Source organism: Liolophura sinensis, chromosome 2 (genome assembly GCF_032854445.1).
Source record: "Liolophura sinensis isolate JHLJ2023 chromosome 2, CUHK_Ljap_v2, whole genome shotgun sequence".
In the NCBI taxonomy this organism is placed as follows: Eukaryota; Metazoa; Mollusca; class Polyplacophora; order Chitonida; family Chitonidae; genus Liolophura; species Liolophura sinensis.
Window position 1 is genome coordinate 3,633,481 of NC_088296.1, and position 126,884 is coordinate 3,760,364.

General features: G+C 40.6%; 3 protein-coding genes and 1 non-coding gene across 6 annotated transcripts; 3 read left to right on the forward strand and 1 right to left on the reverse strand.

Moving 5' to 3' along the window:
• Nucleotides 1-788: 788 nt before the first annotated feature.
• Nucleotides 789-59,579, forward strand: LOC135462740 (probable nuclear hormone receptor HR3). 3 transcript variants are annotated; one of them, XM_064739971.1, is made up of 17 exons: nucleotides 789-892; nucleotides 26,250-26,315; nucleotides 27,717-27,758; nucleotides 28,314-28,349; nucleotides 31,270-31,314; nucleotides 31,980-32,021; nucleotides 33,114-33,149; nucleotides 40,511-40,606; nucleotides 45,686-45,771; nucleotides 47,895-48,036; nucleotides 48,517-48,685; nucleotides 52,543-52,706; nucleotides 53,841-53,962; nucleotides 56,657-56,789; nucleotides 57,221-57,328; nucleotides 58,106-58,222; nucleotides 58,957-59,579. In XM_064739971.1, the coding sequence occupies exons 1-17, from the start codon at nucleotides 874-876 to the stop codon at nucleotides 59,214-59,216; spliced, it is 1,683 nt and encodes a 560-aa protein (XP_064596041.1). In that variant the 5' UTR covers nucleotides 789-873; the 3' UTR covers nucleotides 59,217-59,579. The 3 variants fall into 3 exon arrangements, with proteins under 3 accessions (XP_064596041.1, XP_064596042.1, XP_064596043.1); XM_064739972.1 differs by having other exon boundaries at nucleotides 40,514-40,606; XM_064739973.1 differs by lacking the exon at nucleotides 28,314-28,349.
• Nucleotides 59,580-67,275: 7,696 nt separating this feature from the next.
• Nucleotides 67,276-83,590, reverse strand: LOC135462956 (large ribosomal subunit protein bL9m-like). The gene is made up of 8 exons (XM_064740278.1): nucleotides 83,534-83,590; nucleotides 81,304-81,449; nucleotides 77,261-77,417; nucleotides 74,159-74,283; nucleotides 71,514-71,564; nucleotides 69,961-70,062; nucleotides 68,637-68,717; nucleotides 67,276-68,206 (listed from the first exon to the last, which is right to left on the reverse strand). Exons 2-8 carry the CDS (start codon nucleotides 81,442-81,444, stop codon nucleotides 68,084-68,086), a joined length of 780 nt encoding a protein of 259 aa, XP_064596348.1. The 5' UTR covers nucleotides 81,445-81,449; nucleotides 83,534-83,590; the 3' UTR covers nucleotides 67,276-68,083.
• A 2,758-nt stretch (nucleotides 83,591-86,348) lies between these two features.
• On the forward strand, nucleotides 86,349-95,156 carry LOC135462751 (COMM domain-containing protein 4-like). The gene is made up of 8 exons (XM_064739993.1): nucleotides 86,349-86,412; nucleotides 86,861-86,926; nucleotides 87,157-87,196; nucleotides 89,116-89,235; nucleotides 90,124-90,204; nucleotides 90,823-90,884; nucleotides 91,783-91,897; nucleotides 93,797-95,156. The coding sequence occupies exons 2-8, from the start codon at nucleotides 86,873-86,875 to the stop codon at nucleotides 93,838-93,840; spliced, it is 516 nt and encodes a 171-aa protein (XP_064596063.1). The 5' UTR covers nucleotides 86,349-86,412; nucleotides 86,861-86,872; the 3' UTR covers nucleotides 93,841-95,156.
• Nucleotides 95,157-122,209: 27,053 nt separating this feature from the next.
• On the forward strand, nucleotides 122,210-122,283 carry Trnan-guu (transfer RNA asparagine (anticodon GUU)). Its single transcript has one exon. It is a non-coding gene; the product is annotated as a tRNA-Asn (tRNA).
• The last annotated feature ends 4,601 nt before the right edge of the window (nucleotides 122,284-126,884 follow it).

A 126,884-nucleotide genomic window follows, 5' to 3' on the forward strand; every position in this document is an offset into this window, starting at 1 on the left:
TGAAAAAAAATTTAAATGGTCATAGTACAATTAAGTTACTGTATTCAGTCGGAACGTTGTGAAACTGTCCTGTTTGTAGAACATTTCTTTAATTTGTAAATTTTAGAAACATTATTTGCAGTGTTTTGCAATGTGCACAAATATAAAAATATATATATAAGGCACCCGTATTTCGAAAAGGGATGTACACAGAGGCTATACGTTTACAGGTATGAACTAGGTAAGCCTATAAGCTTACTAAATGGTGGGGGGGGGAGGTTGCGCGGGTTTGTATGGTTTGAATCAAATTGTACTAAGGTTTATTTTCTGAGCAGACAGTTAATTTGACATAAACGGACGACGTGAGAAGGGAATTTTTGTTTTTTTTTGCTGTTTGTACAAAATAGGCCACTTTGCCGACATATAATTTAGGCCACTACACCATTTCATTCATTATACAGATATTTACATCCTTTACCCATGGTTCCATACAGCACGTGAGCCGAAGCACGGCACACAGGAAGTCACTGCGCCTCTCGTCTAGCAGAAAGTAGGGCGTATTCATACTTTGAGTTTGCACATCCTGCACGTCGCCTGCTTTATTGTATTATGCCATTTAGAGCCACGTACTCCGGGACTTTTTCTTCAAGCTTTAATAAATCCATCCCGACTTGCACGACCCGTGCTTCGCGTCAAGCAAAATAGAACGCAGAAAACCAACAGGTGCCCGCTTTGCACAAGGTCGCGCAATGGTAATATATGATAATTTATGCTAATGAGATGCGCTGACCTGCTCCAGAACCGCTGGAGTTATTTTTATCCGCAACGAATGGTGTAGGATCGAGGTCGATTTGGGCGACTTTTTGGAAACGACTTGATGAGGAGACCTAGAGAATGTCAGGAGACATGAAAGGTAAGTGGACAGGGGTCAGGCTTTTGGGGAGTCATTGCCTGGTTTTCAGCGAAGTCCGCGTTGTTTGAGCTGCCTACGTGTTTGGTCCGTAATGGCGGTAAAAGTCCAATCCATGTGTGAACTGAGAGAGTTGTGTGGGGATCGCCGAACTAACTCCGGGAGTTTTCCCTCCCGCTCCGACCCCACTCTCCAATAAGCTGCGTTCTACTGGCATATTTTCAAACTTGGTCGTCGACCTAGAGTCGTTGCCGTTAGAGATGTCTCACGTGTGTGAACTAGTTAGCTAGTGTTGACAATATGGTTGTTGCAGGGATGTGAGGGGGGAGGGGAGGTAGGCTGTCAGCACAGCCGGAGCACGGACCGCGCAGAAAGCTGCGGGCACTTGTCCCCATCTCCCCGACACACCCCCTATAAAAACCTACCCTCGTCAGGTTGCACTTTTAGAGCTGTTCAGCACTTCTGTAGTGTTGTGTCATCATGTTGACTTTACGGGGATGTTCGGATTATGGTGGGTCACCAACGGCACCAGTCTAAAGTCTACTTTCAAACTTACTTTAAAAGTGAAACTGGTCAAGTGGTCAGGACCCTCATCCCCCACTCCCCACCCCCACCCCCTCAACTTCCTCTAAGACCACAGTGGTTGTTCAATGCAGTTCAATGTATGCTCAACCTTTTGTACTGTGATGGGTTGGAGCTTTATCATTGACAGCAGATTAAGCCCATACTCTGATGTGTGGCTCAGGGTTTATCAACAGGCATACATTTTAAGTACATGTCCACTTTACCATACATATCCCCACTTGTTCTGGTGCTTTATTAAATGAACCGAACTGCTTCATATGGACACACAACACATCTGATTTAATTAATTGTAAAGTAAAAAATAAGATATACAACCATGTAGTTTTCAAACACAAATTTAAAAGAAATAGACAACAAATATTATAGCCTGAGTTATTTATGAATATGTTTGTAAGTAGACCTAAACGGTCACAGACATCTTGTTCTATTGTGCTTAGTAACTATGAAGTAACATAATTAGGAGCACTTACAAGGCCATGTGATGAGCCATGTCCGAGCAACTGGAATTATGATGTCACTTAACTTGTACCCCATGTACACACATGAATGGTTAAAAGGCAAAACAGAGTTTGGGTGACTTGAGCAGAAAACAGTGGGACCTCGGGTTATAGAAATAATGGCCTCTGATTGCTTAAAACTGAGCACAAAACAAAGCTTTTGTTTCGATGTGTGCAATTTTGGTTACATTGAACTGCGATAGCTCGATAGTGCAACATCTCAAAACTAGAAAGTTATGCTTTTTATTCTTCCTGTGGGGTACCTTATCTGTACACATACATTTGGCCAAAAGTTGTCTTTTCTGTTAACCGTGGAGACCCTAGATCCGGATTATCCTCTGTGTATGGTTAAGGTATTTTTGAAATAACTTCGAAAATTGTTGAACTGAAAGTGTTGACTTTGTGCATAGAATAAAATTCACAATACAGAATGGCTATTGTGTAGCGGTGCAGTAGAAATGCCACAGGACAAACATGTGATTTGGACATTCATTCTACTGTCATTCTATAGTATCATATTACTTGTAATGCTATCAGCTTCTTGTAGTTTTCTTCTGTTTCTGTACAATGCTATCTTCTTACATGTAGAGCTCTCAGAAAAGCAGGGCTGGAATAAATCATTTTGTCCATCAGTCTGTGAGTTGGTCAGAATTTTGACATCATACTGTTTAACATGGGCAGCCATTCATTGAACAAGGTTCAGCATGAAGGGGATAGTGCAACGACTGGTTGACCCGTATCAGTATAATGACTCAGGCGGTGTGGCTTACTCGCCTTTGGTCAGGCGTTTCAGTGAAGCAGCGCTAGATAAAAGAGCAGTGGAAATCTGTCCTGCGACACGGAGGCACATTACATACACCCTAAGGATTCCTTCGTCGTCATATGACTGAAAAATTGTGCGACATAAAACCCCAATCACTGACTCACTCACTCACTCATTTAACGAGGGGTCCGAGTGCAAGACGACCTTAACTTCCATCCAGATGATGCAGCTGTTGTGTAGTTGGGCTTCTTTTACCTGAGCAACTTATGCATTTTTCCACCTATTCGTTGATTCAGTGTGATGAAATTAATTGCACAGGTGTACTTACCACCTTGCTTAGGCAGCTGAAGTGGAATATTTGTAATGCCACTGATAACCCTCAGCAGCATCAAAATGAATACAGTATCATTGCCGTACAGTAGCTTTTCACACTGTTCAATGAGTGGATGAATGAATGAATGACTGATTATGGGTTAATGCCACATTGGCAATTTTTGGCCATGTCATGGCGACTGACTCTGTTGAATGTTTATTACTATGAGTGAGTGAGTGAGTGCTTGGGGTTTAACGTCGTACTCAATGGTTGAGCGTGAGTGAGTGAGTGAGTGAGTGCTTGGGGTTTAACGTCGTACTCAATGGTTGAGTGTGAGTGAGTGAGTGCTTGGGGTTTAACGTCGTACTCAATGGTTGAGCGTGAGTGAGTGAGTGAGTGAGTGCTTGGGGTTTAACGTCGTACTCAGCAGTTTTTCCGTCATATGACGATGATCTTTTTATGAAGATACGATAAACTTGGCATAACATTTAAGTTTATACCTACCACAGTACGCTAAATCTTCAACAGATTTGACCAGTAAAGCATATCTTTCAGTGTAATATGAAAAACAAAATTTTTTAGATTTTGAAAAATAAAGTGTGTTGTTTAGGTAAGGGCACATGAGCTTTTAATGTAATTTGAAAACAAAGTTCATTGGATTTTGAAGAGCTCATGTGAACTTCACAGAAATGATATAATAACCTGTCCAGATTGGGTAACATTAGAATAGGTGTTAACAAAACCGAAGCAAGTTTTTGGTAAGATATTTATAGCCGAGAGTGAAAAGTTTTACAACCGCTGTCGATGATGATTTGTAACTTGCCATCTCTATTTTGTTACAGAAAGGGCGATGGCCACAGTGCAAACTTTTTGTGATCACTTTGCCAACATTACTGATCATTTTGCCAACTTTACTGATCACTTTGCCAACTTTACTGATCACTTTGCCAACTTCACCAATGATTTTAGTCTGCAGTGGTTCTGGTAATCACCTGCCTGCCTATCTAAGTGATGCATGTATTCAGTATTGCATTGTGTAACAGTTGATGACATAAACACTCCACACTTTTGGTAACTTTTACCAGCTGTGTCTATCAATGAGTGTATGAACACTTATTAAAGATTACTTTACCAACATTTTGGAGACTTTTCCAACATGTTTTTTTCTGAACAATGTTATGACTCCACCAACATTGTAGTATGTATTAACAGTATTTTGTATTACTTTGTTAACTTTCCAGGCCTAGTGGGAAGATCTGTAAACAACCTGCAGATGATCCTCCCCCCCCCCCAATCCCCCACCCCGGTTTCCTCCCACAACAATGCCTTGGTCATATATGTGAAATATTCTTGAGTACAGTGTAAAAACACCAGTCAGATAAATAAATATTACTTTGTTACATGTAACAGTGTTGATGACATAACCAAAACTCATTGCTAACTTTTCCAACTTTAGTGATAACTTAACCGACGTTTTGATGATAGTCGTAGATGGTTGGTTTACCATGTGTGGTAATTACTTAGTGTATTAGATCATAGATGGCTACTTCAGCAAGTGTAGTGATGATTTGATGAAATGGTTGGTTTACCAAACACTTTATGAAGTTTGATGATTTGACTGGAATGGATGGTTACTTTGCCAGGTCTGATGATGATTTGACTGGATTTGATGGTTGATTTGCCAATCCTTATGACTTGACTGGATTAGATGGTTACTTTACCAAGCCTGACAATGACTTGACTGGATTAAATGGTTGCTTTACCAAAGTTTGATGATGACTTGACTGGATGTGATGGTTGCTTCGCCAATCCTGATGACTTGACAGGATTAGATGGTTACTTTACCAATCGTGTCTGATGATGACTTGACAGGATTAGATGGTTACTTTACCAATCGTGTCTGATGATGACTTGACAGGATTAGATGGTTACTTTACCAATCCTGTCTGATGATGACTTGACTGGACTAGATGGTTACTTTACCCAGTATGATGACTTGACTGGATTAGATGGTTACTTTACCAAGTCTGTGGGTGACTTGACTGGATTAAATGGTTGCTTTACCAAGCCTGTAGGTGACTTGACTGGATTAAATGGTTACTTTTTGGCTGATGTTGCCTTGGCTGGATTAGATGGTTACTTTGCAAGTCTGATGATACCTGGACTTAATTAGATGGTAACTTTGCCAATCGTGTCTGATGATGACTTGACTGGATTGGATGGTTACTTTACCAGTCGTGTCTGATGATGACTTGACTGGATTGGATGGTTACTTTACCAATCCTGTCTGATGACTTGACTTGATTAGATAGTTACTTTACCAGTCTTGTCTGATGATGACTTGACTGGATTGGATGGTTACTTTACCAATCGTGTCTGATGATGACTTGACTGGATTAAATGGTTACTTTACCAATCGTGTCTGATGATGACTTGACTGGATTAAATGGTTACTTTACCAATCATGTCTGATGATGACTTGACTGGATTAGATGGTTAATAGGTTTTTGAGGAAAGTGTTTAAGACCGCAACACCTTCCCTTTCCACCCTCCCCGCCCCTGCCCACCTCCCAAACCATGACTATGGATATACCTGTACGCTGACTTTGTGGATGTACATGTACACTGGCTCCATGGACGTACATGTACACTGGCTCCGTGGACGTACCTGTGCACTAGCTCTGTGGACATACCTGTGCACTGGTTCCGTGGATGTACCTGTGCACTGGCTTCGTGGACGTACCTGTGCGCTGGCTCCGTGGACGTACATGTGTGCTGGCTGTGTGGACGTACATGTGCACTGGCTCCGTGGACGTACATGTACACTGGCTCCGTGGCCGTACATGAACACTGGCTCCGTGGACGTGCATGTACACTGGCTCCGTGGACGTACATGTACACTGGCTCCGTGGACGTACATGTGCACTGGCTCCGTGGAAGTACATATGCACTGGCTCCGTGGACGTGCATGTACACTGGCTCCGTGGATGTGCATGTACACTGGCTCCGTGGACGTACATGAACACTGGCTTCGTGGACGTACATGTACACTGGCTCCGTGGACGTACATGAACACTGGCTCCGTGGACGTACATGTACACTGGCTCCGTGGACGTACATGTACACTGGCTCCGTGGACGTACCTGTACACTGGCTCCGTGGACGTACATGAACGCTGGCTCCGTGGACGTACATGAACGCTGGCTCCGTGGACGTACATGTACACTGGCTCCGTGGACGTACATGTACACTGGCTCCGTGGACGTACATGTACACTGGCTCGGTGGACGTACATGTACACTGGCTCCGTGGACGTACATGTACACTGGCTCCGTGGACGTGCATGTACACTGGCTCCGTGGACGTGCATGTGCACTGGCTCCGTGGACGTGCATGTGCACTGGCTTCGTGGACGTACATGTGCACTGGCTCCGTGGACCTACATGTGCACTGGCTCCGTGGACGTACATGTGCACTGGCTCCGTGGACGTACATGTGCACTGGCTCCGTGGACGTGCATGTACACTGGCTCCGTGGACGTGCATGTACACTGGCTCCGTGGACGTACATGTGCACTGGCTCCGTGGACGTACATGTACACTGGCTCCGTGGACGTACATCCCCCGGCTCTGTGGATATACACTTGTGTATCTTTTATCAGTATGACCCTGTGCATGGATCATATTACCCAGTGTGCTGTCACCATGTTCGCAGTAGATTTCAGTTTGTATTTAATGTAATGTAAATATTATGGGTGTAAACACAAGGTTTTTTTTTTTTTTAATTCAGCTGTGACTGAGTGGAGGACAGAGTTATGGGATCTCAGGACTCTGGATTTGTTGTTGTTAGCATTTGGAGCTTGTGTGACGTGGGCAGAACAAAATCTAGAGCTATTTTAGTCCTGTGAAATGTTTGGGCTCCCAAACTGCTGGATGCCCTTACCACATGTACATGTCAGCAAGCTGTATTAGAACTACCAAGTAAATTCAACATAGAGGTGATGGATTACCACAGTTTTCATACAAATTTTCTTTCTTTCATTCACAGATTTAAAACAAGATCTCAGAAAGCATCATGTTGAGTAGCATTTTGTAGAATCACCTGTAAAGTTTGGGATCAGAATCTTGAAATTTCTAGATACACTGTATGGCCAAGGACTCAGTTGTTCAAAAGTGTAATAGCTAATACTGGTATTAAGTCAAATTTTGTAATTAGAATCAACAGCTAATACAGTTGGCCAAAGTCTAAAATAAAACAGCAGTAGCAATTCATATTTAATATGCAATTGTATTGAGGCTTAGTACAGAATTGAAGACCTGGTTTAAGGTTAAATCTGATATTAAGTCTTCAAAAAGTTTTGAAGAACAGGCTCTTGTGTGTGAAGAAGTTGAACAGTTGGCATACGTATCTGCGTAAGGCAATCACAGTACGATTCATATTCCAGATCACTACAACTTTTGACAAGTTGATAGATTGTTCCAAACCTGGAAATATTTTTAACTACTGTATGAGTTGGTGTCGGACACAATGGAATCTCCAAGATGTTCACAATATTAAAAAAAAGTCCGATGTTATTTTTGTCACGTACCAAACGGTGGGCCCATGTTGAAATCCTATTTGGCACAGGAATTGTCCTACTGTAACAGACGCAGGACTTGTCCTACCGTAACAGGCACAGGACTTGTCCTACTGTAACAGGCACAGGACTTGTCCTACCGTAACAGGCACAGGACTTGTCCTACCGTAACAGGCACAGGATGTACAGTCCTACCCGACACGGCAGTCCTACCATAACAGGCACAGGACTTGTCCTAGTGCTTGTGTGTATTTCCAAACTTGGTGTTCACCTGGATAGTGGCAGACAGGAGTTTAATTTCAAGACACATCAGTAAAATTATCATTGACTATACAGTTGTCTGAACGAGCTGAACGAGAGAGCTGAGTAAAGGATAAATAAGGAGCGAAATACAGGAGAAATAAGCAGCGGAGGACAGGATAAGCAAAAAGCTGATGGGATAAGCAAGGAGCAGAGGACAGGGTAAGCAAGGAGCAGAGGACAGGATAAGCAAGGAGCAGAGGAAGGGATGAGCAAGGAGCAGAGGATCGGGGGATGGGTTAGGCAAGGAGCAGAGGACGGGATAAGCAAGGAGCAGAGGACAGGGTAAGCAGGGAGCAGAAGAAGAATTAGCAAGGAGCGGAGGAAGGGATGAGCAAGGAGCAGAGGAGCAGGGGATGGGTTAAGTAAGGAGCGGAGGATGGGTTAAGCAAGGAGTGGAGGACGGGATAAACAAGGAGCTGAGGAAGAGGTGAACAAGGAGCTAGGGAAGGGATAAGCAAGGAGCGAAGTAAGGGATTTCAAGCATGGAGCTGAGGAAGGCTTAAATAATGAATTGAGTAAGGGATAAACAAGGAGCTGGGTAAGGGATAAACATGGCTGAGTAAGAGATAAACAAAGGTGTGACTAGGGGATAAACAAAGAGCTGGGTAAGGGATAAACATGGAGCGAAGGAAGAGATAAATAATGAACAAGGTTGTGAGTAAAAGATAAACAATTAGCTGAGTAAGGCTGTAAAGCCTTGTGTTTGGGTGCAACGAGCTGCATATCAAAATTTTGTACAATTTATATGATTTATGGAATTCGACACATGGTACAGTGTGGATGATGCACCAGACATGGAGCAACCTTACCTACGTTTCACAGGCCAAATTTATCAATTGAAATAATTAGCTACAATGAGCAGCAGGAATACCACGCTGAACCAGGGATACCATGATACCACGCTGAGCCAGGGATACCATGCTGAGCCAGGGATACCACGATACCACGCTGAGCAAGGGATACCATGCTGAGCCAGGGATACCACAATACCATGCTGAGCAAGGGATACCACTCTGAGCCAGGGATACCACGATACCATGCTGAGCAAGGGATACCACGCTGAGCCAGGGATACCACGATACCACGCTGCGCAAGGGATACCACGCTGCGCAAGGGATGCCACGCTGAGCAAGGGATACTACTCCAAGCAAGGGGTGCTATGCTGAGGGGACTATCAGTGGAAGTTCATAAGGGGTAGAGTAAGGAGGTTAATATCAGTGGAAGTTTTTAAGGGTTTGTGTATGGAGGTGACTATCAGTGGAAATTTGTAAGGGGTGGAGTAAGGAGGTGACTGTCAGTGGAAGTTTGTAAGAGGTGGAGTAAGGAGTTTCTATTAGTGAAAGTTTGTAAGGGGTGGAGTAAGGAGGTGACTGTCAGTGGAAGTTTGTAAGAGGTGGAGTAAGGAGTTTCTGTCAGTGGAAATTTGTAAGGGGTGGAGTAAGGAGGTGACTATCAGTGGAAGTTTGTAAGGGGTTGGGTAAGGAAGTGTAAGAAACTGAGTGAGCATAAATTTACAACTTGAATGTAAATGGAAATTTACTGGTTAAAATTCTTGTGTAATTTGTGTGGTCTTAAAAATTTTGTTTGAAATCTGATAAACGAAATTTGTGAATTAGCAAAGTGCTGTTACATCTATTTACCTATCTGACATCACATGATTTCCGATGTGCAGATATACGTTGTAGATATGCATGTATAGTGCTTCGCTGTATAGAACTTTCAGTTTCACTAGGGATTGATCACTTTCATTTTCTTTAGGAATCGATCACTTTCAGTTTTACTAGGAAAGGATCACTTTCAGTTTCACTAGGGATCGATCACTTTCTGTTTCACTGGGGATCGATCACATTCAGTTTTAGTAGGAATTGATCACTTTCATTTTCACTAGGGATCAATCTATTTGAGTTTCACAAGGGATCGATCACTCTCATTTTCAGTAGGGATCGATCACTTTCAGTTTCACTAGGGATCGATCACTTTCAGTTTCACTAGGGATCGATCACTTTCAGTTTCACTAGGGATCGATCACTTTCAGTTTTAGTAGGAATTGATCACTTTCATTTTCACTAGGGATTGATCACTTTCAGTTTCACTAGGGATTGATCACTTTCATATTCACTAGGGATCGATCACTTTCAGTTTTAGTAGGAATTGATCACTTTAATTTTCACTAGGGGTCGATAACTTTCAGTTTCACTAGGGATTGATCACTTTCATTTTCACTAGGGATTGATCACTTTCAGTTTCACTAGGGATCGATCACTTTCAGTTTCACAAGGGATCCAATCTGTTGACAAGTTAAAAGTTTAAAATTTGACATACTTTAACATTTTGTGAACATGTTGCGTTCCAGATCTGGTTAAGTATATGGAGATTTACTATTTGAATATGTACTTGTAGTTTTCATGTACACATGCATCTAGTAAAGAAAACAGACAGAGATCTTTAGAAACCGGGCTAGAGATTCAGAGTTGAGTGAATGTTCCATCAATCCAACAATCAGGCTCTCTCCCTTCTACGTATGCCAGAGTGTTATTTAATGTTGGCCAGATAGTGAAAAATGTTATTTGTGTCAGAAATGCGTAAATTTTGACGCTAAAATTGGGTATATAAGGCATTATGTTCCTTGTTTCTTAACATCCCCGGAAATTTTCGCCAAAATAAGCTAGTTAAAAGAGTGCGCAAATTAGAAAGCTGTATTTGCCCTTTTGAAATGTTTAACTGGCTCATGATAGAGAAAATTGAAATGATTTTCTCCCACAACAAATTAACGTGAACTGCCCCTCCAATCATGTCCTGTAGAGGGAGGGAAACGGAATTGCTTGTCAATCATGTTCTGTAGAGGGAGGGAAATGGAATTGCTGGTCGTGAGACATGTACAGGTATGGGGTTTAACTGAAGCAGGTGAAACTGACCTGGCTACTGATCAGTCTCTTCCTTACATTGAATACTCGTTCATCTGAACTTTGAACCCGACTCTAGTATAGATCAGATATCCGTTAACACACATGTAATACTACACTTTGCTCCAGGTATAGAGCCTGTATGTTCTTATGTGTGTCCAGGGGAGGGGGGGGGGGTGCAGTGCAGTGTACAGTACATAAAACTGTGGGTGGTTACAAAGGTGTGTGTCAACACAGTGCCTGCTGATGCCCCAAACAGACACGATCATGTCTTAGTCACTGAAAAACATCACGTGCACTTGTCCATAGGAGATAGTTAGGATTGAATCAGAAATTTAGTAACATTTGGTCATTTTGAAAATTCATGTGGGTCAAACAAAAAAACAAATAGCTGTGAATTAAATTCACACAGATGTATTAAGATTTAGCTGTAAGTTTTGGAACAGGGTTATTAAGTATTTTAATCATGCTTTCTTTCTGCCCTGCCATACACTGTACATGTGCATTGTGTAATCTGGCAATCCTTCAGCTGTACTGATACTATCTAGTAGCTGTCCTCTTGACCATTATTCATTATTATATAATAATAATAATAATATCTTTATTTAACGAAGGATGGTTTGAACGCGAAACTCCCCTTTTGCCATGCCCCTGGGTAATTCTTCTGGGTAAGGTTTTTGTGTGTTTGCAAGGTGTTAATTCAAGCATTTTTCGTAGGCATTATTCTTCGTAGACTGATAATAGTATGCTTGTGATGCCCTGAAATTGGTAAATTGGCCAATCCAACCAGTATACATCTAGTTTTGTCTCTAAAATCATGTTAAAACGTGCATAAATTGCACTGGAAATTCTTCTTTCATATCTGAAAAGGTTGAGGAATTAGGGAGGCTCACGTGGATTGAGATGTACCAAAAATGGAAATTGTGAGGAAAAACGAAAGTTAATAAAATATGGACTGGCTAAGTGTGACTTGTTTAAATTTACCAACAAAAGACAAAAATATGCCAAAAGGCAACACACAAAGTACATGTAATACTAAACGTACACGAAAAAACTGGAGAGGACAAGGTGACAGTTCAAGAATGAAGATTGGGATCAGGGGAGATAACTCTTCTAGGTTTTGAGCATTGGCAGGTACACTACATGTAAAGCTGAGCAGGGCGTAATTTAGTATTTGCAGTGATGTAAACTGCTATTTGCCTCACTGGGAGGGTAAAATAAATTAATCGCTTTCTTTAGATCAGAGATTTAAACAGACAAATCAGGGTGTTTCATTTGTAACATACAATGTAAATGTACATATTTTTTTGTACCAGGGTTATGTACCTGTGGTAGAATTTTTTTGAACAGTACATTGCTATTTCACCTAAAGTTTAACCTTTGTCAAGTGACATAGCCTGTTCATTTTGGGCGTTTTCTTCATGTTCATGTGGGCAGCCAAATCATTTTGGGGCACATTTTTCTTTCTTGTTTTTAAACGTCATCATCCGTTTAGTTGTTTTGGCCGGGAAGTCATTTTGGACACATTTTGGACAGTGGTCTCAATTTGGACACTTTTGTTATTTTGTACACCTACTTCGTAAAAATAAACAACCCAGAATTTGTTTGTTTCCAGAGCTGTATGTAGGATGTAAATACATAAGTACATTTTTGTGTACTTTTAAGCCAGGTGAGTGCCCTCCATTCTGACATCCATGTGTGTGAGGTGTGTTGTGTTGTCTGTAAAGAAAGCTGACTGCACTCCGGCTGTCCTGCGCATTCCAGACGTGTCAGATTCATGCTGCAGAGCACCATATATTACAGCCACTCAGTGTGAGCCCAATGCCCGATGAGTCGGCGCCGCACGCCAAATCAGTTTTCTGACAGTGAATAATAAAACGTGGATTGTTTCATTAACCTTTCTTCTACTAATTCATAATTGATTGGTGCATTTCAGTATCGATTACCTCAACTCCTGCTCCATGCACGGTTATCATCTCTATTGATTTTTATGAATCAGCTATTTTTTAGCTGATAACAGTTTCCTTTGTTTCCAGTCAAAGAGTTTTAATCCTTTTCACTACTTATCAGTCACCATGGAAGTTCCAGCTCGCTGTCCTGTTGATGTGGATTTTTTTTTTTTTATTTTGTTCACGTCCTATTTGGTATCATCAGTTTCCTATAAGGCCATCCGGAAAAAATTCTTTGTTGGGGGTATTTTAACCCTATCTGAAAAAATAGGGTTGGTCTGAAAGCAAATTTTTTCTCATTTGTTTATTTTTAATTCTTGCTAATAGGGAAATTAACATAGGCAGAGAAGAACATCCATCAAAAGTCAGATGATAACTTTAGGATAGGGCCCTTTTTTGGAGACTTTGGTCAGGTTCCTTTTAGCAGACATATTTTAATGATGTCCTTAGGGTGGATTATAGTGTAAGTGGAAAGTAGTAGTTCTGTCGCCATGGATGGTAGTAGTTCTGCCGCCATGGATAGTAGTTCTGTCGCCATGGATGGTAGTAGTTCTGTCGCCATGGATGGTAGTAGTTCTGCCGCCATGGATAGTAGTTCTGTCGCCATGGAGAGTAGTAGTTCTGTCGCCATGGATGGTAGTAGTTCTGTCGCCATGGATGGATAGTAGTACTGTCGCCATAGATGGTAGTGGTTGTGCCGCCATAGAATGCTCTTATGTCAGCATTTATTCTGTCAGTGTACACCCTCATGTTTGTGTGTTACCATGGCTGGTACACATAGTTCTGTTTCCATGGGTTTTATTTCTGTTAGAATTCCAGGTTTTAGTGTGAGCAGAGATTGTAGTTCTGTCGCCATAGAATGCTCTTATATCAGCATTTTTTCTGTCAGTGTACACCCTCATGTTTGTGTGTTACCATGGCTGGTACACATAGTTTTGTTTCCATGGGTTTTATTTCTGTTAGAATTCCAGGTTTTAGTGTGAGCAGAGATTGTAGTTCTGTCGCCATAGAATGCTCTTATATCAGCATTTATTCTGTCAGTGTACACCCTCATGTTTGTGTGTTACCATGGCTGGTACACATAGTTCTGTTTCCATGGGTTTTATTTCTGTTAGAATTCCAGGTTTTAGTGTGAGCAGAGATTGTAGTTCTGTCGCCATAGAATGCTCTTATATCAGCATTTATTCTGTCAGTGTACACCCTCATGTTTGTGTGTTACCATGGCTGGTACACATAGTTCTGTTTCCATGGGTTTTATTTCTGTTAGAATTCCAGGTTTTAGTGTGAGCAGAGATTGTAGTTCTGTCGCCATAGAATGCTCTTATATCAGCATTTATTCTGTCAGTGTACACCCTCATGTTTGTGTGTTACCATGGCTGGTACACATAGTTCTGTTTCCATGGGTTTTATTTCTGTTAGGATTCCAGGTTTTAGTGTGAGCAGAGATTGTAGTTCTGTCGCCATAGAATGCTCTTATATCAGCATTTATTCTGTCAGTGTACACCCTCATGTTTGTGTGTTACCATGGCTGGTACACATAGTTCTGTTTCCATGGGTTTTATTTCTGTTAGAATTCCGGTTTCTAGTGTGAGCAGAGATTGTAGTTCTGTCGCCATAGAATGCTCTTATATCAGCATTTATTCTGTCAGTGTACACCCTCATGTTTGTGTGTTACCATGACTGGTACACATAGTTTTGTTTTGTTAGAGTAGAGATTGTAGTTCTGTCACCTTGGATTCCTTTCCACCAGCCAGGGCTGTTTTTCTCCCTCACAATGGTTTTTCTTCTAGAATGAATTGTTTTTCTTCTAGAATGAATTGTTTTTCTTCTAGAATGAATTGTTTGTGACCATTCTTTTAGAATTAATTGTTTTTTCTATTAGAATGATTTGGCGTTCCTGTTTGAATGAGTTGTTTTGCTACATGTATTTATAGGAGAGGTTGGTTTTCTGTTTAAGTGGGTTGTTTTTCTGTTAAAATAGGTTGTTTTTCTGTTAAAATGAATTTTTTCTGTGCAAATGAATTTGTCTCTGAGTATGAATTACTATTCCTGTTGGAATGAATTGTTTTTGTACATATATTTGTAGAATGGGTCATTCTAGTATTGTGTAATAATAATAAAATAAATGAATTTGTATGTGTATTTGAGTGTATTTGATTGTCATTAAGGTTAAATACACACACACACGGAGATCTTTGTGGTAATTCATTGTCTTGGTGAAAGCCAAATGTCAAATTTGCCCTTAGCATGTTTCCAGAGGAAAATAAGGATATGGATTTTGTTTAAAAAGTCAAACAATTAAGGTCTCTTAATTGAAGGTGATACATTGCTGTGAGAAGGAATTTTTTTTTCTATTAGAATGAATTGGATTTTCTGTTGACGAGTTGTTTTGCTAATTATCGAATGAGCCATTTTGTGTTCAAATGAATTGTTTTTCTCTTGCTGAATGTTTTCTGTCGCAGTGATGTCATTCTAGTTTTGGGCAATTAGGATAATAAATTTGTCTAGTATATCATGTATTATTTTGATAATCACGGAGGTTAAATGCATGATGTACGTGCATTCCAGTGTCATGGAGAAAGTGAAATTCTAGGTTCGTCTGCTCAGGCTTGTGTTCAAGAGGTTATTATAAGGATTTTTTAAAAAAAATTAATCAAACAATTAAGGTTTCTTGACGGAGACACATTAACATGCAGTTGTGCATTATACATGTGTGCCTACTTATACATGTCCAGAGCCATCACTGCCAGGAGATTATGTGGGTGGGTTTCTGCTGCCCCTGCAAGCAGTTTGCCAGTTGACCCTAGAGGTCAGGTCATGGTAGACTTACATAAGCAGTTAGCTGGCAGTGGTCAGATGACCAGCAGATGACCTCAGTGTCCAGTCACTGACCTTTGGTTCACCGCTCCCAGGCTGAATGTTTAGACAGCAGTGTCACAGGTTTTACATCAGCTGCAGATTGCGCCAGCAGTGTGCGCTGCACTGGGCTGTACTGTACCGTAAATACCTGATCAATAACGCGGGATATTAGTTTGGAGTGGACGTTAATGTTTAGTGTTGAGTGGGATATTTGTGTGGGCACGTCACAGTTCACTGAACAAGGGCCGCATGTGGTTGTGTGTATACCAATCTGCAAGAAAACCTGAACCGCAGTCCTTTACATGAACACGTAGGCACATCTCTACATACACACTGTACATGTACATGTGTTCTGGTGTTTATTTTTTCTCTCTCTGTGGATAATATTCAAGGTGCAAATTTAAAAAAGATAATATTACCATATAAATAAGCCATATTTAGAGCCAGTTTCTGGAAAATGTTTGGGCTCCCAAACTAATCATGGTGTATTAAAACTAACAAGTAAGTTGAACAAAACGATGATGGTTAACCAATCAGTGGTGAAGTTCCCCTCCAAATTTCTTTCATTCACAGACTTCAACCTCTAAGCCTGGTTTCCTTCCAGCAAAATGTTTTGTCGTCATCTTGTAAATGAATGATTCTTAAGTATAATGTAAAACACCAATCAGATAAGTAAATAAATAAAAGCTCTAAGCATCGTTTTGAGTTCCATTGTATGGAAATTCCCCTCACCTTTAAAGTTTGATATCAGAACCTTACTTTTTTTCGCTGTGGGTTGATATGTTCATGTACTTGTGCAAGAACAGACTTTTCAAAAGTCACTTCCATTACAGGACATATCCATTTTGCCAAAACATTGCGTACAAAACAATTTTTACATGCTTACCCTACATTTGTACTGTTCTGCTCTGTGCCCATTAGTGCACACCCTGTAGCCCATTAGTGCACACCCTGTAACCCATTAAGGAAACACGAAAAATCATGAACATTTTGAGTTACCACCTCAAGCAACTATCCTTATGTGACCTAAAAAACAAACAAACAAACAAACAAACAAAAGTGTAATCTGCTTCATTATAATTCTTTTATATTTGGACTTAAAAGTAACATCTATATTTCATAAGAAAATAGTTCATTGCATTATTTAATTCACATGTACATGTAGTAAAGACATGTAAGAAATTAATATAATTTTCATAACTTCTCCAAATCAGCAAATGTCAAATCTGCATGTATTATAAAGTTTATATTTTTGATTATTGCTTGATGCCATGCTTCCGAATTTTCACACTATTATAATGGCAGCCAGGTTTTTTTGTCGTTGAGGGAACCAGAGTGCCTTAATTAAACCATCGGCCTTTGGCAAGTTACTGACAAACTTTCCTTATGACTGTTCTAATGATTGGATAATTATGGTTGACCGCTTTTGGCAATATTGCAGCGATTTTTGTGGCGGCCTTTGGAAGTTTGATTGAATGAATGACCTTGGCTTAGCACCACTTTGGAAGTTTGATTGAATGAATGACCTTGGCTTAGCACCACTTTGGAAGTTTGATTGAATGAATGACCTTGGCTTAGCACCACTTTGGCAGTTTCGCAGCCACGTTGTGGTGACCTTTGACTGTTGGATATACACTGTACAGATTTGCATTCCATATTGGTAAATGAATATGTACACTTATAGAAAGAAATATAACTTTTTACTGTTTCAAGACATTTATAATAGTGCCCTAAAATGGAATGAATATAGAATTGAAAATCCATCTTATACCATGTCTGATCTTAATTTTTGTTTGTGATTTTCCTGGTTTTCAAGGATTTCCATTGGCATAAATATGTCTCTAAAGGAAACAATTGCTGGCACAGTCTACCTTTTCTACAAATTCAATTAGTTTTAGTTTCATTTTTAAACCTTCCATCGAAATTGAAGTTAAGTTAAAAAAGTTAAAGTTAAAATGGCATAGCCTTAACGATATCAGCCCTTGCTGGTTACGGTAGTTAGATTGTTTTTATTGAGTGGGGAAGAGTGAACGATTAAACTTTAATGTGAACAATCACTTTCCTGGAGTACTCATACAGTATTGTTCTACCATGCACATTAATTTGAACGACGTCTGTATGCCTGTGTCTCTGAAGTTACACAACACGAACATAGTGAATTTCCTGACTACTGTTCATCCAACTGCAATGCCCTACCTTTGTGTGTACATGTACATGTACATGTATTTTTTGCTTTTCTCCAGTGCTGTGAAATATCCAGAACATCGACCCATTATGGCCATGTCTTTGAAAGGTAAACGTAGGACAGGTAATCACTGGGAAAAGCATTCATTTTTTTTTTGTTCACCAGAGGCCGAAGTTTGATCTGCATTTTAATCTTGTGTATAGTGTTTTACCAACTTCAGTATAGAATATTATCCAATCAGCACTCCAGACATATTCAGTGCTTAGTGAAATCTCAAGTACATGTGCAGCTGTTTAAATTATGCATGTGCACGTACAGTGTTCTATAGTTCTATAATTGTGCATAATATGCATGTAAATAACATGAAGAACTGTTTGAGTGACGCCCAGATCTGAGAGGTTTGTTGGTCACATCAGCACATAGTATCAAGACTGGGATTTATTTGTGGCCTGGCCTTGACCGGTGGTCAGAAGTTCTGACCAGAGCCGTTTTATTTTACTCTTACTAAACCAACACTTGTCAGTTGTGTGTAATACTATATATATTCACACTTGTGTCTGTACAGTAGACCCCTACCCTGTGTTCAGCTTCATGTGTATGTACATAGTCCATTTGGTATAGTCTACACATATATGTATATGTGTACTGTGTGATATGGGCTGGTAGTCGCGGTCACTGCCTATTGCCAATCCCTAGGTATTGACCGCTGCAGATACAAGCTATTGATTTTTTTTCTCCCACCGAGCGGCCAAGTGGTCGAGTCGAGTCCAGCGATTAGTACAGCGGTCAGATTTTTAGGACGTGGCTGACCAGTGGCCAGTCCTCTGCTGTTTATCAGGCCTGAATGACCAGCGGTCAAACTGAGGTTAGGCTGGCCTTAGCTGAGTGGCTGGATAGCCAGGGAATGCAGAGTTCACGTCCATGCGTTTATGACGATATTGTATCATGAGTGATTTGGCTGTGTAGCCAACAGTACCACGACAACCGGGAGATAGACTTGCTGGCACTAGACGGGTGTTGCTCAAGGATTCAGCCGTACGGTGATAATGATGTACTGGATCGTCACTTAGACGCAGAAGGACTACTTTATCTACATACGCACAAAACAGCTGGTGCTCTCCGTCAGCTTAGTGCAGCCTGCCGGTCTGAGAGCATTGGGTGGTAATGGTTGTCTCGTAAACGGGAACGTTTTGCTGTTTTTGTCGTCATGCCGACAGAAAACCCAAGATGGGAATGATTAATTCATGCAAATTGATCGGAGTGTGAAGTGTGTTTTTGACATGTACTTGTGTATACCATATACACGCACCAGCAAATCCGTGTTTGTGAGACACCTGCCTCTGAATTCTAGAGATTTTTCGAATTCTGGAGATTTTTCGTGACATCATATCAAACGATCTCTCATCCAAAGATCAAAGGATTTTTCTTCCGGTTTGAAATATAACCTTAAGGAGGATTTGAAGACAGATTTTAGATGAGGATTACAGGTTAATCCAGAATCCGTGTGATTTTGATCATTGAGGATATGATGTAATGCAGGATTTTGTTCCTGGATTACGTAGCTGTGTTATGATTTCTGATAATGAATGAAAAGAGCTTTCTTTTGTTGAAATAATTCTGCAGGATTTTCATTGTTATAAGTGTCATTGGAGAACAAAGCAATAATCCTGGTGAAGACAAGAATAAATTCCTGATTGAAGGACTGTCACCGGATTACTTGCCACCTGTTGCCACTTGTTGCCACTCGTCGTCATCACTAATTGTTACCTGTTGCCACTCGTCGTCATCACTAATTGTTACCTGTTGCCACATGCTGTTTTCTTACCATTTGTTGTTTTAATCAGAAACTTTCAATGTGCCTGTCAGCATCTGTGGGTGTGTTTCATTTGCATCAGAAGTGCCTCCTTTCAGCACTTTTGCCAAAGATTTTAAAACTGGATTGGAACTCAGAATATCATTGGCTTATCTTGTAGTCTTTGTAATCATATCAGGCTTGGCAGTTGATTACAGATTTGGCAATTAGATACAAAAGTTATTTCAAGATTGGCGCTTGATTGTACAATTGATCATAACCAGCTTCGGCACAAGATTAACGAGGTGTAATAGGATTTTCATTAGATCATTGGATGAATCTGGCTCAGTGGCATTGGATTATACGGCTGTCACAGCATTGGCATTGGATCAGAAAGGTTGTGACTTGATTGGTCGCGGAAGGTTAGAGTCTAAAGGTTACTGCTGGCGTGTTTTTTCTGGGAAAACTTTCATTTGCTGATATAAGTAATTTGAAGTCTTACACTGTTAAAATTGAAGTCTTACACTGTTAAAATTGTGGAGTGCTCTGAATTACTTACATTAGAAATCTTTTTGTTTTTTTTTTTTTTTAGTTTATAGGCCAAAGTTTTTCTTGATTGAAACCATGCCTGGATACTAAGTTGTATAATTTTTCTTCCCAACTTTATTGTCAAGAAAAGACAGACTAGTTAACCAGTCAAATCCATATGTACATTTACAACCATGGTGATGACCACTTCTACCTGTGAATAAAGCAGTTCATTTGGTTCGAACAGCCAGGTGATTTCATGGAACTGTAAAAAAGCAGATACCCCTTGTGGAAAGAGATCTCTTTTTATCCGTGAAATCTGTCGCGGTTGATCGCACATGGTGAGGTCACGGTCACTTTAGGACACTTCACTTTCACCTTGTCGTACCTGAGACATAATTAGCCACAAAATGACCTCAGGCAAACAGTGGATTTAATTTTGGAGACTCTTATCAACAGATTTTTGCACCTTAATCTTTCATGTACTGGACTCTCGTGCATTTTTCTTGATTGGAACAAACCCTTACTGTCTTTGTTGTGGACAGGAGAAAGACTTTGTGTACTGGCAGTTGAAATATTCATTGTGACTTTTCTATTATCAACATATTTTTGGAATTCTCAGATCTTTTGGAAAGGGAGAGGGATGGACTAACTAGGGCTATACTCGTTTTGAGTTCATTACCAAAGTAAAGTTTGGATAAATTTGGACAAATTCTTCAGGATTATACATGTGCTTGTATATTGCTTCAAACTAAAGAATTTTTCGTGCTCAGACTATGCAAGATGTTTTCAAGGAAAAACACACCTTCATGTCAACATGGGCGGAGTTTAGGCGTGGAGTAACCATGGTGACATGAATATTCATCATAATGGACATGAATCAAAGAACTCATCACATTCTTGTCAAGAAAACCCTGTCATGTTTAGTTTGGATCAGCGTTCAAAGGAAATGACTTGCTCCACGTGAAATCCACGAAATCTAACCGGTGCTTGCCAAGTTGCTCATATTTTCTCGGGGACGGAACTTATCGCTTTAATCTAGTATCTTGTATACTGATCTCTGAGGACTAACACATTTTACATGCCATATGTTACATTCCAAAAGATTTGTGTCCAAATTTGTGAAAAACGTGTTTCAACTGGAATCTGGCTGTAGGCAGTGCTTCATTTTTGTTATAGTGCTTACAGTAGTTCTGATCAAGCCATTGTGATTTGAAAAAGACACCTTTGCTGAAGAGATGAAATGATTACTCAGCTCTATATGGCTATTTAACTCCTGATGTTAGGAGGAAAGTTTGTTGATGGTTTATTGCTTATTGCCTGTTGATGGTTTATAGCTCATTGGTGGTTTATTGCTCGTTGATGGTTTATAGCTCATTGGTGGTTTATTGCTCATTGGTGGTTTATTGCTCATTGATGGTTTGTTGCTTGTTAAAGATTTAAAGCTTGTTAGTGTAATTTATTGACTGGCTGTAAAGCATTGTTGTAGGTGGTTTTGTTGACTTTGATGTTTGGTGCATTTATGTGTAAGTGAAGTAGTTGCCATGACAACCATGGTGCTGTGTTATTGAGATCTACATGTACAGTATGTACTAAAGTTTATCTCCGCATCAAGGAAATTTATTCAAGTTAATCTCAGGGTTTACGCTAATCTCCGAATGAATGATTACCATTGTGTTGCATGTATATCTGGATTTATTAAATTATCTCAGGATTTTATGTTATGATTAATCAAGTTATCTCAGACTTTATCTTTTATGGTTAATCTAGCAACTCAGGATTTACACTTCCATGTACCTCAGGATAAATTGCCTTAGGGTTAATGTGTTATCTCAGGGGTTGATAAGAGTTACAAGTATCTCAGGATTAAAGGGTGAGGATTAAGGGTAAGGATTAATCGGCACCTAATCTTCAGCATTACACTTTGTCTGGGATTAAGTACTCAACACACATCTTCACGTTGATCTATTTTTATCTCAGGAAGTTATCTACACTTTTCTCAAAAGCAACATTTTTGATCTCAGAAACTACCTTAAATTCATGTACATAAAATGTATGTACTACGCTTCTCTAAGAAAACTGCCCTTATTTCATTTTGCTAAATTGAAACATTTGTTATAACATATATTCCAAAGATTTTTTGTTCAGTGATTAAGAAAGGAATTTGTTATAATTTTGAAATCATTTCAATACAGGTTGTAGAATTGAAACATCTAGATTTTTTGCATTGTATTGGTTTTTTTTTTTTGTTTACACTTTGAGGGAAACACTCCACAGGTATTGCAATTGTACATCTACATGTGTAATTCTAAACATTAAGGACACTTGTTGAAGTGTAATTTTCACATTTTTAGTGTTTAGGAGTGTACTTCTTGCATTTGTAGTGTTTAGGAGTGTGGTGTATTTCACTGTAGTTTCTGTCCAGAATAAAGTGGAGCAGAAGTGTGATTCTCAGATTGAAGTGTTCTCTTGAGGCTGGGAACTAAGTGTCGCTCTTGTCGTCGGAGAAGTGTGATTCTCAGATTGAAGTGTTCTCTTGAGGTTGAAGACTAAGTGTAGCTCTTGCTGGAGCAGAAGTGTGATTCTCAGATTTAAGCGTTCTCTTGAGGTTTAAGACTAAGTGTACATGCAGCTCTGATTGGTTGTGTTGGTTTAGTTTGCAGATCTCTTGTTTTGGGGATAGTGATCAGAACATTTGTGTACTTTGTGAGTCATTTGTGTACTTTGTGAGTCATTTGTGTACTTTGTGAGTCATTTGTGTATATCTTGAGAACATTTTGCAAGACATCAAGCAATTTGTGTATTTTTCAAGCCATTGGTCTGTTTCTTGGGACAATTTACGAGATATCTCAGGACATTTGTGTACCTCTTGAGTCTTATGTGTGTATCTGAGGACAATTTACGAGATATCTCAGGACATTTGTGTACCTCTTGAACAATTTGTGCTTTTCTTTGGACAATTTACAAGACAAAAACAGTGTGGTATAACCTGAAGGTACATGTAACTGGCCATTGTCCCAATGTCCTTGGGTGAATTCTGGGGTCGCATGGACGTCCGTGCTTACAGCACCCATGTGGAGCCTCTTCCACATCTCAATGCCTGGGACATCGACATGCTCGACTTTGACTTCCCAGGGGGCCAGGAGTTGGGATTGATCACGCCCCCAGCAGAACGCTCCTTGGACGTTGCCCACCCCCTCGTGGGGCAAGCCGTGGACGTAGATTATGTCGACGCTTCAGGATCGCGACATGTCGTTGGTCGGCGACGCTCGCTCTCATTCACGTCTCGGGGCTGGGAAGCGTCATTCATCTCCAGCACTTGCAGCTACAGTCGCGTCGTTCCTAATATGGATCTGCCGACCTTTGACCCCACATGGGGGTTCGGCCCTGGACAAGAGCTTTTCTTCTCCAGATGTAATTGTAAGTGATGTTATGTCTGCAGAACTTGTCTGCAAATTAATTTTGTCAGCAGGGATTGAAACATTAGATTCTAACTTGAGTCCAATGATTGATTTGATACCCAATTTGGCAGAGTAACATCACATTTTCTATGAGCCAAGCAAGAAATTTAGGAGCATTTGGGCACTAAAATACCTGTATTTTCCAGCTCTGGTCAGTTATCATGGTTGGTTATATGGCAGTCACCTTGAGGAACTTCCCTTGCACTCCATACATTCTTTTCTTTCATCATTTCCTGCTAAACAGATGTAGTGTGAATGGAATCATTTCTTGCTAAACAGATGTAATGTGAAGGGAATCATTTCTTGCTAAACAGATGTAATGTGAATGGAATAATTGCTGGCTAAACAGATATAATGTGAAGGGAGTCATTTCTGGCTAAACAGATGTAGTGTGAATGGAGTCATTTCTGGCTAAACAGATGTAGTGTGAATGGAATCATTTCTGGCTAAACAGATGTGTGAGTGGAATAATTTCTTGCTAAACAGATGTAATGTGAATGGAATAATTTCTGGCTAAACAGATATAATGTGAATGGAATAATTTCTGGCTAAACTGATATAATGTGAAGGGAGTCATTTCTGGCTAAACAGATGTAGTGTGAATGGAATCATTTCTGGCTAAACAGATGTAGTGTGAATGGAATCATTTCTTGCTAAACAGATGTAGCGTGAAGGGAATCATTTCTTGCTAAACAGATGTAATGTGAAGGGAATCATTTCTTGCTAAACAGATGTAGCGTGAAGGGAATCATTTCTTGCTAAACAGATGTAGCGTGAATGGAATCATTTCTTGCTAAACAGATGTAATGTGAAGGGAATCATTTCTTGCTAAACAGATGTAATGTGAAGGGAATCATTTCTTGCTAAACAGATGTAATGTGAATGGAATATTGTTCTTTTTTTGGTCAGGGTCCATTTGCTTGAAGCCCTCTATTTAGAAAGCTAAGAGCACACAATTACCGTGGTGACGTAATGACTACATTGCTTGTTCCATTGTAATGACATGGTCTTAATGTTAAGAAGGTTTAGTGCAAGTGGACCCAGGGTAAAGTGTGATCCAATTCACAGATTTTCACTTTAGGTTCTGTGTAATTATGATGATTGTCACTCAAATATTACCAGACTTAAGCACCATTTCTGGACAAATATTTGCAAAGTATCATTTTTCAGTTGTTGCTTCAGTTTTGATGCACTTTGCTGTCAGTGTTTAAAATTGTTATTGAAAACTGTAGCCCTTTCAACTCCTAGCACTTTACATGCATTCAGTATATCAGTCCATATGAAAATCAAAGTACCGTACATGTACCATGTCTTACAACAGTTACTAAATTCCTGTCCAGACTATCCAACATTGTTCAGCTTCTGTCGATTCAGCCGTAAGTTGAATGCTATTGAGGTAAGTTGAGTGTCCCGTCCACACTACAAATCACTTGTTGTTGTGTGTTGAGCTGTGTTTTCTTTTACCAAACTTTCAATGCATTGGAGGGAAATTTCCATCAGTGAATGAGACACAATAGTTTTCTTTTGTCCCTGTCTTTGTAATCTTCAGAGAGAGAGAGTATTGTACATAATCCTGTATCAACGAAACTGTGTCATTGTGAAACCAGTTTCTCTCTTTCGCCTTTGGTGCCGCCATTTTGCCCAGGTCACATGTCTCCACTTGACGTAACTTGGTGACAAAAACATACACTTGCACATTTCTGATTCAACGATGTTGGATGGTATTGAGGGATGTAGGATAATCTGGACGGGGATTAACATTGGCAGTATTTGAGCCACATCCTGTCAAGGTCAAGGTCAGTGGTATACTCCAGGCACATCCGTCTGCCATATTAGCTCAAAAAAAAAAAAAAAAAAAAAAAAAAAAAAAAACAACAACAAAGCCCCACCAATGATTAGATAAATAGCACAAATCAGTGAAATAAATAAATCAGATGAAAGGGAGAAGTCTGGATGTTGTGTTAGGTGAATGAGGTAAAGAAAAACAAACATTTACTTTCCTATACATGTTTCCTATAACTGTACTTGTAACTGAGATGTACTGTATATGTAACTTTACGTGTACTATATGTGTAACTGTACATGTAACTGTACATGTGTGCTTTGTTTGCAACTTGGAGATGTACTGTACTGTAGTTGCCATGTGGCTGGTGATGATGAAACATTTGTGAACATCAGTAGTGTTGATCGAGAACAGATGTTGACACATACATTTACATTGCTGATTTAATAGATAATGTTCAACATTTTTGTTGACATTAAATTTTACAGTGTGTGGAAATCATTTCTGATGATGATGATATCAGGTTGTTCATGGACATGATGTACTTTTGTTATTTCATGTTGACACAAATTTCGTTGACAATTATTATTTTGCTTTCTGTTGACAATACAGTTTTTCAACATGTACAGTATAAACAATTTTATTTTCTGTTAAAAACAGTTCTGTCTCTTGATTTGTTCTCACATTGATTCATTGCTTTATGTGGACATGCGTTTGTTTTATGTTGACATTTATTTTATTGCTTCCTGTTGCAACTATTGTTGACATTAGTAATTTGTGTAATATTTCGTAAAGAAATTCAGTTTGTGTTGACAATAATTCATAGTAGTTGTATTGACAATTGTGTTGCTTTGTGTTGACAGATCAGACGGAGAGCCCAGCAAAGGGAACCCCGGCCCTCACAAACTCAGGGGACATGTTGTATGAAAGTAAGTATCAGTACAAAACTTCGTACATATACAGACAATGCTGGGTGGAGGAGTGGGGAGTGAGGAGGGGGTGGTGAGATAAGGCTTAATTTGTTGGTTAAACCAGCAGTGTAAGGACACATCAGAGAGACCTTGCAGGCTCAGATGATTCAGGTTAGCAGTTACTGTCTGCGGCTCATGACCAGTGAGATCATGTGTTCAAATCCGGCTCTCGCTGCTGTGGCTGAAGCTTTAAGTCAGGTTATCTGTCTGACAGATAGCCGGGGAAGGCGGTGATTTACTGTCATCTCTCCAATTCCCTCGACCTACTGTAAATCTTCAACCTTTTCAACCACTAAAGCACTTTTTTATGTTGAATTTATGCATATATTTTTTTGTGAAAATGACGCTAAAAATGATTTGTGTGTGTCAAATAAAGCTTCACAAAACTGTGCACCCCCATAGCTCTCTCAGAATTGAGAAATTATGGTTATCAGATAAATGCATGATGTCACTATCAGTCGAGGCTTCATTATTATGTGTATCATGGCACATCCTTTGGTTTATGTAAACTAATGGCCAGTAAGGCTTCGTTCACTCGTTTCATTTCTTGTTTCAACTCCTCACATTCAACTTTTTGCATCGTTCAAGTCTGTGTATCAGCCCAGTTCACCTGATGCATGTGTAACCATGATGTTAATACTGCTACTCTGACTTCACTACTTTCTGGGCTTAGAAATACATTCCTGAAAGCCGTAGCTGTTCATTAAGGATGCCTAGATGAAGTTAAGAAAAAAACCAAACAAAAAAAAAAAATAATAAGGTTAAAAGATTTGTATATCTAAATGGTAGTGTTTTGATACAGCCAATAAGAGTACATGCCCAGTACATGTACCTTGCCAGTTTGCTTACTTAAATGTATTCTCTAACTGAGATAATATTTCATAACATACATGGAAAGGTTTGGCAGCAAGCTGCAGATCATAGTGGATTTCCCCTGGGTTCTGTTCGGTTTCCTACCACGGTAATGCTGGCCGTAGTAGCATAAGTGAAATATTCTTGAGTACGGCATTAAACAGCATTCAAATAAATAAATAAATATTTCATAATGATTGAATGCATGAAGTTCTTCTGCGAAAAAGTGCTTTAGTGGTTGAAAAGGGTTAAGATTTGCGGTATATATATATATATATATATATATATATATATATATGTGTATATATGTATATATATGTGTGTGTGTGTGTGTAAAAAAACCTATGTGTAAAGGGACCTAAAACTTCCCCCACAAAAGTGCATTTTTAGAGGCATATAAATGTCACAAAATATTACTTTGGCGCTGAAACTTAAAATTAATAACTAAAGTTAATAAGAATGTGATGAAAGGTGTGATGAACAATGTAACTGTTTTCCGTGTTTTAGATTACCCTTCCCATCAAGTCAGAACACAGGAGAATGTCAAAGGTAAAGAAATACTTATTACGCATCATTTTCATATTTAGCATCATTTTGTTGATTTTTTCATCTTTATTTAAGTTATTGCTGGATTTTATTTTTCTTTTTAAAGAAGGAAGCACAATACTTGCTTAGTATTTTTACTTGTGTTTTGGTTTGGTTAATTCTTTTTTGTTTATTTCTTCTGTCTGCAAAATTCCCCACACACATACACTGGGTAATCCCAGTTCAGAGCCATGAATACAAGGAAGGCGGTGCTGCTGTAGACTGTAATACAGGGGAGATAATCCATGCCTCATAATGTTAATAAATATACTCTATTTCTCCCAGCCTATTGAAATATAGGAATATGAATTCATCAGCACAGAAAGATGATTTTGGGGAAAAAAAGTTAAGAAATTGGTGTAATGGTGGAGTTAAAAAAACCCCAAAAACATCCAATTTTAGCCAGCCTGAAAAGTCATGTGGTTTGTGACTGCATCATGCATGTAGGCTATGAGTGCAGTTTGAGGTTTCCATGGTAATGTCGTGGATTTTTACAGGTGTATTTTTCTTGATTTTCAGAGTATTCTGACGCTGATATGGCCACAATAAATCATGGTAAATAAACTAAACTGTAACCAGTCCTAACATCATTATAACTAATTGGAGTGATAGACTTTGCAAGGGAGTTTTTTGATCATAATTTATTGACCAGTCCGTAATGTTTGCATCTTTAAGAAGAATTTGACACGAGTTTTTTAAAAAATTTTTTATTATTATATATTTATAATTTATTAACCATTCTTTAAGGTTTATGTCTTTAAAATCGTGTTTAATTAAATCGCAAACATTGCTTGGCCATTGAGCTGGAGTTTCAGTGCCTTACCGACCATTGGGCTTGATTTATGCGAATTAGTTTTCCATCTTCAAACAAAACGCATGGCTGTCGTAAAAAACATGTGCCAACCCAGTTCATTACCCTGCTCAGTTGGCGGCAAGATGACAGAAGAGAGCGATTACCCCCCATGACCTCACCAAACAAGGAATGTACATACACAATGTACACTGTAGACAAACTGTTTTTAGGGGTTAATATAGACCTACGAGGAAGTCACCTCACTCCATTATCTGGTGAATGGTTGTCGACTGAGAGCCCTGATTATGCAACGAATATGTGTGCATATGTATTTCAGCTAAAACAAATTTCACAGAGAAATATCTGTCATCAGCTTCCCGTGTCCATGTAATTCCAATTTAGTATGTCAGTCTACACGCACGTTTTGTTCCTTTACAGTTGGAACTGTCCTCCTATTGCAGAAGAGTTTTTTTTCGTGTGTTTTTATGTTGGGAACCTCTCATTTAACACAGAAAACATACTCAGTGTGAGGTGTCCGAAAACCACCTCGATTTACTTTTACCCCTTCTCGGTAGCACTGTGTGCGAGTCTGGTATATTGGGAGACAGGATTTACCACATTAGGAGTTCCCACAACACCCTCACTGGCCTTATATGAAAATAAAATACACGTTTTATTATTTGCTGTGTACAGTTTTGCTCAGATGTCATATACGTGTTGCCACTGACACACCAGATAACTGTTTTGCCTTTTTGCCAGCAAAAATCATGAGGTCGAAGGGTAGACATGCTGAAATTTCGCGTCCTGTGATTATAAGTGGCTTGTATCAACATGTAGATAAAACCAATCTGTATGACTAAAATTACATCCGCAGGTGACTTGATTAAGTACTAAGTAAATTACATCCGCAGGTGACTTGATTAAGTATTAAGTAAATTACATCCGCAGGTGACTTGATTAAGTATTAAGTAAATTACATCCGCAGGTGACTTGATTAAGTATTAAGTAAATTACATCCGCAGGTGACTTGATTAAGTATTAAGTAAATTACATCCGCAGGTGACTTGATTAAGTATTAGGTAAATTACATCCGCAGGTGACTTGATTAAGTATTAAGTAAATTACATCCGCAGGTGACTTGATTAAGTATTAGGTAAATTACATCCGCAGGTGACTTGATTAAGTATTAAGTAAATTACATCCGCAGGTGACTTGATTAAGTATTAAGTAAATTAAGCATTCATGTTTACGAAAGATGGGCGGATGTTGACTGTTTCTCAAATTACGTCAAAATGAACAAGAAATGTTTAGCTGCAGCGGCACTAATGCACGTGTGTAGTTGTCGCTTTAATCACACTTTGACATCTTCATCCCGTCTACTGGTGAGCGCAGTTTGTGAGTACGGATTTGCAGGGTGCCAAATTCTGCTACAGCTTTGTATATAGAGAGCCCTGCAGTTTAAAAATGGATACTTGCCATGACCCTCCTCATGCGTAAAGGTTCTGAGTAGTCCCGCTTAATCTTCACAGAGTTTTCTCCCAAATTCTCATTTATCACAAAATAACAATATTAAAACAATCAACGTGTTGCGAAGTGCATGTACTAAAATAATCAGACTGACTGCTCATTGAAGCATGAGCTTGTTTGTTACGTTCTTAAACTGTCAGTAAAATCCCCTGACCACCCCTGATGCTCTCCCGCGGCACCCAGTCGGTAAGAACTACAATCAATACAATGAATCCTTGGAGATCCTCAATGTAGGTATGGGGGGCCTCCGTGGCTCAGTTGGTTAGCGCGCTAATGACCCAGGAGTCTCTCACCAATGCAGTCGCTGTGAGTTCAAGTCCAGCTTCTGCTGGCTTCCTCTCCGGCCGTACGTGGGACGGTCTGACAGCAACCTGCGGATGGTCGTGGATTTCCCCCGGGCTGTGCCCGGTTTCCATCCACCATAATGCTGGCCGCCGTCGTATAAGTGAAATGTTCTTGAGTACGGCGTAAAATGCCAATCAAATAAATAAATAAATCAATGTAGGTATGTACATTTTTTTTGTTGATGTTGGAGACAAAACTACATTAGCTGGATTGACCAGTGTCTGGGCTTCAGGAAGTGTAATTTCATGAGTCTACACAAAATAATGCCTTCAGAATATGCTTGAATGAACACCTTACAAACATGCAAAAAGGTTGAAGAATTACAGAAGGTCATGATCAAGTGACAGACACTCTCTTATGTTTAAGAAAAATTACCTCAGTTCTAGTTTATCTTCTTATTTTCATTAATTTTCATTTGGCAGTTTTATTTTGTTGTTTATTTTGCTGTGTAGTTATTTTTGTTGCACGGATTTGGTTTCCATGGTGATGATATTTTTTACATGTTTTGAACACATCAGTTAGTACTTTCATTGTGCAAATTTCTGTTTTAATTTTTTTGTGTTTAATTTGCTCATTCAGAATAGCAAAAAGAACGATAAAAAAGTGTTGTATTAGAAATAATGAATATTCTTCTTAATTGTGGGTTAATATTGGTGATAATGCACACATATGTAAATTTATATCATTTATTGGGTTAATTTTAATCTTATTAATTTAATTTGATAATAATGCCAGTTGCTATGGTTTTGAGGTCACAATTACTCCTGACCCTGTGCTGTTAACCATTAATGATCTGTTTGGGGTTTACAGCAGATATACCCGTGCCTATGGTAACTCAGGAAGGCTATGTGAAAGGTAAGACGTTTGATTTGTTAAATAATATTCGTTCTTTAAAGTGTTTCGGAGTTTATTGTGTTAACATATCCTTTAGCCCCCCTTCCCTGGTTTCCTTCCATCATAATGCTGGCAGCTGTTGTATCAGAGAAGTAACATACGAGTATGACGTAAAACGCCAATCAGATATACAAGTCCATTAATGCCCACTTCTCATTGGACGGGGAGACAACATCTACATGTACAATTAGCGTGTTTCAGCTAAAGTTTAGCATATTTCAGGTGACACATGTTGTTGGATTTGGACTGATTCATCCACCTTATAGCACCACCTACATGACTTAAGAGTTTCTTATGAAGTTTGATTAATTTCTTATCAGACAAATTTAAGTGTCGGCATCAAAAGTATCATTTTAATGCCTTTTTTAGTTCGTAGGGCGTATTTCTACAAACGTCACTTTAGATGAAGTACAATACCTGTTGTCGTATTTTTATGTTAACGCTGCTGCGAGACTATGGTCAAGAGCTCAGAAGATTTATAAGAATTCAAGAGAAGAAAATTGTCATCGCTTACGCAGCTGCTGTGATATTCCTGAAACCGACAAACATGAGTATTTCTTAAACCCATATATGCATGCCTCTTTTCTATTTGACATCACCATATATGATTTGATGTATTTTTGCAGAATACCCATTAAGTGGAGTAAGGGCGGACGCACTGGGAAAAGGTCAGTTACAGAAGTGGGATAGATTGCTTGAATATTTAAGCACCAGATAAGATTTATCTGCCAACAGATCACCAAGTGGTATTTCTGCATTTTCCTAACAATATTTTATGCATTCATGGCAGAGTGGTTTGTATGTCAGCGCAGGAGGTTGTCTCAGAAGCTTCTTACCAATGCGGTCGATGTGAGTTCAAGTCCAGCTAATGTGGGCTTTCATTGTGGTCGTATGTGGGAAGGTCTACCAGAAGCAAGCAGACGGTCCTGGGTTTCCCCCCAGGCTCTGCTCAGTTTCCTCCGATCATAATGCTGGCTGCTGTTTCATAGGTGAAATATTCTTGCATACGGTGTAAAACACCAGTGAAATAAATAAATCCCAACAATGTTGATAATATAGGTGAGTATCTGTCCTTCACGAAATGTGAATACAAAGTCAGCCAATAGCACAATGTTTGTGGAAGAATTTGCTCCATCATGCATTTAAGATGACATCGTCAAGGGACATAACTCCATTGCCGTTATGTGATTTTGGAAGTGTAGAAATTCTAGGGAATTTTAGAATCTGATGAAAATATGTAACAAACCTGCAGTTTTGTTTGTGCAGTCATGTTGCATTACTCATTCACAAAAATTCATTTGGACCTGATATATCGTGTGCTCAAAGTTTTCACTGTTTTGGCGGTAGCTGTAAGTGGGAAGGTTCACCAGGTGCCTAGCAATGGGCAGTGATTACTCTTAGCAATCTGTTGTCTTGCACCCCTATACCTGTTATTCACTACGGTCAGGTGAGAATGTCTTCAATATGGTGTTAGTTGGTTAGCGAGCTAGCGCAGCGTTATGACCCAAGAGTCTCTCACCAATGCTGTCGCTCATGCTGGCTTCCTCTTCGGTCATGCGTGGAAAGATCTTCCAGCAACCTGCTGATGGTCGTGGGTTTTCACTGGGCTGTGCCCGGTTTCCACCCACCATAATGCTGGCCATCATCATATAAGTGAGATATTCTTGAGTACGGCGTAAAACACCAATCAAATAAATAAAATCAATAAATCAGTGAAGGAATTTAATATGATTTTTAAAACTTTTATTTTCTGCTTTCAGGTTTTTCTATTAAGAGGACGGAAGGTTTGGGGAAAGGTAAATCCCAGTCTCATTTCACTTTCATTAGGAAACAAAAACAATTCAAAACTGTTGTAGTGGCCACCAGCTGACTGTGCTGACTCGAGGGATGATCTTGATGCAGCCGATTAACCCCTGACCAATGAAATTAAAGGCTGGAATCAATCTGCTCCAACAGTTCCTCTTCAGTTGTACATGGGAAGACCTGTCGGCAACCTGCGGATGGTGGTGGGTTTCCCCTGGGCTCTGCCCGGTTTCCTCCCACCATAATGCTGGCCGCCGTCATATAAGTGAGAGAATTCTGAGTACGGCGTAAAACACCAATCAACTAAATAAATCCAATCCAGGATTCCCTGGTTCAAATGTAGCAGGAAGCCTGGAGTTTTTTCTGGGATCACCAAAATTGTTGAGAACAGTGTTGTTACAGAAATGAAAGGACTGAATCCGTGTTGCAACTAGGTGTTCTGGAATACTTCTTCAGTCATGGTTTTGAATGGAATGTGACATTGACAGATTGATTTTTTTTTATAAATGAGAATATTTTTGATTACTTGAGGACTTAGATAAGTAAGACTCTCCCTAGCTCGGGATGAACGGATAAGTAAGGCAGGCCCTCCCTAGCTCTGGATGAACGGATAAGTAAGGCCCTCCCTAGCTGGGGATGAACAGATAAGTAAGACCCTCCCTAGCTTGGGATGAACAGATAAGTAAGGCCCTCCCTAGCTCGGGATGAACGGATAAGTAAGACCCTCCCTAGCTGAGGATGAACGGATAAGTAAGACCCTTCCCAGCTGGGGATGAACGGATAAGTAAGGCCCTCCCTAGCTCGGGATGAATGGATAAGTAAGGCCCTCCCTAGCTGGGGATGAACGGATAAGTAAGGCCCTCCCTAGCTCTGGATGAACGGATAAGTAAGGGCCTCCCTAGCTGGGGATGAACAGATAAGTAAGGCCCTCCCTAGCTGGGGATGAACGGATAAGTAAGGCCCTCCCTAGCTGGGGATGAACAGATAAGTAAGGCCCTCCCTAGCTTGGGATGAATGGATAAGTAAGACCCTCCCTAGCTGGGGATGAACGGATAAGTAAGGCCCTCCCTAGCTCGGGATGAACAGATAAGTAAGGCCCTCCCTAGCTGGGGATGAACAGATAAGTAAGGCCCTCCCTAGCTTGGGATGAATGGATAAGTAAGACCCTCCCTAGCTGGGGATGAACGGATAAGTAAGGCCCTCCCTAGCTGGGGATGAACAGATAAGTAAGACCCTCCCTAGCTTGGGATGAATGGATAAGTAAGACCCTCCCTAGCTGGGGATGAACGGATAAGTAAGGCCCTCCCTAGCTCTGGATGAACAGATAAGTAAGGCCCTCCCTAGCTTGGGATGAACGGATAAGTAAGGCCTTCCCTAGCTTGGGATGAATGGATAAGTAAGACCCTCCCTAGCTGGGGATGAACGGATAAGTAAGACCCTCCCTAGCTGGGATGAACGGATAAGTAAGACCCTCCCTAGCTGGGGATGAACGGATAAGTAAGGCCCTCCCTGGCTGGGGATGAACGGATAAGTAAGACCCTAGCTCTGGATAAACGGATAAGTAAGGCCCTCCCTAGCTTGGGATGAACAGATAAGTAAGGCCCTCCCTAGCTGGGGATGAACGGATAAGTAAGGCCCTCCCTAGCTCTGGATGAAGGGATAAGTAAGACCCTCCCTAGCTGGGGATGAACGGATAAGTAAGACCCTAGCTCTGGATAAACGGATAAGTAAGGCCCTCCCTAGCTGGGGATGAACAGATAAGTAAGGCCCTCCCTAGCTGGGGATGAACGGATAAGTAAGGCCCTCCCTAGCTTGGGATGAATGGATAAGTAAGACCCTCCCTAGCTGGGGATGAACGGATAAGTAAGACCCTCCCTAGCTGGGGATGAACGGATAAGTAAGGCCCTCCCTAGCTGGGGATGAACAGATAAGTAAGGCCCTCCCTAGCTGGGGATGAACAGATAAGTAAGACCCTACCTAGCTGGGGATGAACGGATAAGTAAGGCCCTCCCTAGCTCTGGATGAACAGATAAGTAAGGCCCTCCCTAGCTGGGGATGAACAGATAAGTAAGGCCTTCCCTAGCTTGGGATGAATGGATAAGTAAGACCCTCCCTAGCTGGGGATGAACAGATAAGTAAGGCCCTCCCTAGCTCGGGATGAACGGATAAGTAAGGCCCTCCCTAGCTTGGGATGAATGGATAAGTAAGGCCCTCCCTAGCTTGGGATGAATGGATAAGTAAGACCCTCCCTGGCTGGGGATGAACGGATAAGTAAGACCCTCCCTAGCTTGGAATGAATGGATACAGTAAGACCCTCCCTAGCTGGGGATGAACAGATAAGTAAGACCCTACCTAGCTGGGGATGAACGGATAAGTAGAGGCCCTCCCTAGCTCTGGATGAACAGATAAGTAAGGCCTCCCTAGCTCGGGATGAACGGATAAGTAAGGCCCTCCCTAAGCTTGGGATGAATGGATAAGTAAGACCCTCCCTAGCTGGGGATGAACGGATAAGTAAGACCCTCCCTAGCTGGGGATGAACGGATAAGTAAGACCCTTCCCAGCTGGGGATGAACGGATAAGTAAGGCCCTCCCTGGCTGGGGATGAACGGATAAGTAAGAACCCTAGCTCTGGATAAACGGATAAGTAAGGCCCCCCTCCCTAGCTGGGGATGAACGGATAAGTAAGGCCCTCCCTAGCTGGGATGAACGGATAAGTAAGGCCCTCCCTAGCTGGGGATGAACGGATAAGTAAGGCCCTCCCTAGCTCTGGATGAAGGGATAAGTAAGGCCCTCCCCTAGCTTTGGATTAACGGAAAAGTAAGGCCCTCCCTAGCTCTGGATGAACGGATAGTAAGGCCCTCCCTAGCTCAGGATAAACAGATAAGTAAGGCCCTCCCTAGCTCTGGATGAACAGATAAGTAAGGCCCTCCCTGGCTGGGGATGAACGGATAAGTAAGGCCCTCCCTGGCTGGGGATGAACGGATAAGATGAACCGGATAAGTAAGGGCCCTCCCTGGCTGGGTATGAACGGATAAGTAAGGCCCTCCCTAGATTCTTGCCAGCTTTAATTCATGAAGTTGTCCAAAGCCAGTTTTTCATTGGCACGTTTATAAGAATCTGTCTTCTTGTGGAGATCATTCATGGTAATGGAGACCTGCTTTGCATGGTAATGGAGACCTGCTTTGTGTGGCAAGATATATTCACTCGCAGATGTGATGACAGGAAATTTTGATGGGAATTACAGTCCGTGGTAAAGTGATTAAAGGTGCTTACCCTTCAATCGCCAGGGGCCACTTTCACAAAACTGTAAGTTATATTTCCTGGAACTTTTTTACTAAAAGACATCCAGGATTTTAATGCCATAAAGCGGTGTCGTTTTCGAGAAAAGTTACCAAAAAATTGATTCACGAACATTTGTGAAAGTTCGTGTCAAGGCCAAAAAATTTGTACGTTTCTCCCATGTCACTGTGTGGGGTCTTGATGGCAATAATCTGTTCTTGACCCTTGTGTGACGGCGATTATTTGTTCATGACCCTCATGTGACGGCAATAATCTGTTCATGGCCCTCGTGTGACAGCAATAATTTGTTAATGACCCTTGTGTGACGGCAATAATCTGTTCATGGCCCTCGTGTGACAGCAGTAATCTGTTCATGACTCTTATGTGAAGGCAATAATCTGTTCATGACCCTTGTGTGACGGCAGTAATCTGTTCATGACCCATGTGTGAAGGAAATAATCTGTTCATGACCCTCGCATGACGACAATAATCTGTTCATGATCCTTGTGTGGCGACAATAATCTGTTCATGACCCTTGTGTGACAGCAATAATCTGTTCATGACCCTTGTGTGACAGCAATAATCTGTTCATGGCCCTCGTGTGATGGCAGTAATCTGTTCATGACTCTTATGTGAAGGCAATAATCTGTTCATGACCCTTGTGTGACGGCAGTAATCTGTTCATGACCCATGTGTGAAGGAAATAATCTGTTCATGACCCTCGCATGACGACAATAATCTGTTCATGATCCTTGTGTGGCGACAATAATCTGTTCATGACCCTTGTGTGACAGCAATAATCTGTTCATGACCCTTGTGTGACAGCAATAATCTGTTCATGACCCTTGTGTGACAACAATAATCTGTTCATGACCCTCGTGTGATGGCAGTAATCTGTTCATGACTCTTATGTGAAGGCAATAATCTGTTCATGGCCCTCGTGTGACAGCAATAATCTGTTCATGGCCCTTGTGTGACGGCAATAATCTGTTCATGGCCCTTGTGTGACGGCAATAATCTGTTCATGACCCTTGTGTGACGGCAATAATCTGTTCATGACCCTTGTGTGACAGCAATAATCTGTTCATGGCCCTTGTGTGACGGCAATAATCTGTTCATGACCCTCGTGTGACAATTCATGCAGCCTAATATTTGTAGAAGACCACATCTTTCAACATCATGGTGAACATGTGTACTCTGCACATTTGAAAGTTAATCTGTAAATTGCCAGAAGTTGTTTACCTGAACTTTCTCGTTTCCTCCACGCGTGAAACTGGTTGCCATCGTGTAACTGAAAATTGATGGGTATGACAAACAACTCCATTAACGAATAAAAAACCCAAAAAACAACAAGCAGTGTGTGTGAGGGCTAAAACTATTTTTGTAGAGAAAATGGTTTAGCCTTTGTCAATAGAGCTTGCATAATTCCAACCACATTTTATTAATTCAATACCACTTTCATTACCATGATGTGCATGTCTTTGTGTGTGATTCAAGTGGAAGGTTTAAAAGTAATATGCCAAAAGTGTGTGGTTTCTATGGATACTGCATGTATGAGTGAAAAATAAAAGCATTATAAACCAATGAAGTAGATAAACAATTATTGGCTGAAGATCTAACGGATTACAAAACTGAGTCCTGTCACGACAAAAGGGTATCATCAATACACAGAGGACTGCTCAGTGTTTTTATTCAATACCAACCAAAGTGTCACACTAAAAAATGAAGCAAAACACCTGACACATGGGCTCTGTATTGATACAGTTCTTTTCGTAGCCAATATTGGCGTAGACACAAGTATGTCACAGTAATAAAGTGACTCAGAAAACCAGTAGATAATGTGAAATCTGCATTTTCCTGTTTAAGATTACTCTGAGGCCTGAGCCCAGTTGTGTGAAAGTGTATTAGCTAATAGTGATGTGAAATCGTATTTTACATTTTAATTTTTTAGCCAAACTCAGCAATCAATGCAGTTCTCCAATGTCAAAGTATAACAGCAGCTGTTTAAGTTCAAACTTATAACATAATATTACACAGTTTTTTTACACTAAGGACAAAATTGAAGAAATGGCTTTAAGTTAAATCTGGTATTAAGTCTTAAACCAGTTTTGAACAGTGAAGTTCAGTTGTATATATATACGTATACATACAGTACATATATTATTTACACACTGACTATCTCTTTGAGGTCAGTTGTACTGTATATATATATATATATATATATGTTTTAGAGGACACCTATATTTGCCTTAATCTGTGGTCAGGGTTTTGCTTTGGTATTTGGCATGGAAAACATTTTACAAGGGAGATAACTTTTACCGTTTTCAGTAGGTCTGCCCCTTGATGGGAGGGATATAGTACTTGTAGTTAGAAAATACGTTTCAAAGCAGATGAATGAAAGCTTTTTGTGTGATTCCCGCAAAACAGCATATTCAGGAGAACTACACGAGTCGAAGAGCCTGTTTTTGTGTGTAATTTCAGCAGAACTAGTCTGGGCAGTGCACATTGCTGTAGTCTGTTTTGTGTGTAATTTCAGCAGAACTAGGCTGGGCAGTGCACATTGCTGTAGTCTGTTTTGTGTGTAATTTCAGCAGAACTGGGCTGGGCGGGGCACAGTGCTGTAGTGTGTTTTGTGTGTAATTTCAGGAGAAGTAGGCTGGGCAGGGCACAGTGCTGTTGTGTGTTTTGTGTGTAATTTCATCAGAACTAGTCTGGGCAGTGCACATTGCTGAAGTGTGTTTTGTGTGTAATATCACCAGAACTAGTCTGGGTGGGGCACAATGCGGTAGTCTGTTTTGGGTGTAATTTCAGGAGAACTAGGCTGGGCAGGGCACAGTGCTGTAGTCTGTTTTGTGTGTAATTTCAGCTGAACTAGCTGGACGGGGCACAATGCTGTAGTCTGTTTTGTGTGTAATTTCAGCGGAACTAGTCCGGGTGGGGCACAGTGCTGTAGTCTGTTTTGTGTGCAATTTCAGCAGAACTAGGCTGGATGGGGCACAATGCTGTAGTCTGTTTTGTGTGCAATTTCAGCAGAACTAGGCTGGATGGGGCACAATGCTGTAGTCTGTTTTGTGTGCAATTTCAGCAGAACTAGGCTGGACGGAGCACAGTGCTGTAGTCTGTTTTGTGTGCAATTCCAGCAGAACTAGGCTGGATGGGGCACAATGCTGTAGTCTGTTTTGTGTGTAATTTCAGCAGAACTAGGCTGGATGGGGCACAATGCTGTAGTCTGTTTTGTGTGTAATTTCAGGAGAAGTAGGCTGGGCAGGGCACAGTGCTGTAGTCTGTTTTGTGTGTAATTTCAGAAGAAGTAGGCTGGGCAGGGCACAGTGCTGTAGTCTGTTTTGTGTGTAGTTCCAGCAGAACTAGGCTGGGCGGGGCATAATGCTGTAGTCTGTTTTGTGTGTAATTTCAACAGAACTAGGCTGGATGTGGCACAATGCTGTAGTCTGTTTTGTGTGTAATTTCAGAAGAAGTAGGCTGGGCAGGGCACAGTGCTGTAGTCTGTTTTGTGTGTAATTCCAGCAGAACTAGGCTGGATGGGGCACAATGCTGTAGTGTGTTTTGTGTGTAATTTCAGCAGAACTAGGCTGGATGGGGCACAATGCTGTAGTCTGTTTTGTGTGTAATTTCAGAAGAAGTAGGCTGGGCAGGGCACAGTGCTGTTGTCTGTTTTGTGTGTAATTCCAGCAGAACTAGGCTGGACGGGGCACAATGTGGTAGTGTGTTTTGTGTGTAATTTCAGCAGAACTAGTCTGGGCGGGGCACAATGTGGTAGTCTGTTTTGGGTGTAATTTCAGCAGAACTAGACCGGGCAGGGCACAGTCCTGTAGTCCGTTTAGTGTGTTATTTCAACAGAACTAGACCGAAGGGGGCACAATGCTGTAGTCTGTTTTGTGTGTAATTTCAGCAGAACTAGTCTGGGCGGGGCACAATGCGGTAGTCTGTTTTGTGTGTAATTTCAGCAGAACTAGACCGGGCAGGGCACAGTCCTGTAGTCCGTTTAGTGTGTTATTTCAACAGAACTAGACCGAAGGGGGCACAATGCTGTAGTCTGTTTTGTGTGTAATTTCAGCAGAACTAGGCCGGACGGGGCACAATGCTGTGTTACCGGAGCCTCCAGGGAAAGTGTCACTCTCTGACCCGCAGGCCAAACGGAAATACCATTCCGGCAAGTGTAATTGTGCACTACTCCCCACCTTCATGCTTCTGCTTGGTTCACTCTAAATCTGCTAAACACATCCTCTAAATTGGTTAAACACATTCCTGTGCATCTGCTGAACACATCCTCTATATTTGCTGAACACATTATCTGTATTTGCTAAACAGATCATCTGTATTGGCCGAACACATCCTCTAAATTGGCTAAACACATTCCTGTGCATCTACGAAAAACCTCCTCGATTGGCTAAACACATACTATATGATTGCTAAACACATTCACGTACATCTGCTTAATAGAGCCATGTACAGCTTCTAAACACTTTATCTATTTGCTACACATATCCTTGTGCATCTAAGCACATCCCTTTATATTTGCTAAACATGTTTCAAAACATCCCTGTATATCTGCTAAACACATCTTATATAATTGCTAAACACAATCATCTAATGTGCTTAATATATTCCTGTATGTCCTCTGAACACATTCCTATGTATTTGCTAAATACATTCTTTATCTTTTTAACACATTTCTGTATATCTGTTAAACACTTGTGTGTATCACGGCTAAAAGCATTGATATACATCTGTTAAAAACATTCCGGTAAACCTTTCAGTGTGTCTTCTGAATATATCATGTCTATATCTGCTACACACAGGTTAAGCACATTCCTGTATGTGTTGTAAACGTCTCTATAACTATAAAAAACTTTCAGTCTGTTTTGTGAATATATCATGTCTATATCTGCTACACACAGGTTAAACACATTCCTGTATGTGTTGTAAACGTCTCTATAACTATAAAAAACTTTCAGTCTGTTTTGTGAATATATCATGTCTATATCTGCTATGAACACTGCAAAGAATACTCTAATATGTACATGCATGCACTTACCTGCTGAGCACATCCCTATTTATCTGCTGAATATGTTTTGTGCATCTTTTTTACACATCTCTGTAATCTGCTAAACACATCCCTGTACATCTTGTGTTCTCTAAACCTATCACTTTTGATCTTCTAAGCACATCTATGTGTTATCCTCTAAAAATAATAAACATGTTTCAGAGCTCTTAACATAATTCATGAAAACATGAAATATGTGCTAAGCCATGTCTGTTAAACATCTGTTAAACACAACTTGGCCTTTTGAACCACCTTGGCTACAACATGCTAATCTGTGTTCATTCTGCATTTTACTCTTCTAAAGGAAGAAAACTTGATGTTCAAGTAATCTGTTAAACATATCTCACCCTACAGTTAATTTTCCGAAAATATTTCAGCCCTTGCTCATTCTGCTAAACACATCTCTCACTTTAGGCAATCTGCTAAACACACCCTACTCTTTAACCAATCTGCCATTAGTCATCCCTCTCTTTGGGCAATCAGCTAAACACATCCCAATCTGAACAGTCAGCTAAACACATCTCGCTCTTTAGGCAATCTGCTAACAACTGAACTCGTGAGCTATCAGCTAAGCACATCCCAGCTTTTGAGCACCCTGCTAAACATCCAAAAAACGGCTTTTTTTAAAAAATAGCTTACACTGTCTTTTTTTTGTTGCTGAACATAATTATGTAAATCAGTGAATACCAGCTAATCACTTTGATATTTGCCAAACACAGCGATGTTCAAAATTAGTGTAACACCTTTACAGTGTAAATATGGGGCTGCTAACACAAGCTCAGCCTGAGCAGAATGGTGAACTGGTACATAAAATCAACTGTGCCACAGTGTAACCATAATGATGTGGCTTTACTTAAATACCATTCTCTACCCCTCAGGCTTGGCCAGATTTGGCCAGGTTTCCTTCCACCATATTAGAGACCGGCCTCCTGTAAACGAAATACTCTTGGAGCACCCTAATTTTTCAAATTTTTGGCACGGATTTTAGTAATGTTGAAAGTAGAATATTACAATTCGTTATCACCCTTTAGGAAAAGTAAAGATGTGAGTATGGTGTTCATTAGATGGTCTAACCATGTGAGAAAAAAGAAACTCAATATTCCTGCTACAATTACATATATATTGGCTAAAATGAGCAGACCAGGTGTCCCAAAAATGAGAAGAAATTGGGTATGGGATAAAATGCCAGTGAAATATTGGACAACTACCATCCTTGTGTTCACTCACTGGAATTCCTCATATTAGTGTTGGTATTCGTGGAAATATGAATTTTTGAAATTTTGAACTTTTATACATCCAGTTTTACAAGTCTGTTTGAAACGTTTTGAAGAGTGTAGGACATGTTTTAGCTATATTAGCCTGACTGAGCAGCACATTGTACCAAACACAGAGCTATTTCTGCGAGTGTGAGCTATTCACTGAATTTTCCACAAATTCATTCCTAATCAAGTGTGTTTTCTCTTCCACTCGTCCTATTTCTCCTATGACTGTTACTCCTATGACTGTTACTCCTATGACTATTACTCCTATTGTGATATATTTACTACAGTCAGCTGAATACTATATACTGACGAATAATGCGGTCTATTGAAAAAAGAAATCTCAATTTTTTTTTTTGTGTTGTGTTCTGTTTGGCTATTATGTTATACTTTTGCTATAAATTCTATAGTGGACTTGATAAAAGCAGGAGATTGCATGCTGTAAAAACTGAAAAAAAAAATAGACTTTGTTGTGAACAGAGTCAAGGCATTGTATGTGTGTATGGTATTTAATGGTCTACTTGCTACATTTGAAGGATTGTTTAGGTTGTGGTTTGTCCTGTGACATACATGTACTAGTACTACTGAAGACTTTCACTTTCACAATTATCCTGTTGCTTCTCTTATGTACACATCATTTGTTCAAAACACCACTCCTCCTTTCAAAACACTAAACACTATTCCAAACCTCAAAACACCTTCTCCTTTCTAAACACTATTCCAAACCTCAAAACACCTTCTCCTTTCAAAACACTAAACACTATTCCAAACCTCAAAACACCTTCTCCTTTCAAAACACTAAACACTATTCCAAACCTCTAAAAGACCACTCCTCCTTTCAAAACTCCAAACACTATTCCAAACTTCAAAAACACCACTCCTCTCAAAACACTAACCACTATTCCAAACTTCAAAAACACTACTCCTCTCAAAACACTAAACACTATTCCAAACCTCTAAAACACCACTCTCAAAACACTAAACACTACCAAACCTCAAAACACCTCCTTTCTAAACACTAAACACTATTCCAAATCTCTAAAACACCACTCCTCTCTAAACACTAAACACTACCAAACCTCAAAACACCACATCCAGCCTTTTGACTGTAAATCTCAACACCAGGGTGTCCTCTTGCCAGATAGTGGTATTAAACTATGGCGTCTGGTTAGCTTCCTTTCGCTTTGTTGGCATTTCCTGCTTTTTTGGTATCTTTCATGGTTTATTTTTGACCATATTGTTGAATGACCTCTTTGACTTATGACATTTTGCTTAATTTCTTGTCCTGGGCAGTTCTACTGAAGCTCAAGTTGGTTGTCAGCCTTCAATATCATGCCATTTGACAGATAGAAATCTTAGTTTTTCCCATTTTTGGCCATTTTCCCACATGGCTGTACTCCCACATGGCCATATAGATGTTAATGCTCTCTTCCTGGCCGTGGCCTTACATTGAGAACACATACTAGTCTTAAGCAAAGATGAGTGTAGTGTTAAAAACCTCTGTTTGGAGCAAACAGTCTGGAGTGAGTATGCATGCTGTTCAGTTGGAGTCTTGATGGATTGCTGGATAGCCAACTGCTTTGATGTAGGAGGCCCTTCATCTAAAACTTTTGATTCTTGAGGAGACTTTGATTTTTCTAACTTTTCAGGACACCTTGACTTTTGACCTTTCAGAGGCAACTTTGAATAGTTTACCACGGGACATACTTTGGCTTTTGACCTTGGAAACTTAAGCTTTTGGCCTCTATTGGTTTTGTCTATTAAAGCAAAATGTGTTATCATGTATGCTTACCCAAATTCCTCAACTTTTTCGCATATGAAAGAGCAACAGTGTAATTTATGCACATATTTAAGTTGATTTTGGAGACAAGACTATATTGGCTGGATTGGCCTACTCAGGGTAATGCCTTATAATGCACAGAATAAACACCTTGCAAGCATGCGAAAAGGTTGAAGAGTGACAGTATCCTGCTTTTATGCACCCTAACCCTGTGAGTAGTAGCACCACCATGACTTCAATAAACTAACTGGAAAAGCCTGCACCCTGCTTTTTGTTTTTGTGAAGGCATATGATATGTATTCGTAGGAAACCAAACACTCAGCCGAATGGTAATGAGTTAAAAATAAACTTTCTTTTGACAGTTTGACACACAGCTCAGCTGTTGATCAGGCTGCTAACCTTAACGTAATGTACTAACTGCCCTTGTGCAGCTATAGCCTTGTTCTCCTTGCAGCCAATCAAATCCTGAAAAGGGAGGTCACAGGTTCAAATCCAGCGCATGCTGTTTTGGTCTCAGCTTCATGTCGAGGGGTTACTTTGCTTATTTATTATGCTAAGCTGTTCAGTGGATAATCTAGAGGGTGACTGATTTGTTGCTAGATTATTCTGAAACATGAATGCTGTTATAGATGCTAAACTTTTTTTATATAAATGATGATAAAATGCTGAATAAACAAGCGAATAAATTAATACAATGGGAAGTTTTAGTGAGCACCAGATGACTCCTCTTGGTGCCTGTATTAGACTGCATATTAAATTCTGTACTTTAAGTCTTTGCTTCAAAAAATACAAGACTTTGGGCTCAAATTTATCAAGCATTGTAAAAATTAAGTTTTTAAAACACTAGTTTCGGAAGAGAAAGAAACCACAAATTATAGTCGGTATGTTTTCCTTCCAGTGAAGAATCCGTGTACAAATTTGATCTTTGAGAGTAAAAATTTTAATTCTGTGTTTGACTTTTTGACTCCAGTTGTAAGACGTTAAGTACATGGGTCCTGGTTGGTAGTAATGTTGTATCAGAATACATGCACACATACTTCAAAATGGGCAGTGTAGGTATTACCTGTGTGGCATCCCCTCTGTGTGCCATCTGGTGGATTTCCCCCTGACCACCTGCTTAATAAAGGACCTGGATTTTGTTTTCAGCCCAAATAGAAGTAATTCCCTGCAAGGTGTGCGGGGATAAATCGTCTGGCGTCCACTATGGGGTGATAACCTGCGAGGGATGTAAGGTGAGTGAGTGGGTCTGTGGTCAGGGCAAGTCCGCTATGGGGTGATAAGCTGTGAGGGATGTAAAGTGAGCGAGTGGGTCTGTGGTCAGGGCAAGTCGGCTATGGGGTGATAACCTGTGAGGGGTGTAAGGTGAGTGAGTGGGTCTGTGGTCAGGACAAGTCCGATATGGGGTGATAACCTGTGAGGGGTGTAAAGTGAGTGAGTGGGTCTGTGGTCAGGGCAAGTCCACTATGGGGTGATAACCTGTGAGGGGTGTAAGGTGAGTGAGTGGGTCTGTGGTCAGGACAAGTCCGATATGGGGTGATAACCTGTGAGGGGTGTAAAGTGAGCGAGTGGGTCTGTGGTCAGGGCAAGTCCACTATGGGGTGATAACCTGTGAGGGGTGTAAGGTGAGTGAGTGGGTCTGTGGTCAGGGCAAGTCCGATATGGGGTGATAACCTGTGAGGGGTGTAAAGTGAGCGAGTGGGTCTGTGGTCAGGGCAAGTCCACTATGGGGTGATAACCTGTGAGGGGTGTAAGGTGAGTGAGTGGGTCTGTGGTCAGGGCAAGTCCGATATGGGGTGATAACCTGTGAGGGGTGTAAGGTGAGTGAGTGGGTCTGTGGTCAGGACAAGTCCGATATGGGGTGATAACCTGTGAGGGGTGTAAAGTGAGCGAGTGGGCCTGTGGTCAGGGCAAGTCCACTATGGGGTGATAACCTGTGAGGGGTGTAAGGTGAGTGAGTGGGTCTGTGGTCAGGGCAAGTCCGATATGGGGTGATAAGCTGTGAGGGGTGTAAAGTGAGCGAGTGGGTCTGTGGTCAGGGCAAGTCCACTATGGGGTGATAACCTGTGAGGGGTGTAAGGTGAATGAGTGGGTCTGTGGTCAGGGCAAGTCCGCTATGGGGTGATAACCTGTGAGGGGTGTAAAGTGAGTGAGTGGGTCTGTGGTCAGGGCAAGTCCACTATGGGGTGATAACCTGTGAGGGGTGTAAGGTGAGTGAGTGGGTCTGTGGTCAGGACAAGTCCGATATGGGGTGATAACCTGTGAGGGGTGTAAAGTGAGTGAGTGGGTCTGTGGTCAGGGCAAGTCCACTTTGGGGTGATAATCTGTGAGAGGTGTAAAGTGAGTGAGTGTTGGCAGTGCAAGTCCGTTATGAGTATATAACCTGCAGTTATAACTTTTGAATGGGGTGAGACAAGATAGACATAAAAAGTTCAGTAAGAAATTGTTGCGCAAGACGGTGGGACAACGTGGAGACCAGACAGTGATTGACATTGTGGTGGGACAATGTAGAGACGAGACAGTGACTGACATTGTGGTGGGACAACGTAGAGACGAGAGGGTGATTGACATTGTGGTGGGACAACGTAGAGACGAGACAGTGATTGACATTGTGGTGGGACAACGTAGAGACGAGACAGTGACTGACATTGTGGTGGGACAACATAGAGACGAGACAGTGACTGACATTGTTGTGGGACAAGGTAGAGACAAGACAGTGATTGACATTGTTGTGGGACAAGGTAGAGACAAGACAGTGATTGACATTGTTGTGGGACAAGGTAGAGACAAGACAGTGATTGACATTGTTGTGGGACAAGGTAGAGACAAGACAGTGATTGACATTGTTGTGGGACAAGGTAGAGACAAGACAGTGATTGACATTGTTGTGGGACAAGGTAGAGACAAGACAGTGATTGACATTGTTGTGGGACAAGGTAGAGACAAGACAGTGATTGACATTATTGTGGGACAACGTAGAGACAAGACAGTGATTAACATTGTGGTGGAACTAGGTTAAGCTAGAAGATGAGAAAGTAATTGTGGTAGAAAAGATGATATGACGGTAGAAAAGAGAAGTTACCTGAACATCTTGTAGTTGTCTCTACATTTTCAAGTATTTATTCTGAGGATATTATTTAGTAAAAAGTGAAAAGGCTCAGTAATGGATTACTCCATTAGAAAAGTCTTGGCTTGTATGTGGAGTGAATACTGTAAAAGTACTTTACTCTTGGGAACATATCTTCCAAAATTAATTTGATGAGTCTAATACAAGAAATGTCTGACATTGGATGTACAAAATGCTTCCAACCACAAGGAAATGGGTCCAATACTTCTGTTCTCTCGGAATTGTTATTAGGGATTTTTCCGCCGCAGTCAGGCTGGTCCTGTCAACTATCAATGTCCCCGCAACAAAAACTGTTTGATAGACCGTGTCAACCGCAACCGCTGTCAGTACTGCCGGCTGCAGAAGTGCATCGCCCTTGGCATGTCCAGAGACGGTGAGTTACCATGGTTACACTAGGCAGTCTTTTTTTAAATTTTTTTTATTTTGGATCAGGTGTTTGATAATCAAGTCAGTCCTCTGAATGTTGGTGTAAAGTACAGTAAATTTTGTTCAAATGGTGCCTTTTTGATTGGCAAATTAAATAACAATGCTGAAAATTACAATTTTTCCAGTAGGAGATCATGATAACTTTTAAACAAACCTCAAAACACCTTTCTAAAATCAGTAGCGCTCGGGTCTTTCATCAACCTGAGGATGGGCGTGGGTTTCCCCCAGGCTCTGCCCAGTTTCCTCCCACCATAATGCTGGCTGCTGTCATATAAGTGAAATATTCTTAAGCATGGCGTAAAACCCCAGTCAAATAAATAAATAAGTCAATAGGACTCGCATTCGAGTCAAAACAAGCGACCTAGTCCGGGAAGGCAGGTAGACCACAGGTGTGCTTTGATTCACGTAGTTTTCCATTGGTTTTCAGCGGTGAAGTTTGGTCGGATGTCCAAGAAACAGCGTGAGCGCGTAGAGGACGAGGTGAACATGGTGAAGCAGGGTCAGCTGAATGGGTATGCCCCCACCTCCCCCGCACCCACCCACTACACGCATCTCCCCAACAACGTCAACAACAACAACAACAACCAATACAGCACGTAAGCTTCAGTCATGTACTCTTCTGTTGCCTGGCAAACGCCTGATATCTTAACCTTTCTCGTGTGTAGTGGGAAGAGCTAGGAAACTGTTTGACCGGTTTGGCAGATTCTAACCAAAAGTAGTTAACAACACACATATCAAGTACAAGAACATCTCAACATGGGCCATCTATATTGGCCATCTTACACTGATTCTGGTTTCTTTCCCATTCAAAATTGAAAAGAAAGAAGTGTGGCTTATCTTAGGCCTGTTTGGCAAAATGGCTGTTTTAAACCTTTGTACCAGCTGATAGTTACCATGGTAATTTAGCATCTCCATAGTTACACACTAGTGAACATCAGTCATATTGACAATCTTAAGAGATTCTGTGAAAGAATGATGGATTCTAGTTCTTTCGTTTCCAAAATTTAAAAAAAAACTCAAAATATTCCAGTTTTGTGTCGGGGAAAGTGTTAACTAAAATGAGACATGGTCATTTTTGTCCATGCCTGAAGATTGCCGCGTTACAATTCTAGCAAACTCGTGAAGTGAAGAACCTCTTTCTTACAAATCAGTCTTGCCAGCTTTACTGTGGACGCAGTTTGCATTCTATTGAACAAAGTCATAGCAAATATAGTTGAAAAGCAAAGAATCAGTGGTTGTTCCACTTGGACACCTGACAAAATAATTATATGAATAGATAGGATTATGTTCGATAAAAATTACATATAACTTTACATCATTGATAACAGGCAGAAAGGTTGAGATATTGGGGGTGATTCTCTGCTATTTTTGTGTTTTTAATTTCCTATTAACACGAATCGTCTGGTATTCACAAGCAAAAATCTGAACTTTGGGCAGAAATGTTACAGATATCTGTAATGTGGATATGGAAGAGAAAGGGTAGCCACAATTGACCCACGATTTTGGATTTGGTGGCTGATCAATTCTGAGGCACATCATTTTTTTGAAAATTTTATGTGAAAATCATTGAAAAGCTGCTCAAAGTTCAGTTTTGTCTTGCTGAATTTTCTGAGAGTTATAATGAGGTTTCCAGCAGAAGAAAAATTTTTCCTTGAAGAAGAAACAGGAATGAAGCCTGTAAAGTCTTTGAAATATTTTATTATCCATGGTCACTGAATTTAACATCAGTAATAATGAGTTGCTTTCTGCTGTGTTTTTGATGAAAACATATGTCATTAAGAGTTATCAGAATAAGTAAAAAATACTTCCGAAGAACCCAAAAATGTTCAGAATTCTCAAAGAAATGTAGACAAAGATTATTTGCCGAAAAGTAATAATGTACGAAAAAAAAGTGGTTTAAGATATTTTCTTCTGCTGAAAATCTTATACATGTATGCATGAATGTATTTGTTTTTTTTTGTGCGCAAATCATATCCTCAAAGGTGAAATGAAAGATGCACGACTTTATTCAGCTTAAAGACACAAATGCTTTTCTTTTTGGCAGAATGACAGGAAGTAATATCCTGTTATTTGTAAAAGGGTTTTATTTAAAGGTGAAAAAAAAAATCGTTAATCCTTTCAGGATATCTTAATTTTTATTTACTTAGAGCATTCCTGAAATATGAAGATGGAGTTTGTTTTCTTCAGACCAAAGAGTTACTGTTGCATTTCACCTTTGAACAAGTCTTTAGACGAGAATAAATTTGTTAAGATGTGCTTTGGTGGGGCTGAGTTACTTGCAATCTCGCCATAGAAGTCATCCAGATCTGGTGGTTGCTCCCTGTTCTTGACTTGCTGCTTACAAGATCTGAAGTATTTAAACACCTATTCATGGTAGGCCCTCCATTTACCCAACCAAACTCTAGCTTCAATGGTGTGGTAATTGGCTCTTCTCAAGGTTTCTACCGGACCTCAAAAACTGTGAAAACCATGGAATTTGAAAGTAACTTTTCCAGGCCTGGGAAATCCTTGAAAAAGGGGTTTTGTGGTTGGGCCTGGAAAAACCTTGAACTTGTGAATTATCCTGGCAAGGTCTGACATGAGAGCTCATGTGATTGGGTTACAGCAGATGTTACTTCAGATTAGTCTGACGTGCCTATTCAAAGAGAGCTCATGGGATTGGCTTACAGCAGATGTTAGTTCAGATTAGTCTGACGTGCCTATTCAAAGAGAGCTCATGTGATTGGCTTACAGCAGATGTTAGTTCAGATTAGTCTGACGTGCCTATTCAAAGAGAGCTCATGATTGGCTTACAGCAGATGTTACTTCAGATTAGTCTGACGTGCCTATTCAAAGAGAGCTCATGTGATTGGCTTACAGCAGATGTTACTTCAGATCAAGTAAACATTAAATCACTTAATGGAGCAGCTCTTAGATCTTAGATGTACGAGATTAGGTTTACATATAGAACACGTTTGATGTGCATTTGTACATGTGTGTGTGTGTATTTGGTATTGTTCGGGTGGTGTCTATATTGGGCATTTCACTGTATCCAGTTTGGCTGTTCAAGTATAGGATGTGGGACTCCATGAAATGCTAAATGACTTAACATATTGTGTGTTGACACCATTTTGTCACCTTGGTTACCCTGGCTGACAATTGTTTTTTTGCAAATCCTCCACCTTCTGAATTGTGGCTCCATGTTGCAAACATTTGTCCTGTAGAGCAAAATGTGGTATTTATAACACACGTTGTTTAATAGAGACGTAGTCATAGATGTTGGAATGTGTTGTTTGTCAGCTGTATGTAAAAAAGGGAGATCAGTCAGTTATGCTTCCGTAAAGTGCAAAAATCAAATAAAATTATGTTTAAAATGTTCATGTCCATATTGATGTAACGACTACATTGCAAGTTTACTTAACCTGTGTCAACATACAATTGTCATATTTGCATGGGCATAATTTTAGTGACTAACACCGTTTGTGAGCTTCGAGTAAGACATAACCCAACGAAGTGAGCTTAAGAATGGCATTAAACATCCTGAAAGCACTTTAAATCTGCCGGGATTTGTGATCTGAATCAGTGGTGAAAAGGGTCACATCTGCATGGTTATTTGGGAAAGCATTAATGCAGTTGTGAGCGTAAGTGGACAGATATGGGGTGTATTCGGTTTTATTGGACTATGAGCTGGATGTGATAATGTGTCATTGCTTGAATTGTCTCTTACTGCTTTGGAAAAAAATGTGTCCATTTTGTATGCAGAGTAAAAGAAACGTTGTGGAATTTGTCTCCATTTACTCATCGAAAAATAATACAATACAGAAAATAAATGGGAAGTGCAGGTATAAAGTTGAACAAAACTCTCTCTTGTCCATTCAGGAGTGCCATGGCGTTTGGAAATGCTCTTAGAAGGTGCATGAGAAACTAATATGTTTTGCTTTGAGGATGTTGGGACTCTTCATTCTACACTGGGTAGTGACGAACAGGCAGACATCCTGATTTTATATTCTCACTCAGAGAAAGGCAGAAATAATTACAGATTGTGTTTCTGTATTTACAGTGAATATATTGTATATGTATTTACATATATTGATTTCACAATTGTACCACCGTTACCCAATCATTGACCTCAGTAGTTCTTGGAACTTTTTTCTCGGTAAAAATTTAGACAAAGGCGAAGGAAGAAAAAGACTTGTAAGAAACTGATTTGAATATGGATTTATGATCAAGTAGCAGAAACTATTTTTCAGTCATGTTCAGGATGGTAAGCCTTTGGGAAGAGAATTGCAGTTTTGAAAACTGTTTCCATGGAAGTAATTCATTGGTAATTTGAATAACCACATAAGGATGAATTGGCATTTATAACCAGACGTGTAGTTGTATGGCACTCAGTCATCAAGTCTGGGAAACAGTTTTAGAAGGCCCTTACATGTATTAAATGTGTCAGCCATTGAGTATTCCACGCCCTCTCCAGTTTCACAGACACGCAGTATCAATATCCGGCCAATGGGGTGACGTCTTACCCAAGCCCCACTCCCCAGGAATACCTGCCTGCTGGGGCTGATGTCAACACATACACCGTAGCGCCAGCACCACACCCGGTCGCCCTGGTGAAGGCAGTGGATGTCATGGATCATGGTGAGTGTTAAATCTTGAAAAGGGTTCACGGCAGATCTCATGGGCATATTTTTTATCTATACTCAAGGTAGAGTAGCCTTTTTGAAGTGTGTGATTGCATTTGTCTTTAGAAAATATTTGTTCAGTTCTTTTAAGTTCATCATAGCAGGAATTATATCGAGTCTCAGGGTGATCAAAATAAAAAAAACTTGGTATTTTGTCACATGAACTGTTGATGAAAGAGAAGATAGAGGCACTGTAATTCCACAACCTTTTCAAATGTGTGCACGGTGTTTATTCAAGCATATTCTGGAGGCATTGATAAAATAATAAATACGGTATTGATTGATAAAATTATAAATGTTGTTTTGTCTCGAAAATCAGATTAAAATTGTGTGTAAATTGTGCTGAAAGTTATTTTATGTGAAGAGGTTTGGGAATTAAGGTACTTATAATGAAATGTTTGTAATTGTACCACTAATTATGGTTGTAAGTTCTAATGCTTAAGGACACTTGATGGCAACCGTGAGCCGATCTTGTCACATGACTAACTTATGAACAAAGGTTAAAGTAATATTCAGAATACAGTAATATTGGCAGCGTGGTTACACCATTTATCAGGTAATGGCTTCCTCTCCGGCTGTACGTGGGTAGGTCTTCCAGCAACCTGCGGATGGTCGTGGGTTTCCCCCGGGCTCTGCCCGGTTTCCTTCCACCTTAATGCTGGCCGCCGTCATATAAATGAAATATTCTTGAGTACGGCGTAAAACACCAATCAAATAAATAAATAAATTTGTCAGGGACATTTACATGTGTATGACTTGACACTGTTTCCGCTTTACTCTGCTGTGAAATACCTGACCACTGTTACAGAAGTGAAGTCTGATTTAAAATAGTGAAGTAAATATCCACATTTGCTGTTTAACAAAGTAATGTCCATCTCATCACAGTTCTTACCTAAATTGACCTTCCAAAATCTTGAGCAATTTGCAATCACCTATATATAGGTATTGATTAGTCAACATTGTGATTGTCATTCTGCACCCCCCCCCCCCCCCAAAAAAAAATTATGTAAGTTGTGAAAACCTTGCCTGTATTTGAATCACCTATGCTTGACTCACCTGTACTCAACGCACCTGTGCTTTCCTTGACCAGGTACGTTCGGTAAGGCGATAGCTGAGGCTCACATCAGGACGTACCTGTACACAGAAGATCAGGTGCAACAAATGCGGCATCAGCCTGTGTCACAGGAGCAGATCACCGCTTATAAAAGTATGGTGAGTGCTATAGTTGTGAAAAACTCGGACATCAGTAAAAGGAGTGCAAGATGTGTATGGTGAGTGCTGTAGTTGTGGAAAATGTGGAAATCAGTAAAGGGAGTGCAGGATGTGTATGGTGAGTGCTGTAGTTGTGAAAAACTCGGACATCAGTAAAAGGAGTGCAGGATGTGTATGGTGAGTGCTGTAGTTGTGAAAAACTCGGACATCAGTAAAAGGAGTGCAGGATGTGTATGGTGAGTGCTATAGTTGTGAAAAACTCGGACATCAGTAAAAGGAGTGCAAGATGTGTATGGTGAGTGCTGTAGTTGTGGAAAATGTGGAAATCAGTAAAAGGAGTGCAAGATGTGTATGGTGAGTGCTGTAGTTGTGGAAAATGTGGAAATCAGTAAAAGGAGTGCAGGATGGGTATGGTGAGTGCTGTAGTTGTGAAAAACTCGGACATCAGTAAAAGGAGTGCAGGATGTGTATGGTGAGTGCTATAGTTGTAGAAAATGTGGAAATCAGTAAAGGGAGTGCAGGATGGGTATGGTGAGTGCTGTAGTTGTAGAAAATGTGGAAATCAGTAAAGGGAGTGCAGGATGTGTATGAGGAGTGCTGTAGTTGTGGAAAATGTGGAAATCAGTAAAAGGAGTGCAGGATGTGTATGGTGAGTGCTATAGTTGTAGAAAACGTGGAAATCAGTAAAGGGAGTGCAAGATGGGTATGGTGAGTGCTGTAGTTGTGAAAAACTCGGACATCAGTGAAAGGAGTGCAGGATGTGTATGGTGAATGCTATAGTTGTAGAAAATGTGGAAATCAGTAAAGGGAGTGCAGGATGTGTATGGTGAGTGCTGTAGTTGTAGAAAATGTGGAAATCAGTAAAGGGAGTGCAGGATGTGTATGGTGAGTGCTGTAGTTGTAGAAAATGTGGAAATCAGTAAAGGGAGTGCAGGATGTGTATGGTGAGTGCTGTAGTTGTAGAAAATGTGGAAATCAGTAAAGGGAGTGCAGGATGGGTATGGTGAGTGCTATAGTTGTAGAAAATGTGGAAATCAGTAAAGGGAGTGCAGGATGTGTATGGTGAGTGCTGTAGTTGTAGAAAATGTGGAAATCAGTAAAGGGAGTGCAGGATGTGTATGGTGAGTGCTGTAGTTGTGGAAAATGTGGAAATCAGTAAAGGGAGTGCAGGATGTGTATGGTGAGTGCTGTAGTTGTGAAAAACTCGGACGTCAGTAAAAGGAGTGCAGGATGTGTATGGTGAGTGCTGTAGTTGTGGAAAATGTGGAAATCAGTAAAGGGAGTGCAGGATGTGTATGAGGAGTGCTGTAGTTGTGAAAAACTCGGACATCAGTAAAAGGAGTGCAGGATGTGTATGGTGAGTGCTGTAGTTGTGAAAAACTCGGACATCAGTAAAAGGAGTGCAGGATGTGTATGGTGAGTGCTGTAGTTGTGAAAAACTCGGACATCAGTAAAAGGAGTGCAGGATGGGTATGGTGAGTGCTGTAGTTGTGAAAAACTCGGACATCAGTAAAAGGAGTGCAAGATGTGTATGGTGAGTGCTGTAGTTGTGGAAAATGTGGAAATCAGTAAAGGGAGTGCAGGATGTGTATGAGGAGTGCTGTAGTTGTGGAAAATGTGGAAATCAGTAAAAGGAGTGCAGGATGTGTATGAGGAGTGCTTTAGTTGTGGAAAATGTGGAAATCAGTAAAAGGAGTGCAGGATGTGTATGAGGAGTGCTGTAGTTGTGGAAAATGTGGAAATCAGTAAAAGGAGTGCAGGATGTGTATGAGGAGTGCTGTAGTTGTGGAAAAGGTGGAAATCAGTAAAAGGAGGGCAGGATGTGTATGAGGAGTGCTGTAGTTGTGGAAAATGTGGAAATCAGTAAAAGGAGTGCAGGATGTGTATGAGGAGTGCTATAGTTGTAGAAAATGTGGAAGTCAGTAAAAGGAGTGCAGGATGTGTATGAGGAGTGCTGTAGTTGTGGAAAAGGTGGAAATCAGTAAAATGAGTGCAGGATGTGTATGAGGAGTGCTATAGTTGTAGAAAATGTGGAAATCAGTAAAGGGAGTGCAGGATGTGTATGAGGAGTGCTGTAGTTGTGGAAAACGTGGAAATCAGTAAAGGGAGTGCAGGATGTGTATGAGGAGTGCTGTAGTTGTGGAAAACGTGGAAATCAGTAAAAGGAGTGCAGTATGTGTATGAGGAGTGCTGTAGTTGTGGAAAACGTGGAAATCAGTAAAAGGAGTGCAGGATGTGTATGAGGAGTGCTGTAGTTGTGGAAAACGTGGAAATCAGTAAAAGGAGTGCAGGATGTGTATGAGGAGTGCTGTAGTTGTGGAAAACGTGGAAATCAGTAAAAGGAGTGCAGGATGTGTATGAGGAGTGCTGTAGTTGTAGAAAACGTGGAAATCAGTAAAAGAAGTGCAGTATGTGTATGAGGAGTGCTGTAGTTGTGGAAAACGTGGAAATCAGTAAAAGGAGTGCAGTATGTGTATGAGGAGTGCTATAGTTGTGGAAAACGTGGAAATCAGTAAAAGGAGTGCAGGATGTGTATGAGGAGTGCTGTAGTTGTGGAAAACGTGGAAATCAGTAAAAGGAATGCAAGTTGTGTATAATGAGTTCAGTAGTTGTGGAAAACATTCTGATTTAACGGGGTGTCTTTATTTTGACATTTTTGTATACTAATCTCCTTTCTTTTCGTCATTGTTTCAGACTCATCGTCAGCTTTGGCAGGAGGTGGCAGACAAAGTAACGTTAGCAGTGCAGCAGATCATAGAGTTTGCCAAAATGGTGCCGGGCTTCATGGACCTGTCTCAAGATGATCAGATCATGCTACTCAAGGCTGGTGGGTAGAATTCCCTTCTCCGAAGAAACCCAAGGTCTGATGCTTGCTGGTCACACCTGTTATCACTTGGTTTTATTCAGTGGTAACAAGTTGCTAACTTGGAAGTGAGCCCTGGTCTAATGGTAAAGGCTCTTGCCTTTCAGTTGCGAGTTTCAAAACCAGCTTAGGACAAGTAATTTCTAGGTGCCCCATGGGGTCTAGTGGGGTCTTGGTGACAATAAGCAGTCGACGACGCATCTGTGGCGACTGCTTCACTTTCACCAGTATGGTGTGCCTAGCTGTATGTCTCATGTGAGAAAGTTTGTCAGTAACTTGCCTTAGATCAATGGCACTCCAAAAGCTTGAGGGTGAGGTTAAAGATCGATCAAACCATGCAGTTAAAACATTCATCAAGCTGTGGAAACTAAATTGTTTTTGTCTTTCTCTTACAGGAAGCTTTGAACTAGCCTTGATCCGATTGGTCCAAGCCTATGATGCGCCAAGCAATAGCGTGATCTTCGGCAATAGTTTTGTTCCTCTTGATGCCTTTACGTCTTTGAGTAAGTTCGTTGGGTGTTAGCGACAACATAAAGTTGAAACATACAGTTTTTAGCATCTTTTGCGTTCAGAGTCCGATAATATGTGTGAGGTGAATTCTGCCTCTGGGTTTAGGAGAAATGCATAGGATTTAAGATGAAATTTTACAACACTGATTTAGTGCAGTCATTGCAGGTTGAATGGTAATTAAGTGCACTTAACAAAAAAGAAAAAAAAAACAAACACAGCAAAGGAAAAACAGGGCACTACCTAACGTCATTAGACTGAGTGTTTGAAGGAGTTACTTTTTGTTTACAAGGGCTGATATGGGCTGATAGAAAATGAAGAAACAACAATGCCTCGTATAATCTCTGGTACAAGGAGATACACAGATTGATTACAGCTCTTAGATTGTGAAGGCTCCCAGAGCTAGCTATTTTCATTCTTACCAGAAGGCTGCACATTCAGAAAATTTAATGGTTGCAGAAAGCCTTTTTACAGCGTGTTGGATGCAAGGCTCTTGACCAATGAGATTCAAGTCCAGTAGTCACTGCTTTAGTTGAGGCCTATGTTGAGAGGTTCCTGGTGAACTCCTAAAAACTGTTTTTTTTTTCTTCTCTCTCATAAACCTAATGTCAGACAGGTGACATGGTGTGGATTACATTTGGGTTGTGTAGATTCATACTTTTAAAATTCACGGGATATCCAGGTGTCTGTCAAAGGCTACGAGAAGAAAAATAAGGTCAGACTGTCTGTTGATGAAAGATCGAAATTAATTGTTTTGTTATGTTTTTTTTCAGATGAAGAGGAACGCCGTTTGATGGACAGCATTTTCATATTCGCCAAAGAAATGCAGATGTTGGAGTTAACAGAGACAGAGCTGGCCTTACTGAGCGCACTTATCTTGATCACAGGAGGTGAGTTGTCTTCTTCTGATAGGTCCCGTTTAAGACCTCCACAATTCCCATGTAGTATGAGCCTTGAGGTCATTCCCAAAATTACTTTGTATTACTTACTTGTATTACTTACTTGTGTTGTGAGCTGTGGAGCAAGAGAGAACCGGGGCCTCCGTGGCTCAGTCGGTTAAAGCGCTAGCGCAGCGTAATGACCCAGGAGTCTCTCACCAATGCGGTCGATGTGAGTTCAAGTCCAGCTCATGCTGGCTTCCTCTCCGGTCGTACGTGAGAAGGTCTGTCAGCAACCTGCGGATGGTCGTGGGTTTCCCCCGGGCTGTGCCCGGTTTCCACCCACCATAATGCTGGCCGCCGTCGTATAAGTGAAATATTCTTGAGTACGGCATAAAACACCAATCAAAAAAAAAAAAAAAAAAAAAGAGAGAACCATAATGGTAGCCAAAGTGTAACGTACCATTGTCACATGACAAATTTATAAAATAAATTCAGAAAGCTAGCCTTTCAAAACCGGTCTGAAATGTTTGAGTGTTCTTTTTATCCCATGCTTTCACAAAAAGCGAGAGATAGATATGGATCTGTTAGTTCTGTGCAATAACTCTGAAAAATATTGGATGATTTTTTAGAAAATTGTGCTTGCCGATTCATTTTGTGACTCTAAGAACTAGGGGTGTGAAATTTTGCGTATATAGCTTGGGGATATCACTTAGCTGAATTTGCTTGTATGATTTTGTTAACAGATCGGCCAGGGTTGAAGGAGGTTGTTGACATTCAGAAATTACGAGATAAAATAACGTCATCATTAAAAATGGAGATCGGCTTGAATCACCCTGGTAACGAGGAGCTGGTAACTAAGGTGCTGCACCAAATCCCCATCATGCGGGGTCTGAGCTTACAGCACGTGTCTGTGCTAAACAAGTTCAAACAGACAGAGCCAGACATGGAATTCCCTGCCTTGCATAAAGAACTCTTCTCCATTGAAGGAACAGAAAGCTCATGAGGCACTGCTGGACTGGTGCACACAAGGGAGTAGATATTGCTCCCATGGTTACGCATTGTTCACGAAATATGGTTAGGTTTGGTGCACTAAATAGCCTGTGGCATTTTTTTTTTATACGCAAAACAAAAAGGAGGACTGTATATTGAAGAAGATATATACAGGAGAAAAAAAGAAAAACATAAAAAATGCATTTTATCACTATGGGCTGCACTTTATATTCATCCAATCAGAAAACGTGTTGCAAGGCTCCACCTCGGCCAATCAGAGGCAGTGTCAGGGAATTTGTTGGCCGTACCGCCCCAGCCAATCACAGTGCCTATGTCAGAAGGGGGCATGTACAAACATTTGTCTTAGATTATACATACATACATATATATTCATTGATATATACTTACATATATATATATGTATATATACACATATATATGTGTATATATATATAGTGCTGTTAATTGTTTATCTTTCAGAAAGGTTTTTTTTATGTAAAAATCGAAAACCGTTTTATGGTACATATAGGGTTAGGTGAACCATTTGTAGGACCTTGGGAATGAAATCCAGCAATAAGGCATTGTTGATATGAACATGTTCTGCTTTTACTTTATTTTGATTTTTTTTTTTTTTTAAATTTTTTTTTTCATCTGTAAATTTTGCACGCTCGTTTTACAGTGGTTTTCTTACAGTGTATGTAATATTATAACATGTATGGACTGGGACATGGAATGCCTATGCCACACTGAGCTCCACAAGCTGACACTGTAATGGACACTTTGTTGGACACTTATGGAGCTGCAAATCGCCTGAGTATGCTTAGCAGCTTGATACTAAATATGAATGGACACCGTTTATACTGTTAGCTCAACCAGTCTGACATTGAATTATATTTTTTTGGTGTAACTTGCTCTGTGGTTGAGTACACGTATGTTTCACAGCCAATGCGCCAAATGCTAAGGTAACGGACAAGCAGCGCAACAGTTGAGTATGGTAACAGATAAGCAACCCAACAGTTGAGTATGGTAACAGATAAGCAACCCAACAGTTGAGTATGGTAATGGACAAGCAGTGCAACAGTTGAGTATGGTAACAGACAAGCAGCCCAACAATTGAGTATGGTAACAGACGAGCAGCCCAGCAGTTGAGTATGGTAACGCACAAAATGAACAACAACTGAGTACTGGTATTGTAAGACAAGATACCACAATGGTTGAGTATTGTAACGGACAAGATACCACAACGGTTGAGTATTTTAACTGAAAAGGACATAGATGTCAGCTAGCATACAGATTTGACAACAATTGAGTCTAGTAACAGGGGTGTCAGCTAGCATACAGATTTGACAACAATTGAGTCTAGTAACAGGGGTGCCATTGACCAAGTGTGTCGGTCTGTGTGTCAAAAACACGTGTACATTAAAAAATTTCTGTGAAGGCATACTCCATGTGTGTGATAGATATCACAGGTCAAATTGGGCTGGGCTTTCTGACATACAAGATTAAACCAAGAATAGATTACTAGATCAGCTTGATACAGTCAGTCTGAAAAAGGGGCCGGAAAAGTTTTAAGCCATTGTAGTTGATGTACCAGAAGCTGTTCTTGTTGTTCTGGACATTGAAGTCCCAGTGGGCTTTGAACGTGTACATATTTCTATAAAACCTGTACAGAGCAAAATCATTATTATTTTAGGTTTGTACCGGTAACAGGAAGAAAATATTTCATTTTTGTGTATGTATGTTGCGTGTGATGAGGCATCTGAGCAATGTGACTTGTTTTGCTCTCTGCTTTAGGATGACGTGAAATCATGAAGATTCCTTGCAGAATTAAATTCAGTCGGCAAAAAAAGCTGATTCTGTCAGAGTTTTTGAGGGGTATTGAACTCTTATCGCTGCATACAACTTACACAACTTTCTCCTCCGCAGCAGATCTTAGGAATCGACCAAACAGAAAATACCCTAGTATAATACCTCTCTACTCTGACTGGGGCAGATTTTTTAAACAATCAACCAATCAGTCACATGTCTGCTCAACAGTTTTTTCTGGTTTGTTTTAACATCATATTCATAGTGAAGACCCATCACAACATTGCTTGATATTGACCTGGAATTCAAGGATTGCTATGTATACACTGTTTCCATGGCGATAGACGCTACTGTTCCGAAGTAGAATTCACTTTCTTTTGTGCAAATTTCACATAGAATATACAAGACTCGAGCATATTGCTCTTGGTGTGGAAGAGTTACTTCAAGAGCAGGTAACTCTTCACTGTCACGTGAAATGTAATGGGACCTTGACGTCATTTTATTGACATTATTTTACTGACATCAAATGTTCCTTTCCTAGCTCATCATGACGACGTCACCTTAAAGACAGTGCGATGTTGCACTAGACACTGATACATTGTAACGGTGTAGACGTTGCGCTACAATCCATTTTTGACGTCACAGTGGCTCGAAGTCCTGCTTCACACTAGCGCCACCAGATGCGATTAAAAATATGCTGCCTCCCCTTTGTTATGTCGGATTATGACTTTTGGTAATTCGCTGCACTCCTCCAGGTAGAAAACTTCAACCAAACTCACTAATACATACAACTGCTAACGGGGTTTAGCTATTAATAGTATGGTAAGTTTTGGAAGGAGACAACCACAGTTAGCCTTTGCATTCGTACATGTATTTACACATGCAGTGTATAAATCTGTTGTTGTTGTTGTTGTACAGTATACAGAACATGTAGAGTATTTTTATAAAAAACATTTTTTTTCTCCCCATGGCTTGTTATTAGAAGGTTTTTTTTTTTTTTTTTTTTTTTTTTTTCACCCTGAGCTCTTTAGGAGGTTATGTAATCAGTGAAATTTGGATTTGTACACTGTTGCCATAGTAACAAGACCTTTCTCCTAAGACATTTAACTGTGTGCTGCTGCATATAGTTTTTACTTGCTAATTATTGTAAACAGTTTTACTTTTGCTATAGCCAGCGTTATTAAGGCAGTGAAATATCTGAAAACTACATAAATTTAGGTGGCTTTGTCTGAGTCATTCATCTTGTCTTTTTTTTTTTTCATGTTTTTCTTCATCATACCAATGACCCAGAGCAACAAAGGCCCAGCCTTTAGCTACAAGGGTCTGGCCTTAGCAACAAGGGTCTGTCTTTAGCAACAGGGGTACAGCCATTAGCTACAGGGGTCTGGCATAGCAACAAGGATCCAGCCCTAAGCTATTCCGGGGCAGGGCACCTTGTTACAGGGGTCTGGCCTTTAGCTAAGGACTTAGTTTTTAGGGAGGGTTTTTTCCGCATACCAAAAAAGGTGTATTATTTTTGGAATCATTTGTTTATATTTTATGGTGTATGTACGTTTATATTGGTGGTCAAACATTGGAATTATTACTGTCAGCCAAATCACTGCACTTTGCGTAAATTCATCATTTTCTTTTTTTTGCTGGAGTTATGTGTGACTCACTACACGTGTGTTTTAAAAACGAAAAAAAATGAATTGAATAATCCCGGATATTGCAGATTCAGTGAGTAAGTCATGCAGCATTCACACATATGAAGTTCTTCTTGGCCAAATGTTCTTATGGTCGTCATGAGTTTTGAGATGAGTTTTTCTCTGATAAAATCAATCAAGGATGTCGTCGTGTTAACGGAGGGTATAGCTTTACCCCAAAAGTAAATGTCTTAGGTACTGTGATTTTTACTGGAACCCAACCACTAGATCGGGGTTCCAAGATGCGAGACGTTGAAAATGTTTTACGCAGTAAATGTGTTCAGGTGTGTTCACAGTTGACAATGGCAAGTTAAAATTGTCCAAAAACAAAAACTGAAGCAGATTTTTGTGAAAGGGATGGTGGATAGGTCAAAAGTTAGGAGAACAGTGTTTTTGTTGTTTTTTTTTTTTCTATTTTTTTTTTTATTTTTTTATTTACATATTCAGTCTCATTCTCTTCTGTGTGATAACTAGAGAACATGTAGATACACCCGAACTGACTTTTTGTGGGCGCGCAATTGTACCTTGGTACAGTAGTTAATGTTGTGAAGTGCTACAGAATAGTGTTTATCATATGCCCTAAGGGCGCAGGGGCGCATTCCACAAAGCTAGTTTGGATTTAAGGCAAAATGTAAAGTTTGATTTCTATTAGAAGTTAAAACACCTAATGTGTTTCATGTTTAAAGATATCTGTTCACAATATGAAGTTTTTGGGCAGTAAATTACACAATATATTGAAGTTTTAAAGTTTGGCTCAGGTCATTCATTTTGTAGGATGGGCCCCTGGTCTTTGGATTCTTTTTACATGAAATAATTTGTCTGCCATATTGGAGCCAATCTGCTAAACCAGTACCAACATGGCTGATTAGCTATGTGTACGTGATGGTATGACATGCAAGCTGTGTTTCTTGGAGAGTTGGGGGTGGTTGGGGTGGTGAAAGCGTTGTCTAAAAACTGAGGTGGATTGGATTTCATCTGACCTTGAAACCTGCACAGTTGATGTTGTTTCACATGATTAAAAGTTCAGTGCTTAATTTGATGATAGATGATGTGTCAGATTGACGTGTAAATTTTTCTGTTTTGAAACTGAAGGAAAATTTTGGAGTTATTGAGATTTGATGAATATTTAGTCTTGAATCAGAATTCCATTTCCAAGTGAATGTTCGGAGTTCACAATTTCACAACACGAAACTGTTAATTTCTTTGCTTGCTACAAATTTGAATTTACGTAGGGTTTGGTTCAATTATTATGAAGTCCTATTACTTTTGCTCTGCTTTACACTTTATTCAGTGATTTACTTGTATTTGATATAAACACTGCCCTGTTTTAGTGAGTTAGAAATGTAACATTTCTTGCAGTTCTTTCACCTGCCACATTTCTGATTGCAGTTGTGAAATTGATTGAAGATCTATTTTGATTGGTGGACAAAGAAGAAAAAAAAAAAAAAGGCTTGTGAAATGTAAATGAAATTGTGTGGTGCACCATCTGGTGGCCAGTATTGACTAATCTGCTTTCTGCATGTAAGATGCTGCTGCCTCTGCTTGGATAGCTTTTTGCAGAAGAGAGATTGAGTCTGGACTCTTATAAAGGTCAAGTTTTGTGTCTCACTGAACCTTTTCAAAACACTGACCACCCCCCACTTCCACCTCCACCCGATGTTTACAATTAACATTTAAGAATAAACTCAAATCTGTGAAAAAACACAAAACAAACTAGTGTATTAGTACACCTTAATGATTGTCATTGTTTTCCCATTGTTTTTGTTTTGTTTTTTTCTACCCAATTTATTGCATATTGTTATGGCTGCCATATTGTATAAATGGTTTGCTTGTTAGTTTCATTTGCGCGTTGCGTGTTATGTCGCGGGTGAAAACTGTGTACCCAGTTGCTTCAAAACAATGTACAGATAACCCAGTTGTTGAGACGTCGTTGATCATGTGACAGCTCTTAACCAATAGAATTGATCCATTCTAATTTGATCATGGTCATACATTGTACAGGTATAATAAAATACTATATATATATATATGTGTATATATATAGACATAGTAGTCAGAAAAAAACAAATTGTTTATAACTATTTTTCTGCAATCAAAGAAATGCATGAGAACATTTTTTTTTTCTCTTTAGGAGGAAAAATTGTTGATTCTTCCGAATAAAAGCGATTAAGACAGCAGAATATTAGTGTAGTTGTCTGGAGTCCTGTTACCACGGTTACAGTAATCTGTCTGGGAGATATAACATATAATTCTTAAAACATTTATTTCTTTTAAATTTCAAGGAACCTGCGGAAAAACGTGTTTCGCCTGGGTGCTCTGCCTGGTTTCCTCCTGCTGTAACGTTCGGCCCTGATAGCTCAGTTGGTAGAGCATCCGCGCTAAGGACGGTACATCCAGGGTCAATCCTGGGTCTGGTTGCACCTTAAACCTTGAAGGATGAGGTTGTAACTACCTCTCGGCGTTCAGCATTAAGGGGATAGAGCAACGACTGGTTGACCTGTATCAGTGTAAGGGTTCGGGTGGGGCGGCTTACTTGCCTTCGGTAACTCTTCTCAGTGAAGCAGCACTAGATAAAAGAAGTGGAAATCCATCCTGCAACAAGGAGGTTCATTGCACGCACTCTAAGGACTCCTCCGTTGTCATATGACTGAAAAATTGTGAAGTACGACGTTAAACCCCCAAGCACTCGCGCACCTCACTCCTACTAGAACGCTGGTCGTCTTCATCATCATGAAATGTTCTTGTGTACATCCTTAAACACCAGTGTTAAATTGTCTCTCCTGGTTTAAATCCATCACTTTCCAGCAGTTGGATATTTATTGCACTGGAAGGTTGCTAACTGTAATTTTGTCTCTGACCATTGAGTGAGCAAGCGCGTGCTTAGGGTGTGACGTCGCACTTAGGAATTTTTCAGTCATGTGACAAAGGGGTCCTTTTGAACGACTCCTTGTTGCTGGACGCAGTCCAACAGCTCTTTCGCTGCTTCACTGAGACCACTCACCAAAGGCAAGTAAGCCGCCCCACTCGATCCATTATACTGATACGGGCCAACCAGCAGTTGCACTTCCGAATGCTAATGCTCAGTGCCAAGCCAGGAAGTTACAACTTCCTTTTGTACGATGTTAGGTGTGACCCAACCCAGGACTCACCTTGGATCTACTGCCCCAAAGCAGACGCTCTACCGAGCTATCGGGGCCGGTCGGTCTTTGAGTATTGAGGTCAAGGCTTTAGTTTCACCTCCTGAGGTTTCTCCAGTACCTGAAACTGTGCGGTGGTTAGTGTATTTACTTGTAATATACACACAGAAACGGCGGTGGTTAGTGTAATTACTGGTAATATACACACACAAGCTGTGCAGTGCTTACTGTAAATTACTGGTAATATACACACAGAAACTGCGGTGGTTAGTGTAATTACTGGTAATATACACACAGAAACTGCATCGGTTAGTGTAATTACTGGTAATATACACACAGAAACTGCATCGGTTAGTGTAATTACTGGTAATATACACACAGAAACTGCGGTGGTTAGTGCAATTACTGGTAATATACACACAGAAGCTGTGCAGTGCTTACTGTAAATAACTGGTAATATACACACAGAAACTGCGATGGTTACTGTAAATTACTGGTAATATACACAAAGAAACTGCAGTGCTTACTGTAAATTACTGGTAATATACACACAGAAACTGTGCGATGGTTACTGTAAATTACTGGTAATATACACAAAGAAACTGTGCAGTGCTTACTGTAAATTACTGGTAATATACACACAGAAACTGTGCGATGGTTACTGTAAATTACTGGTAATATACACAAAGAAACTGTGCAGTGCTTACTGTAAATTACTGGTAATATACACACAGATCAACAGCAATGGAACAACTCCCTTATGTGTGTGTCATAGTGTGTTACATTTATGCAAAACCTCAGCTCAATACATGCAGTACTTCATGTGATATCAACTTTACCTTAAAGAGTTTTGGCAAAATATCAATCAGCGGAAATCAATTTAAATTTTTTCTAACATTTTAGCACAGCCCGAATAAATAGCTTTCACAAAATACCAGCTTCATCTGTGCATGTGTTACTGTTCACAATCAGTACAAAAAAATCTATGGCAATTTATAAAGCAGGTTGTAGTAAACTTTTTCAAACTTAGGAATCCTTTAAACACCAAGTACACTTACGAGTATAATACTTACAGAATGGCAATGACTGGAGCTACTGTAATTCCTCAGCCTTTTTGCATGTTTGCAAGGTGTTTATTCTTTGTAGACTGATAAAATTGTTTTTTTTGAGAAGTCCCTGAAATTGGCCAATCCAACCAATGTAGTTTTGTCTCCAAAATCAAATTAAGGATGTGTCATAGCTAGCACTGAAAGTTGCTCTTTCATATGCGAAAAGGTTGAGACCTTCGGATTTTCTTGGTAAATGCAGAAAATTTGATTTGATAAGTGAGGATGGACTTTTTTTCCTCCCTAACTCTCTGGTATCGCCTCTTTAAGCTGTTATTAGGCACTGACATGGTATAGGTGTTAAATGCTACAGGCAAAGAAAACTCAGTTCAACCGATTTGCAAAATTTTATATTCTTTACTAAAAACAGATCATACTGGAACAAAAAGTGAATCACACCAAATTCTGAGAGATGGAAATTTCTCTGAAAGGTGTATATTCCTAGAGAAGTTTTCCTACATGTGTTATACCTCAGGTGTATATTCCCTGAGAAGTCTTTCCACAGGTGTTTTACCTCAGGTGTATATTCCTAGAGAAGTCTTCCCACAGGTGTTTTACCTCAGGTGTATATTCCTCGAGAAGTCTTCCCACAGGTGCTATACCTCAGGTGTACATTCCTAGAGAAGTCTTCTCACAGGTGTTATACCTCCCGTGTATATTTCTAGAGAAATCTTCCCAGGGGTGTTATCCTTAAGGTGTATATTCATAGAGAAGTCTTCAAACAGGTGTTCTACCTCAGGTGTATATTCCTAGAGAAGTCTTCCCACAGGTGCTATACCTCAGGTGTTGTCCCCAGCCACTGTTCCTGTAAGCATCACACGTTAATTCTGCTATTCTCTCATCAAAATGGAACAGCTCGTCCTGCTATCTGTTTATTACTCTCTAGTCTTCACCTTAGCACCACATATCTCAAAGCCTGACCACTTTATGCCTGTCTGCTTATTCTTCATCTTGATAGGACGCTGGTTATGGTACAAGTGTGGAGGTAGAGGAGGGTCATGTTACGTTCCTCCCCCCTGCACCCCTGTAAATCTTGGCACAGACACACTGTTACAGTATCTCCTTCCCCATCTCTGTATCTCTGTTGTCATGATGGGCACTCACCCTCACATGTAAACAAGGGAGGTAACTCTGGGGGATCGGTCATCATGATGGAAGCGCATCTACATATGTGAACAAGGGAGGTAAATCCGGGGGAACATTTTTAGACTGGTCCTTGAAGATGTGGTAAATTCTGGCCTTGACAGGAACAGTCAGAGTGCCGTTAATCTGAAACGGAGAATGCAGCACTTCGAATTTGTCCAGATTTTAAACCAAGGAAAACAAATTGTGAATTAATTGGATTTGGAAAAGAAAAAAAGCTGTGTGAAGTTGTCTAGATCTGGAACAAACAAAAAAATGAATTGGAAAATTGCCTAGATTTGGAAGACTGGAAATACAAGGGAGCTGAATAAATCTCAAACATGTTTTCAGCAACGCATCAAGCTCGTGCTATACTGGTGGAAGGCACAAAGGTGGTGGAAGGATGATCTCCAACATCTATCCTTCATGTAAGCCTTACTGAATGCATCAATGGCTGCTGATTCATCACAGTACCAATAACACAGCAAATGATAACTACACAGGCTGATGAACAACCCTTGCATTCAGGCAGGTTTGTATTTCCTGCCGATGACCACAGATACATGAATAAGCTTACCGTGACTTTAATTTCCAAGTCTCTTGGTTCTGTTATTTCCTCGTCTGGTAATTCTATACAGTCCTCTGTCAACTCCACATACTGTCAACAGATAACAGTTATGTATTACCAGAACTTGGAAACAAAAGACAGGTGAAGCATCAGGATTTCCTTCAATAAACTAGAGAGGCTGCCAAAGAGCTTGCCTATAGGACACACAGGAATGTAAAACTTCAGCTTGATACAAAAAGTACAGAAATCACAAAATTTGGTAACTTACAGGAATTAATATGCACACAGATGGAACATCCCCCTTTTGCCATTGTGCTTTATATGCATGTAAAACTTCATCCAAGTATTTAATATGCACACAGGGCATCAACGGTGGAAGATCATTCTCGTGTTCTTGTGCTGCACAAGTGTGCAGAATCTCAGCTCAATACATGCAGTACTTCTAAAGACACCACTCCTTACAAGTACTTTATTAACATTGTTTTCCCCGTCATTGGACGCTGACCCTTGGGATATGACCTGAGCTAGAAGTGCAAAAGATCAAACTAAAAATCAGATCACTCTTCTGTTATCTCATCACTCACCATTCTCCTGACACCCATATTCTTCACTCACCATTCTCCTGACACCCATATTCTTCACTCACCATTCTCCTGACACCCATACTCATCACTCACCATTCTCCTGACACCCATACTCTTCACTCACCATTCTCCTGACACTCATATGCATCACTCGCCATTCTCCTGACACCCATACTCATTACTCACCATTCTCATGACACCCATACTCATCACTCACCATTCTAATGACACCCATACTCATCACTCACCATTCTCATGACACCCACACTCATAACTTAGCATTTTCCAATTCTCCTGAGGCCGACACTCATCACTCAATATTTTCCTGACACCCATACTCATTACTCACCATTCTCCTGACACCCATACTCATCACTTAGCATTCTCCTGACACCCATACTCATCACTTAGCATTTTTAGACACCCATACTCATTACTCACCATTCTCCTGACACCCATACCCGTCACTTACCATTCTACTGACACCCATACTCATTACTCACAATTCTCCTGACACCCACTCATCACTCACCATTCTTCAGAAATCCATACTCATCACTCAATATTTTCCTGACACCCATACTCATCACTCACCATTCTCCCAATACTCATACTCACCACTCACCATTCTCCTGACACCCATACTCATCACTTAGCATTTTCCAGACACCCATACTCATTACTCACCATTTTCCTAACACCCATACTCATCACTCACTTTTCTCCTGACACCCATACTCATCACTCACCATTCTCCTGAAGGCCACTTTGACATGAGTTTTGTTGAGTATCCATGGATTGTCACCACTCATAGGTACTGGTAAAAACATCCCAAACAGCTTCTTGGCGGTCTGGGGACAGAGATAATGACAATGGAAACAGTTCGGAGTGGGAAACAAAAATACTAAACTTTCACTCATATCATGCAAAATCCAGGCAGACTATACATAAAACTGCTTATCGTTTTATTGATTTGATTAGTGTTCAATGCCGTATTGGAGAATATTTCATGTTACAACTCTCACTTTTGTGACAGGTGGGTGTACACAACCCTCTGGACACAAATCCACAGCCAAAGTAGTGAAAACGGAGATATAACTAAGACAATGCCCCTTGGCCAAAGTTCGCCGAAGGGTAACAAAAAAAATTACCCTTAGTCATGTTTGTCAGTCACAAATTTACATTTAGACGTACTTTTTTGGGGGGGGGGGGGAGGAAAACGTTGTGGAGATGCACACAATGTACAGTACAGCTCAGGCTAAAAGTCAAGAGTTTGTAGAGGGCCTGTAGACAGACAGTCACCTGCAGAGTCAGTGATCCGTCCCACTGTGACCGATCACATACGTGTGGCTAAACACTGGTAGAATTTGTAGTTTGTACGAAACCATGTAGGAAAAAGCACCCACATAACAAACGGATGAAGGATTGAAAAAATCTGGATTGAAAGGCTTGTCTCACAGAAAAAGTAATCCGGTGCAAATTTCCCAATTGCACCTATACACTTTATTCAAATTTTTGGTTTACCAGACACAGTGTACCTTTTCTTTTCTGACTCTGTGACTATAAAATGCCATCATGGAATTCCTTCCACTCGGTAAATTTGTGCTTACACAATCCTTGCAGTGATATGAAAACAGGATGTTATTTTGATGTTACCTTTATACAAACACGACAAATGGTAAGACATGAGCGTGAAAGAACATGCAGAGACATGGCCACACAAGAGTGCTGTATGCCTGTGTTGGGGCGAGGTCCTGGCTGGGAAATGCTTGTTATTGCACATGCTTTATTGACAAGAAAGTCGCACTGGTTTGTGAAGTTTTTACTATAGTTTGTGAAATTTACTATAAAATATCTGTTGCATGGTTCTATATGGCATACTATAAATGTATACCAAAATTAGATGTGTCGACCATCTACCCCAATTGGAGACTTTGATTGCATATTTACTCCCTTAATCAAGTTAATGAACTGATTTTGTTTTGCAGAGGTAGGTTATACGTGTATATTGAAAGATAAATTTTCCAACTAGTATATGCTCAAATAGCTGAAAAATAGGGACTGCACCTTCACTGGCAAGCTAGACTAGGCACATGTCGGTAGACGGAGCTATATTCACACCTTCCGACGATAATCCTGCACGCCTCAGCAGCTCTCCAACACAGCCCAGTAGAGAGTTTGTCATGCGCCAGTGGAGCATTATTTAATATCTCGGAGCATTATACGAGTGATAAACAATTGACTTTTAGTCTGAGCTGTACTGTATGTGTAAATATACTACAGAAAAAGAAGTTAAACTCACCATCTTGGCATAGACACTCTCAACAGCAGTCTCCCTTTCTTCACCACTCTCCTGTGAAAGAGAAATACAGCACCACCATGGCAATGTACACATACAGTTAGAAGAGATTTCATCAGTCCCCTTCCTCATGTTAAAAGAAGAAAATCTCACCTAGAGGATACTTAGCACAGCCTCTCACCAACGTGGGTTCAAGTCTAGCTCATGCTGGCTTTATCTCCGATTATATGTGGGAAAGTATACCAAAAACTTGCTGATGGTTGTGGGGTTTTTTTCCCAGGCTCTGCCAAGTTTCCTCATACCATAATGCTGAAATATTCTTTGGTACAGCATAAAACGCCAATTAAATAAATAAATATGATTGAATGCTTCAAACGATACCCTGCACAGCCGTGTTATCCTTTCAGTCTCTTATTTAAGACTTTTCCATCTAGATTAAAGCCAATGTTAACAATGTCAACTTCAGATTGATTTATTTATTTATTTGATTCGTGTTTTACGCTGTACTCAAGAATATTTCACTGATACGACGGCGGCCAGCATTATGGTGGGTGGAAACCGGGCACAGCCCGGGGGAAACCCACTACCATCCGCAGGTTGCTGACAGACCTTCCCACTTACGGCCGGAGAGGAAGCCTGCATGACTTCAGATTGAACCCCAGACCCAAGCATCCCCTTTATGACTATCCTAAGATAGGATTGACCCTTCTACCTTCAGTGATACAGCAACCATAACTTTACAAAGGGCTACTTTGTTCGCTATGACTTAAAATTTGAATTGTATTTGATTCATTAGATCTCGAAAAAACAAGATCAAACGATACAATGAATGCTTCATCTTTTTAGCCTCACTGCACAAAATATTGCGCTGTATGTGGGGAGGTCTGCCAGCAACCTGCAGATGGTAGTGGGTTTCCTCCAACTATAATGCTGGCCGCCGTAGTATAAGTGAAATATTCTTGCGTACGGCGTACAACACCAATCAAATAAATTAATAAACAGAGTATGGCGAGAGCTAGCTCTAAGATCGGTTGGCCATGTTCCCAGCTTGGCTTCCACATTAACGGCTCTGAACCGTTACATTCACCAATCTGGAACAGTCCTGCCATCTGCGCTGTTTCAAAGTGCCAACGCTGTACGCCACAAAAAACAATGTCCAATGATCTTAAAGTAATTCTGAATTCATATCTCATTAATAAAGGCCATAACATCGCAAATAACACAAATGTAACCAACGCACCTACTCCGACAGCATCAGAACTTCGCAAGCTGCCATTTTAAATCGTGTGACTTGGTTGCTAGGCTGCTCTTCACAAAATTAAGAAAATTTTTTGTTCATTATAAACAACACCGATCAAAGTTAAGACTCCCAAACAATTTGTCAATCACCCCTTTGGATCGTGTAGATCTCATTGGTTTCAATCAAATCATTCCATGAGTTTATCTTCTGCTGGAAGATGCCGAGTGCAGCTGACTCATGTTGAAAATGGCGGTTAGTAAAGTTTGGCTTGCTGCCGATGTAACAGATACATTTGTGTTAACTGTGACGTTACTGTTCATGAATAACTAGGTAACTTGAGGTAAGAATTACTGAAGGATTACAGGAAATAAGTTTTCGTAGCGTACAGCTTTGACATGTTGAGGACAGCATACATGGAAGGAACAAGTTTCAGGTTAGTGAATGGCAGAGTACAGATCTGTATTTCTGATAGCTAAGCTGGGAAGAATGAAACCGATCTCAGATCTAGGCAGGAGCTCATATCTCATTCCAAGCATCTGTGTTCAGTAACAGTGACAGGAATATTAAAGAGGTGAATAATAAAGTAAATGTTAAGGGTGATGTCTCAAAAAATAATGCAAACACTGTGCTCAAAAAGTAATGCAAGCACTGTGCTCAAAAAGTAATGCAAACACTGTGCTCAAAAAGTAATGCAAACACTGTGCTCAAAAAGTAATGCAAACACTGTGCTCAAAAAGTAATGCAAGCACTGTGCTCAAAAAGTAAAGCACAGTTAAGGATAATATTAAAGTTAATGCTATGTGTGGTATCTCAATAGGAGAGAGAGAGTGAGTAAGTGCTTGGGGTTTCACGTCGTACTTAACAATTCTTCAGTCATTTGAAGACGAAAGAATCCTTAGACTGCATGTGATATGCCTCCTTGCTGCAGGTCGGATTTCCCCGCTCTTTTATCTAGTGCTGCTTCACCGAGATGCCTTACCGAAGGCAAGTAAGCTGCCCTGCCCAAGCCATTATACTGATACAGGTCACCCAGTCGTTGCACTATCCCCTTCATGCTGAACGTTACGCGAGGGTATCACAAAAGGAACTTTCATATCTATTTTCCATTCACTTATCAAGTATGAGTAAGCTCTTCTGCAGCCTTGCAAACAAATGGATTATTCTTTTTCCTGGTTTCTCTTTTCCTACAGTGTGATAAGATAAAATTTTCATTTAAATTTTTGTCCTACAAATGAACAGAAATTTACCTGCATAGCTTTACATGTGTGACTCAAAATCATGACAAAAAAGTACCTCGATCTTACTCACCGGGTGCAGAGCCCACAGGGGGCTTACGAGCAGACATAAATTTACGGAGGTTTTTGACTGGTGTATAATTGCCCTGATTTTATCCAATCAGAGAGCTCACCTGTCGGAGCTGCTTCCATTCAGCGATGTTCTCAGGAGAGGCGTACTTCGCAAAGCCCGCCGGGTACAGGTAGTTTCTAAACAACCGCCTTTTCACATATAGAAGATCACCACGGTTACCTACACCTGAGGAATAAAACATCACGCATGTTGAATACTAGAATAGCCATTGAAATTTATTTATCTGATTGTTGTGGAAGGACATATTCAAGAATTTATTGCTTAATACAATCTGCGGATGGTCACAGATTGCTGTCATGTTATTTATCTCCCCATTCCTTACCTTCCACATCAGCTGTGAGTATACACTCGATATCTGACTTGGGATGTTATTTGTCTCCCCATACCTTACCCCCCACATCATCTGTGAGTATACACAGGATGTCTGACTTGGGATGTTATTTGTTTCCCCATTTCTTACCTTCCACATCATCTGTGAGTATACACTGGATATCTGACTTGGGATGTTATTTGTCTCCCCATATCTTACCCTCCACATTATCTGTGAGTATACACTGGATATCTGACTTGGGATGTTATTTGTTTCCCCATTTCTTACCTTCCACATCATCTGTGAGTATACACTGGATATCTGACTTGGGATGTTATTTGTTTCCCCATTTCTTACCTTCCACATCATCTGTGAGTATACACTGGATATCTGACTTGGGATGTTATTTGTCTCCCCATATCTTACCCTCCACATTATCTGTGAGTATACACTGGATATCTGACTTGGGATGTTATTTGTTTCCCCATTTCTTACCTTCCACATCATCTGTGAGTATACACTGGATATCTGACTTGGGATGTTATTTGTCTCCCCATATCTTACCCCCCACATCATCTGTGAGTATACACAGGATATCTGACTTGGGATGTTATTTGTTTCCCCATTTCTTACCTTCCACATCATCTGTGAGTATACACTGGATAAAAGACTTGGGACGTTATTTGTTTCCCCATATCTTACCTTCCACATCATCTGTGAGTATACACTGGATATCTGACTTGGGATGTTATTTGTTTCCCCATTTCTTACCTTCCACATCATCTGTGAGTATACACTGGATATCTGACTTGGGATGTTATTTGTCTCCCCATATCTTACCCTCCACATTATCTGTGAGTATACACTGGATATCTGACTTGGGATGTTATTTGTTTCCCCGTTTCTTATCTTCCACATCATCTGTGAGTATACACTGGATATCTGACTTGGGATGTTATTTGTTTCCCCATATCTTACCTTCCACATCATCTGTGAGTGTACACTGGATATCTGACTTGGGATGTTATTTATCTCCCCATATCTTACCCTCCACATTGTCTGTGAGTATACACTGGATAAAAGACTTGGGATGTTATTTGTCTCCCCATTTCTTACCCTCCACATCATCTGTGAGTATACACTGGATATCTGACTTGGGATGTTATTTGTTTCCCCATTTCTTACCTTCCACATCATCTGTGAGTATACACTGGATATCTGACTTGGGATGTTATTTGTCTCCCCATATCTTACCCTCCACATTGTCTGTGAGTATACACTGGATGCCTGACTTGGGATGTTATTTGTCTCCCCATTTCTTACCCTACACATCATCTGTGAGTATACACTGGATATCTGACTTGGGATGTTATTTGTTTCCCCATTTCTTACCCTCCACATCAGCTGTGAGTATACACTCGATATCTGACTTGGGATGTTATTTATCTCCCCATATCTTACCCTCCACATTGTCTGTGAGTATACACTGGATGCCTGACTTGGGATGTTATTTGTCTCCCCATATCTTACCCTCCACATCATCTGTGAGTATACACTGGATATCTGACTTGGGATGTTATTTGTCTCCCCATATCTTACCCTCCACATCGTCTGTGAGTATACACTGGATGTCTGACTTGGGATGTTATTTGTCTCCCCATATCTTACCCTCCACATCATCTGTGAGTATACACTGGATATCTGACTTGGGATGTTATTTGTTTCCCCGTTTCTTATCTTCCACATCATCTGTGAGTATACACTGGAAATCTGGCTTGGGATGTCATTTATCTCTCCATTTACCCCCCACATCATCTGTGAGTATACACTGGATATCTGGCTTGGGATGTTATTTGTTTCCCCATTTCTTACCTTCCACATCGTCTGTGAGTATACACTGGATGCCTGACTTGGGATGTTATTTATCTCCCCATTCCTTACCCTACACATCATCTGTGAGTATACACTGGATACCTGACTTGGGATGTTATTTCTCCCCATATCTTACCCACCACATCATCTGTGAGTATACACTGGATATCTGACTTGGGATGTTATTTGTTTCCCCATTTCTTACCCCCCACATCATCTGTGAGTATACACTGGATATCTGACTTGGGATGTTATTTGTTTCCCCATTTCTTACCCTCCACACCATCTGTGAGTATACACTGGATACCTGACTTGGGATGTTATTTCTCCCCATATCTTACCCACCACATCATCTGTGAGTATACACTGGATATCTGACTTGGGATGTTATTTGTTTCCCCATATCTTACCCTCCACATCGTCTGTGAGTATACACTGGATATCTGACTTGGGATGTTATTTCTCCCCATATCTTACCCACCACATCATCTGTGAGTATACACTGGATATCTGACTTGGGATGTTATTTGTTTCCCCATTTCTTACCCCCCACATCATCTGTGAGTATACACTGGATATCTGACTTGGGATGTTATTTGTTTCCCCATTTCTTACCCTCCACACCATCTGTGAGTATACACTGGATATCTGACTTGGGATGTTATTTGTTTCCCCATTTCTTACCCTCCACATCAGCTGTGAGTATACACTCGATATCTGACTTGGGATGTTATTTGTCTCCCCATATCTTACCCTCCACATCGTCTGTGAGTATACACTGGATATCTGACTTGGGATGTTATTTGTCTCCCCATATCTTACCCTCCACATCGTCTGTGAGTATACACTGGATATCTGGCTTGGGATGTTATTTGTTTCCCCATATCTTACCCTCCACATCGTCTGTGAGTATACACTGGATACCTGACTTGGGATGTTATTTGTTTCCCCATATCTTACCTTCCACATCATCTGTGAGTATGCACTGGATATCTGGCTTGGGATGTGCATGCTCTACGTCCACCATCTGTAGAATCTTCTGCATGCTCCGCACCCGTGGTCTGTGTCCCTGCTTCGGCAGACGAGGCGGGTACATCCTCTTCACCACAATCGTGTTCTGCAAACGAAAAGCAATACATTTTGGTGATCTATTCTGCTGGTGTTTTAATAAACATGTCACACTCTAAATAAATTTACTTTATTTATTTACATAACTGTTGTTTATAAAGGACATCCTCAACAAGCTTTCACTTAATCCTTTGTGACAAAAGGCAGTTTTGTGGGTGTCACCAGGGTTTATGAAGAGGGGGGTCGTTTTGCCGCAATTTTGTTACCAAATTAAATCAAGGTACTCATTGTATTGGTGTCACCTGAGTTTTGGTGTCACCTGAGTTTTGGTGTCACCTGAGTTTTGGTGTCACCTGAGTTTGTCACCTGAAAAGATGTATATTAAGATCATAACATAAAGGATAAATAATTCGAAAATCATCAACACGGGTTTTTGTGCTATGAGAGATATAAATTGAGTTCATCCAAACAGTCGCATCACGTTACCAAAAGAGACACGAAATGTTATCCTTATTTAAGAGTGGTATATACATTTGTATGCAGAACAAAAAAACTACATTTCTATCCAGAATTTAAAAAAAAAAATTAAAATGTTGCTATGTACAAACTAAATGCTCAGGACTGCAATCTCCGGTTTACGGTTTGACGGCCAGGATTCGCAAGCTCTTACACTTTTGCCACAATTTTATTCAAATAATTTTGCACGAGTGAAGGTGCAAGAGAATGTCAAATGCCTTGCGGTGATCGACTTTGCGACTGTAATGAATATTTATAAGCGCCAGCAGAAGTCCGTTACCAAGAAGTATGCAACTTCGCTATAGCCAGTGTCCACGGCACAGTACACATGTAACAGTATCTGTAGAAGCTCGCGCCACCTGGTGGAGAAATATGCCAACCTCTGGGGTGGAAATTGTGAACTGAATCATGGGAAATCTAACTGTAAATAGCTCCTACAAGAACTGGCCACACCTGGAAACTGAAACTGCATATTTGAAAAGTACGATTTCTCTGATCATTGTTGCTAGGCAGTTAAGAATCCATTGGCTATTTTTATATTTCCAAGTAACTATAAACCAATTACTATCACAGATATTGTTGTCATTTTACAAAACTTTTCACCGTCATAATTTTTCAAAGTTTATTTCAACACAACTGCATTTGGAACCCATCAGGCATCTGCCGTTTCTCAAACGTTTGTGGCGCAACAGAAATAAAGAAAAATACATGGCTGCGAAGATACGGCAAATAATGTGTTAAAGACCGAAGAAAAGTGTAAAGTGCCGTGGAGACTAGCTACCGGGAAGTTGCATACTTCTAGGTAATGGACTTTTTGAATTCGTGCAATCTCACAAATACGTCCGAAGTTGCTGCACTGTTGATAAAGAGTGCTCGCATTCTGCAGAAGTGACACCTAAAGTTGCAGGCTATCTGCAGGAGGACCAAAACATTTGGAAACTGGCTGTTGTCACCAAGTTGACTTAATTCTGCAAGCGAATTAGGTTGATACTGTTTTCCAATCAGGCTTCAACTGGTTTTCCAGCAGAGAAGTTCAGGGTTTGGCAGATCATCTGCATACATCTCAATAGATTCTTTAAATGTGTGCGTTTTTGATGCCATCATAACAAAATAAAGGTATGGTGAGGTGTAACAATTGTGCTACTCTCTTGGGTTAACAATGAGTTGATTTTCCCGTTTCGACTGACGTTTGGAAATGCGGCACATTGAACGCGTTACAAAAACTTTGTCGGCAAGTCTCACACCTTGAGCGTAAATACTGTGAAACTGAGTGACAAAGTCTTGTCTCACTGCCTTCAAGCTGACTTTAGTTTCACTAATGCAGGGGTACCCTTTTCCCCGGAAGGTGATGAGTGGGACTGGGGGCCTGATGCAGCCAGGAACACAAACAGACCAAGTCAGCAATGAAACCAAAGTCTGTAATTGACTCTAAAATTAAGTGGTAGCCTCGACTTTAATGTGACTGTCCAATCCTACGGTGAACACCTTTTCAAATTCGTCTATATTTGGGGGTTCCCTTTATAATTTCAAAGCACTCCACTACGAAAGGAAGAGGAAGACAAAAGTGCTCATGAGCTATGTAAGACTTATCATACTCTGGCCAATGGGTCTCGCACAACCCAACAATCACCTTCCGACTACCCAAATGTTCCACCCTTTTCTTAGATACCATTTCTAACAGGCTTTTTCGGTTGGGAGAATAATTAATGAAAATGGTTGTCTTTCATGGATGCTCGCACATGCTGGTTGCCATTATCTGAGCAACAAGACGCTAGAGATAAACTAATGTGACAGGCGCCATTTGAGTGTATGTAATTTTTAATAGGGGCATGACGCAAAATCAATCCTGCGATGCCTTTTATCTGACTCGACATACAGTAGCCTTGACCCCAGAATTCTCTAGTATCCAAACCCACTTTTCCGTAGAATTATAAGATTGATTTCACTATTGTTTCCCTGTTTTCTGTGCAAGTCTAGGAATTCCACGAATTCTTCGTGAATGTTTCTGCGAATGGACTGCAATGAAAGCTGGTGTCCAAATACTCAAGTTTGTGCCTTGTGTTACACCCGTGCTGTTTAGTGATTTGAAATTCATGACGCGACTGTGGATGGAAGTGCTGCGTCAATATTCTGTACTGCTCATTGCCTTCGAGCGTTTCCGAAACGTTGCTCGTAAAGTACGCGTTGTCTTTATACCTTTTATGCCCATTTGACACAACTTTGATTATGTCATGGACCAAGTGAAGCTGTGTGCAAGGGCTCAAGGAACGCAAAGGAACGCAAAGGAACGCAAGGGAACGCAAAGGAAAGCAAAGGAACGCAAGGGAACATTACCGCAAGACAATTCATCAGAGTTGCCAGCTTTTTCCATTTCCTGCCCAAAGTAAAATTCATCAAAATCTGACTGGGTCTTTACTTCTTTCCGAAGGCTATTTATACTCTGAAGATATGTCACATGGTCTTGTGGTGAATAAAACAACTCGTCCTTACACACAAGAGTTTGAACGGAGTGAATTATGAATAACAGAGAGCAAGCATCACAACCCCGAATTCTAATAAACCACATAAGCCTACTGCCCTGTTGCTTCACCAGCTCAGTGTATAATTCTGTGAATATGTTACTCTTGCAGTTGTCCTGACTAATTAACATCCAACGTATTTCTGGAAAAAAATCCTATTTGTCCACCACCCTAGTGCGTTTTGGTTGTATGTCGCCTATGTTGTGGAAACATGACTTCCCTTTCAAATTAAATATATGAACCGGCAAATTAAAAGGGAGATCACTCCAATAGTTTTGGGAGTGGGAGAAATGTTTATCATGAAATGGCCTATCATTAGTTATTTATTTAGGCTATCGGTTGTAACTGGGGGATACATGTTACTGGGGGATACATGTTACTGATATTTACATGTAGTTGTATTCATTTAACGTTTTTGTTGCCATTATTTTTACATTTAGTGACAATGCTTCACAGTCAAATTTACGAAATATTACACGACCCAAAAATCAAATTGATTTTTAAAAGCGGGATCTTTTGCACCTGACGACACAACCCCCACCCACCCGCTCTTGGCGACGCCCTGCAAGAGGAGGAGTGCCCAAGGCAAGCTACTGGCTTTTGTCAAGGTAAACTTTATGACAATCTTTCACTTATGGCGTTTAACAAATGTTGGAAACCTGCAGATCACTGTGGGATTCCCTTTCATCCCATCATTCTTCTGGCCATTGTCATACCAGTAAAACATTCTTGAATAATGCATAAAGATCTAATCAAGTAAATAAACAAAATAAATCAAGATAGGTTTGGGTATGTAAATATGAATCACTGTTAATTTTTAATTGTCATGAAGATCAAAGGGGTATTAACCTGCAAGCAAAATGCAGTCGAAGTATTTCAAGCCTGCAGCTGGACACTTACCCTTCTCTGTTCCACATTACCCAAAGGGAGACAACTACCTACTCCAGGTATGCCCACCCTTCCACAGGTGGCAGAACAAGGGGAGATGACCCTGGCCACATGGGGAGCCTGGTTCACCGCCTGACAAACACCCCTCAGCATTGTCCCTGGAAGACAAACACAGGCTGCAGTGTAATGTAACTGATCAAACAGATTCTAGTTGTGCAGTTCTGAATCACAAGTTGTTCTGAATGACTTTCACACAACACTTTCACACACTGGTTGGTTAACTGTAGTTTAATACCACACACAAAATTTTACTCTTATTCCGTATATGATGGCAGCCAGTTCCATAAAGCTGAAACAAGATAAATTCTGCATCTGTGAAGCGCATCTCTGTGACGTAACTATGTGGTGTTTGACAGAGCCAGTGATAATGGCAGTTGAGCTAATGACAACTACGCGGATTGTCTGAGATACTGGCTTTGAAGACAAAGATAATATATCAAAATATTTAAATTACACTTACTAACAAGACTTTCAAATTTATTGCTATCTAGCTTGCACCTGCATTATTAGCTTGCATTTGGTTAGTGGCCATTTGACTTACTTGATAGAGCTGCTATTGGCACTATAACCCAAAACTCTGGTCTCAGGGTAGCTTACACTGACTGATATGAAGTGACTGTTGGTCATCCTTAACACTCGATAAAATGACAACAAATTGACTCTTTGACAGCAAGCTGGTGTGTCATCACAACCACTGCGCATGCATGTCCAGTGATTCCTCAGGTGTAAAATAACGCTGGCAGTTGTTAGTCCGAGTACACTGACTGTTGGTGGAGAAATATTCAGACAACCAGAGTCAGAGTGGAGCAAGTTTGTCTCAACGGTGTGACAGGGGTAGTGGCCCCACTAACCACTCCACCTACCTCTAGATGCTTAAATCTGCGCCATAACATCTACCCTTCCATTCGCCACAAAACATTTTGTAATGATAAACCAATAAAGTGTTGTTTCACACGTTAAATGCCTTCAGGCCATGTGATACTGTTGTGTTTTCAAGACATGTATTTAAAATGGGTGAATACAATTTTGGTAACGCATCCAAAAGCAGACTTTTGTACTTTTTCATTTCTAACAGTGATAATCTTAGTCTCATGCATTATTTTTGAAGCGCAATATTTAATTTGTAGAATTAGGTTATTTATAGTATAAAAATTTTGCAATATCTAAAATGAAATCAACTATGAGTAATAGAGTACAGGAGTTGGACTGTACAGTTCAACTTTTCACGTGATCCAGTCAAACGATGAGGCAAATGGTGCTTGTGTTCAAATCACTGATGAAAGTATGGCACGGCAGCATTTAACATGTGAAACGATACTGTATTGGATTATCATTACAAAATTTTGTTTAGCAATTGGAAGAGGATGTGCTACAACATGGATTTGACCAACTATAGATAGGTGAAGTGGTTATTTGGGCCACTACCCATACCACAACACTGAGACAAACTTGCTCCACTCTGACTGTGGTTGAGCGGCCATGAATATGGCGAATCTGAATATTTCTCAACCAAGAGTCAGGCTAGCGGTTGTGTGCTGAGCAAAAAAGCAAGATGTCTTGGAATCACCACAGATATATGCCACGGAACAGAATAAGCATACCCAAGGTACCGTAGAAAGTGAAGCGGAGAGCACATCATGCGCTGAAACTCTTCTGATTTTGCCAACAACTCGCAACTTATGACAAGCACTTTTGTTCTGCCAACTTACTCCTCTGAGGGCTCTGCTAAACAACAGAGATTTGAAAACGAACGTCGTCTCAGCTCTGATCGAACTACATCTTATATCGAATACCGGTAATAAATGTTTACAGCAGATTTCTTTTCAATCAGCTGTTCGTAGCCACAAACAGTACATTGCACCGCAGAAACAACCAGAAATGTATAAATCATGTGCCAGAAGAACTGGAAAGAACTAGCCAGAGAAGAAAGACACAGTTGATAGAGCTCGTACCCGACGGATCTACACAGACGTTATTCGGAACTGCTAAATCAAGTGTATTTTATTTATGACTATAAGCGTTGTTGTTGTTCAGTCTCAAAACGACACAGGCACAATCTGGAAATAATGCTTAAAATTACATTGTTTTTAATTGACAGCCATTTAGATCAACTGGTAGTTGGAGAATAAGTCTGGTAATGTACATGGTCAAGGAAATCAGCCAATAACTTTGGTATACGCACCGTTTTAAAACTGTGCTTTCACCTGCGACATGTGCAGATATTGTTCAGTCACCAGATGGCGCTTCAGTTCAAGCAAACCTAAAATAATACGAAGATGGATTACAGGCTAATTTTATTTCATCACAGATTTCTTTGTCAGAAAAAGGAAATCAGATTTTTGTTATATTTTACACCGTGACTAATAAATAAAAATATAATAATAGGATTTCTCTTTCTCTTTCGAATCTGTATTCCTTCCGGAATTCAAGTGCAACCAATCATGGTAGGTGGTACCGTCTGCTGTTTTCTTTCCTATCAAAATGTTGTTTAACCTTACAGTTATTGAAATGCCAGCTCATTTGTTACAGATGTATGGTGTTTGACTTTGTCTTGCTAGCACGTTTTATCAGTTTGAGTTATTTGCGACAAGTTGTACAATCGACACACTGGTAATCAAAATGAAAATGTTGATGGAGCGCTGTTGACAACAGGGATGAAGTGACAGGAATGGCATAGCCAAATGATTTTCAAAATTCATAGAAACCACAACAAACTATATATTTTTGGAAAGCTCAATATATGTGTGTTTCAAAAATACATTGTTCATGATTCAGCAATGAGACATATTTGCGCACGACCACCTGGAATGCAGCCCCTCCTCCCCTCCATAAAACGTAATTTTCTGTATAATAGTCAAAAATAACCTCACTTTTCTGCGGGTCAAAACAAGCCCTAAATTATTACTTTTAATGTTTCTCTGGGGAGTATATGGACACAATGTTATAATACTGAAAGAAGAATTACGGTATTGAAGAATTAATGGTAAATTCAGAGGTACATGCCACAAAATTAAATATAAAAAATGCAGAAGTTCAGCTTTTTGGGTACCCCCATTTTGATTTTCCAGAAGCCATTTCGTCAAAAATATTTCTTCTTTGGTTAATTTGTAACAAGTAAAAATTAATTACTAATAAAGTGTTTGAAGTTTTCATGTTTAACTCAAAATTAAGTCTGATATTCTTTTGTGAAATCCACCCTATGAATATTTGCCCTAAAATAAAATGGTTGTTGTCGTATTTATCAGTTATTTTGACTAGATATTAATAATTATTTATTTTGTAATGCCATATTACTCTGTCTAAGCAAATGCCACAATCTCTTCACATATAATCAGCTGTCAAGTATTTTTTATAAGAGCTCAATTGCTTCTGGAGGCATATAAGTTCCATCCTTTGCAATTCAAATTTATTTTATTCATTTAATCAGACATTTACTTATATCACATGATTCAGTTTTAAAATAAGCTGATTATATGATCCGATCACGCACAGTTAGTAAGTCATTGTGAATTTAAAACCAGACAACTGAGCACTACATGCTTACTGAGCAATGCTGTGGACACTATGGGCTACAGTGTAAACAAGGGCTTTCAGCGCATGTGCACTTAGCATTTTGTTACTTCCTTCTGTCAAACCCCAACCGTCAAAATCAGTTCTAAAATCACTCTGGTCCTATGGTGAAACCCCAAAATAAGCGGGTCATTGTTAGCCAATGAGTTTTTCTTTTGTTTTAAACTGTTATCAGCTGTGTAATATGCATAAAATAAACATATGTATGTATCTGAAGTCTTTAGCACAGACCCTGGCTTTGTCGTCACTGTTTCCTGCTGTGAAAATGACTAGTACACAGCCTCTAACACCTAGTTCCTCGATCCCCCCTATATATTGGGTGCTATTGTGATGCAGTAATACAGAAAAACATGGTGCGAAACGGGTCCTATGACTGGGCATCTTGAGGTCAGCTTTCAGCCATTTAACAAAAGAAACTGGTGCAGCCCCCTGACAAGCTTTGGGAACACGAATATGAGTCATGCTCAGTGTCTGTGAAAAAATGACACAACTGACATTCACAGTTATTGTTTATCCCTCTTTTGGAAATAACAGATTGAATGGATGCTTTTACCTCAAATCCCTTCATAATAAATCACGTATATATGATCTGACGCTTTGCAAAAAACGAATCAATGTTCATAGCAAGAACTATTTATAGACTAGCTTTGAGCAACTGGGTTCTTGACAAGGAGCAGAGTTGATAAATAATATAGGGCTAAATGGGCATAATGCAGATTTTGGCCAGTTCCTAAAGTTTAAAATACTGCAGAACACTGGAACTAGCATGTTTGAAGGTTGGACACATTCTGATTACTTTTCAATAAAGAATTTCTTACATACAAGCTATATTTTTCATTTTTCAGGCTAAAATATTCCTTAGTGACTGTCTCACCAAGCCGGGTTAAGTTCACTTTGTGTTCACCTCCAGTACTTTAGTCACATGACCAAAGAGTGTGCCGATGATTGGCTCAGAGTGGCTGTGATATCACTGCATAACTAAGAATACATGTACATACAGTACACATGGAAATCTGATGAAGGATCCAGTCCTAAATGTGCAACTATTGACCGCTTACAACTGTTATTTACTGGCTATGTCATTCGGTTAAAGCATGGTAAAATTTTTCTCGCTGCAGGTAGTCCACGTTTAAGTGCTTACATATACGCCCTCAGCATTGTATCCTGCTCTTGGATTGGCTGTTTGCTTGCCTTTAACACAATGGTTTCCTCCGGCAATATACCTGGCCATTGTCATATCAGTGAAATATTCTTTATCACTATCATAGGCAGTAAACACCAAATAAATAGGTAAAAAAATAAATTAAAATAAGTCAGTTCTTTCAATAGTCGTTCAACTTTAAAGATTCTTTCAACATGACCTCAGTTCATTTCAGTGCATGAACAACTTTCTTTACAGAGTGTTTCCTATTTTTTCAGAGGTTCAGATTTTGCGGAGATTTGGATTGCCCAGACTGGGTCCTGGCGGAGATTAGTACATTGTCCAGAGTGGTGAGTTACCTCCCTTAATTGCCTTTCCATCTCCTTCAGCATGCTAAAAAGAAACAGTTTTATAAAATATGTTGAGAACATCCAAAATAAATATGGATTATTGTATTGTGATTTTGTTGTTGTAGGGTCAGGGTGCAGTTCACATGTGTATATAAATCACAGATACACAGCACAGTGTACGATAAGCACATCTTCATGGTACATGCACTGTGTGGTCTCCATTCTCCACAGGTTATAGGCCTTAGTACAGTGTGGTAACATGCATGTTCACTTCAATACAGTTGAAAAAGGGGATCAAAGATATTGCTAATAATAACAAGGGAGCAGAATACTGCTCTGCTTCTTCGTTTGTTTGTTATTAAAATGCTAGGTTGGGTATTTTTTCACCTTTTAAAGCAGTTATTGAGATTCTGTACTTAATATGGATGTATGGTGATATTGTTTTCAGACATCCATCAAAATGAAACTGCTGTGTGCTCAAGTGATCAAAGATCTTATGGGACAGGGCATTGATGTAAGTTGATAGTTCTGATAATATGTGCCTACAATTCATGACAGAGTTGTCTCACCCTTAATATTGTAACTATATGTACTCAGTGAATGTGACTGCCAAGCCATTTAACGACCTCTCTCAGAATATGTCTAGCCCTATATTAAAGAGGTGACAAGTTCAAATTCACGGTGCACTAATTCAGCTACGTTTTTACTTCTAACTGATCGGGCTTTTTCTTTTTGTTTCTGCAGTATGATAAAGTGTCTAAGCTGACAGCAGATGCAAAGTTTGGTGAGTTTTTTTTTTTGTTGACTTCCTAAATTTCTTCTGAACATGCTGAAGTCAATGAATTCAAATATATTTGCACATAAATATGGTAAAAAATTGAATGTTCACACATGCCCAACATTCACATCAGTAAACATGAATCAACTCTGGTCATCTGTGTCAATGATTTGATTTTTTTTGATTGGTGTTTTACGCCGTACTCAAGAATATTTCACATATACGACATCAGCCAGCTTTATAGTGGGAGGAAACCAGGCAGAGCCAGGGGGAAACCCACAACCATCTACAGGTTGATGGCAGACCAGCTGTGTCATGGGTCAGTATTTGTAAAGCTATATAGTTTAACAGGACTTTACTTCCATGGCCATATCTGGAAAAAAGCTGAAGATTCTTATGCCAAACTTCAAAGATGGGATCAGGATCGTGATTGAAGATATTTGTTAAAATGCAAATCAAAATCATTCTCACTGAAAACTTTTAAAGTTTGTGAATAAAGTTTATTTAACGCGGCTTGATGAATTGGGGTGCCCAGTAGTTTTGGTTTCCAGAACTAAAATGGCTCTGTAAATAGCCCTGACTTTAAAATCCCTTTAACTGATGTTTTCTGGGTAGTAGTAGACCAAGGAGAAGGATACCTGTAAGTCATGATAAAGATTGTAATAGTAACTGTACCATATGGTGAGCGGCCTATCACGAACAAGTTCATCATTTCAGCTGTACATGAGTTTTTATCATCAAGTTTTGTGGTCAGGCACCTTGGGCTGGTATATTCAGGGCACTCTGGTCAGACACCATGGGGTGGTATATTCAGGGCACTGTGGTCAGGCACCTTGGGGTTGTATTCAGGGCACTGTGGTCAGGCACCTTGGGATTGTATTCAGGGCACTCTGGTCAGGCACCTTGGGGTGGTATATTCAGGGCACTATGGTCAGGCACCTTGCAGTGGTATATTCTGGGCACTCTGGTCAGGCACCTAGGGGTGGTGTATTCAGGGCACTCTGGTCAGGCACCTTGGGATTGTATTCAGGGCACTCTGGTCAGGCACCTTGGGGTGGTATATTCAGGGCACTATGGTCAGGCACCTTGCGGTGGTATATTCTGGGCACTCTGGTCAGGCACCTAGGGGTGGTATATTCAGGGCACTCTGGTCAGGCACCTTGGGATGGTATATTCAGGGCACTCTGGTCAGGCACCTTGGGGTGGTGTCTTCAGGGCTCTCTGGTCAGGCATCTTGGGGTGGTATATTAAGGGCACTGTGGTCAGGCACCTTGGGGTGGTATATTCTGGGCGGTCTGGTCAGGCACCTTGGGGTGGTATATTCAGGGCACCCTGGTCAGGCATCTTGGGGTGGTATATTCAGTGCACTCTGGTCAGACACTGTGGGGTGGTGTATTCAGGGCACTCTGGTCAGACACCCTAGGGTGGTATATTTTGGGCACCCTGGTCAGTTACCTGGGGATGTATATTCAGGGCACTCTGGTCAGTCACATGAGGTTGTATATTCAGGGCACTCTGGTCAGGCACCTTGGGGTGGTATATTCTGGGCACCCTGGTCAGTCACCTGGGGATGTATATTCAGGGCACTCTGGTCAGGCGCCTTGGGGTGGTATATTCAGGGCACCCTGGTCAGGCACCTTGGGGTGGTATATTCTGGGCACTCTGGTCAGGCACCTTGGGGTGGTATATTCAGGGCACTCTGGTCAGGCACCTTTGGGTGGTATATTTAGGGCACTCTGGTCAGGCATCTTGGGGTGGTATATTCAAGGCATTGGTCAGGCACCTTGGGATGGTATATTCAGGGCACTCTGGTATCCTGTACCCATAAATCTGACCACAGGTATATAAATGTGGGAGAAAATTTCTTGAGTACAGTGGTAAAACCTGATCAATCATTGACTCATTTGGGCATACCTGGATTACAGAGGTCGGAGATGTGAAGGCCAGTATAGCTGCTCTGAACTTCATACTGTCCAGTGCTGCCAAGTATAATGTGGATGGAGAGTCGTTAGCTAATGAGCTACAGCAGCTGGGTCTGCCTAAAGGTGAGTGATTCCTCTACAGGTACATGTTGTGCCAGTTTTCTGACGAGAACTTGTAGCTGTGGTAAGTGTAACGCCTAAAGGCGAGTGATTCCTCTACAGGTACATGTTGTGGCAGTTTTCTGACGAGGACTTGTAGCTGTGGTAAGTGTAACGCCTAAAGGTGAGTGATTGTTTCATCTACAGCAGATATGTAGATCTGCTCCAAATTGTCTGACGAGAACTTTCAGCAGAAATTATGATCTGCCTTATAGCATGCAGCAGTTCTAGCCAGAAGTCACTCCATGTAGAATATTTAAGAGTTTCAAAATTTTCATTACCTCTTCTCTGTGTACATGTACCTGCCACTTATACACATGGAAACTCTAAATGGAGTGACTTCTGACTAGAACTGCAGCATATTGATAGCCTTATCACAGTATCTGTTGTAAGTTTTAGTCAGAAAATACAAGTTAAGGTGCATGTAAAACAGGATCTATGGTGCTGATGTCATGAAGAGGGAAAGCAGATTTGTACCTTATACTGCTGGGAAAAACTGGCCATCCTGGTACTTTAACATGAGGTGCTCAACAAAACAGGATTGACCAAGTTGGTATATAGTACATGTAGCACTGTCATTTTGTCTACAAATAAAACTGACCAAAATGGTATACATGTAGGTGAAAATGTTCTTCACCAATCGATCAAACAATCAAGCACTCTTCATAAGATGTGTTGTTTGCTAGGTTCAAACTTTACATGCCAAAACCAATATAAAATGAAACCATATATGCCCCTAAAGAAAAATATGGCCTATAAAGCCTGCATTGGAATTCAAATATTTAAATGCATTTAGACAAATTTTAAATTAACTTTATGTGCTTACATGGCATCTGTTGACTATTTTTTCAGAACATTCCATGGCACTGTGCCGATCCTATGCTGACAATCTGACCAATCTACAGGAAGAGTTCCGGAGGAAAAGTCTTCGCTGTGAGTACCAGAAACACCATCATCATGTCGCCTGTTACTGGGACCAGTGACCAATGAGGTTAAGAGTCCAAATCCAGCTCTGGCTGTCTTGGCGCTGGCCTAGAATCAGGTGGTTTGTCAGATATGTAACAAGGCACAGTTGATTTGTCACATTTGTGTGCTCTGGCCAGTTTGCTGTACTTGCATTCTTTGCTGTTGTTATATCTCTACAAATAGAATAGTAACCAAGTAAATAATTACACAATCTGCTGCAGAAAACTTGGAATTCAGGAGTTTGAATGATGACACTGTGCCCTAATTCCTCAACCTAATTCCTCAACCTTTTTGCATGTGAAAGGGCAACTTTCAGTGCAATTTATGAACATTTTTGATTGATTTTGGCGACAAAACTACATTGGTTGGGCTGGTCAATTTGAGCCAGAGGGTTTCACAAAACTGACAATTTTATCAGCCTACGCAGAATAATACTTTCAGAATATGCTTGAATAAAGACCTTGACATCATGCGAACAGGTTGAAGAATTAGGGTGCATCACTCCTCTAAAGTGATCACTGTCCTGTTCTGGTATGACCCTCAGCCTAAGTAAATCCATCATCATTTTTTTGTTTTTTTGTATAGTGTCCAGATTAGAGTCTGTGGATTGGAGAGTGGATTACATTATCAGCTCTAGTGAACTCAAGGTAACCTTTTTACCTTTAAAAATTCATACACTAAACGTTAGGTGTTACTATAATCTTACATTGATGAGTTCCTGGTCACACTTTCCCCTCTTATAGGCCACACAGGCCAGGTGAGGGTCTCTCTTCTCACAGTATTTCCCCACACTGCGGCTGTCGTAGAACTGGTTCTCCCTGAAAACACGCAATCAACATATATAAATATATACTAAGATTTACTTGATTATAATCCAGTTATAGAATGTTGGCATAATACTTCCATTTACTCTGTGTGCAGCACATTATTTAATTTGACGCTGAATAAGCAATGTCACTAAAATACGGGCACTTTTTTATGCTCATAACAGTTGCCAGGATCAGTTGCCAATAGCCGCAATAAACTGAAATTTACATGGCTTATTCTTCACTGTAATTCTTTGCATGGTGAAAGTTACTGAGCTGTGCTAGACATAATACCACCGCCCTGAGTGACCAGTGTACAAATCCCTACATGCAGGCTGGACCATTAACCATGCAGGCCAGCACTACCAGTTGAAATGAGTTCGATTCTATATTATTTGCCTGTAGGACTTCATGTGGCGCACTTTGAGTGAGGGTTGTTAGGTACTGATATAACATATTTAATGCACACATCTGGAACTGTTCTGTATTGGAGGATGTGTTGTAATTATTTATTTATTTGATTGGTGTTTTGCGCCCTACTCAAGAATAATTCATTTATACAATGGGGACCAGCATTATGGTGGGAGGATACCGGGCAGAGCCCTGAGGAAACCCACGACCATCCGCAGGTTGCTGCAGACCTACCCACGTACGACCAGGGAGGAATCCTGTATGAGCTGGACATGAAGCTACAATGACCACACTGGTAAATATATAAACATCTGCTTTCTGACTGTAGGATGTGAATGAGCCTTGTGTGCAGTTACGGCTGGGTATCCGTAATCCGGATGTGGATACTGTAGATCCAGTGGCCTTCACCTTATCCGCCGACAAGTTCAGGGTCTTCCTCAGAGGTTAGTCACCTGACCTTCACAAAGCTACTTGTGAAGGTTAGAAACAAAAGGCAATTTGTTCTGCATCGGTACACGTGCCTGTTTAATAATTTTTAGATATGCTAGACCTTTGCCAAGTGAGACAACAAATATGTTGTGAATTCCCTTTGATCTGGAAAAGGTATACAAAATTTGAACGTTAGCATGAAATTTCTTATAGGGATGATTTTAACTACATGGTTACTCAGTGATAGGTTTATGTAAATGTATGGTGTCAATAATCCTCATATTGAGAATTGAAAATAGGATTATTGTCACCACATATTTGCGTATCCTATCACTGAATCTCCATGTAACAAATTTATCCAGCAAAGACCCATCAATTCCGTGCAGAGGACCGATGTATAGGTGAATCGCTTCAGTGATGTGACCATAGTATTCACAACCCAACAAAGGGAGATAACCTACTCAGCAGACACATCAAGAATATATCTGTACCCCACTTGACCGTTGTTGTCCAGTGAAAAGCGGAGTATTTTGTCTGATGCAGGATAAATGATACATATACCTATTGGTGTGTTTGTTTGTTTGAACATACATGTACAGGTAGGAGCAGCACTTACTTGTACATGTACAGATAGGAGCAGGACTTACGTGCACATGTACAGATAGGAGCAGGACTTACATGTACAGGTAGGAGCAAGACTTGCGTGCACATGTACAGATAGGGGCAGGACTTACATGTACATGTACATGGAGGAGCAGCACTTACGTGTACATGTACAGATAGGAGCAGGACTTACATGTTCATGTACAGATAGGAGCAGGACTTACGTGTTCATGTACAGATAGGAGCAGGACTTACATGTACAGATAGGAGCAGGACTTGCGTGCACATGTACAGATAGGGGCAGGACTTACATGTACATGTACATGGAGGAGCAGCACTTACGTGTACATGTACAGATAGGAGCAGGACTTACGTGTACATGTACAGATAGGAGCAGCACTTACGTGTACATGTACAGATAGGAGCAGGACTTACGTGTACATGTACAGATAGGAGCAGGACTTACGTGTTCATGTACAGATGTACAGATAGGAGCAGGACTTACATGTACATGTACAGATAGGAGCAGGACTTACGTGTTCATGTACAGATAGGAGGAGGACTTTTGTGTACATGTAGTAGGTATAACACATTTAAACTTCTCGGGACACCCAGAACACACAGCTAGTTGAGTGACATTAGATCATCATCAGAATGTTCTATAGGAAGACAACTCCTCGCACAGAAAATCTTGCATGTGATTCCTAGCTCTTCCTTTCTCATAGTCTGATAAGGGGAATGGTTATCATACATTTATTCCAGGAATGAAGACGGGAATGCTTGCTATAGTTTGCCAAACATTTCTGGACAGTTTTCTGTAAAACTAAAATCTGATGTTGTAGTATAATTAACTTTAACCTTATTTCTTCAAGTCAACGGAGGACTATTCCACAAAGCCTTTTCTAACTTCATTCAAAAACTTTGAAGTACAATTCTAGAGCTTATTTTTAAACATCAAAAATTAAGATTATGACAACACCATAAATGTTATATCTAGATAAATGTGTTCAGATTCCATCTCTCAGTGCCAGACTAAGTATTGTGACAAGGTTTTAAAGTTTGAATGGGCCAGAAATGGTTTTGTGGAATCCTTCATGCAAAAACCATGTTTGCTTTAAATCAGTAGGTTTGTCAGGTACCAGTCAAAGCATGGGGGTAATCTCTAGGCAGTGCCTAGTTTTTGCCTCTCATAAACTGGACTTTAAGGGCATGAAACATTAATCCAGTGAAAACTATTATTTTTGCACTATATATGTCACAGTATTCTTGTTTTGGGTAAGATCTTATTCATAAATGTTTTCTGTTTTCAGATTTAAAACAAGCCAATTCTATGATGGAGAATTTAACTTCCTAGTCACAACCCTAAGAAGAAAACATTTTATAATATGTTTTTATTATTTACTGTACATGGAAAGGTCTGCCAGCAACCTGCGAATGGTTGTGGGCTTCCCCTGGGCTCTGCCCGGTTTCCTCCCACTATATTGCTGGCCGCCGTCGTATAAGTGAAATATTCTTGAGTATGGCGTAAAACACCAATCTGATAAGTAAAATAAAATAAATATTATTTGTGTATCTTTCACATGTAAGGATTAGGTCATGCTGGTCAAGGCATTAAACTATCACAAAATTTTGTAAATCAGTATTCTTGTAAAAATTTTCAGAAATAGAAATGTCTGGATTAAAATGCCATGAGGTGACGTGATTTGGCCAAAAAAAAAGAAAGAAAAAAGAATTGATTTTTAGAGTTTTTTGGAATGTTGACTTATATATTATAAACATTTTTGTTTCTCATAGTGATGAATTTTATTTATTCTGTGAAAGAAAAAATCTGGATTTTACTTGAATGGCTAGAAAGTTGAGGACATGTATTTGTCAAGTGAAGGGCATTTTGACATAAATTTCACAAACTTTTATGACTTTGAAGGAAAAAATTCCTTGGGTCAGTAATAAGCTTATTTTCCTATGAAATCTGTGAGTGAATGAATGCTTGGGCTTTAACGTCGTACCAAATTTAAGCTATGATAGTAACACCATTCGGTTATGGTTGTAACTACCATAACAGAATATGACCTTGACATGTGCCCCTGTTTATAATTACAGTTATTTTAGCTTGTGTCATAAGCCAATCGTTTTCATGGGGGCCTATGAAGCTGTGAGTGAATGAATGCTTGGGGTTTAACGTTGTACCAGATTTAAGCTATGATAGTCACTTGTGAAAAATCCATAACAGCACATGACCTAAACATGTGCCCTTTTGTCATTACAGTTATTTTAGCCTGTGTTAACTTTTTGGAAGTATAAATGTGTCATATCACTAACTTCTGCAGTCGCTGTGAGTTTAAGTCCAGCTCATGCTGGCTTCCTCTCCGGTTGTAAGTGAGAAGATCTGTCAGCAACCTGCGGATGGTTGTGGGTTTCCCCCGAGCTCTGCCCGGTTTCCGCCCAACGTAATGCTGGCCGCCGTCGTATAAGTGAAATATTCTTGAATACGGCGTAAAACACCAATCAAATAAATCGATAAATAAATCACTAACTTTGTGTAAAGGAGTTGTGTCCCCTGTTCTGTATACAACATTCCATGTGTTGCACAAATTTACTGGTGACAAGACCACTACTATGTATCAGGTACACTGTAGAAGTAAGTGATAAATAAACATGTGTACATAGATTTACAAGGCGATCACTTGTTTCTTTATAGTGAATGGCGTATCAGCGTTTCTGGAAGACATCTCATAAAAACAATATTTGTCAGTCAACATTGTGTCCTACCAATGCTGAAACTTTTACACCACAGTGATGATATGTTGGTCAAGTTGTATTGACTGAGTTGTATTGGCTGAGTTGTATTTGCTGAGTTGTATTAGGTGGCTTGTGTTGGTTGAGTTGTATTGGCTGAGTTGCATTAGGTGGTTTGTGTTGGTTGAGTTGTATTGGCTGAGTTGCATTAGTTGGTTTGTGTTGGTTGAGTTATATTTGCTGAATGGTATTAATACTCTGAGTTATATTAATTCGATGAGTTGTGTTGGCTGAGTTGTGTTGGCTGAGTTGTGTTGGCTGAGTTGTGTTAGCTGAGTTGTGTTAGCTGAGTTGTGTTGGCTGAGTTGTGTTGGCTGAGTTGTGGTGGCTGAGTTGTGTTGGCTGAGTTGTGTTAGCTGAGTTGTGTTGGCTGAGTTGTATTAGCTGAGTTGTGTTGGCTGAGTTGTGTTAGCGGAGTTGTGTTGGCTGAGTTGTGTTGGCTGAGTTGTGTTGGCTGAGCTGTATTTGCTTAGTTGTGTTGGTTGAGTTGTATTTGCTGAGTTGTGTTGGTTGAGTTGTGCTGGCTGAGTTATGTTGGCTGAGTTGTGTTGGCTGAGTTGTGTTGGCTGAGCTGTATTTGCTTAGTTGTGTTGGTTGAGTTGTATTTGCTGAGTTGTGTTGGTTGAGTTGTGCTGGCGGAGTTATGTTGGCTGAGTTGTATTGACTAAATTGTGATTGCTGAGTTACATTGGTCGAATTGTATTGGTCCAGTCATGTTAGCTGGTATGTAGTGGCTCAGTTGTGTTGCTTAAGTTGGATTGGCTAAGTTGTATTGGATGAGTTGTATTGTCTGAATTATGTTGACTGAGTTGTGATTGCTGAGTTGGGTTGGCCGAATTGTATTGGTCGAGTCATGTTGGCTGGTATGTAGTGGCTCAGTTGTGTTGGCTGGGTTGTATTAATTCATTAAGTTGTCTGTGTCAAGATGTGTTGGATGAGTTGTGTTAGCCCTAAGTTTTATTGGCCGAATTGTGTGGACTAAGTTGTGTTGGCTGAGTTGTGATTGCTGAGTTGCTTTGTCCGAATTGTACTGGCATGTTGGCTGGTATGTAGTGCCTGAGTTGTCTTGCGTAAGTTGTATCGACTGGGTTGTGTTGCCTTTTATATTGGCTGGTTGTATTGGCTGAGAAAGTCATGTTTGTTGAAGAAAGATGCCTGGTGAGTTGTGGTTTTCTCCACTGTGCGAGATGCCTCGTGAGTTGTTATGGTTTCCTCCACTGTGCGAAGTGCCTGGTTAGGTGTTGTGGTTTTCTCCACTGTGCGAAGTGCCTGGTTAGGTGTTGTGGTTTTCTCCACTGTGCGAGGTCCCTGGTTAAGTGTTGTGGTTTACTTTAGTACCCGAACAGAGAAGGTTCAAATTTAGCCAATTGGTTAAATTTGATGTGTAGGACTTACTCACACCTGTAGACCCCAGTTAGTCTAGTTTTGAAGTCAGTTTTAGTCGGACACACAGTAGAGTCGAATTTACTCTCGGTGTCATTCTGCAGAAAACTCAGCTCGCATAGATATATTCTCGTCAGATTTTACGAAACAGTGGTATCAACGTGCATCAAAATTGTCTCGGCCCTGTACTAGCTTTGAGCGTGTGACGTAATACTGATTGATAGATAGATAGATTAATTGACTGATTGGTCGATGTTAAACGCCGTGCGCAGGAATCTTTTACTTGCGATCAGGTTTATGGACCAAGGAATCCCAAATATCCAAGGGGAAACGAACGACCTCCTCCAGATAGTGTAATTCTTCAACCTTTTCGCATGTTTGAAAGTGTTTATTCAAGCAAATTCTTAGGGCATTATTTTGAGTTTTTATTTATTATTCTGAATAATAAAATTATTATTTTTGCGAAGCCCAGAAATCTGCCAATCCAACCAAAGTAGTTTTGTGTGTAAAGTCAAGTTAAAAACGTGCATATATTGGATAGAAAGTTACTCTTTCATATGCGGAAAGGTTGAGGCATGAGGGTATACCTGACAAACCTCCGGACTTAATACAGCCGCAGGAGAACAAAAGAGAACTGCAGGGATTCGAGCTCGCTACCTCCATGACCTTGCTGGTCATCCTCCGATCTGCCGCTGCCAGTGGAGGTATGGTATATCATTCTGCTGTCAATCACATAGCTATTTTGTATCATTCTGTATGGTTTTGAATGTATGTATGCTTTGGGTTTTACCTCGCACTTAACACTATTTCAGGCATATGATGACAAGGATTTGTTCGATGTACCCATATACTGTGTCTCATTGTTGCAAGTCGAGTCTATGCCGCCAATGTACTAACAGTCCTGCATGTTTCCTCGCTGAGTGCCAGAGGAGGCATCAACAAGTTCCATTTTTGAAGTCCCGGGATCACGAAGCAATCTTAAACTTAAGTTAAAATTTCAGATCACTTCAAATTGTTATTTCTCATGAAACAAGACCAGAATATTGCTTGACAGCATGAAGTTTTAGTGAGTTATTGTACCACAAATTTAAGCTAAAATAATGGAAACGAAATATACCATTTAAATAAATTTTGACTTGATCGCTTGTTTCCAGATTTCGATGTATCAGTTTGTTTGACCGGGATTTAGCGTCATACACGAAAATACACGAAGACGGCCAGCTTTTTTTAGAAGTCGGAATGCTCGAAAAAACCAAACAAAAAAAAAAAACCAAACAAAAAAACGCAACACCCTGCTGTGCCATGTTGTTTTGTAATAATTGCATACTTAGATTGCAACATTTACTTAAAAACCAAACATTTTATTCATATTTCAGTTTTATCAATACATATACATATTATATATAGATACTATAATAAATTAAATACCATCTCATTATAGAGTAAGGTACAATTTAAAATTAACAGCCGCATATCATACCTATATATAACGACAATAATTGTAACAAACATAGTAAGTATATAAACTATTTACCATTCCACTCTTGCGCCCAGCCTTTTAGAGATATACATGTTCTTTGATGTTTTTTTTCATATAAACAAAGGTTATAGCCAGGTAATATCGTGCTGTTAAAATACATAAGCGATATGTACAGCTGTGCTGTCAAAGGCAAAGGCAGATTTATGCATAACTACATTGTACACTGTGACCACGTGTAATTTTTTTTTTTAATTAAGTAAAACGTTGATATAGTATTCCTCACGTTCCTCATAAAAACCATATCCTGTACCCTTCCAAACACAACGATCGTTGGGTAAATGTCTACGTTATCGTGGTATACATGTATTTATTTATTTGACTGGTGTTTTACGCCGTACTCAAGCCGTGGAATATAGTTGGGCCTAACTGGACCACGATGACATTGTGTAACGATGCTTGCGGTTCTGGTTTTACGAAACTTCTTACGTTTTTTTTGTTGCTTTGCTTAGCTGGCCAAATCAAGCTCTATGTGTTGTTTCCTCCTTAAGTTTCTTGAAGAAACACTTCATGCTTGACTCCCTGAGCTTGGGAAGTTTCGTGAAACATGCCTGTTGCAGTTTGTTGTCCATTTCTGTGCTGTACACTGTTCTGTAAGAATCTACTGAATTATGTTTCTTTGGCTTACAGTACATGTGAAGTGCAGATTTCCATAGCCGCCATAAACACGAATCGCGGCGTCCTTATGTGAAGTGCAGATTTCCACAGGCGCCATAAACACGAATCGCGGCGTCCTTATGTGAAGTGCAGATTTCCATAGGCGCCATAAACACGAATCGAGGCGTCCTTATGTGAAGTGCAGATTTCCATAGGCGCCATAAACACGAATCGCGGCGTCCTTTAATCGAAGCAGTGCAATTTTCACGGCTTAACGTCACTTCAGTAATAGTACTGCCACATCGTGGCGAATTCGGTCACTTCTAGGCGGTTGTATTGTGTAGTGGAAGCTGACATATAAGACGTAAAAACGTGCACAGGGCAACGAAGAAAAGGATGTAGACCTTATTATTCATTTTTTAATCTAATGAAACATTGAATTATTGGGGCAAATGCGGAATCCAGATGGCCAATCTATGCGCCTTTATAAAGTTGCAAGTATAATGTATTCGGAAGTTGTCATCACCTGATGTTACATTATGGTGAGTGTTTCATTAACTGGTGTAAGCTGTTTAGCAGTGAAGCAAATGAAGTCTGTGTGCCAAATGGGGATTTTGGGTCACTTCTACAGCACCTCGTACTAAAAAGCCCATTCTTTTTACTTTTATTGACATTGTCTATTTATCCATTTAAGATGACGTGATTTACAATGGAAGTTACAAAAAGTTGATGTACTAATTTTTCCGAAAAATGAGTGATCTCTCATACCAGCAGAGGGGAAGTCTCATTTTTTTTAATAACGATTAGCACGTATATTTTTTATTTATTTCTTTTTTGGTGTTTTACGCCATACTCAAGAAATTTTCACTTACACCACGGCAGCCAGCATTATGGTGGGAGAAAACCTCTGACAGCTCGGGGGGAACCCATGACCATCCGCATGCAGCTGCAGACTGGCGGGAAAGGCGTCTATTTTTTGTCACTTTTCCTTGCCGTACGGTATAGGGCACGGTGCTGTGTCAACTGTGTTAATTAAATGAGCTCGCATACAATTTGGTCCAGTGTTTCAATTTCATTTCTTGTTCCATCTGTGAAAAAAAGATCTTCTTGCTCGTCCAAATTGACTTTATATGTGAAGTAGCACATATTCAACGCCGGTTAGCTTATTACGTCCAGTAGAATTCTTGCTTTGTGATTTATTGGAAAAGGTTGTGTTCAACGACTTTCAGTCGCAACAGGCATAACCGAAAAGTGATGCGTTAACGTAAATACGCCTACATGTGTATGGCTAGACCTGGTCTACAAGTTATATATCACTGTTGTTGTTTTTTTCTGTGAAAGTTCCGTGGTTTCTGTTGTGCATTACTCACAAACTGGCTTCATGTTCAACAAAGAGCGAAATGCACAAAACGTGAATGGCATTTATTTCCAGTTTGCACTCAAACTCCAACCGATGTGGTTAAGGATGATGTACGTCTGAAAAATCAGCTGGATGTGTGTCCCAGTCACTATACCCCCCCCCCCCCCCTCACTCACCCCATTAATCGCTACAGCCGGGACTACAGTACCCATGGGGACAGAATCCCGCTGCGCAGTTCAGTAAGCACCACTGTTTCATCCCGGGCAGTGACGTCCAAATTCCCATTGGGTAACAGTCGGACGTGATCTGCGCAACTTCGGACGAAGCCTCTTCGTAACGTTCATTCTCATTGCGGTCGTATTCATCTCCCATATCATTATTATCATTATGCCAATCTCCCTGCTCCTCGACGGCCGACGACCACGATTCGGTAGTTGTCGTCGTCGTCGATGGCTTGGTCCGGTGTGTCCGTGGCTGCCACCTTGGCCTGGACTTGATTTTGGTGTCGGTGTCGTCGTCCCAGACTCTCGCCCACGGCCAGCTGTCCCACCATGACCGGTATTTAGGCGCCGGCGTCGTGGTTTTCCGCCTGTCCTGTTGCCACCATTTCCACCACTGCGTCGTCGTTCTTCTGGGTTGAGGCGTTGTGGTTGTGGTTGTAGTTGTTCTTCGGGTTGTTTTCGGCTTTCTCCGGGACGTCCGCCCGATTTTCCGTCCATTCAGGAGCCACGACCAGATGGTCTGACGAGCTCGAGAGAAGATTCGCTCCCAGAACCCGAGCAGTTTATCCTTTGTTGCCTGTTTTTTCTTCGGATTAACCAAAGGAATATTTCTCGGGTTTGTTTTCGTCGTTTGATCCAAGAACCAACGATTCCAGAACGGAACCCTCGTCGTCTGCGGTCGATGCGTCCAGTCATCCCAGCTCTCGGTTGATGGTTGCGTCGGTGCCACGGTCGTCTCCGCCCACACATCGCGATTGAACCATCCGGCGTCCTTGTCGAAGAACCACCAAGGCCAAAACCTGGCTTTCGGTGTTGAGCGCGTCGGACTGGAGGTGGTTGGCGTCTGGAACGCGGGGTTCTGCCTCCAGCCCGGTATCCCAGGCACTCGTGTCCAGAACGACGGATTTGTTGTGGATCGCTCCACGTTATTTCTTTGCGTTTTGTCCCAAGACCACGTCGTTGACGCGGACGGCGTCGTCCAGCTGTTGGCGGGAGGCTGGTGACGTCCGTGGGCGGCGCCGGTGATCTGGACGTCGGCACAAGAGTAGAACTGCTCCTGATGACCGCATCCCATACAATCTGAACCGTTCGTGGCTTTCCCCCAGCTATTCCCTGTGGGTGAGAAACAATAATACCAGTCAATAACAGATCAGTACCATACTCTTGTACCAACTTGCGGCTTATTTTGCGTTTTATTTAGTGACTTCCCTGAATGAAAGGTTGTCATTCACAGATGGTTTCTCTTCATCGAGTCGCTCATCTCTCACTTTTTCATCAGTAATTCGTGTGAACAACGTGCATAACAGTGTACAGATAAGGAACTGCACCCTCTTTTGGTAGACCTATACCTGTGCTGCTATGGATATAGCTTCAAGCGGAAGTGAATGAAGAGCAATCTTCATCAAGATCGACCCGCCTAATTTACCAGACGGTCTGATGGTAGTACTATACAGCAAATCACCTGTATGTAACATGGATGTGAAGGGAATATGTTCACCTTCACGCGATTTACAGGAAAGTGCGGAATGCCCAGATAGTGCATGTGTTAGATATATTTACTCATAAAAAGCAGTAATCTGTACGTTAAGCATAAAATGACATACTTCAGAGCCTGACCCTGTATAGGATCATACAGCTCATACCGTACACCGTACGTGGGAAAGTCTGTCAGAAACCTTTGGATGGTCGTGGGGTTGCCCTGGGTTCTGCCCGGTTTCCTCCCACCATAATGCTGGTCCCCAGCACATACGTGAAATTTTCTTGTGTACGGCGTAAAACACAAATCAAACAAATAAAATGAATAAAGAGGTATAACTAACACAACGCTCAACCGATTATACAGTTAAACAAGAAAAAATATCAAGTCCGACCTTCGTATACCACTCATAAACCATAAAGCGGCTTTCCGAATCGATAATCGCAAGGCCCATTTCCAAGACAACTTAAAACATCAGTTCCCAAGGGAACACATATAGGAGAGAGCATATAAATAGGAAATAAAGTAGACAGTATTTGTGAGAGAAGCAGTCATCAGTTATAATGATGCAGAGAAGACGGTCAATAGGTTAAGCATGAATATCACTGCAACTAAATATGAACAGTAAGTGCCAGAAACATTAGTACCGTAAGTAAAAACCATGGACTGTAATGAGTTATGTAACCCATTAATTACTTCACTAAATGAACTTGGCGAATAGGTGCATGTGATGTTTTCATGACAACGTAGTGAGGGCCGTCTCTAAAGGTGGCCAGATCTCGAGTGTCGTCTAGGCAACCAGGTCACGGGAGATCGTTCTTGTTGGTTTATCCAAAATTCATCACCTGCTTTATGATTGCCACAGCGTCCCGCTTTTACTTGTCCGTGAAATCTCACAGTGTAATCACCCCTCAACTTGTCGAAATACGTGCAAACACATGAAGATAGAAGACAGAGATAAAATGGCCAACTTTTGGTAATTCAAAGTCTTCTCGAACTTGCTGAGTAAGAGGGATGGATAAGAAATTATACATACACTTAACCTATCTTTAAACATACGAAATATTTTGGAACTTGAGTGGCCCTTTCATAATTTCCAAGGAATGCCTCCATGTTCGATTGCCACAAAAAAACGTATGTTTGAACTACGTCTCACAGACTCATATTTGGGGTATCTTTACCCGTAAAATGGCGACTCGGGTCAAAGCTGGATTGGTCACTTTTCTCTTGAAATGCTTCAGTAATGCGTACGTAACAAGTTTGCACAGAAACCGACACCACAAGGGCATGAGCAATAGACTACACAGCATAGAATCAAATTATTCTAGGGTGAGAACATTTTTTGTATTGCTACCGTATTATAAAACGGACCCCAAGGGACTGTTTTTCGAAGCAGTCAAACTATGCCTGGCGTAACATCTGTGAGTATATACATGTATAGTGAAAAGATATATTTATTTATTTATTTATTTATTTGATTGGTGTTTTACGCCGTACTCCAGAATATTTCACTTATACGACGGCGGCTAGCATTATGGTGAGAGGAAACCGGGCAGAGCCCGGGGGAAACCCACGACCATCCGCAGGTTGCTGATAGACCTTCCCACGTACGGCCGGAGAGGAAGCCAGCATGATCTGGACTTGAACTCACGGCAACCGCATTGGTGAGAGACTCCTGGGTCATTACGCTGCGCTAGCGTGCTAACCGACAGAGCCAAGGAGGCCCCCGAAAAGATATAAGACACCATGATATCTGCGCTTTACGCGGGGTTGCGACAGCTTTCTAAAACGAGCCACAGGAGATCGTGAAGGGTCACACGTCTCTTGGTTGATCGACTTTACAATCGCATATGACAAAATGGAACACTGATATCACCAGCTTGTTGGCTGACCATATTTAACACCGGTACGTCAAAATCATTCTGTGGTCCTTAACACTCGCTGACCTTCGTAGTTAACCGGCCCGGATAGCACAGTTGGTAGAGCGTCCGCTTCGGGACCGGTAGATCCAGGATCAATCCTTGATCGAGTCACACCTAAGACTTAAAAAGAGGAAGTTGTAACTTTCTCGCTTGGAGTTCAGAATGAAGAGGAGCAACGACTGGTTGACCCGTATCAGTATAATGGCTCGTCCGGGGCGGCTTACTTTCCTTCGGTAAGTCGTCTCAGTGAAGCAGCACTAAATAAAAGAGCGTTGGAAATCCGTCCTGCAACAAGGAGGCACATTACACGTACATGCACCCTAAGGATTCCTTCGTCGTCATATGACTGAAAAATTGTTGAGTATGACGTTAAACCCCAAGCACTCACTCACTCACTCACCTTCATAGTCAATTTTTCATCACTGTGGCAGACAAGGTTCCTAGTAATGTCATCTTTATTCGCAAGAATTATTATTATCAAATTCTTGTTCAAAAGCTATGTACATCTACAACAACATCCACGTATTCTGCTACGACATGTACTCTGGAGGAACTATTTAACAAACACAAAACTTTTCTTAAAGAAAGGCGCCTAAATATACCCACCCATCGTACAGAAATACCACAACGTTACTGGATTCGTAAAATGCATAAATCCCCATACAGGGCTCGATTTATTGCGATTTCAAGAAGTTGTACCACCAAACTGTTGTCAACCCTACTTACGAGAGTGTTACAAGAAGTAAAGTCATTTTGGAATAAGTATTGTTGTGCCATAACAAAAAATTCAGGTGTCAACTGCATGTGGATTCTTAACAACTCCAAACGTCTTACAGAAGAACTCGATGCTCATATGTATATACCGTACAAAGACGTATCCACATTGTATTTCTCTACTCTCTATACTACAATTCCTCACAGAGATCTTATTAAAAGAATATCGTCGTTAATTGTCTCGGTATTTACTAAAACAGGTCACCGTTATATTAACGTCAGAAGCAATACGGCTTTCTTTAGTCCTACTATTTATAAAGGTTTCCACTCATGGGATGTTACATTATTTATTGAATTACTTGAATTTCTCATTAATAGCATCTATGTGAAATTCGGGGATACCACTTGCCAACAGTGCATAGATATTCCAATGGGTACCAATTGTGCGCCTCTTTTGGCGGACCTATACCTGTTTTCATATGAATACGACTATATGCAGAAATTACTTAAAAGTAATATCTTTAAAGCCCGAGCCTTTTCATTTACCAAGCGGTATATTGATGATCTACTGGCGTTAAATAATCCCCATATTGCTGAAGCGGTGAAGGAAATCTATCCGCCTTCATTGGATTTAAAGGAGACAACAGATAGTCCTGATGGTACATCTTATTTGGATCTATATCTGTACAAAGACGGACAAGGTCTCCTTTCACACCGCCTTTAGAACAAAAGGGATAATTTCAATTTTCATATTGTAATTTATCCTTATTTGGATAGCAATATACCAAAGGGTCCTGCATATGGCGTATACATATCTCGCCTTGCAGCATTTGTCAGATCTTGCGTTAATTGTGATGACTTTAATCTGCGTCACAAGTTGCTAGTTCAAAAACTAGTTTGTCAAGGATACTCCATCAAACGCCTTCATTCTAAGTTTCTCAAATTTTACAATGAGTATAACACTCTCGTCGGCAGGTATGTACAGAGCGTTCAGAATCTCTGGCGATCTGCAATCCCGTACATGGTATTTAACAGCACAGATGGCGCTGATTGCCCAGTGTAACCGTCTATCTTGTAGACAGCTTTTATACAGACCAGCATGTCATTTGTAACATCATAGATGGCACCTCTTGTAGTGTGAGATCTTTACATATTAACGGGAAAGACGTAATCGTCCGTTACTTTTGAATCACAATCTGTTCGGTTAAGGTCTGCAACGCTCGTCATTTTCGAACTGTATCTAATACCGCTTAACCTGGGGCTAGGGGCCGTAAAGGTACCAATGCTCATTACATCTGCATGATGCCTTTATGAACAGTTGCAATCAAAGCGCGACTGGGATGAATTGTTTAATTGTTATTTGACCTGGAACTCATTCATTGACTACGAATTTGAACTTTGATATGGAATTCATGCCTGGAATATCCACTGTCTACCGGGCATCATTGAAAACTGATGACCGCTTCTCTCTTCTGTGTTACCAGCTTTATTTCCTATCTGTATAATTTCTTACATACCTTTGTCTTTGGGAGCCAGTGTTAAACGTTGCTTTAGAAATGGATCTTGCGATTATCGACTTTGAACGCCCTTTACGGACTACGGATGGTATACGAATGTCGGACATGACGAATTAGTCTGGCAACACGCACGCACTGGTAAAAGTAAAAGTCCTAACTTTGGCCTGTTTGTTTGACGTGTTTAACCGGCAATCCGGGGATTGTTTTGGCCTGTTTATTTGACGTGTTTAACCAGCAATCCGGGGATTGTTTTGGCCAATTTGTTTGACGGTTTAACCGGCAATCCGGGGATTGTTTTGGCCAGTTTGTTTGACGTGTTTAACGGGCAATCCGGGGATTTTTTTGGCCAATTTGTTTGAGGGTTTAACCGGCAATCCGGGTATTGTTTTGGCCAGTTTGTTTGACGTGTTTAACCGGCAATCCGGGAATTTTACTTTTACAGTAAACGTAGCCGGCGTGCCAGTTTCATTTATACTACTATAATGTCATTTCATAAACGGTGAACAGCTTTTTGTATATTACAAGTTGTACATGCATTTTACTAGAACGTAGATCCAAAATATACATGTTTGGCTAAATATTTCACAGGCTAAACTTGGAACAAAAGCTACAAGAAAGAGGCTGCTAAACTGTCTTTTCGTAAGACGATGGCTTATTTAAACTAATTTAAATTATTAAGGGAAAAATTCTCATCACATTTTCGCTGCAATATATGGCTCTATACTAGGACAGGCGCGACAACGAGACACCGAGAATTGTCGGCATTGTTCGGACATGTAGCGGAAGGCTCCGGAATGTGACGAACTGTGCTGAGGTCACGTTTCACAAACACAAACAAAATGGCGCAAGTGGATTTTACACACGGAGGGAATGTCCACGCTGTTTACCCCGGGGAGAGGGATAAATGTCTGTCTCTGAGCTGGGGGTGTTGTTACAAAAGAAACAAACACTTCATCCGTCAAAGATAAGGAGTATTACATAGTAAAACATTTCTCAGACGGTAAATCAAGAGATTAAGATATTTTTGTACTTCCGCGAGTTTCAATAATACGACTGCTGTATTTCGTATTTTATTTTGGGACAGTATTTATATATGATATGTACACGTACCTGGCTGCCATGATAACATGGCCATTTCCTGTCTGTAAACCCCTCATACATGATTTATTTGATTGGTGTTTTTACGCCGTACTCAAAAATATTTCACTTATACGACGGCGGCCAGCATTATGGTGGGAGGAAACCGGGCCGAGCTCGGGGGAGACCCACGACCATCCGCAGATTGTGGCAGACCTTCCTACGTATACCCGGAGAGAAAGCCAGCATGAGCGTTTGTGAGAGGCTCCTGTGTCATTCACACAACCCCTTCCCCCAAGCAACCGATCATAAGTGAGAATGATTTATCACTGGAGGATGTTACAATAGGACCAGGGCCCTCGAATCGTGTTCGAAACCAGGCTTAGTTGCTTTTGTACCTTTTTGAAAGGCTGTAGATTGTTTCCCATCAGGATTTATCCAGTTCCCTCCACCCGTAAAGCTATAACTGCCGTCGACTATTAGTGCCATATTATTGTGAATATTCCAATCAAAGACACAAACAAATCAGGACAGCAAAGGAAAACACAATAAGGTTGGGAAAGGAAACACAGGAATAGTGTGAAAAGGACAAAGGAATAACGTGATAATGGACAAACGAATGGCGTGACGATGGATAAAGGAAAAAGGTGGTGATGTACACAAGTATAAGGTGACGACAAACAAAGGAATAAAGTGATGACACACAAAGGGATAAGGTGACGACAGACAAAGGAATAACGTGACGACAGACAGAGGAATAACGTAGTGATGTACACAGGAATGGTGTGCCAATAGACAAAGGAATAACGTGATAATGGACAAACGAATGGCGTGACGATGGATAAAGGAAAAAGGTTGTGATGTACACAAGAATAAGGTGACGACAAACAAAGGAATAAGGTGACGACAAACAAAGGAATAACGTGGTAATGTACACAAGAATCACGCGGTGATGTACAAACAAATGACGTGACGATGGACGACAGGCAAAGGAATAACTTGTACAATGCCGGAAGTTGTTTGATGAAAGCTACATTGAGCGAACAAAAGCTTGACCAGTAAACGTTTAATGACAAGTTTATCTAGTGTTTGTACTAAGTCAAAAAAAAGGAAAAGATGTGCTAAGACTGGACAAAACAGAAAGTAGGTGTGGGGAAAAACGACGGTAAAAAAACATTGTCGACAAAAAGTGGGTGGGGCCCATTGCTCTCCACAATCACCTGTTGACTTACCAGTATTGTATTTCCACTGGAAGAGACACTTGTTACAGACCAGATTAAAGGGTAGCCTCAGCTTGACAGTATGAATCCCGCGTTTCCACGGATTGGGCAGCTCGTAGCGGTACCCAGAGCCGTCAGCCAATGGGATGGGATGCTTGTCCAGACATCTTTGCGTCACCTCTATGAACTGCCCATTAGCGCCTCGTTCTATATCTTCCGGCGCTGGGTTGTCATAGGGACAGATTTTGAATTCAAACCAGCCTCTGTGATTGGCTGTAACTTCCACATCCGCCTCCACGATGTCTCCCTGTTTGAAGGTCTTCGTTATCTCCCCGCTGTAGTATCTCCCACCACGCTCGTGCGCACGTGGGATGGGATAAAAAGCGTCACCGCACACGCCGCATTTTCCTTTAAACTCGTTCCAAAGACGCTGAAAATAGAGGAAAATTTTTAATCTATAACGCGTGACGAATGGATGAAGGAAAATCTCCCGAATCCGTCCTTTACCAATAATTTTACCGTAATCTTAAATGAGCCACAACACTGTTACTAGTTATGTACTATTTGACGGCCTGGCCTGGGATCAAACCCGAGCAGGGTCATACCAATGACTCAAAAATGGCACTTATTGCTGCCTCGTTTGGCGCTCAGCACTTAAAGGTCAGAGCAAGGAAATTGGACTGGTTGGCCCCGTGTCTGTATAATGTGATGGGCTGAGGTGTCATGTCTGGTGTCTTACGCATGATACTTCAGTGGTGGCAGCACTTTGGCAACACAGCCGGCCACAAGAAGATACCATATATACACACACACCAAATGACTTCTCGTCATCATATGAGTAAAAAAAAAATTGCCAAGTACGGCGTAAAACCCATACATACATACATACATACATACATACACACACATACACACACACATACATACACACACACATACACACATACATACACACATACATACACACATACATACATACATACATACACACATACATACACACATACATACACACATACATATTCGAAGATCTAAGTTTACAGATACCTAGAGACATGGAATGTGAGATATGAAGAGTTTAATGGCATGCACTTGCCATTGAACTCAGATTCCATTAAAATCTATGAGTCTTTGCAAAATAGATCTGTTTAGTTGTAGAACTCAGAAAGTGTACGCACACTTTACAGTATTGTATTATGGTTTTGTTGGTTGATGTACTATAGGCCTACATACTAATTTTATCTACCCATGTAGTCTTTCATACATAGCACATGTTTTGAAATACTATGGACAGAAAAACAGATATGGCGGGTTTCTCTGCATACGGACTGTTCACATAGATCTTCTTGGGTATTCTTGATTGAATCCCTCGATTTCTGCCCAGGTTATACAGTCCCGATTTTTTCCTAAAACCTTTTCGTACTCTTTGATTTTCGCAAAAACAATGCAAAGGTCACGTGCAAACAAATATCAGGGTCACGCGCAACCCCGAAAGTTAGACGCTTCAGGGAAAGCTAGAACAACTCATTAATAGTCACTGTTTCGTATCACTCACATCCCGTAACAAATGAACAACAATCATCTTTCATACCATAGTAAAGAAAATAATCAAAATCTACAGAGGCCCATGTAACATTTAAAACCTATCCACTGTTTCACATTCGATTCCCTTTCTTGTTACGCTTGGAAACGAATTCGATGAAAGGTAGTTTGCCTTATTAGATAACTTTTGGACGAAAATCCAAAATCCACATAGAAAGTCAGTTATTGACGGGAAGAAAGCTTAATTCGAGATGCCAACTGGGCATATTATTTCAAGACAACCGTACTGTGTACACATGCGTACATCATTTTTTTTTGTCAACAATATTTTTTAGGCTGTGTGTCACAAAGAAATGGGAATTTCGGTTAATAAACATGTTTTAGATACAATCACACTGACAGATTTCAACAGAATATTTTTGGCAGCGTCATCCAAAACAAACGTGCCGAACGAACCAGGACTGTCGTCTGCACAGGGTAAAGACAACTATTTCTCATCAGCCGGACATTTGACCAAATCACGTTCTCGCGAGAGTTTGTTTGCCGAGTACGAATCTCGCAGATGTTACGGTTAGGTAGGGGAAAACTCAAGATTTGAAGAAAAATTGTCACAAACGTTCCTATGGACAGGTAGCATGCTATTTTTGAGCGGGGATTTAACATCACGGGTTGGCACGGTAGCGGACAGTGTCCGGTTTGCGCCGGGATTTGCCAGAACAGATCGGCAGTTGTCGGTAAAAATCGGAAAATATCGGAAAATGGCTGACGGAGGGAAGTGCATGAATCAATGGTAATGGCTTAAAGGAGAAGAAAACTTAAAAACATCACACTATGGGTTGAAAAGAGAACATTTCTTTCTATCTGGTGGTGCCTGCTGCATAATTTTGCGATTTTTTCTCGCCATACACATAAAGCCTGAAAATGGCAAAGCTGGCATAAATCGCTGAGTCCATCCCTGTAATTTATGCTGGAGGTGTATTGCCTCCCAGGCAATGAGAGTAGTTAAAACTGCCGGTTTGTTCGTGTAAACTTGGAACCTACGTCCAACATTCCCGATCGTCAAGCGGAAAACGAACTGTACGGTTCGCTACCTTCTGGGAAGAAGAGTTCTACCGGAAATGTACGAACTGCACTTCGGCGGTTTCCGACGGCAATTCTCCTCCTAACACAATAGACTTTAGGACTAGTTCTTAGCGAAAATGGAGGCGCCCACAGCGGATTTTGGCGCTGGCTTTATTTATTAGAATTTTTGCTATGGCATGCACATGCGAGAAAAAGCATACTCTTTTCAATGGTACATGTATTTGATTGACATTTAAATTTTCTTAAACTTTGGTAATCTTGCAGCGATATTGTAGCGATGGAGACTGCATGGTGATTAGGCCTAACAACCATGCAACCTAGGAAAAGGCCAGTTTAATTTCTTTTTAAAAAACTCTAGGCAGCATAGCGTCCACTGGATTTCAAATTTAAAAATGTAGGCGAATTTCTCTAAGCTTGCTCCGTCTCAAACGTTTGCTTTTTTGAGTAAATATCCTTGCAAATAAAATCTAGGACAAAAGGTGGAACAGATCGCTGTTTTTTTGACTGCTGTCCTCTGAAGGATATGCCACCATGCGATTTGAAGAAGCCTCATCTGTACGCTAACTGATGTACGCATCCCATGCCTTAATTTTCATGCTTCAAGTGCAGCCTTGCATACAGGAGCAACCTATAGTGTAGCGCTCTCAGATAAATGAATTGCTTCGGAAAGTTTTAGCCTGGACAACCTAGTTTGAAGCTATTTATTTTCTTCCCAAACGATCTGAATGGAATGTAAACGCGAATTTTCTATGACTTTTATACGTTGTATGTTAAATGTCCATTAACATACATGTATATTCACATCAAACCAGTAGCACAGAAGGGCGCGGTCAGTTTCGTGGTGTAGTAAATCGGAGCGCAAGAGGATTAAACCACCGGCCTTTAACAAGTAACATGAAGTGTAAGGCTATTAGTTAAATGGATTGCTTCAGAATGTTTATGAGGATGTATTTATTTATTTATTTGATTGGTGTTTTACGCCGCACTCAAGAATATTTCACTTATACGACGGCGGCCAGCATTATGGTGGGAGGAAACCGGGCAGAACCCGGGGGAAACCCACGACCATCCACAGGTTTCCGGCAGACCTTCCCACTTACGGCCCGAGAGGAAGCCAGCATGAGCTGGACTTGAACTCACAGCGACCGCATTGGTAAGAGGCTCCTGGGTCATTACGCTGTGGAGGCCTCAACATGAGGATATGAAGCGATTTATTTTCTTCCCAAATGATGCAAATAAATTGTTTAAGCGAATTGTGAAATTATTACACGGACGACTTTCATACGTCAAACCAGTAAGAAGACGGCGACCAGCATAGTGGGTGTTGTAAATAGGAATGCTCGGAATAAACCTTCGGCCTTTGGCAAGTAACTAATGGACTTTCTCACATGTGACGTGAGATTCTAATGGAAGGATAGTTATCTCCGACATATTTCATGTAAGACGACAGGAACGACAAATTTATACACACAAAGGCTGAAAACTCATCGGTGCCTTGAATTAAAGCCCAGAGAAGCAGGAAAGGCGGAAAATATCCAACAAATCTCTGTCTTCAGTAGTATCACCGCTTATTTTCGTATCTTTCGACGCACACATTCTTCGTTAATTATCCTACACTACTACAGCCATTACCCGGACCATGCCCATTTTCGGCTTAAAACAAAACGAAATATTCCTGAGTACGGTGTATAACACCAATCAGACAAATAAATAAATACTACCACAGCCACCATGTTCGACAAGTGAGAGAGCCTGTAAACCACATCTCATAGCGAGAAAACCACAACATATAGCGAGGAGACCTCATCTTATCGCGAATAAGTTCAAGTGTATCGCCCATGAAGGGGTCATGCAAGCGAAAACAAAATGGTGGTTCGCCTGAAAAACAATTGCCAACACGATACGAATCTGCCGGTGAAATTAATTCCTGGTTAGTAATCGAAAGGTCAATTTCCAATAAAACCATGAATCCAATACACCAAACTTTGTTGATAGGCATTGTAACTAAGAACCTTGTCTAGTTTATAAGCAAGATAACATTCTTTCCTTTTCGGCCTATATGTATCCAGATTGTCAGTCATCTTGTACCGTATCACCACAAAACCATCACATGCATGCAGTCGTTGTGAAGAACAACCGCAGATTTATAAAATAATACACAAATTACACAAAAGATTAATCTGTTAATTAATCTGTTCTGTTAATTTTAACAGAACACATTCTAGCATCACTCGGACAACAGATGCTCTGTTAAAATAAACAGATTAATTTTTTTTAGTGTACACCTTAACCTTTTTTCTTAAAGATGGAACAAGATTCCAAAAATTAAATACATAAATATGATTTTTTTCATATTGCGCAAAGTACATGTCAGTGTACCTTAAAAATTTTGTACATACTGTTCGTAATGCGCATGCGTAATTACCACAAAATAAACATTTCCTAACAAACAAACTATAACTGAGATTTTAATTTTTAAAACGTGTGAAATAGTCTTGTCTCCTTGAATTCATTTCTATATAGATATACTGTTATCTCCTGTAACATTTGTCACCTAATGGAACACGGCCCATGACCTTGACGTGTGGAGGTGCCACACGGTCGCGTCAGTGACGAACAGAGATAAGAAACACTTGCACTTCAACAAAATCGGCGGAAAAAAAAGAGTCGTTTTCTTTGTTTTCGTAAATTGTGTGACAAACGTCTGTTTTCTCGGGTGACTTTTAAATACCGAAGCATGGCGCTGTTGATACTTTAATAGCGATACGCTTCAAACTGTCGCAAGGAGAACACGTTTAGCAACTGCTCACGGTTTGTCCTTCTGATATGGCTGTTTGCTCGGCATATATTTGTGATTTACCTCGGCCCAAGGCCTGCATACTCCTATCATGTCTTTAAATATAATCCTCTCAAAGGCCGAAAATAATGTGCACAGAGCTTCAATTCACATTGATATGCGTTTCTAAAAGAATAAGGTCTGTAATACACTGCCGCATAAGACTTTCAGAATGGTACAAATATCACAACATGAAAAAAAAAGCTATTCAATGTCCTTAATCACTGCTGCTCACCTTATTTTGCTAAAATTATCCACGCTACGAATTATTATTAAATTTGTTAGAACTGTTGACGGAGACTGGTTTCACAGTGAAACTTCTTGAGCTAACCCCTTCATGCGCCGAGATATTTGCTTTATTTATTTACTTGATTCCCCGAGGCCTAGTCCCTTTGCATTGCTTTGATGTTATTGTATGTTAAATGTTATAACAACGCAGTATTTTGAGTAATTCTAGACCAGTGACGTCCAATACATTGCCATACACATCACTTTTTTTTATCGAATTCAACTTAAGCCACGCTATAGGGGGCGTGTAATTTGCTACTATATCTAAACATTTACTTCTTTCAATAACATTCAGAATAAACCCCTAACTGAGGTAACTTCACAAGAGGCTCTATTTCACCGGTGATGTGTGACCATGTGCCAGCCATCACACTTTTGTCACTGCTCTACATTGTTTTACTCTCTATGCTCTACGTCTTTAATTATAGTATAAGCTTTATTTATTTATTTATTTGGTTTGTGTTTTGCGTCGTAGTCAAGAATATTTCACTTATACGACGGCGGCCAGCATTATGTTGGGAGGAAACCGGGCAGAGTCGGGGGGAAACTCACGACCACCCGCAGGTTTCTGCAAGACTTTCCCACATTCGCCGAGTATAAGTTAGCTTAATAAATTAGCTTAAACCGAAATAATCTTAGTGTGTAAGAGTAAAATGTAAGAGAAATAACTAAAGTTCCACATCGAATTCTAGCAGTGTTTTTGTGGTATGAACAATTCATTTGAAAACTGTCAATAGTTGAAATACTGATTTTTGTAGTACAACGTTAAAATTTCAAACGCGAACAAGGTAGATATTATTTGAATATTTTAGGAAAAAAGAAAGCGATATTCTCTCAGGTGAGCTGACAAATGGAAAGATACAGTCATTTTGTACAATTTGAATTTACAAGATCTGCCACGAAGACGTCACCCAGAAATAAAGGGGTGATTTAAAAACCAGAACTTACAGATCTTCCGCCGCAGTAGCCTTGATTATCGTCGTAGTCCGCGGCCGGCATTGAAAACCCCATCCGCCATTTACTAGCGCGCGAAGGTGGGTTCAGCAAGCGGGCATGGCCCTGGGCACGCCCCAAGAGAGGTGCAAATATAACACAGACGGACAGAATTAGGGTTCGTAGCCTCTGCATGGCGGGATGAGCTGTGTCGCGTTATCACAGAGCGAATGTTTATCGAACACTAGACTCCGGGTAATAGGTCAGTACCCAACACCATCGAGTCGTCACCAGAAATTTCCTCTCTCTGGGACGTTTTCACTCCCGGTCACTAAGTTCACAAAGATACTAATGAAGCGTTTTCGAACAGTTAATTATTTCTTCGTCTTACATTGACGTCGGCTAAAGCGACGAATCTCATCGGCCAAAAATATACAGATGTCTACGTTCGCACGGCTATAAATGTCCACTAGCCTCTTTTGTGGATATGTAGAGAGGCTCAAAGCAAAGCGAAGCCTGACGAATCGTGGATTCCCCAGCGTTGTCTCCGCAGTCTCCCCCTCCTACTCTCTCAAATTATAAAACAACGGGGTCACCCGAAGCACAAGGCGCCGTGCTTCTAGCCTCGAACTCAACTTTAAAATAAAACCCCTGAGATTTGCCGACGGCAAGCACATCCGGGGGACGTTGATCGCGTGGTAACCTTGGTAACTTCGTACGAAGATATTTTGTATCAAGTTCTTTGGTACCGCTTTTAAAAGGACACGGTCTCCATTGCGGTACCAACCGGAGACTGACTACCAACGTGGTGGATAGTTTGATCGTAAGTAAGCAAGATTGAACGGCTTGGAACAAGGAAAATAAACAGTACAACAATGTCGAAAAGACGTGTCAAGTGTTTGATAAAACAAGCGTTTTCTATTTAGGTCAAAATGAACCAACATCTACGAGCATATACAGCCTGATTCTTTCTTACCTGTGTAAATTCAATATTTAAAATACAGAATCCGAAAACAGCATTTGATTTATTTTAACAATTCCTGCGGTGTCATTCGTATATAGATATATTCGTAGATATAGTCTCAGTGCAATTAACAAATACTGAAAATATTCACACCTGACAGAAATGTGTTGAATGTTGTTTGGCTGGTTAAGCTTAGGAGGTAATTTTTATGGGGGAAATTGAGTAGCTACAGGAGATAAGCACCACATCTTACCAGGTAGGCCTATCTGACAGATCAGTCCAACCATCATTGCAAGATTTATTTATTTATCTGATTGGTGTTTTACGCCGTACTCAAGAATATTTCACTTATACCGGGCAGAGCTCGAGGGAAACCCACAACCATCCGCAGGTTGCTGTCAGACCTTACCACGTACGACCGGAGAGGAAGCCATTGCAATCCATTACAAGAGCGGGATTTGAACACTCGACCTCATTAGTCAAAGTTTAATTGTGCAGTACGCCCGAGGATCACACAGCTGCCTTGGACAAACAATACAATACAAAAAAAAAAAAAAACATCTCAGCGACATGTATCTTCAGTTTTTCTAAGGCCCAAGGGGTCAGTCCTGAAATTAAGTTGCGTGCAGTGGTGGCGTCAACGGTGATAGCTGTCAAAACAACTTTGTTGCGGGGAGAGTCCAAATTGGTAGCGCTACGGTGGTTTGGCGTTTTCAGTATGTTCATTAATGACATCATTTTCGAATATTTTCCACCACCGGCGAAAAATATGCATAAAATAGTGAGGTTATTAAAATATCTGTCAACAATGAAAGGATTTTTTTGTTATCACTTTCTTCGCATTTTCCATAAAACCATACTTTTCGTTTTATAGTGCATCCTCTACATCATACGTTGCCTTAACGAATGCTAATTTTGCTAAATTTGTGATTGAACTTAAGCGATAATTTTCGTTTTTATCATGAATGTCCAAGGCAATCCTTAGTATTTTATACTTGTACATATTTATTGCAAAAAAAAAACAATCCTTATATGTAAGTCGAGAGTTTAGAACGGTAAACTGCTTTGAAGTTAAGACAATGTCAGCCTTAAATATAAAAGCTGTTGAGTGATCATGGTGCCTGGCTCTGGGATCACGAAGCGATCTTAGACTGAATTCAAAAATTCAGTCATTAAACTATATATTATATTCTTTTCCGTTATTTTAGCTGAAATTTGTTTGAAAATAACGTACCCAGAATTTACGTTGTCAAACAATGTTTTGACCTTGTTAAGGAAGAAATAACAATTTTAAAGTGATTTGAAATTCTGACTTAAATCTAAGATCGCTTCGTGATCCTTGTGCTTGGAGTTTATATCTGTAGAAAACCATACATCCCGGCACCAGCGTATTACATGTGAACACATCGCTTTATCCGTTCACCTTTTTTGATGGCCAACAAAACTTCCGTATGCCCTGAACAAAGCATAAGAAAAGCTGGAGGTGTAATGATAGTTATTTATTTAATTAGTGGTTTTCGTCGTACTCAAGAATATTTCACGTATTCGACGGCCGCCAGCATTATGGTGATAGGAAATCCCCATCCCCAGGTCGCTTGGCACACCTTCTCATGTTCGAGCGAACAGGAAGCCGCCATGAGCTGGACTTAAACTCACATCGAATAGGTGAGAGACATGTGTAGCAGTGTCCATGAATGAAAGGACTTTTCCCCACTCTGAGCTGAAAGTGATATTTAGGAATGATTACAGCGCCGTACTCTATGGCTGTGGCTGTGCCTGTGCCTGTGTGAAGGATTTCATATCTGGTATCAGGACTCAGAGGCTATAAGCGGTGTGAAGTATTATGTCAGTTGGCTGGGTGTGGGTGAAGTGTCGTGCCTAGCGTCAGTATTCTGTGGCTGCAGGGGTGTCGTGTTTGCGGTCAGTATATACCGTATTGAAACGGTAAAAGATGTTAGATCTGGCGTCAGTATTCTGTGAATGGGAGGACTGTCGTGTTTGGTGTCAATATAATGTCACTGGGTGGTGTCCTACTTGGTGTCAGTATAATGTGACTGAGAGGTGTCGTGTTTGACGTCAATACAATGTGTCTGGCAGGTGTCATGTTTGGTGTTAGTATGATTTGACTGGTTTGTGTCACGTTTGGTGTCAGTATAATGTGACTGGGGGGAGTGTCGCGTCTGGAATCGAGGTTGAGTGTCATACTTGATGTTATTTGACTGTGACCAAGAGGCACAGGTGCCATGTCTGGTGTCTATACACTGCATGTGACTTCCCAAGCCAGCTATCAGAGCAAGGAGACAACGTCCTGCACATCGTACGCAGAGGTGGGAGAAACCCACAGTTTGTTGGCAGACTTTCCCATGTATATGTATGTACGACTTTGGAAAGTTGAATCCAAATAAGTAATCCAACGTTCTCACAAACGTAAAGTGGAGCCTACCTAGCCAGTTAACTGACCGTGGGCCAGTGAGGTCGCAGGTTCGAATCTATCTCTCTCTGGTTTTTACTACGGCCTTATGTCGGGGAGTGCATGGTTTAACCTACTGGGAACATTCGGGTTTCCGACACCCACAAAACTGATTATCATGCACTGGTACGACAAAAATTCTTTAGTGGCCGACTGTGTTTAATGTCAATGAAATATTTAAAAATGAAATTGTAATTAACCAAATATGTAAAATTAATTTTTTCTCAGAATTCCTTGAAGTTCAAGGAATTACTTTCGTGAGAAAACTGCTCCCAATAAGCTCCCAGCTTCTAGAAACCACTTATTGTGAAAGCGGTCTTAAGAACTTGTGAAAAGCTTGTGAAACCACGATTGACGATGGAGGTGTCCATGCTTCAAGTATAGGCCCCAGCATTGCGTTATCAAAAGAGGAAGATAATTTTAGCCGTGCAGGATCAGTATTGGGCCCGCCAGGTCGCGGTACCCCTGCAACGACAGGGCCGCTGTGGTCAGCAGCCACTGCGGTTGTTCAAAATTCGCGGAATTAACCGGGAACGCGGAACGGATTTTCACGGTCACGAGCTGCAGAGGGATGTCGTGACCAGTGCTGGGATAGATTTAGTTATCTCTACTACGACAATGGCTGATGCCTGGTTATGTGTGGCAGGAAGTGGTGTGAGAACGAGTGGATCTTGTTCGAAATCTGAATATATGGACCCTGGTCCCTGGCGGCAATTTTTTAAACGATCGACCCTTTGCCCATTGCCTAATAGAACATTAATATGCAGAGTATTCTCCCTTCGTTTGTTGGAGGGGATTTGTGCATTTAGTAGAGGCAAAGATTTGCACTTGCTTATAAAATGTCATGTCTAAATGGTCATCATTTCCATCTACATCACAAGTTTTTAATTAAAACGCTGTAGTACATACTATATATTAAACGTTTTCGTTATAAAATTCATAAAGAACCTCCGTCTCCCAGATGATTAAGGTACCAGCGCAGCGCAATGAGCAATTAGGAACCTCACACAAATGCGGTCGCTGTGAGTTCAAGCCCAGCTCATGCTGGCTTCCTCTCCGGCCTTACGTGGAAAGGTCTTGCAACAACCATAATAGGCCTACTGGTTGCCGTCTTAAATGTGAAATATTCTTGAGTTCGGAGTACAAACAAATAAATTATATAGTGAGTATAACAGCATTGTTGGCCAATATCGACAGAATTGTTAAGACATCTGGCGATCTGTTTCAAGGTAATCATAGTTGTGTCTGATTCCGCTCATCGTTCTGTTACCGAGGCCTATTTGTATTCAACACGGTGCCATTACAGCGCGACTGAGGTCTATTTGTATTCCACACGGTGCCATTACAACGCGACTGAGGCCTATTTGCATTCCACACGGTGCCATTACAGCGCGACCGAGGCCTATTTGTATTCCACACGGTGCCATTACAGCGCGACCGAGGCCTATTTGTATTCCACACGGTGCCATTACAGCGCGACCGAGGCCTATTTGTATTCCACACGGTGCCATTACAGCGCGACTGAGGTCTATTTGTATTCCACACGGCGCCATTACAGCGCGACTGAGACCTATTTGTATTCCACACGGTGCCATTACAGCGCGACTGAGGCCTATTTGTATTCCACACGGTGCCATTACAGCGCGACTGAGGTCTATTTGTATTCCACACGGTGCCATTACAGCGCGACTGAGGCCTATTTGTATTCCACACGGTGCCATTACAGCGCGACTGAGGCCTATTTGTATTCCACACGGTGCCATTACAGCGCGACTGAGGTCTATTTGTATTCCACACGGTGCCATTACAGCGCGACTGAGGCCTATTTGTATTCCACACGGTGCCATTACAGCGCGGCCGAGGCCTATTTGTATTCCACACTGTGCCTTTACGCCCCGACTGAGGCCTACTTGTATTCCACACGGTGCCATTACAGCGCGACTGAGGCCTCTTTGTATTCCACACGGTGCCATTACAGCCCGACTGAGGCCTATTTGTATTCCACACGGTGCCATTGCAGCGCGACCGAGGCCTATTTGTATTCTACATGCAAATTATTCACGGACTGCTAGTTTGAAATTTGAACTGAATACCATGACTACATTGAGCGTCATCTCTGCATCACTGAAAACAGTTGAGTGCTTTTCTTAAAAAAATTAATCTGTTAATTTTAACATAAAGTCTGTTGTCTTAGTGATGCCAGAATGTGGGTCTATTGTGTTACTGCAGCAGTCCGTTCTCTTAAATATAACACACGTATTCTATTAACAGAATATTGTGTTACATCAACAGACAACATTCTAACATCACTCACACAATCGAATTTCTGTTAAAATTAACAGATCAATTTTTTGAGTGTATTGATGTATTATTTTCTACATATCCCTTTGGGAAGTAGTGTTGTACGTTGTTTTTGAATGAATCTCATCCGCATGGAATACCCATTCATGGATTTCCAGTGGCATACGAATGTAGGACTTTACGTTGATAGATTTTATTTGTTATAGCCACTCAAAAAGGATCCCGTTGTTAAATTTAACAGAAAGAATGCAGTCTGTTATTGTGGCAGATTAGGCCTATTTGTTAAATATAGCACGTATGTTCTACTAAATCAATATAAAGATCGATATCGTGTTGTAGATTAACGGAATAGGCCCTTATAAAGTACACTTAAGTTAGATAATATGCAGCCTACAGTTGTGAGATTTGAGATTCTGCTTTGGCTGCCACGGTAGGGTTTATTGCGTAACAAAATAGCGTCGAAATCGATGAGCACATGGTGTTTACTAAAAAGTGTAATGTTTCAATCGAACAGGCCTAGATAAAAAAAAGTGGATTCCATACATTGCACAAACTTAGCATTTAAAGAAATTTTTAATATGGGGATGTTTTAATCGTTAACTGTAGAGAGTGTGGTTGTTTGGTGGCTGGCAATTTTACATCTATATGATAGGTAGGCTTCATTGCATTCAGAAAATTGTTTTTTCACGCCAAAGTTGACAAAAACCGAAACCTCGGATAAGTTAGACCTGGGCGTAAAACATTTGCATTTAACAAGGCAATTTGTAAGAAGAGTCGACTATAACTGCAACCTCCGTACACGTTGACCATGTGGTCCTTGTTTCAATCCTTTGTAAACAGCCATCTGTAGGCCTAAGCTGATAGGCCAGTTTAGGCTGATAGGCCTACTATAAGGCCGTGTCTGTTTCAATTATATGTTCATTGTTATATATTATAATTAATTATCCATGTAAGTAGGCCTACCAACTTTTTGTTATTTAACGTTAAAATTCACAGCCTATTCCTATGTAGACAAGATTTATATACCAGTAACGAAAAGAACGGTCACGTAGGCATATATTTATTTAGTGCTCCAAAAGGTACTGAGTATTAAAAGCATGACATTATGGGAAAATTCTGTTAATACTGAGATTTATGAATGCCTTATATGTTAAGCCAACGGGTGTATATTATCGCTGCGCGATCTATAGACCCCTTTAATTGTAACCCGCCGCCACGACTGAACCTCCACGTTATTGGCTTCTCTGTGCAATGGGAGACTTTCCTATCAAGGGACATAACTCTTGAGGAAGGCTGGTCATACCTTTTTGCGCTAGACCGATCATCGTTGATAAAGAGAGAGAAAGAAAAAGTTAAAGTCCATCAAATGATTGGTAAATAATCTCCAACAAAATCTTTATCACAACTGGTTCAAATAAATTATTATCTATATAGGATAAGTGCCATTAAAATCTATTCAAATAAAATCGCTCTCCCCGCACAGCGGTCTCCGTGGCGCAATCGGTTAGCGCGTTCGGCTGTTAACCGAAAGGTTGGTGGTTCGAGCCCACCCGGGGACGGGAAAATTTTTTTTTGTTTGTTTTTGTGTTGTGTATTTTCCTTATTACAATTAGTCCAAAAATGTTACCCACAATGAATCTAGTATTTATTTCTATATTTGATTCGTGCGTTACGACGTACTCTAGAATATTTCACTTATACGACAGCGGCCAGCATTATGATGGGAGCAAACCAGGACAGCCGGGGAAAACCCACGACCAGTCGCAGGTTGCTGAAGACCTTCCCACGTACTGCAAAACAGAAAACCAGTATATGGTGGTTTTGAACTCAAAGCGACCACATTGGTAAGAGGCCACTGGTTCATCGCGCGGCAGTGGCGTGCTGTTTTCTCCGGCCAGGGCGTTTTCCACAATGAATCTAATATCTCACGCTGTTATAAGAGCATGATGACGTCTGAGCTATTCGACCAGCCGTCACTGTATCATCAGTGTGTCATTACTTGTAGATCACTCTCCCGAAGCATGGATGATCTGAACTACTGAACTGAGCTATTCGACCAGCCGTCACTGTATCATCAGTGTGTCATTACTTGTAGATCACTCTCCCGAAGCATGGATGATTTGAACTACTGAACTATTTGTGCCGTTTCAAAAGGCCTATACATTGTTTTATTTTATCATCAGAATACCTTGGAATACGTTTTTTGAACACATACATTAACATGAAGACATGTGAAATAGTACGACAGCAGAACCGTTGTTCCTCGTGATCTACACTGTAGGCCGGCTGAAAAGAGATAATCTACAAGCTATATACACCAATGAATCAAAAGTTATTGACAAGTCTGTGCTTAAAATCCACAGGTTAAATATACTTATCAATGATTTATAACGCATTTTACATTTTCAAGACTATTATTATTTATTTATTTATTGGGGCCTCCGTGGCTCAGTCGGTTAGGGCGCTAGTGCAGCGTAATGACCCAGGAGCCTCTCACCAATGCGGTCGCTTTGAGTCCAGCTCATGCTGGTTTCCTGTCCGGCCGTAAGTGGTGTTATGTATGACTATTTAACGTTTTCATGTACTGTTAGTCTGCGGACCTTTGTGTTATATGTTATAAGCATAACAGGCCCTGTTATATATGTACAGCGCGGACCTGGCCGAAAGCACCTTGTTCAATGCTCTGTTTATTTAACTGGTTGTTCATTGGCTGTTAATTCTGTGTCTAAGAATAGTTGAATCCACCTGGACCGTATATAAGCCGTGTTTTCTGTGCAGAGTGGAGGTATTTTTGCTGCATCCACTGGGAGCCAGGAGAGTGTGCGACGCTCTCGTATCGAGTCCATTATTTTGATATGAGCTGGTGATGCCAGTTTCATTTGGGAGGACAAGTTTTTATGCCGGCACCGTTTGTGTACCACAGTAGTACTGATGTCTGGTTTATGTGAATTTCTGCGGAAGTCACGTTTATTGGTGTTCGGATCTTTATTATGATTATACAGTGTGGACTGTGTAATTTGTTTAACACGCTGACCTCACCTGACCGACAAGGTCGTCAAGGACTCTAAACTGAAGTTTTCAGTTTTGCAAAGGACGTTCGTTCTGCCACAAGGTGACATTACTCTACGTCTCTGAACGGCTCGTTTGTGAGCTTCTGCGGGAGCTGTGACTGATCTGAAGTGGATTATACCTCCATGCCTGTATTTACCCTGTGTTGTGCTCTGCGGGTGTGACGTCATTCAAAGGCTTGACTGTTCCAGTTCTGTGTAACCTGTGTACTGTGTTCGTGTTCGCTAACCTGGCGAAGTACCTGTCTAGGACAATTTGTGACTTGTGTGAATTGTGTGTTTATCCCATGGTCTTTACATTGGATTTCCTGGAATACATTCCTTGGGATGCAAAGGTGAACTGGAAACTTGTAAAGACCGGTAATACTGATGTGTATGTTGTTGTTGTTGAACTGTCTGTAAAACTGTATGTCTCATTTTATATATAAAGCATTGTTTACATTGTAATATTGAGTCACTGAGTCTGTTTTCTGTTGCCGTTTTCAATACCGTAACAGTGGGAAGGTCTTCTAGCAACCTGCGGATGGTCGTGGGTGTCCTCTCACCATAATGCTGGCCGCCGTCGTATAAGTGAAATATTCTTGAGTACGGCGTAAAACACCAATCAAATAAATCAAATAAAACTCAAGAATATTTCACTTATACGACGGCGGCCAGCATTATGGTGGGTGGAAACGGGGGAGAGCCCGGGGGAAACCCGCGGCCAACCGCAGGTTGCTGACAGACTTTCACACTTACTCAAAACTATTTATAAGATATAGGTCTATATGTAGCTGTAACTTTCCAGTATTTACGTCGGAATAAGCCTGTCATCGTGTATACTTTGATCGGATACACACATGCTGTGAACAAAGGGAATTCATCATAATTGACAACTTCCTGTAATGAATTAACACCCATATTTATTGGGGACATTACCCGCCAAAGACAAAGGGAATTCATCCTAACCGACCACTTCCTGTGATGAATTAACACCCATATTTATTGGAGACATTACCCGTCAAAAACAAAAGGAATTCATCATAACCGACCACTTCCTGTGATGAATTAACACCCATATTTATTGGGGACATTACCCGCCAAAGACAAAGGGAATTCATCCTAACCGACCACTTCCTGTGATGAATTAACACCCATATTTATTGGGGACATTACCCGTCAAAAACAAAAGGAATTCATCATAACCGACCACTTCCTGTGATGAATTAACACCCATGTTTATTGGGGACATTACCCGCCAAAAAAAAGGGAATTCATCATAACCGACCACTTCCTGTGCTGAATTAACACTTATAGGCCTATTTACTGGGGACATTGTCCGCCAAAATGAAAGGAAATTCATCATAGCCGACCACTTCCTATGATGAATTAACACCCACGTTTATTGGGGACATTGTAGTTCTATAAGAACTGTAAACTCATTATGCTTGGGATTAACTCTGTTATTCGTTAATTGTTTGAGTGGCCACACCTGTATTATTGTGTGGAGTGAAAGGGAAATATGTTACGGCTTCACAATCTCATTCACAAATTGTGATCATATCTTTTGCTTTTCTTTTTCATTGAGTACCATACATTTGCCTTTTTTTATGAGTCACTACGGATTACTGAAGTAGCAATGTACGCTGCTTTGCGGGTGCCATGTTTATCAGTATTTCTATAAAAGTTCAAAAGGAGGCGGGGGGGGGGGCGTGTAATTTTATCAAGACACATGAGTCACGGCCTATGCAAAATTCTGACAGATCGCTTGGTCATATGAGTATAGCTTTTCTTGTATTGGTTATACATATACACATAATTTCCTGATATTTTCGAAAATGAAACCAGGACACAGTGCCAGGAAAAGCCAATTTTACTACACGACTCACAAAGGCACACATTATACGCAAGCCCACATACGTAACCTGAGTTCTTCTTTATACACCCTTATCCACTGACTCACCTCCCTTATACCCTTGAATACTCAGAAGTCTATTGCGTCACACCACTGGCTTTTGTGTTGACATCTTTTCTCTCGCTTGACTGCCCAGGTGATAAATTCCCATTTTAATATAAGGCCTCAGTCACAACCATAAAAGCATAAAGGTACTGAGCAATCCAGTTGCTCTATACTGGCGTAAGTCGCTTGTGCGTGTACATGCAAGTAACTCTGTAAATACTGTAAACTCTCTAAATACTGTAAATTCTGCAAACTCTCCAAATACTGTAAATACTGTAAACTCTCTAAACTCTGTAAATACCGTAAAGTCTCCAAATACTGTGAATACTGTAAACTCTGTAACCAGTTACATAATTTACTGATTTTTTGAAAACTAACATGAGGACGAAACGCAGAGATTACATTGACCAGGTGAGAGGCTTGACATTGTTGCATGTCTCTGTCAAACACGATTGTCAAGAGGTCATCAGTGAATGTTAGACTGCGCAAACGTTCACATGACCATCACGTGACCGCTTATTGTCACTACGGTCCCATGAACAGCGAAAGCCTACATGTACCGTATCTAGAATACCGAACATATCCAAGGCCGGGATTGAACTCCTGACTTATGAGCTAGTTTTTACCACTAGACCTCGTCTTTCTTGTTAATTAGCACGATACATGTATCTGTATTCAAATTTAAGCAATTAAAGGAAAAGGGAGGACCTGCACGGCTGAGGTTGTATGTATGGCAAAAGCAGAGATGAGAATGTGATAGCTGGCAAACTGTCGCACAAAACGGGTGAAATATTCACTGACTTTTCATGAAAATGATTAAATAGTTACTCGCCCCCTAGCACCATGGTTTAAGCGGAATTAGGAGTGAGTGAGTGAGTGCTTGGGGTTTAACGTCGTACTCAACAATTTTTCAGTCATATGACGACGAAGGAATCCTTAGGGTGCATGTACGTGAAATGTGCCTCCTTGTTGCAGGACGGATTTCCACCGTTCTTTTATTTAGTGCTGCATCACTGAGACGACTTACCGAAGGCAAGTAAGCCGCCCCGCCCGAGCCATTATACTGATACGGGTCAACCAGTCGTTGCACTATCCCCTTCATGCCGAACGCCAAGCGAGGAAGTTACAGCCTCTTTTAAAGTCTTAGGTGTGA

Excerpts from the sequence above, each read along its gene's own strand:
- LOC135462751 (XM_064739993.1), top strand. The coding sequence starts at position 86,873 with ATGAAACTGCTGTGTGCTCAAGTGATCAAAGATCTTATGGGACAGGGC. Across the intron at positions 87,197-89,115 it reads GACAGCAGATGCAAAGTTTG|AGGTCGGAGATGTGAAGGCC; the intron begins GTGAGTTTTTTT and ends CCTGGATTACAG. Across the intron at positions 91,898-93,796 it reads GTTCAGGGTCTTCCTCAGAG|ATTTAAAACAAGCCAATTCT; the intron begins GTTAGTCACCTG and ends TTCTGTTTTCAG.
- LOC135462740 (XM_064739971.1), top strand. Across the intron at positions 40,607-45,685 it reads CAAACGGAAATACCATTCCG|CCCAAATAGAAGTAATTCCC; the intron begins GCAAGTGTAATT and ends TTTTGTTTTCAG. Across the intron at positions 56,790-57,220 it reads GATCATGCTACTCAAGGCTG|GAAGCTTTGAACTAGCCTTG; the intron begins GTGGGTAGAATT and ends TTTCTCTTACAG.
- LOC135462956 (XM_064740278.1), bottom strand. The coding sequence starts at position 81,444 with ATGCTGAGGGGTGTTTGTCAGGCGGTGAACCAGGCTCCCCATGTGGCC. Across the intron at positions 71,565-74,158 it reads AATGGAAGCAGCTCCGACAG|GAGAGTGGTGAAGAAAGGGA; the intron begins GTGAGCTCTCTG and ends TCTCTTTCACAG. Across the intron at positions 70,063-71,513 it reads AGAGTGTCTATGCCAAGATG|ACCGCCAAGAAGCTGTTTGG; the intron begins GTGAGTTTAACT and ends CTCTGTCCCCAG.